The sequence below is a fragment of the Peromyscus leucopus genome, chromosome 10, assembly GCF_004664715.2.
Source record: "Peromyscus leucopus breed LL Stock chromosome 10, UCI_PerLeu_2.1, whole genome shotgun sequence".
Taxonomy (NCBI): Eukaryota; Metazoa; Chordata; class Mammalia; order Rodentia; family Cricetidae; genus Peromyscus; species Peromyscus leucopus.
The window spans coordinates 41,706,549-41,850,727 of NC_051071.1; the positions used below are offsets into that span (position 1 = coordinate 41,706,549).

The 144,179-nt window shown below is 42.5% G+C and overlaps 2 protein-coding genes and 1 pseudogene across 3 annotated transcripts; 1 reads left to right on the plus strand and 2 right to left on the minus strand.

The window, feature by feature from the left end:
• The first annotated feature begins 17,442 nt into the window (after positions 1-17,442).
• Rbpj (recombination signal binding protein for immunoglobulin kappa J region) lies at positions 17,443-97,892 on the plus strand. Of its 2 annotated transcripts, none has more exons than XM_028865914.2 (11): positions 17,443-18,013; positions 65,201-65,239; positions 75,001-75,096; positions 84,731-84,896; positions 86,022-86,196; positions 89,398-89,535; positions 89,691-89,803; positions 91,433-91,573; positions 92,847-93,002; positions 93,340-93,443; positions 93,551-97,892. In XM_028865914.2, the coding sequence occupies exons 1-11, from the start codon at positions 17,955-17,957 to the stop codon at positions 93,864-93,866; spliced, it is 1,503 nt and encodes a 500-aa protein (XP_028721747.1). In that variant the 5' UTR covers positions 17,443-17,954; the 3' UTR covers positions 93,867-97,892. The 2 variants fall into 2 exon arrangements, with proteins under 2 accessions (XP_028721747.1, XP_028721749.1); XM_028865916.2 differs by lacking the exon at positions 17,443-18,013 and adding an exon at positions 18,171-18,261.
• A 25,245-nt stretch (positions 97,893-123,137) lies between these two features.
• On the minus strand, positions 123,138-123,292 carry LOC114690931 (annotated as a pseudogene).
• A 9,753-nt stretch (positions 123,293-133,045) lies between these two features.
• On the minus strand, positions 133,046-142,513 carry Cckar (cholecystokinin A receptor). The gene is given in 6 exon segments (XM_028865918.2): positions 133,046-134,525; positions 134,527-134,678; positions 135,548-135,675; positions 138,026-138,287; positions 141,206-141,457; positions 142,193-142,513. Coding segments are annotated over 6 exon segments (1,290 nt in total). The 5' UTR covers positions 142,305-142,513; the 3' UTR covers positions 133,046-134,141.
• Positions 142,514-144,179: the final 1,666 nt, after the last annotated feature.

The following is a 144,179-nucleotide window of genomic DNA, read 5'->3' on the forward strand; positions in this document are numbered from 1 at the left end:
TTCTTACAAGGCTTTTATCACCACTGAAAATCCCTTACATACGCTGTCCTTGATTTTCTGTCTTCATATTTGAAATCGTAATGCAAGTTCCCCAAGGACAGCCTCACCTCCGGTTCAGCCCTGTCTCCCCAGTTCTTGCCTGGCTCACGGTACATATTCAGCAAATATTATTTTTGAGTTAATGAATGGCAGGAGAAAGTTCAGTAGGATAAAAGGGAGCTAAGCTGAATGAAGCCATAAGGTTCTTGAATGAGGCGCATATTTGATAAAACCGCCTGATGGTAAATTCAGAAAGTTGTTCTGAGCTAGGGGGAGTTTATCTGGCCTGTGGTCCTAGGCAGATATCTTCACCACAAACTTTAAAGAAATTCACCCTAAAACATCCAGACAGAAAGGGATCGCTAATCTGCTGACTGCTTGCACCAGACAAGTGGGCTTAGTACCACGGCTACTAGCCTAATTTATAGATTATTTCAGAAGTTACGGCATATAAGCAAAGTTCCCAACAGTGCCGACTAAAATCTGACCTTCCTCCCTGCCTCACAATCTTCTGTTGGGTTAAATCTCACGGCTAAAACAACATCATTGTATTGTGTGTGTGTGTGTGTGTGTGTGTGTGTGTGTGTGTGTGTGTGTTTCCCTTCAGATTCTTTGATTGCTATAAGTGAAAGTTGTTTGTTCTGTTCTGGGACTGATTGCTAGAAATCAAAATTGCTTATAGAATAATCCTGGAAGCAGGGCATGGTGACGAATGCCTTTAATCCCAGCATGGGAGGCAGAGGCAGGCGAATCCCTGAGTTCAAGGCCAGCCTGGTCTATAAACCCTGTCTTAAAAAAACAAAAACCAAACCAAACCAACCAACCAAACAAACAAAGAAACAGAATATTCCTGGAATGGTACTCAGGAAACTGATAATAGGATTTTCACCCCACCCCCCACCCCCTCCTGGGGCAGAACACGGCCAGAGGGAGTCTGACTTTTCTGTGCATGGAATGTTGCCAGATAAAGAACACTATTAAACTTTCATTTCAGCTGCTGGGAGATGTAGCTCAGTGGTGAAGTACTTGACCAACATATTAGGTCCTAAGTTTAACATGTGGTTGTGAAATACATGCACGAATAAAGTAAATTAATAATGTGAGACAAACAGCAAATAATTTTAGTGTAATTATTATCTCACACATGAGACAAATGTATACTATCGAGGAAAAATAATTAAAAATGGAATAACATTGGTTCTGGGCACTTAAAATGAAGTTAGGAAGCCATTATTAACCAGACCCTAGAGACTTTTCTGCACTTGAACCTTTGAGCTGGCCTGTAGACAACTCCTCCTTGCATGCCGGTTGACCTTTGAAATGTGTTAGCCTCTGCAGACCACCTGCACAAGAAACTCCACCCCCAACCCTCAAAGCCTAAGACCATATTCAAACTCTTTTTTATTTTTTATTTTTTGGGGGTTTTTTTGAGACAGAGTTTCTCTGTGTAGCTTTGGAGCCTGTCCTGGATCTCACTCTGTAGATCAGGCTGGCCTCGAACTCACAGAGATCCGCCTGCCTCTGCCTCCCGAGTGCTGGGATTAAAGGCGTGCGCCGCCACCGCCGCCGCCGCCGCCGCCGCCGCCGCCACCACCCGACTCAAACCCTTTTTTAGAAGACAGCTTAACTTCTGCCAGCACCAACCCCCCGCAAGTGACGCAGTCACCAGCCCCCTGACCGGCAGGTGCAAGCTCCGCTACTACTTTGGACAGCCTCATGTACATTTTAAAGTAGGCCTGAATCTGTGTTTTCCTGGATTACAACCCCAATTATTCCCAAATCAAAACAAAACAAAACAGTCTTTGATCTCAACTAGGCTGGTCTTGTTCTAGGTAAACAAAACAAAACAGAACAAAAACCTCACTACAGGTGCACATGATGTTTACTAAAATTCAGATGTATGTACTTTTATTTGCTAAATCTAGCAAATATGAAGATTCTCTTCTATACGTTTAATTTTTTTGTTCCATGTGCACAGATTGCCCATTTAAAATGTAATTGAGATTTAAAATAATAAAGTTTTTGTTGTTGTTGTTGTTTTTTCCCTTGTAACCGTGGCATTGTTAGAAGCAATATTGTTAACAGACTGGAGCTCAATGGAATGAGCTGAAGTCGAATAATTTTAAAAATAAGCATTAAAGGACTGAGTTTGCAAAGGTGACTTTTAAAGTCATGTACCCAGGTGGAGGTTACAGCAAAGAGGAGAACATTGGAAAACATACTTCCTGGAAAATTGTAGTAAAGGAAGCTCTCAGAGTCCTCTTTGGGCCTGGAGCCTCAAGAGAGGGAGACAAAGGTCTCTGGAATCCAGAACAATTAACTTCTAGGCAGAACCTTAAATGCACTGTTAACTCCTCTTCCCCTTCTAACCTCCACATTTGAAAAATAACAGAGCTCCGTTCCCCATACCATTTCTGATGGCATTCCTTTTTTTGTTCCCTGATTCCCAGAAGCAGCGCTTCCAGGAGTAGCCTGGCCGTGGTCTTCGAGGGAACATCAGCACAGACTGTGTAATTCCCCTTCGAATCACCGCTTCCCTGTCCTCTGGGCTATAATCAAAGGTGGGGAAGAGAAAAGGCATTGTAGGCCACTCATTGAGCTGCGGAGAAAGGCTAGAACAGCGCACAAACTGGAGTTATCTGGAACCATTTGTGAGAGCTTAGGAAACCTTACTTAATTTCTCTGGGTCATAGCTTCCTTCCTTAATTTCTCTGAGACATAACTTCCTTAAAAAGGGGTGCAGAAGTCTTAGGGACAAAGAAGGAGCCACAAAGATCATGTTGATTAAAACTACTAGAATTAAGTGGGTGATTTATACTTCCACCCATTAATTTTTTCCTCTCAAGATAAGCTGAGGAGACGGCTCCATCGGTAATGTGCTTGCCGCGAGAGCCCGAGGCCTTGAATTCTAACTCAAGTAGCCACGTAAAAAAGCCAGGTGCCATGGTGTGTGGCCCACACCTGTAACTCCAGGGCTGGAGAGGCAGAGAAGGAAGGATCCTGGGGTTTCATAACCGGCAGGATTCTATCCAAATCAGTGAGCTCCGTGTTCAGTGAGAAACTGTCTCAGGAAATTACAGAGAGAATGATTGAGGAAGACGCCTGAAGTCGACCTCCAACCCCACCTGTACGAACGTGAGCATGCACACACACAAATATGATCATGCCACTTATGAGATATTAAAGGACCCGCCTGGAAAACAATCTTGATTTTTGGTGTGAGAAGTTTCTGGGTTTTCTGAGGAGTTCGTTTCAGTCCTACTTGGACATTTGTATCAGCACACGTCTCACCAAGGCAAAGCTCGTGATGACATTGGAAATCATTTAATTGGATGATGTGTAGCCATCCCCTCCCCCTCCTCTCCCTTCCTCTTTTTTTTGTTTGCCCGCTCTCTTAACAACTTTATTAAGATGTATAAGCCATATAACCGAATGATTTAAAGTGCATATTCAGGACTGGGCTATAGCTCAGTTGGTAGAGTCTTCTTCCCTTAGCATGCACAAAGCCCAAAGTTCAGTCCAGCACTGCACAAACTGGGTGTGGTGGCACATGCCTCTAACCCCAGGGCTCTGAAGATGGAGGTAGGAGGATCAGGAGTTCAAGTCAGGTTCAGGCACATAGTGAGTTCCAGGCTAGCCTAGGATTCGTGAAACACTGTTTCACAAGACAAAACCAACAAACCAACTAAAGTACACATTCAGTGATTCTTAGTAAGTTCACACAGGTGTATACTTGTTGTTCCTGTCAATTTTCATTATTCCCTGGCCCCGCCTCAAGCCCTGCACCCTATGGCAGTTAACATCTATATATACATCCCTCAGGTCTAGCCACCCAATCTCCAGTCATCTATATTTACTGTCCTCAGGTCTAACCAGCCAGTCTCCAGCCTCCATATCATCTATATACATCTCTCTATATATATATATCCCTCAGGTCTAACCAGCCAGTCTCTAGTCTCTATATCATCTATGTATACATCTGTATATACATCCCTCAGGTCTAGCCAGCCAGTCTCCTGTCTCTATATCATATATACATCCCAGCCAGTTTCCGGCCTCTATCAATCTATTGTCTTTACAGACTTCTCTTTCTGGATATTAGAATCCTACTATACAGTATCTTCTTGCAATTTGCTTCTTACAATATAGCGTAGTTTTAGAAGTTTATAACAACTATCAGTATTTTACTTTTTTTATTAGCTTAATTGTCTGTTTCTGGACTTATCCCATTTTGTTTATGGATTCATCAATTGATGTGCATTTCAGTTTCACACTTGTAGATATGGCCAATAACACTGCCACGAATCTTTATGCTTTTGTATGGCCATATATTTTCTGTTTTCAGTTCTCCTTGGTTACATACCTGAGCGTGAACTCCATGAGTCATTCAGAAAGTCTGTGTTAGCCTTTTGAGGAACTGCCAGTGTTTTTCAAAATGGCTGCATCACTTTTCATCCCCATCAGCTGGGTACGGGGGTTTCAGTCGTTGTCAGTTTTTGGCTCTTGTCATTATCATTTTTCTTCATTGCTTTCCTAGTAGGTATGAAGCGGATGTGGTTTTGATTTCTATCTCACTAATGATGTTGCTGATGGCAGTGAACACTTTAAAAAATAATGTTTAATGATCATTTGCATAGTTTTTGGAAGAACTTCTAGTCACGCCCTTTAGTTTTGAGGTGCTAGGAACTGAACCCAAGGCCTTGTACACAATAAACAAGGGTTCTATCACCAGTCACACACACACACACACACACACACACCCCTTCTTCTGTTTAGGGATTAAACCTAGGGCTTCCTGCATGCTAGGCAAATACTCAACCAACTAAGCTATATCCCTAAGCTCCTTGTCCATTTTTAAATTGAGTTGTCTTTTAAAAGTGTGTGTGTGTGTGTGTGTGTGTGTGTGTGTGTGTGTGTGTACCACAGCACAAACGGAGAGGTCAGAGGACAGCTTGAGGGAGTCAGTTCACTCTTTCTACCAGGTGAACACCGAAAACGAAGCTCGGGTCTTCAGGCTTGGTGGCAGGTGCCTCTACCCACTGGGCTATCTCACCAGTCTGAGTTATTTGTCTTTTTATTATTCAGTTTTTAAGAACTTTTTACTAACTCGCTCTGCTAGGCTCCTAGCAAATGAATGATTTGCAAATATCTTCCTTCATTCCATGAGTTGTGTTTTCACTTTCTATTTATGTTTGAGTTTATTTTGTGTGTAGTATACGCACACGTGTGGGTGCACTAGTGTGTGAAGCTCAGACAAGGTCACATGTCTTCTTCAATCTTGCTCTAACTTTTTTTTTCTGAACGTGTAACTAAAAATGTTGACACATTTATTCTGTGCTGGCATAGTATTTGGAGTAAACATTGAATAAGCAACACTGGTATTAGTTTGGCATACTGTAAGTCTGAGGGTTTTTAAAATTCATTTTTATTATAATTTTATTGAAATTATAGTATAATCACATCATTCTCCTCTTTCTCTTTCCTCCCTCCAATGCCTCCCATTTACTCTTCTCTCTCTAAATTCACAGCCACTTTTTCTGTTATTACACAGACACTCACAAACACACAGACATACACATTTCTAGATAGATAAATACAACCTGCTCAGTCTGTATATTTGTATGCATATAAATTCGGAGCTGACCACTTGGTATTAAATAACCAGTGGGAAGAAGGCTCTTCCCTAGGGAAGACTGTTTCTCCCCCTCTCAGCATTCCTTAGTTTTCTGTAGTTCTTTGTCTAGGGTCGAGGCCTCATGAGCTTTCCCCCTTCCATGTTAACATGTCTAAGAGCGTCATCCTTCTTCATGTCTTGTTTAAGCAGTCATGCTGATGAAACCTCATGAGCATAGCTTCTACCTTATTTTTGGACAGACTTTCAATTGGAGCTTGTTATTTTCGGCTGGACTGGGCTGGCCAGTGAGCCTTCAGAATCAACCTGTTCCTCCTTTTCCCTCTCCTGGGCTGGGGTTACAGAGTCTTGGCTTTCCACATAGGTGCCAAGTCTGGAATCAGGTCCTCAGGCTTGCCACAGGAAGCACATTACCCGCCCAGCCTTCTTCCTAGCCCTCATTTTTCTGTCCGGAGAGTGTCCTTTGAAGCACAGAAGATTCTATTTTGGATGAAATCCAATTTTATTTTGTTTTTCATTGTTGCTTGGCTTTTGTTTTTGAGATAGGTTCTCACATAGCACAAGGTGGCTACGTGCCATGTAGCCCAGGTTGGACTTAAACTCCTGATCTCTCTCTTCCCCTGCCTCCTAAGTTCTGGGATGCTCAGCTTTATTATTTACATGTTTTTCACATCATAGCCATAAAACCATTGCTAATCCAGACTCCTGAGGATTTTCCAAATGCTTTCTTCTATGAGTGTGAGAGTTTGGGATTTTATGTTCACATATGGTCCAATTTTTAAGACATTTTTATTTATGTGTGTGTGTGTATATGCATGCTGTGTGTGTGTGTGTGTGTGTGTGTGTGTGTGTGTGTGTGTGTGTGTGTAACTGACTGACTGAAGATGCCAGAGGAGAGCTCTGGATCCCCTAGAGCTGGAGTTACAGGTGGTTGTGAGTCAGCCAGCATGAAAGCTAGGGTCTGAACTTGATCCTCCTCAAGAACACTTGAGCCGTTTCTCCAGCCCCCAGTTTCACTGATTTGCATAGAGATAGCCCCATAATATTCCTGCTAGTTTATAATAAAATAATTTGTATGTCTATAGTCCCTAAATAAAGATCTGTCTTTGAGTCATAGATTCTACTTCTAAGAGTACAACAAGCATGAATGATATTTTCTGAGAATAATCTGTGAAAATGGAGAAAGTTGCTTCCTCTCGGCACTGTCCTGAGGATTGACCCAGATGACTGATGTTCTTGAGAAGGCCTCAGACAACGACTATGTGATGGTGTTTATTGAGTTCACAAATTATATGTCAAAGCATGCATTCATTATTTATTGCCGTGTTGAGGATTGAGCCCAGAGCATCATCCATAACTAGGCATGTGCTCTACCAGCAGCCAGCCACATGGCCAGCCCTGGCATCTTTTAGAACAGAAAGCAGTTGCAGGTTTGGCACACATCCTTTTGGAAACCCTGTACTGTGTAAAACGAAATACTTCTGCATGTAACCTGTTCTTTAGAAGTTATCTTTCGGTTTTTACGTCCTACTCTTTTTGCCTAGATTCTATGATTATTGCTTATTTTGGGGACTTGGAAAGTACCATGCAAATATAGATATAGCTATGCTAGTTAAAAATAAAGGACTTAGGTTTGCTGGTGAAGGAAAATATGATGCTCTCTGTAGGTATAACTGCTTGATGAACACCAGATTTGCATTTCATAAGAACATTTCTGGAGAAATTGAGAGTACATTGAAAACTAGGAGCCAAATGCTTTTCCCAGACGGTAATTTATAACTCTCAGTGAAGTCAAAAGTAATTCTGAGGGTAGAGTTTAGGCCACGTGTTTGGAAAACTGGAAGAAAAAAAAAGGCATGAATAAATTTCCGAATCTTTCCAGAGTACTTAGAAGGGAGGCAATTTGTAGTTATGAGCTTGAGAAATGTTTTTTCCACTGGTGGAATATTCCTTCCACTTTGGTATAATTTATTTTACCTTTTACAGGATGCTAATCATTGTAAAATTTAAATAATCACTTAAGCAGCAAAAATTATATAGGACCATACCAGCTATAAATCTTAACGCAATCATTAATGATTCTTTTAAATCGATTTTCTAATACACTTTCCAATGACTGTATCATTAGATGTTGCTGAAACTTTTCAAACATATTTACTATGTATCAGGATGTCTGTGCTCATGATTTATCAATAGTTCAATTGGAAATTACCAGAGACTTTTCCTTTTCTTCTTTTGATTTTTGTTTTTGCAAAAGTTTCAAGAGCTCCTTAAAAAAAAATTCCTTATTTGTAAGCCAGGTTTGGTGGTGCATGCCTTTAGTCCCAGCAACTTTGGAGGCATCGGCAGGTGGATCTCTGAGTTTGAGGCCAGCCTGGTCTACAGAGCAAGTTTCCAGGATGGCTAGGGCTACACAGAGAAACCCTGTCTCAAAAAAACAAACAAACAAACAAAACAAAAAAAACTAGAAGTAATTTTTAAAAATCCCTCAGTGTTGATGTCATGACAATTTACAGTAGTTAATATCTAAAACTGTCATAACATCAATAGCAATATTGAAGGGGACAAAACACAATGCTGGTAGTGATGTCTGAGTGGGTGACAGGCTACTGAGCTGACTTGGACAGTGAGAATTTCACAGGAATTGTTTGAAATCCCGCTGTTTGTTATTGCTTGAAGAGATGGTTTCCAAGAGTAAGTTTATGACTCAGTCTGTTTTGGACAAAGATGTTCACCACAAAGGTCTCTCTTCAGGTTGATGCTCATCATTATGACACAATATACAAGCATACAACTTGTATACTGGCAGACTTGCCTTGAAACTGTCAGAGAGACCATCCTTATGTCCAGGACAGAAGCTTAATAGTGGTAACATAGTCCAGAGAAGAAAATGTACAGCTTGTTTTCTATCATAATGATTTACTTTATAACCACAGTTAACCTTTCAAGAACCCCTTTTCTGTGGCAGCTCACAACTATCTGTAACTCCAGTTCCAGGGGACCTGATACCTTCACACCAATGCAGATAAAATAGAGTTAAATAAATTATTTAAAAACAAAGCAAAAGCTGGGCAGTGGTGGTGCATGCAGGCAGAGGCAGGCAGATCTCTGAGTTCGAGGCCTGGCTGGTCTACAGAGCAAGATCTAGGACAGGCACCAAAACTACACAGAGAAACCCTGTCTCGAAAACAAAACAACCCCCCCCCCAAAAAAATACCCCAAACCCTGTTCTGCGTATGCGTGTGATTGTGTCTGTGTGTTGGGGGTGTACGAGCATGCTTGTGTTTGCATGTGCATGTGGAGGCCCAAGCACTTCACTGCTAAGCCAATGCCCTAGCTCCACAGTAGACTTATCAAAAGCCAATGTGCCAATGGAAAATTAAGTACCATGACGTTACTTAAGGTCAACTGTTTCTGTGTGATGGCTTACAATGATCTATCTCGAGGCATGCCACAAGACACTAATGCAGGGGATAGTCCATCTAAGGGTTCAGAAAGCAGAATGTGGAGGTGGGGGGAGGGGAGTATTTCCCAGGGTGAGAAGCTCCCTGTGTACCCGGTAAGTTCCTGTGATATTTCAAACCCTATGTTCCCCATTTGCAGATTAGGAAAAAATGAACCTGTCCACAGGGGACCAGCTGGTCCGTGGTGAAGGCCGTGAAGGCCCCAGCTGTTTCTTCAAACTGTGGACATTTAACACTGACAATGCAGACCCCTTAACTAGTGCAATGTATGATGTATGGCAAAGAGGGAAGGTCCGTAATGTCAGGATTTTAATATATGCCTCTATGAATGGATAACTGGAATTTTGTGATTCCTACAGTATTATTTTTTTTTGTTTAGTGCTAACTGTGTTTATATTTTTTATGTTACAAAAAGAATGAAATACATCATCACTCTGCACACGGAAACACTTTCTTCCTATTAACTTTCTGTTAAATCCTCTGGCAGATTATTAGATTTGTACACACGCTTTGCGCCGAGTGCACATTTGATTTCATCCATGCTGCACTCAGCTAGAGCAGACAGCATGTTTTCCTAGCATCGCTGCACCTTAGCAAGCTAAGTGAAAAGAAACGCAAACCAGGCCCACAGGAAGGTCAAATTGCTGGGGCCAAACAATCTTGTAAAATCTCAAACTCGGACATAACTGGAAAGGAAGCTTTGGTATTTGTTTTCCTTTCTCAAGTTCACCTGAAGCCTGTTTCTCAAGTTTATTTTGTGACTCACTTCCAGTGTTCCAGTATTCTCTTCATTCTTCTTCTTCTTTTTAAGATGGGGTTTCTTTGTGTAGCCCTGGCTGTCCTGGAACTCACGCTATAAACCTGGCTGGCCTTGAACTCAGAGATCCACCTGCCTCTGCTGGGATTAAAGGTGTGGGCCACTGCTGCCTGGCTTCCTTATTTTTTTTTAGTCTTGGAGTTAGAGCTCGTGTTCCTTATAGAATTGCATCGTGTAATAACATCTTCCACACCCTTTTAACCTTCTGAAAATGTGATTAACATGTACTAGAATACAACAGAGATGATGCTGTAAATACAAGGGAGCTAGAAAGATGAATGAAAAGGAGGATATGTGTGTCCGGAAGCCAGCACTTGACAGCAGGTGTCTTCCTCAGCTGCTTTCCATCCAGTATTTCCAGTGTCTCTTTCTGAGTGTGGGACTTGCAGATTCTCTTAGACTCACTGGCTAGTATTCATCCTGTCTCTTCCTCTCAGCTAGGATTACGTGGGTGTGGGAGCACGCCCAACTTTTACGTGGGTACTGGGGTATTGAACTCAGGTCCTCCTGTTTTTCTGTGTCCCGGTCGGCTGGCAGTTGGAACAAATCTCTCCCACTCGCATCCCCCAAGTAAGCACACAGAGGTATTAATTACGACTGGATGGCCTATGGCTCAAGCTTCTTGCTAGCTAGCTCTTATATCTTAACTTAGCCCATAACTATTAATCTATGTATCGCCACATGTTCCGTGGCTTTACCTGCGTCCCATTACCTGCTGCTCCCTGGACAGCGGGCTGGCATCTCCTGACTCAGCCTTCCTCTTCCCAGATTTCTCCTTGTCTGCTTATCCGCCTATACTTCCTGCCTGGCTACTGGCCAGTCAGCTTTTTATTTATCAGCCAATCAGAACAACACCTTCACAGCTTACAGAGCGATATCACCCATCATCCCCATGATTGTCCGGCAAACATTCTACTAACTGAGCTAATCCCTATCCCCCAGGAAGTCTTTTTTATGTATGTTGTCACCATGCCGTGTGAATGATGGCAGGATACCCTGTTTTATATACTCAGAGGTACCCACTGGCTACAAGTGGGTTTTCTCAATTACTTGAGGCATGTGAGCCTTTTTGAAATTAATACTAACTAACTGTCATTTCTGAAGGGCTATGCTAAAGAAAGAAAGAAACACTTATCTGGGTATTTGGCCATTTTAAGATGTTTTTTGAAATGCTCACAACACTTTGACATGCTTTAGAAGGACTTTGGCAAGAATGAGAGCCATGGACTTGCTGATTAATAGTGACTTGATCTCATGGCATTGTTCATGTATAGTGACACTTGGAATCCCTGGAACAACTCTACAAATTGGGTACTATCGCCTACATTTTACAGGTGAGAGACAAGCCTTGGAGGTTAAACCCGTTCTCTAATGACTTATAGCTAAGAGCTCAGTGTTGGGGGTATGGTTCATTAGTGTGGGAATCTTGATTTGACGTGATTTCAGGTTAAAAGCAATTATCAGCCTTGTCAGGAGGCAAAAGTAGGTTTGTTAGAAGTTCAAAGGCAGCCTGGTTTACACAGTGAGTTCCAGCCAGCCAGGACTCCATAGTTGACACCCTACTGAGATAGAGAGAATGAATAAAAGCAGTACTGAATGTTACATTTGTTAATGAGCTACCAACTGCTTTGATTGCCCACTGGACATATGTTCAGGGACTTCCCAACTCATTCCTTTCCTATTTAAATATTTCACTTATTGGGTTTAAAAAAAGAAATATCTGCTATCACTCCTGGAATGAAAATCTCTTGGGGAAAGGTGAGCCTCATGCTTTATTATACATACTATTCAAGCCAGGATCAGGTCACTCATCCGCATGCTTGACACCTCTGGAACAGTCTATTATACACACCTGCTCCATGGCACAGGCTACTAAACTCACATTTAGAGTTTCAATGATGCACACTAAACTTTTTTTTTTTCATGTGTGTAGGTAGTTGGCTTGCATGTATGTGTGTGCACCATTTTGTGCCTGCAGGGGCCGGAAGAGGACACTGTATCTTCTAGAAATGGAATTACAGAAAGTTGTGAGCTACTATGTGAAGTGGGTGGGAACCAAACCCAGGTCCTCTTGAAGAACATCCAGTGCTCTTAAACCCTGAGGCATCTCTCCAGCCCCCTTCCCATCCCTTTACAATGAAAACATTTTCACTTTGGCATAGACGACATTGGGTTTCATGATGGTGTTTTCAAACAAAATGTGTTTGTGCTAATTCTTCTCCTCCTGACTCTGGCTTCCCCCTCCCCATGACCTTGCACTTCTTAACCACCTTCCCACTTTGACGTCATGTGTGTCGCATTGCCTGCCCCTCCTCTGCTTCCTCACCTTCTCCTTTTTCTCATCTCCTGGGCTCCTTCTAGTTTCATATTGTGTGCGCACACTCACACCCACTTACATGCCTATGTATAAATATAAGCTAGGAGCCACACATGAGAAATTTGATATTTGTCTTTGTGAGTTTGGGTTACCTCACTTAACCTATTTTCCAGACCCATTCATTTTCCTGTATATTTAATGATTTCATTTTTCTTTACCACTGAATAAATTGCATTGTGTATATGGGCTACAATTTCATTATCCATTCATCTACCGATGGACATTGAGGCTGGTTCTATTTCCTTGCTGTTCTGAATAATACAACATTAATGTGGATGTATAAGTGAGTCGGATGCAACCTACATTTAAGGACTGAGGTTGTCCTACATCCTTGCTTATGACCAGGCGTGGAAGCTGGGTATTTCCTACATATATGTACTGGTCTTCCAACTGGAGTTCTTCTGAATCTAAGTCTCTTTACACCACAGAGCTTTGCTGTTTGCTGTCCTGTGTACTTCTGCCCCTCTTACTGTCTTCCAAAAGGTGAGAGGCAACTCGGAGATCATCTCTCTCTGCAGAGGCTCTCCTGCATTAATCAGGCAAGGGTTAGATCTTCCACCCTGCTCCGATCTCGTTAGCCTAGGCTTGGTCTCCAGCATGGTCTGTCAGTGCACTCTGCTAGCCAGGAGGACCCTGGAGTCCCTTTGTGTCAGCCGTTTTTGTAAAACATCGAAGATGATGCCTGAGCTCAATGGTAGTGTGCCACGTGGATTATGAGTTAGTCCTTCCATTTTAATTCCACTGAGATGGCTGATTACATGCATAACTTCTATTAGAAATTTATTCCAATGAAGTGAACAAAACCACAACCACAACCAAAACTGGTTAATTTTTTTTTTTTTTTTGCTTATTGAACATTTATTACATTTGCTTTTTATTTTCCTTGTTTTATATGTTGACTATATGCCCATGGCACAAATTCCAAGGACCCAACAGAGCCTGCTTTGAGGAAAGCTAGAGCCATTTTAGATATAAATAAGCCACTAAGTGTACATTTATGTATCACTGTTTGCTTGTTGTTAGAACTATGCATTCTTCCACATAAGTATATAAAAATAGTTTCTGCTTACTAGTAGATACATACTATTACATTGTTTCCAGAAACATTTTAGAAAGTACAGGCAAACATATACATGGTATCTATATACAACTGTTTATTTGTTATTGAAACTATATGTACCTGAAGAGTAGTTTTTACTTATAAAACAAATACATATACATACTACATTTTGTCATTTTTTTTTCTTGATTTAAAACAAAACACTGAGCTGCTAAGGCTCAGTGAGTAAAAAAAAACTGAGTTCCAAGTCCCAAAACCCATGTTACAACCAGACTCCTACTTCAAGCATCTATAATCCCAGTGCTCTTATGGGGAAGTGGGAGGTGGAGACAAGAGAATCCCTGGACGCTCACAGGTCAGTTTGCTTGGAGTCTGCAGGGGAAAAACAACAAAGAGACCCTGTCTCAAACTAAGTGACAGGTGACCACTGACAATGCTGTCCTTTGATCTTCATGCACATGTCCACATTCAGACATACACATACTGAAAAAAACAGTTCTTACTGACATGCAGGAGGGTCCCAGTACTTTCTTTTATATCAGAAGTGCTGTAATATACAGGTAGCTTAACAAATGGGTTAGTTAGTATACTTGTAGCAAAAACTACAGAGTTGTATGACTAACACTCAGTGACAAATATGCCTAACAATTTCCACAGAGACTGTGTTTTTAATTCCACAAGCCACCCATGAAAAGATCTATTTCTTTATTGTCCATTAAAAGCAGTTTCCTTTCCTGAGGGGCTCACAAGGAGAGCAGGAAAACTCTTAAGAGTATAGTTTCATTTACTGGTCTAATTCAAAATGGTTTTCTTCCCTTCCCCCTTTCAAACCATCTTCTCTCCATCGTTTAAAATCCTCTCTACTTTGCCCTAATGTGAGAGACTATCTCTCCTCCATCCACCTGCAAATACCAGGCAAATACCAGGAACCGAGCCTTGACAATGATCAAAGTCCTTATTTCCAACAGTTGTCATAATGAGGAGAGTCAACACACCAAGTGTCCTCAATGGTGCATTAGAGTGATGCCTTGAGAAAGGTCCTAAGAAGAAAGAGGCATGGGAGTCACTCTAGTGAAGGGTGGCCAGGCCAGGTCAGGGTATGACATTTACCTAAAGACTTCAAAGGAGTCTTCCTTCCTCCTGTGTGTGTTAGAGGAGAGCATTGTAGGGCATGAAAAGGCACAGGATTGGAGTTGAGAGCGCTTCGTGTGCCCTGGGAGCTTCCAGGAGGACAGCAGGCTAGAACTTCAACTAAAGGAAGAGAGGAAGGGCCAGGGTCAAAGAGGCTGGAAGAATTTGGCACAAATGCTAGGTTCTCATAGTCAAATGGAAAAACCACTGGAGTCTTAGAGGATGATGAGGAATGGTCCACCGAGAAGAGACACGGGGAAGCAAGCAAGCATGGAAGAAAGGAGGATTGTGTAGGAGACGACCTGTAAACCAGGTGGGGAAACGTGAGTCAGATGAAGCTAGTAGCTAAGGAGGGAGAGGTTAGGATGTAGGTCTACTTGGAAGGTACAATACTGTGGTTTGCACATAGTTCCCCTGTGATCCCAAGTTCATGCGTAGTCTTGGTCTCCAAAGCAGTAACTTAAGCAGTGGTTGAACTTTTAAGAAGTTGGGCCCAGTGGCAGGTAATTAGGGCAACCAGAGGAAAGATCCCCGGAACCCACATAGTAGGACAGAATTGTTTGAGCAAGTTGTTCTCAGACCTCCACATGTATGCCATGACTTGTGCACACCCACACACATAAAAAAGAAAAGGTTACCTTACTTGAAAAAAAAAAAGTCATTCTAGCTGTCAGTCAAGCCTGGCTCCTGCAGTCTTTGGTTTTGTCTTCCAGTCTATGTGACCTCTTCTGTATGCACATACTTCTGCTATTGTGATACCATCTGCTCAGGAGAACTCGACACAGCCAAGCAGATGTTAGCATTCTGCTCCTGTACCCTCCAAGCTGGAGCAGTCTTAACTTCCTTTCCTTACTATTACTGATTTGAAAGTAGACGAATAGATACAACTAGCATGATTTTTCTTGCTGATTCAATTCTGGGTGAGTGATAAAAAGTAAAAGTAATTTCAAGGTCCTCTTCTTAAGGGAGAGCAAAGGAGTTGCCTTTATTGAGAAAGGAAAACATTGTAGGTGGAGCTGATGAGTTGAGATTAGATTTATGACTAACAGGGTTTTCCAAGGTCTCCGACGGCCATAGGTCCAACATTAGTGTCACAGACTACACTATGTCTGAAAACCCTTGGGATGACAGCTCCGAGGAAATGTTTAAAGGCATTTTCCTTCTGCTGCACTCTTCTGGTCTGGATGAGATTTGTTCTGACATAGCATATTAAAAGGCCATGCATCCTTTTTTTTTTGCGTGAAGTAAATGACCAAAGTAATAGGCAAACCCATACATACACCCCTATAAAACTTCAAAATGCAAAAGCTTGATTTTTCTGTCTATAGCATGACTGTAAGACATTAGCTATTAGGGGGCTCGCTGTCCTTAAAATGTCAAAACCCCAGTTCAAGTGTGTATTTGTGGGTCTATGATTCCAGCGAGACACTAGTTCTACACAGTGCCAAGACAGACCCAATCTGAGAAGTGGCTAACTGAAGAATATTCTGACACCTCTTGGGCAAATAATCCCAAAAGAAAGGGTGCGTGGAAACCAGCAGCCACTAACCTAGCTGATGAAACAGTGCCTAAAATGGGATGCTTACTACCAAAGCACAGAAAGAGGAAGGAAACAAACCCGGCATTTTAAGTCATATGAGGGAGAGAGGGGAGGCAGAAACTGGTGTGTAGGGATTCCTTTAAAGGTTAGGAACGGACTAGGGGAACGATACTTCAAATCGTGTCCTTGTAAGACAATGCAAACACGTGAGATCGCCAAGCTCAGCTTTCCCGGAGCCTTGCCCGGCTCACAAGGAAGACACTCCATAAAGAAAAAAAAAACCACCCATCGCTAGAGTAGTTAAGGGAACCCGAAGTTGTTGTAAAGCAAGTGAAGTGGAGGCCAGACTAGGTGACTCAGACGCATGACTCAAAGCCGACACTGGGGCTGTCTGTCAACTCCCAGAGGCGGGGGGCACTGCGTCTGGCACATCTCAGGAAAGTACCAGGCTCGGGAGGGCGACAGGAAGCCTCCCCGGCGCGTGCGTGAGCGTGCCAGGGCGGCCTCCGCCCGCCTGCGCCCGCCACGCGCCCACCGCCCCGCCTCGCGGGCCAGCCCGACCCGGCCTCCTTCCACGCCCGGGCACGCGCGCGGAGGCGCACGAGACGAACACCTGTCGGGCCCCGGCTCCGCGAGATTTAGGGCGCACCCCTAGTCGCCCGGGGTGTGTGTGTGTGTATGGAGGGGGGGGAGAGGAAAAAAAAAAAAAAAGAAAGCACGTTCTCGCGAGGCTTCGGAAATTTCCCACGGCCCGTGTTGTGTCTGAGCCGAGCGGTGGCAGGCGGTGTAGCGTGAGACTCGGCTGCCCGCATTGCGCACATGCGCAGTGACCCACGCGCGCGCGCGCGCGCGCGAGCCGCGCCAGTCCTGCGGCGTCGCGGAGCGGGTTTCGGGCGGTCGAGTCCAGTTGTCCGGGTTTTGTGGCTCCCTGCGGGAGGCAGCGCAGGAGCTGGGAATCTCTAGGAAAGGAAAGGGCCGGGAAATAAGGGGGGGGGGGGGGAGGCTCGCAGGTAGGGGAGGGGCGGGGCTCGGGCCTGCACCTGGCTGGGAGCTGTCGGGTGCACGCAGCGCTGTCGGGTGCACGCAGCGGGGGGACAGGGACAGGAGCCACCAGGGGCCACCAGGAGCCGAGGCTTCTCCGCAGTCCCCCACACGCCGCAGCTCCCGCGAGCTGGAGGCTGCCCCCCACCCCTGCTTTGCTAGGCAGCAGCAGCCTGATGAGCTCGGGCGGGAAGCTGGCGCTCCCGAGGGTCCCTGGGCTTGCAATGTGGCTCGTCGTGGTGGCGCTGGGGCGAGCCATGCGGGGCTGTGATGTGTGGATGCGAGGTGGGCATCGGGGGAAGGGGGGCGCGCCTTGGCCCGAGGCTGACCTCAGGCTGACCTCACACCGCCCGGGGGAGAGAAGCGGCGGAGACCCCCGAGTTACCAATCCCCGATGCTTTCCCGGCTGCAGAGCTCTGGGAGAGGGGGTCGGGGCCGCGCTCTCCCTCCTGCCTGCCCGTCCCACCACGTGTGCGGGGAGCGCAGGGACAAATGAATGAAGACAGCGGCTGGCGGGTCACGGGGTCCGGATCTCGGTCCGGTCTCCACCGCTCGGGCACCTGACACCCACATTAGCATAAAGGAGGGGTCCAAGCGAGACGTCGGAATGAATGGAGAGGGCTGGGAACCCGCCGCGAGCGGGAAGCCGCTTGGAAAACACCCACTTGAGGAGGTGTCTCCTCTAGGCCTGTGAAACGCTCACATTTTCCCAGGACCCCTCCTCCCGGCCCCTGGGCCCCGCCTCCTGACCCCTCCGGTCCTTGTCCCCGTAGTAATCCCCTCCGGTTTTCCTCAGTCTCCACGTACGTCCCCGAGGGCGCGTCCCAAAACCCGGATAACCGGAGCGCTCCCCATGGACTACACGGAGGGCTCGCCCGCGGAGGAGCGGCCTGCGCATGCTCCATCGCCGGGGTAGGTTTCCAAGGGAAGGCAGCGAACAGGATTCCCCCTAGTCCGCGGGCGGCGCGAGGTGGCAGAGCTCCCGGCGGCGGCGGCGGCGGTGGCGGAGCGGGGCAAGGCGGCGCGGGGGCCGGGTGGCAGCGATCAGCGAGGCCGCGGCAAGGGGCGGGGGAGAGGAGCAGGGAAAGGCGGCGGGGGGAATCTCGCGAGGGTTGGAGTTTTGGCGAGAGTTTGTGGAAGATGGCGCCTGTTGTGACAGGGTAAGTCTGAGGGGGCCAGCGAGTGCTGGGGACCGGGAAAGTTGCGGGCGCCTGACGGCCCGCGGGCAGGCGGCGGGCCGGGGCTGCGCGGCGCGCCTCGGCTCGGGACGGGGGCGCGGGCGGCGGCGCGGCGGCGCGGGGCCGGCGCGGGGTTCGCCCGTGCGCCGCGGCGGTGGAGCGGGGCTCCGGCGCGTGAGGGCGGGCGGGCAGGCGGGCAGGCGGGCGGGCGGGGACGGAGGCCGGCGGCTGCGGGCCGAGTGCGGCCGGCGCGCGGGGCGGTGGGCGCCGCGCCCGCCGCGCGCTCCCCCTTGGGGCGGACCTGGCCCGGGGCCACGGCGCAGCTTTGTTCCCGGCGGGCCCGCGTCGCCTGTCCGCTCCGCCGCTGCCCCCCAGGCGCCCGGGCGCTTTGTCTGTGCGCGCTGCCCCCCGCGACTCTGCCCCCGGCCCCTTTGTTTCGCCGCCTTAGGCGCTCGGTGGGAGCCGCTGCGCGCCCCGCATCCCGTCTGCATCTCCCCTCCGCTGTCCTGCCTCCCGTGCCCCTTTGTTGTAGCCCTCTCCTCGGTAGCCGGGTGACCTGCCACAGCCCAGGCACCAGATCCCTGCCTTTCCCTTTCTTCCATTGTCTTTCTCGTATGTATCTCCCCCCCCACCCCTCCACACCTTTTTCTGTTTGGTCCTTAGTCACCCCCAGAGGCTTTGTCTCCCCTATCTAGTGGCTCAATCACTTAGCATCCCCTTCCTCTCGCGTCACTGCTTGCTTGATTTATCCACTGCCTACTGTGTCTGTTGAACTGTCTCAGCCCCGGGGACTCCATCTGGTGCTTCTAAGTGCGCACAGTCTCTACGGTTTGCTTTTGTTGTTTGAGTCTGGTAGATGCTTGGGGGGGGGGTACTTAAGTTTGCTCCTCCGCGCCCCACCTTTCCTTCGCACCCCTTTCTCTCGGGATCACCCAAACACCACCCCCCCCCCCCCCCCCCCCCGTTCCCCGTGCACCGTTCTCCTGGGATTAAAACGACTCCCCTTTTCTTTGCCATCTTTCTGGGCCCGTGATTGTTTTGCTTGGTAACAGTAGCGCCGGAAAAAAGAGCTAGATTCTCGATGGTTATTGCCCTCCATCATTGGCTTCTGACAGCCCAGGCCAAGGGCATCCGCAGTAGCGTTGCACTTGGGTTACCTGAGGATTGATGGAGGGTTTATTGTAAGACTGTTAGAAGTAGGCGCAAAGGTATTCTTTGTTGTTGTTTTTCTCCTTCCCTGTTAGTGTTGGAGAATAGTTTCAAATATTCACAATGGATATTCAGTTGGTGTGAGTAGGAGGTGAGTGAATTTTGATGTTGAAAACTTGTGAATGTTGGGGTGGAGAATTGTATCATCACCCCCCCCCCCATCTAGACCTACAGTTTAATTGTTGTCTTACTGCTTTATAAGGAAGAGACATCTCACTTTTGATAAATTGTTTTTGGCAAAGGGAATTTGATTAGTGGTTTGCTTCATAAAATAATTAGAGTTTACCATATATGATTGTTTGAATTTGCAGTTCGTGATTTTTACTTCTATGGATGTGTGGCAACTCCCGTGGATCTTTGTGGAATATATTAATTACAGGCAGTCAAAAGACAGTGGTCGCTCTTAGTTTGGTTATCTTAAAGGTACTTCTTTATGTTATAGGAGCAGTAAGTTGTGTTCAGCTCTTATTGTTATGATAATGTTAAAAGCTTGGGGTGATGGCTAGGGGGTGTGGTGTAGGTTATTGTATACTAATGGCCTGAATTGTTGTGCTAAGAGTAATGTATTGTTCAGGATTTTTTTTTTCTGCTAGGTGATCACTACTTTAGAAGATACATTACCCGTAGAGTCATATGCAGCTTCATCTCTTTTAGAGTTGTCCACAGAGGGCTGTTGATGAGGACATAGAAGATGGGGTTTAAGGAATGTTGGCACTTTGGAAAGCTTTTCTTAAGACATGATGATTAGAATTAGTAGGCGGATTTTTTTCAGTGGGAATCAAATTTTTGTGAATGATACATGAAGTTTTTTGTGAGAATTTGCATTTGTCTCATACTTAGTGCATAACTCCTGAGGTTAAAATCAGGCACACGCTGGTTCTGACCGAAAGCACCATGTAAATGCTGTGTAATAATGGAATGTAGTTTGCTCTGATTTGTGGATTTAAGAATGATCACAACGATACCAATAAAGTGAGTTTTACAATTGAGTTGTGTTGTTTCTAAGCATGTGAGACTTTTATACTTTATCTTAGCCAAAAGGCTGAGAGGAGTGGTCATGTAAGAATTTTCATGAGATAAAAACAATGCCTTAACTTAGCAGCATATCTGGAAATAATACAATACGTGATGGACTGTGGCTGGAAAACTTTCTGAGTATTGACTATCTTAGCTTTAAATTTATTATCCTTGAATATTTGTAGGAAATTTATGAGGCTGGCTTGTAGTATTTTTTAGATTTGTTTTATTACATACTTCTAGGGCATTCACTTTTAAAAAGTTAAATTTATATAAAAGTCACTTTTTGCCACAAACCCGCACAGATTTCTCCTATGTTAAATAAGATAAAAAAAAAAAAAACAAAAAAAAACAAGGGGGATGCTGCTATTGCTAGATATAATTTATTAGATAATCTTTGGTATCATGGATGAGTAAGGCATTAGGAGAAAATGATTATGTTTTAAAGTTCTTGCATGTTTTAATTCTGAGGTTTACTCATTTTTAGAAATAAGACTTGGCTTGAAAGCATTATTTTGCATTTTGCTTCCTCCTAATACTAAATTCATGTTATTTCAGCTAGGGGCAGTATTTTCTCATGGATTGACTAAAAGTTGTTATTTTTGGCGGCTGGCTTTGTGATTATTTCCAAGTTATTCTACTTCCTCTGCCAGTTTCCTAACTCTGTAGAATGGGAATGGAATAACTCACCACATCTGCAGAGATGCACCCTGGGGTTTTCAGAACCCCCTTGGATGAACAGTGTACTTAAGATCTAGGAACTGTTATTGAAACGAGCTGATTGTGAAGTAGGTTATATTTTATAGGAAGTCAAGTAGGAGGTTGTGAACTAAGTTCTTGGCAAGTTACAGGAGTGACAGAGGAATGGAAAGAACCCAGCCATGTATTATAGTTTGTAGAAAAGATGTGTCTTCCCTATGCATTTAGAGGGAGAAATCAAACAAAACAGGCTTGTGTAAGAGATTGAAGATTATTAGACTGAAGTGTAATGACCCATTGTAAAATCATGGGATGCCTTCATTGATTTCTGCATGTAGTAATACTTTTTAAAAGTATTAGTAAAGAATGTTTTCTCTGCACTCATAGCCAGGTCTGTTAATAGTAACGAAAACTTTTATTATCTGGCATATATATATGAATGAATGATGCTTTCAAGAATAGTTTCTGACCACTAGGATTTTAGACTTGACTCTTGGGTTTAGGGAAGGTTTTCTTTTGTCATGTTTTGTTTGTTTGTTTTACACTTGAGATATTCGGTATTCTAGTGATGAAACCCATTGCTCCTTTTGACAGCTGATAGTGAGGTGTCATCTGGGGGTACCCCCCCTCAAAGTTTTAGGCTTCCTCTCTCACTAAAGCTTTACTTTTGAATCATTGAGAGGAGGTTGACCACGAACCCTAGGCTGGTCTGGTACTTAAGGTACTCCTGCCTTAACCTCCCCAGTGTTGGGATTACATGTGTGCACATAGCTGAGCCTTTACTTCTTTCTAATTACTAAGAACTGATAGTTTTACCACCTAAACAAACCCTTTAATCTGTTCATCCATAATGCCACACAATGCATGCTGATACCACTTCTCACCTATTTTACCACTGGCCTCTTTCCCCTTCTAGAGTTACCTCTAGATTCTCTAGCTTCTCCACAGCCAGAGCAGTGTTTCTGAACAGTAAATCAATCACTCCAGTTTAAAAAGCTTTCAATGGCTCCCCCTACAGCCTTCACTAAGGAGAGGCAGCAAGCTAGAGGGCTTTGAGGTCACATTTAAGATTTGCCTCTGTGTTGGGTTCCAATTCTGCTTTTCTTTCCTCTTAAATCTCTGTAATATTACCAGGCTGGCCTAGCCTTTCCTCTTCCATCAATTGCAAGATAATTATTCCTAATTCTGAGGGTTTTGAAGGTTAAGTGAGATAATAGTTGAAAGCATTTAATAGAATTCAAGGCATATACTTAGTTCTTAGAAATCTTTGCTAGTGATTCATAGCAGGTTCTTAATAGCTATTTACTTCATAGATGTCTTCTTCAGTTTTCAAAGCTCATATTTCAGAACATGAAGTTCCTACATAGGCCCAGCAGTTTAATGACTCCCTAAACTTGAAAAATAGGTTATTCTTTGAGACTGAGGTTAGAAAATAGTCTAACCAGATAGATCAGGCTAAATTCCATGCCTCTGCTGTGTGTTATTGAAAGATTGGTGTAATTCTCTTGGAAGTATGTTACTAAATTGTAGTGTAATTATTATATTCAAATACTGCTAGTTACTTGGTGACAGTACCATTTTCTCTCTCTCCCTCCCTTTTTTTGGATCTGCAGACCAAACCCAGGGCCTTGCACTCAAGTGCTCTACCACTGAGCTAAATCCCCAACCCCCTACCATTTTCTCTTAATCATTTATATGTCCATACTCACAAGTGTGCTCAGTACTTGATAGAGTCAGCAGAAACAGAAGAGTTACATACTTTGAAATATGAATGTACTATGACTATATAGTCTGAATTTAGTATATATAAATTTCTCAAGTAATAAGATACTATGTATCTCTTGCTTATGATTCTGTTAGGAAACTGTTGCTGATGAACCCAAAGGACTTGGTATTTTCAGCCTCAGGCTATCACACACTATTAGAAAACATAGTGAGGCTCATGGGAATACCTTTTAGATGATAGAAAACGCTGCTGTAAGTTGTCCAAGAATGACAAGTGTAAATTTCACATTTGTGTTTTTATGTGGTTGGTTATCAAGTAGCTCTCAATAGGTTATTTGTTTAAAGATAAGATTTTTGGCCTGGGAGATAGCTTAGATTTTAGTGCTTAGGATAGGCATTTGAGTCCCAAATGCTGGCATCCCAACTCTGGGGAGGTTGAGACAGTGGATCCTTGGATCCTAGTAGGGCTCCCCACTTGGTCATCCTAGCCTCCTTGGTGAGTTCCAGGCCAGAGAGAATGACACCAGAAGTTTTCCTCTGGCCTCCACACACATATTCACATAGGAGACACACAGTCTTTCTCTAGCTCAGGCTGGCCTCAAACTCATTATATAACCACCGGGTCCAGCTGGTTCTATTATTTTTAAGTGTTTCATTTACTTCTCAGATGCATAAAAATGTATATGAAACCTTAGGGCACTGTGTACTGCTTTGTTTTTTGATCTATGCCACAGAATCAAATTTATGATCTACAAGAAAGCTCATCTTTAGGCAAGATTATTTACTGATATTTCTTCCTCCGCTTCTATCTTTATAAAATAGGGAGGTATGCTTTCATTGTATGTATCTGTCAGGCACATTGTGACTATGTTACATGTGAAATTATAAAAGTCCAATAAAACAAGGTGCAAGTAATTTGTAAATAAGATAGGGAGATACTTTACTGTCAGTTTCCTTGGTAACCTCTCATGGACAAGGCTCAAGACACACTTTTCTATTGCATCCTGTGGTTTGTGGGTCATGTTTTAGGAAAGCAGCAGTGTATTTAGTACATACAACCGCAGCCCTTGAGATACGTGCTTTGACATTTGAGCACACATATTTGGTGAATTACTGCTTCACCAGGGATGTTGTCATTGAGTCACCCCAACTTTAGGGTTTACTTCTTGCTACTCATGGATCTGCTTGGGCAACCACAATAATAAAGGAATGTTGACTGCCCAGCTGCTGCTATCTTTCAGACACTGTCGGCATTTCTGGATGCCTCTTAGAGTCTGGCATTACATCATGATGCTGCTTATGCCTCATTAGGCTTGCTGCTGCTTTAGTGAATGAAATGATAGTCTAATGTATTTTTCAAGCATACAACAGATTTATGGGGCTGGAGGAAGTATAAGTGGTGGTAATTGTCTATCTGTATAAATACTTTTTTTATTGTTTGTTTTGGTTTCTTGACACAGGGTTTCTCTGTGTAACAGCTCTGGCTGTCCTGGAACTCAGTCTGTAAACCAGGCTGCCCTCGAACTCCTGAGTGCTTTGATTAAAGCTGTGTGCCACTACCACCTAGTCTGCATAAATATATATTTGTGTAAATTTGTTGGGTTGATGAAATGCACAGAGGTACACACAGCACCTGTTCAGTCAGATTGGTGAGGTCTCTGGCAATGTTGGGAATAGTTAAACTATTTTAAGCTTATATATGAAAAGAAAAGACAAACCATTTTTTTAAGGCATTGTAAGTTGCAAAGACTTGAACTGAAAGTGCTGCCTGCATCTGATGGATGTGAGCTAGAATATACTAGAAATTCCCTCTGCCATGATTCCTATATTCCTTTAGTATGTTAGTAGGCACTAGAGCTAATTTACATTGATAATTAGATGATACTCTGAATTGTTAGGATAGTTTCTCATAAAAGTGTTCTGTTAAAGCGTTACTTTGTGAACGGGTTAGAGAACGTAATAGTTCAGGCTGCATTATGAAGTATAGAATCAGTGTTATAGGTGCTTGTGAATTATAAACAACTTTGCTTTGGACACATCTTAATTTACTCAGGATTCTGGGACATGCTAGCCTTAGACTGGTTTGCATTGGAAAAAGTGTTTTCCCCCTTTTCTGTAAGCTCATGAAGGTTTTCATGCAGATGTATGTACTTGTTCAAATCATATTTTGTTTCTAGATGTGAGAGTAGTTTCCATGCCCCAAACCAGTTCATTCTGTTCCTAATCCTTCCACCAGTTGGAGTAAGCATAAATATGGAGGTTCCAAGATGTGAAGAGTAACGTCAGGGAAAGGAGGCTGTCCTCCCTTAGTATATTTCATTCACAATGTGCAGTAAAGAGACAGTTGTTGAGCATTCCTAAGTAAAGGGCTTCACTGTGACAGTCTCTTCCAAGTGCCCAACATGCTGTGCTGGCCATGATTTAGTGGACAGTGTTCAGATAATTGTCGTTGAAGAGAAGTTGGGGTAAGTGCAGAGACACAGGTATAGTGTTGGTAGGGACACTGCTGTCATTGATTGTGTTCAATTGGAGGGGTGTTTATAGTAAAGGTGGGTGGTAATAGAGAGTTTTAATTAAGCCAGAGATGTAGTTTGGGGCTCTTTGGAGAAACTTGTCAAGCTAAGTTAGGGATGCATAGAATACAGACAGATATTAGTTGATCCAAGGCTTGTTGTAAACTGTAAATTAGATTGGAATTGGTGGCAATCATAAGAGAAACATAAAAGAGAACATAATAGAGGTTCATTTTGGGGATAGGCCTAGGAATGGAAAGGCAAAACAGCTTTTTTTTTTCCCTCTCTTGATGCATCGTGATGCATCGTAGTATTGGGAACTGTGGAATCTCTGTGCTGTCACTAAAATAGATCTTTAGGTAATGAGCATGTTAATTAACAAGTCTTCATGGTACTGATGTGAGGATTGAATACAGTAAGGGATGTAAAATACCTTGCTCAGTTTTAGAAGTAGTAGATGCTTAATAAATAGTTGAGTATCCCCCCTTTTGTACTGTGGAATTTTCAGATAAGGAGAAGGGGATATGGAAAAGAAGGGAGAAAAAAATCTAAATGTTTGAAACCTGAATGTTGACATAATTGAAGAGTCTGAATGAAGTGAATACATTCATTCAGAGAACCTATATATCAAAATGTTTGAATTATTTAATAAATATCAAAATACGTATCTCTGTTGTTAACAATTAACCTTGTTCTCCAGTTGTAGATTTTTCTGTTGTATCTGTCTACTCTTCCTGTGAATCCCAGAGCACTAGAGCCATTTTATTTGTCTGTAATAATTAAAATAGACCATCCCCAGATTGCTGCTTGCTGGATGAGTGGCTGTGCCTGAAAAAGATTTCATATTATGTAACACTTGCCACTAGGTGGCACTTGGTTTGAGTGATAAATCTGGCATTCTGCATAGAGTGGCTTTTCTACTTACATGTCCATATAGAAACTGACTCTTAGATTAGATTCACTATTCTGCATTTCTACACTGTATTGTTAGTGGAATATGAAAAATACCGAGTAGAAATCCCAGAGATCAAATAGAAAACCCAGAGTGTTACAAAGTAGGAAACTGAACAGTGTTAGACTAGATCCCACAGATTCTTATTTTTTTGTAGGGGGGTTTTGTGTTGGTAAGATTTCTTTAGAGTGTGGCAGTGTGTTTTTTAGCGGATTCGTTGACAGATGGTGAAATGTAGGCTGTCCTGACAATGAGGATTTTTTTTTTGACCCATGTCTTTATTCCCAGTTCTGAATTTGCATTACTGTTCTAGTCTGTGTTGTTCAGCAATATGCCATATGATGGTAGCTGTATCCTGGACTGTATACATTGTATATAGAATCCATTAGATTCAGGGTACTTAAGAGCTGGAAAAGACCTTACTAATTTCATGTTCTAAACGCCTCACTCATTTTAATAGGCACAGGCAGGTTAGATAGTTGACAGGTGGTTAGACTGAGGTTCAGTGCCTGAGATCCTTATTTGGTAGTTTTTGTTTTTGAGGGTGGGGGAAGCATATGCTTGTGCTCTCCCTCTTTTCTATTTATTTATCCACTTGGCCATCTGTTGCTGTGTCCAGCCCTTTCGAACAAGTTCTCTGGCCCCTAGGCCCAGTGGAATGCCACCGCCGCCGGCATTGCTGTGTCTTCCTCCTCTGCTGCCGTCCTATTTTTGTTGTTATTTTTTAATTGAAGCAGGGTCTCAATGTGTAGTCCAAGTTGGCTTTGAATTGATTATTTAGCCCAGGCTGCCTCATTCATTGCGGTCCTACCTCAGCCTCCCACTGGCTAGGATTACAGTCCTGTACCACTCTACCTTGTTTTTGTATTTGAGATAGGAATTCACTATGTAGCTTTGGCTGGCTGTGAATTGCTGCTGTTTGTAGTACGGTCTGGTTTTCTACATACCCTCATGCCTTACTTAGTTTCCCCAGTACCGCGTTTATAGGCGCTAATTACCATATCCAACTGAAATCTTCTGTTCTTGGACAATGCATTGTCTATTTCTGACTGACTAAATTCTTACTGCATACCTTCTTACTCACTGAGGATGTAGATACTCCTGCCTCATTCCTCGTCTCTGCCATTTTACTTAGTTTGCACCTGGCTGGCCCTGGAAGAAGATGGTAGAGAAGAGGGTGACAAAGATTTTTGCAATGGGAAAAAAAAAATGCCACAACTTTAAATTTTATGCTGAGAAGCTGACTGTTTTATCAACTTGATGATGAGCATGCAGCCATTATTCTGGTGTATATGCTAAGAATACTCTTTAACTATGGAGTTATTAAATCTTTTGTGCCTGTCATCTCTGCTTATGCAGATGTCAAGGAAGTGAATTAAATTCATTTTGACATTCAAAGATAGTGGTGGTAGGATTTGCTTATTCACTGAAGCTTAATAATGAATGCCATTATTTGATTAAATGGCTTGCTGGTTCACTGGTGTAATTTTTTTTAAACAATCAAACCTGGGTAGCTGTCCCTTGCAAACGTTATTTCATGAATATTGCCAATCCATTCTTTAACCTAGCCTTCTCTATTTTATTCAGCATACATTTTGCACACAGAGTTTGGTGACATGTCATTTAATTAAACCTAGAGTTTCCCAATTTTATCTCCTGGAAATTGTCAGTTGGTAAATAAGGTACTTGTTAAATTATATAATTATATAAGAACTCACTGTAGATGAGGCTGGCCTGGAACTTAGATCCACCTGCCTCTGCTGGGCTTAAAGGCATGCACCACCACCACCCACCACCACCTGGCTGATTTTTTAAACCCAGATTTATCCAGTAGCTGTGCCCTGGCTCTTTCCATAGTTACTTTGTGTAGCAGAACCTTTTCCTTCTTTCAACCCCTGGCCTTATGGTGCCTGTGAGGCAAGCATTCTACAGGCTACACCCCTAGCCATGGAAGTTTTTCTTAAGGGTTAGTGTCACATTGGTATGTACTTGATTATAATTTTTACTACTAAATGAGCTGTGAGACATTCTCTGTTACTGCGTTTCTACACTGTAAGCTTAATACAGAGATCGTCTCTCTAAAAAGCGTGCGACACATAAATGTATCTTGTAAAGAGAGCTATTGCAGTCATATAGCAAGAAATAACTTGTTAATATTTGTGAGTATATTTATTTTTTTATAAATACAAATGTTAACATTCTGTTTTATATTAAAAATGTCAACAGATAGCCAGCAATATTAAAAAAAGATGGGGTTGGGGACTGGAGAGATGGCTCAGTGGTTAAGAGCACTTGGACCTGAGTTTGATTTCCAGCATCCATAGGTGGCTCACAAATATCTGTAAATCCAGTTCTAGGGGCCTTGCCCTCTTCTGACCTTCGTTTGCACCAGGCACAAGTGATGCACAGACGTACCTGCAGGCAAAACACCCGTACAATGCAATACAGTCATGACCCGTACAATGCAATACAGTCGTCATAATTCTAAGAAGATCAGGGAGTTGTTGAAGAGTCCTCAAGTAGTCAATCCGTAGTACAGGTGGTATCTCTGTCTTCAGGAAATTTGAAGGTCAGAGTTGTTTAACTTCCCACTCGGCTTCTACGTCTGGGTTGCACTTCCCCACCCTGTACTGCCTGGCTTTGTATTTGTCTTTCCACTGGACTGCTTTCATATTGCCACTGGTTCAAGTAAATGCGGTCGAGTACTTTAAGGAAGGGCGATAGAATTTTTTTTTTTATTACATTGCTATAAAAGTAAACATTTCTAGAAATGGCATTTAAAGTTATATTTGATTAGATTAGTAGTATACTAAAGTAGTGAAGTAACAGTTTATCTTTAAATTTGTTATTTAAAAAAATTTAAGGTAATTGTCAGGCATTCTTGACATGCTGTTACACTAGATAATGCTTTTCTACTTTGTGTTTTCAGATCCACCCCACCTCTCAAATCCCCAAATAATTCATTTTCTGCCTACAGATCAATTTCAGGTCTTGTAATTATTGTGTATAGATACAGGATGGCCTTGGGTGAGAGTGACTGACTAACTTTGAGACTAAAATTTCCCCACTTGAGAAATGAAGAAAAAGCACAGAGTTCTTGTGAGGACCAAACACACCGCAAAGGGCCTGTAAAAAGAGGCTGGCCCTATGGAGTTGCTTATGTTCATCTTCTTTTCATCTATTTCAGCTGAAGCAGCTGCTGCCTTCCTTTCTTTAAGGTACCTTGTGACATTGTGGACTCCTCTTTATACTCCTTACCTGTTAGGTGTTAAAATCCAGTTTTTATTTAGTGTGTGTGTGTGTGTGTGTGTGTGTGTGTGTGTGTGTGGTGTGTGTGTGTGTGTGTGTGTGTGTGTGTGTGTGTGTTTGGGGATGATGGTGGGGGATGAGGGGTGGGGGGTGTCGTTTTTATTGACCAGAATATCTTTGTATCTTTGATTGACTGCAGCAAACTACTGCTTGACATGATCTTTTCTTTCCTTTGATACTCCTCTATTGTCAAAAATATTGTCAAAAATTTTCCTTGTCCCCTCTTTGCTTTATTTGTTACTTTGTGTCTGTTACTACTTTTGGTGTTAGATCTGTATGACTAAAACTCCCTCTGCTCTGCAAAACAAGTTTGTTTTCTACAGCACTACATGTGTCCATGTCAACTGTCCAGTAGCTCCATACCTGATAATAGTGCTGCTGTCCTGATTGCCCTGGGAGGAGACTGCCCCCTGGGAAGCAATGTCTGCTGCTGTCTGCTGTCTTTGTGTGTCACTTCCTCCTGTGCTCATTTTTCTTGTTCTGTTGATGACCAGATCTTTTCATACTCTTCCAGATGTTTCTTACTTTTGTAAGTATAAAAGCATTTTTCTCCTTGCTTATTGTAACTGCCTTATTATTGAGGTCTGCCTCATCCTGCAGTAAACTGTCATTTTTTTTAACTACCCCAACACCCCTACTGTCACCCCAAGTTATTTCATTCTGTTGTCTGTGGCTGTGAACAGTTTTTCCCCAGTTAGCATTTTGAGGGTTATAGGGATACTTGGTAAGCTAGCTTTGTTGAAAATTGTGTCCATGAATTTTGGTTTGACCATCTAGTGCTGCCTTGTATTGTGAGAGATGGTAAAATTATGTGACTGCTATTTCCATCCTAAAGTTTTGTTTTGAGTTTTTAAAAAGATATCAGGCATATGTATTAACTATAAACCAAGTCACTGGGAAGTGTATAAAGTCATTTCTCTACGCATGTAAGTCCCAACCCTCAGAAAATATGCTAAATGTCAGTGGGATAAGTTTCTTTCCAACTTGGAAGTTATTTTCTTAACATTTCTAGTGTCTAGTTACAGGTTTTATGATCATTCTTACTCTTTTATTATTATTTCGAGACGTGATCCTGTAGCTCAGGCTGACTTGAGGCTAATGGGTTGCCTAGGGTGGTTTTGTACTGGCATCCTTCCCCATTGCTGTGATTACCATGTGAGCCACCATGTCTGGATGTTTTTGACTCTTAAAGAGGTTTGAATAAACTTGGGTGTGTGTGTGTGTGTTGAATAAATTCAACACATCTGGTATTCATAATACTACAAAACTAACAAAATATAACAAGGAAAAAATTCATAATCCTAAATTAAACACAAGTAACATTTTAATGTGTATGTGTGTGTATATATGTATATATACACATATATATGTATATATATATATATGTCCTTTTAAACTTAAAGCAAATTTAAGTCTCTCCCCTTCCCCAAGTAATACACGAAAAGTGAATGGCAGTTGTAGAGCTAAGGAGGGTTTTCCTTGTCTTTGCCCTGTAGATGGTCCTTGTTGACAGTTTGAAGTAGTTTTCTAAAGACTTCTATGGCATGTATTGACTTGCATAGGTGATCTTCTCAAATTATGTGTTCTGTTAGTCCTTGCTTCTGTTGTATTAATTGGACAGTATTAATTAGGCAGCACATTGTTCTTCCACTTGGGCCATTAAGCAATATTCTATGTGTTGCTGTGGGTGCCTGGGAGGTGTGGTTTCCCATCATCTTAATGGCAGCTTGGAGGCTCCTTCCAGCTATCTTATTTCTTTACATTGATGCCATCAATATAGCTGTGCATGTGTGAAAATGGATATTTTAAGGTGGAATTTCTGTTTTTCAGCTGTACTTATCCATTTACATTTTATTTATGAATTGCATTTATAAATGAATTTTTCTATTGAAGTCTTTTTTTTCTCAATTTGTGTGAGAATTTTTATTTTTCCAAGTGTAACTGTTCTTAGGCCAATTCTTTATATTAAGTATTTCTCTTACTTTTTTGTTTGCTTTTCTTTCTAGAAAGGATTTCTTTGTGTAGCCCTCAATGTCCTGGAACTCTAGACTAGGCTGGCCTTGAACTCAGAGATCCACCTGCCTCTGCCTCCTGAGTGCTGGGATTAAAGGTGTGTGCCACTACTAACGGCCTGGCTACTTCTCTTAGCTTTTTACTTAATTGGTTTTATTTTTGTTGAACAGGAATTAAGATTTTTTTTTTTTTTTTTTATGTAGTCAGAAGTTTGTGTTTTGGCCAGGCAGTGGTGGTGCACACCTTTAATCCCAGCACTTTGGAGGCAGAGTCAGGCAGACCTTTGTGAGTTCGAGGCCAGCCTGGTCTACAGAGCAAGATCCAGGACAGGCACCAAAAACTACACAGAGAAACCCGTTTTGAAAAAGCTAAAAGATAAAATAAAATAAAATTGTATTTTATCTCCTTCACCCTAGGATTATGAAAGCATTCTTAATTCACCTCCCCCATGTTCTTTCACAATTTAAAGAAATTGATCCCTTTAAACTGTTGGGGGGGGGACGGTCATTTATTGATTGAGTGCTTGATTTATTTGGGTATGGGATCTGACTTCTTTTTTATTTTATATGCATTGATATTTTGTCCAGATGTATGTCTGTGAGGGTGTTGGATCCATTGGAATTAGAGCTGCCATCTGGGTGCTGGGAGTTGAACCTGGGTCCTCTAGAAGAGTAGGCTGTACTCTGAACTACTGGACCATCTCTTCACCGTAGGATCTAACTTTAAAGAGGATAATCAAGAATTTAGCATTTCTAAGTCAGGGTCACCTAGAAAACTTGCCAGAAATGCAAACTTTGAATTTTACCCCATATTTCCTGTATCAGAAACTATAGTGTCTACTGCCTGCTTCAGCAGGCCTTCAAGAGGAGGCCATGCATGCTGCAGTTTGCAGACACTTGGAGAGCTCTAAGGGCAGTTGAGCTTGTGCCCTAGAAGCCTTGTCCACCTTGTCTAGGTTAAGACGTTGAACTCAGCAGCTCTCCTGCTTTCTTCGACTTTTACAGTGTCTACTTAGACTGCTTTTCTTTGCACCCTCACTCTTCCTTGGCTCCCACTACTCCAGAATCACACCTTTCAAGTTTTCAGTTCTCTTCACACAGTGGGCCTTCAGTAGCAGGCAGGTTCTTATATATGATTGAACTTACTTCCCCAGCATTTGGTGTGTTGGGTCAGTTGGCAGGCAGGGAGGATGAGAGATTGAGATTCATTCTTCCATGTGGGCTTGAACTTGCCAGACGGCTTGAATTCAGGTTTGGTAACAAGTACCCTGGCCCACTGAGCCATCTTGCCTGTACCATTTGGGATTTAGTTACTTATTTTTCATTTCTTTCTTTCTTTCTTTTTTAAATTTAAAGAATCTTGTGTCTTGTGTATTTAACACATTCTCATTGTTTTATTTAGAAACTAGAGCTCCATTCTTAGTTTGACTTCCTAAATTCTATAATATAATTTGTGACTTAAAATGAAAATTTTCTTACCTTTTAAATGTAGCTATTTTCATTTTTTAAACTTTTTATTGACAACATTTTTTCTTCTTCTTTTTTTTTTTGCTTTTAAATATTTTTTTATTATGTTTGTATTTGTGCCTGTGTATGGGTCTGTACACATGAGTGCAGGTGTCCACAGGGAACCGAAGGTATTAGATCGCCATGGAGCTGGAGGTACAGAACATTATAAGCCATCCAACATGAGTTCTCTGCAAGAGCAGTACTTGCTTTTAATTAATGAGCTATCTCTTCATCACCTTCACTTGCTTTTAATTGAAATTAACCTAAACAATTACTAATTTGAAAGTCTTGTTGGCACAGACCTGTAATGTTAGCTCAGGAGGCTGATATAGGAGGATTGAAAGTTTAAGGCTAACCTGAGATACATAATAAATTCTAGACTAACCTGGGCTACAATGAGACCATATATATCTTGAAAGAAAGAGAGAGGAGTAGGGACTGGGAATATAGCTCAGTAGCAGAGCACTTGTCTAACAGACAACATTTTTTCATACTATAGTTTTTGATTGTGTTTTCCTGTCCCAAAATCCTTCCCAGATCCTCCCTACATCCCTGCCTACCCAACTTTATGTTTAAAACAAATATTAAACAAAGAAACCCAAGAAACACAACCCCCCCCAAAATGAAAATCAAAACAAACAAACAAAAGATAAGGAAAAAAAATGCCCAAACAAAAAACAAAATGAAATGAAACAAATAAACATAAAAATGAAATAAAATGTCCAGAAAAATACCATTGAGTTCTTATGTTGGCCAGCTACTCCTGGGCATGGGATCTGCCCCAAGGTGTGGCCAGCGTTCTCTTGAGAAAATTGCTTTTTCCTATGCCAGTGGGTATTAGTTGTAGATAGCCTCTTGGTTAGGAGTGGGAACCCATGTCTTACTTCCCCTTCCCAATGCTGGGACCCCTTCTGGCTTGAACCTGTGCAGGTGTTGTACATGCTGTCTCAGTTCTCATCTGCCCATCAGTCCAAATGTGTCTTTGAAGTCATCCATCACTTCTGGCTCTTTACAGGCTTTCTGCTACTTCCTCATAGGTCTCTGAGCCTTGAGGGAAGGGGTTTGATGGAGACATCCATTTTAGGACTGAGTGCCCCAGAGACTCTACATGTCCAGTTGTGGGTTCCTGTATTAATTTTATTTTTATTAGTTAGTTTTATTTATTTCGATTTATTTTTAATCATGTATATGTGTGTGCAGACAGGATATATATGTATCTCTCACTCACTCACTCACTCACTCACTCACTCACTCACTCACTCACTCACTCACTCACTCACGCAGATGCCTGAGGAGTTCAGAAGAGCATGTTGGATTCCCTGGACCTGGAGTTACAGGCAGCTTTAAGCTGTCTGACATGGGTGCTGGGAACTGAATTTGGGTCCTTTGCAAGAGTAGTACATGCCCTTAACCGCTGAACCATCTCTCCAACTTCTCTTTATTAATTTTTTTAGTTTTTGCATTTCAGTATGAGTTTGGGAGGCCATTTTGTACAAGAACATAAGCTTATAGTCATGAGAAACATTCTGCTCCCAACTGTTGGTTACGGCATGCTAAGGACCTAGAAAGTGCTTCTATAGCATCAAAATTGAAGGTATTGTTATAAAGAGTCATTCATTGGTCTCATAGTTTGATACTTTAGGTACTATTAATGGTTTTCTGTTGTTGTTTAGAGGTGTGTTGTATGTGTGTTTGATGTAGCTCAGGCTAGCCACAGGTTTATGTGTCACTATGCCTGTCTACCATGGTTACACTTAAGTGCTTTTAATTTCAGTTGTATCTAAAACTGCTTTATTCTACATGTCATTTTAAAGTCTTTGGTTGTTTTAGAAGACAGCAGCCATGGATGTGCTTCAAAACTGATGAGCCCTGTAGTGATAAGCCTTTGTGCAGCAGTGAAAGGCTCCTTACAAACTGGCCACAGCTGCAGTGAATGCTGGGCTTGGGGTCTTTGAGGTGGGGGAGACACTAATCAATCGAGTGTTTCTGCCTTGCTCATCTTAACGCTGCTCTTTTCTTTCTTTGCCTTTGAAGGAATTTGGAACATTCTTGCTTGGTTATTTTAATGATTTTTTTTTTTTCCTTTTCAGACATAGTGTATGTGTAAGACATTTTATGGGCATTCTTTCTGTCATTGAATAGTGGTACTCAGTTGCCATGTGTGACAGCATTATGGGTGACAAACACTACCTGTATCTACTGTGCAAAGTTATGAACATTGAATTATTTGGAGTTGAAATAATTATTTTCTCTTTGAAAAGAAAATTCACTGTAATGGCTAAAATGACTTGTTATACCTCAAAGATTGAAAGATTGGAGTTTTACCATGTTTTTTTTTAATTAGTTACTGTTACTTATGTTTCCTATAGATATTTTATATTTATGTCAAGATATAAGACAGTTTTCTCAAATTAAAAGAACCCTAGAATTTATTTTGTATATTATCTATCTAATCAATCTATCTGTTTTTAGACAGGGCCTCATTGTTTAGTCCTGGCTGGCCTGGAACTCACTATGTAGACCAGGCTGGTCTTGAATTTACAGAGATCTGACTGTGTCTCTTCCTCCAGAGTGCTGGGATCAAAAGTTTGTGCTGCCATACCTATCCACCCTTCCTCTAGAAAACACACACACACACACACACACACACACACACACACACACACACACACACGAGCACGTGCGCACACTACACTGCACTACATGGGACTATGTTTACTGTTTGTGAAAGCCTTAGATCATACGTAAAATCAGAGCTTACCATGATTTCATACTGTAAACCATTCAGTACCGAACATACTCTGAAAACAGATTATAAAGGAAAATAGAGATTATAGTTACTTAAATATCTAACTTAACTTAAATTTTGATGTGCTTGGCTTTGAACCCAGCATCTTGAACATGCTAGGCAAGCACTCTGTCATTGAGCTGTACCATAAATCCTTCTCCCCTTTTCTTTCTTTTTAAATAAATAAAATTTGCCTATCTTTCCTAGAAGTTAAAATGTTTAGACAGTGACTAACATTTGATGTTTCATTGTGGGATATGTTTACAGAAGGATTTTTAATTTCTTATAAAATGAACAATTTTGTGAATTGTATTTGTTAACCATACTTTTAGAAAAGTATTTCCAGTGAGTTACTTCTGATTCATTATCAAGTTTTAACATAGCAATGAGAGTTAGCCAGAAAATATTAACAGGGTAGAGATCCCTTTGTGTAACATTTAACTTTAATTTCCTGGCCAGTTTTTATGAATAATTAAAAATTTGGAAGCAGTTAGGATTGTACTATTGTGGTTGATTCCCTGAGCTCACCAGGGAAGTTGAAATACTATTTCCATCAAGCAGATGGCTTTCCTATTGCTGTTCCTGGAAGTACCTCCTGAAGTTGATGTTTGTGTTGGGCGATTTCCCAGTCATACCAACTCAGTGTACTTGGGAATGATCATGCCCTTAACAGAATATGATGTAGATATGTGCTCCCACAGTTGGAGTTGTGTATGCTTAACCATGTTCCAGGGGAAGGAAGGCAACTTCCTTCACCTAAGGGATAAATACTTCTCTTCTATCCCAGGTTATTTATTCTTTCTTTCTCTCCAGTCATCCTTTCATGAATTCTTTAGCTGCTTATTCAGCCTTTTTACTTTCATCAAACCCCCCCCCCATATTATTTTAGAGAAGGTCTTCCTGTTAGTCTCAGGTGGGCTTTGAATTTGGGATCCTCCTGCCTCAGCATCCTGAGTGCTGGGATTATAGGCCTATTGCTCTTGGTGTGCTATTTTCATTTCTGCTTAATCAGATGACAACTCCTATTTAGTGCTTTGAGGGTGGCTTATAACAGAATTAAGATAGGTTCCATTGTTCTGGGTGACGGCTTTCAGCATGCAGTCATGTTACGGTTTACAGTTACAAAACTGTCTTCTTTTCAGTTCCGTCGGAAGCTTTGGTGGAGATTTTACTTGCTAGTAATAGGGTTACTTTTCCCTAGTTTTCAGTGTACTTGATTTACTCACCCACCCTCCCTCCCTCCCTCCCTCCCTCCCTTCCTTCTTCTTTTCCCCTCCCCTCCCTCCCCCCTCCCCTCCCCCCCTCCCCTCCCCTCCCCTCCCCTCCCCTCCCCTCCCCTTCCTTCTCCTTTCCTTTACAATGTTCTGCCTGCATGTATCCTTGCAGGCCAGAAGGGGGTACCATATCCCATTACAGGTAGTTGTCAGCCACCATGTTAGTTTTTGGGAATTGAACCAGGACCTCTTTCTTAACCACTGGGCCATCTTTCCAGCCTCATGCTTGACTTTCTTCTCCTGTGGGAAAATTAAAAAAAAGAAAAGAAAGAAATTTGGGATATCCATACACATTTGTGCTCTTAAAAAATCATTTACTAAGTTTCTAAAAACTTTGTAGACTCTAGTTGAAAGAGCAGGAAATGTTTGGTTTACTTTAAAGTCCTTTCTTGATGATACCTAAAAACATTCCAGTGACATTTTGAGATAGTATGAAGATGAATTGAATTTTGGGGAGAGAGGGTAAGGTTTTATATTTCTAGTATAAATATATAACTAGTTGGACCAGTTCTAAGAGTGAGTAGAGTTAAAGAGCTCTTAAAACTTTGTCAAGAAGGGAAAATTTTCATGCATCACATGGCTTCCAAGGGAACATTGGTAACATTTATTAGGATGAGGTGGCACTGAAATAAATGGATAGTAGGGTTGTTACATTAGGAGAAGTTTTGGGTTAGTTGACTAAGAGCTTGAGTATTAACTTTTCTTGTTGTGTTAGGAGTCAGCATGTGCTAAAAACTGCTTTATGGGCTGGGCGGTGGTGGCACACGCCTTTAATCCCAGCACTCGGGAGGCAGAGGCAGGCGGATCTCTGTGAGTTTGAGGCCAGCCTGGGCTACCAAGTGAGTCCCAGGAAAGGCGCAAAGCTACACAGAGAAACCCTGTCTCGAAAAACATAAACAAAAACAAAACAAAACAAAAACAAAAAAAACTGCTTTATGTATATGAGTAGAATGGGGGAGTTCTTCATACTTACTTTGCTAGGGTCACAGAAAATTAATTTTTTATATCTGAGTAGCTCTCTATTCCTGAATTTGTGTCTTAATGGTAGACATTTTAATTTGTTTTTTTCTGAGTTGGAGTTTGCCTCAGTGTCCTAGTCTACTGGGGTTACCATAACAAAACTCCATAAATAAAGTGCTCTGTAATCAACAGGCACTTGTCATAGTTGCCGAGTCGGGGGGTGGAGGGGGGAAGATTGGGGTAAACTAAAAAATCCAAGTAACTCTAACCTCACTTATTAGCTAAAAATCACTGACAATCCTAGTGAAAGATTTGCATTTATATCACGTATTACAGTCTCAGAGTCTTCCTCTCCAGATAGCTATCTCCTAAAAGGCTATCTCCCTAAAATTACAGTGTAGTCGGGGAGTGTATGTAGGTCGGAGAGAACGCTTACTTAACATGAAGCCCTGGGCTCAATCCCTAGTGCGCACGCGCGCGTGCGCACACACACACACACACATACACACACACAAAAAGAGAAAGAAAGAAAAAGAAAAAAACTGAAGTATTTCATATCTGTAATACTGAAAGACAAGGTCTCTAAGTTCTTGCCACTTACTGGTGTATTCTCAATACCAGGGTGTCTTAAAGGTGCATCCACATTTGTAGTCTGGGCAACAGTGCTTTTCCTTTTAGAAGTGATTGGGTATATGTACCATAGTTTTAATCCTTTCATCTGTTGTACAGACTTGGTTACTTACATTACATTGTTTCACTCATTTGATTAGCTACTTTTAGTGATTACAGAGTGAATTGCCTTGTTACTGAAGAGTGACAGATACATTCACTTTGGTAAAACTAAACTATTGTGGTTTTAAGATTATTTGTTGGGCCAGGCTGTGGTGGCGCACGCCTTTAATCCCAGCACTCGGGAGGCAGAGGCAGGTGGATCTCTGTGAGTTCGAGGCTAGCCTGGGCTACCAAGTGAGTTCCAGGAAAGGCGCAAAGCTACACAGAGAAACCCTGTCTCGGGGAAAAAAAAAAAAAAAAAAAAGATTATTTGTTGGAAAATATGTTTATCTTGGGGTCGCTGTGAAAGATCTTAATGCACAACTCAAACACATCTTGACTATTATTAAAAAAGTGGCCTAGAAGCTAGAGAGATGGCTCAGAGGTTAAAAGCACTGGCTTCTCACCACTGTCTAGTAACTCCAGTTCCAGGGGTTCTGTTTCTGCTTACTATATTCAGACTTGTCTTTTTAAACAATACAGTGTGACTACCTTTGATTCCTTTACCCTGTATTAGGTGTTATAAGTAATTTAGAGATGACTTGAAGTGTGTAGTTTATGTAGGTCAGATGCAGTTATATCAGTAACTATGAAGGACTTGTGCCTTAATAAATTCTGGTGTCCCAAAGAAATGCTGGAACCGATTCCCTGAGGATACTACAGGACAACTTTATTTGTTCGATTTAGTTTTGACTATTGAACTTATAATGCACAATATTTATGAAGACACACTATACACAGATTTTGCAGACAGAAAGCTACTGCTAAAACATAAATTTCAGGCATCTGAGTAAAGCATATGTCAACAATTTTAAACATTTATGATTTCAAACCTCACACAGTAATCTGAAGACAATGAAAATGTATTATGGTGTCCCATGTTCACTGCAACTGACTACGAAAGGGCCTGGGAAATTCTTGCCAGCAAAAGGAGGTTGGTTAAATTATTGTACACCCATAATTAAAGTAGTCTTTAAGTAATAATGACATTGACATGGCAATATACTAGATAGAAGATTACCTGACTGTATATCATCTCTTTCCAAAGTACATATTTTGTTTATATTATTTAGACTTTATCCAGAATAGAATATTATAAATACTTGTATAAATACAAGTACATTGAAGTTCCATAAGATGGAGAAGCACCTCAGGTATGTTTATTCCTGTACCTCTGGCCCTCAGCCAGAAGGTGTCAGCATGGCAGTAAAAGTGGCTACAGAAGTGGCCTCTCAAGACCAGCCTGAGATTAAATAAAATCCCAGGTCTTCCACACAAGGCTGTGGTAAGCTAATGAGCCTCTAGTACATTAGCCACCTTTTATGTACCATACTTTCTCCATCTGAAGACCTGGGGTAAAGGTTCACAGAGTAGCAAGGAAAAACAGTATTCCACAAAAAGCATTTTGCATGCTACTACTGCACCCATAGAAGTTCTAAGTGTACATCACAACAGATTTATGAGAATAAAATCAAAAGGAGGATGTAGAAACTGGCATGGAAATGTATTTATGTTTGTCTCTTCTACTAAAGGAACAAGATGAAGTGAACTGTCATGTAGACATTTGCATGGACTCTTTGTATTTATTAATTTTACAAGTAAAGGGTTTAAGGCTGAGAATTTCTTATGAACATTCTTGTTACTCGAGGCTTTTACAGTGAATTTTGCCTAAGGCATGCTGTTTTTAGTCAGGTATTTTTTGGGGGGCATGGGCAGTGTCTAACTATGTAGCCCTGGTTGGCCTGGAACTTAAAGAGATCTGTCTGCTTCTGCCTCTGCCTCCTGACTGCTGGGAATAAAGGTGTGCATCATTGGGCTGGCCTGGGGGAAGATATTTTAAAATGATCTCTTAATTTTCTTGTTTTAACAGATTTTAAATCCTTGATTGTAACAGTTCTGCAGGATTGTATCAGCTATTATGAAAAAATGGTGTCTTGGTTTCTTGTTTGTGTTGTCCAGTTTGTTACCACACACTGGCATAGTTCATTTTTTTATCCTGTGAGTGGTTTTGGAATGAATAGATGTTTCTTTTCAGATCTTGAAGTTGCTTAGGAGTTTCCTGGACTTAATTTGGGAGGTTTTGCCAGTGCCGGTGTTGTTGTTTTAGTGTAGTCACTATCTGAAGAGCTGTGTTTGCTCCTCACTTTGTTATCTCTGTAATTGAGAGGATAGCTTCACCTCTCACTTTGATTTCCCTTGCAAAGACAGGACTTGGCTATTAGACGAGCTGAGGAAATGGATCTGTACATCGATCTGTGCAGACTTCCTTTCAGGGTTACTTTACATTGGGAAAAGCTATGTGGTTTAAACTTTTTCAAATTTATTATTTGATATGTATGAATGTTTTGCCTGTATTTATGTATGTGCACCATGTGTGTGCCGTGTACTTGGTGCCTGTGGGGGTCAGAAGAGGGTATAAATTCCCCTGGCACTGGAGTTACACTTGTGAGCTGTCATTGGGGTGCCGGGACTCAAACCCAGATCTTCTGCAAGAGCAACAAGTGTTTTTAACCATTGAACCAACTTTTCACCCCAAACCACACAGTTTAAAGCAACCATAAAAGATCAAGTGCATCACTTCATGAGAAAAGTGGATTTCATTTGTAGGTGCCAAGTTTCTGACTTGATTAAATATGATTGCTTTCATTCTAGTGACTTCCTAAATAGCACACAGACCCTTGGTATAACATAACTTAAAAGGTATTTATATGATTTTAAGTATAAAACTGATCAAGTTTTGCTTGAGAAGCATTTATATAATTAGGTTATTACCATTTCAGCCATAATGAGAAATAAATTTATTTGCTTGACTTGGTTTCTTCTAGTTATTTCTAGAAGAAACATTGGTATAGCAATGCTAAAATAGGTTTTATGTTTGGGCATTAGATATAATGCCTGTCCTACCACTTTAGTTTTTAAGATTCAGAAGTTGTGTCAGTTAATAAATTAAAGATGAAATCAGAGAACACCAAAGTGTATTGATGATGCGTTAAGGGATGAAAACACACTTACTCTTGGATTAGTTTGATCAAGAATGAGCTCAAGTTTGAATTCTCCACTTCCTCCTGGTATCTTCTGTCAAAACTGTAGTCATTTGTTGTATGAGTCTGTGCTTGATCAAATGCTGTCTGATGTCTGACTGTCCCTATGTTTGTGTGTTCCCCATTGCTGTCCCTCATAAAGGGCTTTGCCCTGAACTTCTTTCATAGAAAGCATGCAAAGGAAAGGGATGAGGGATTCTTCACAGAAATCTTTAGCCTTACAGGGAGGAAACTTTACTGACCCCAAACTGACCCAGAAAAAGCAGACATAACTAAACACACATTTTCAAGCTATCCACAAGTTGCTCCCAACATGAATGACGATATTTGTTGTTTAAGGTTGCTTCCAACCTGTAAACTGCTTTCAGCAAACGGTTAGTTACAACACACGCACGCACGCACGCACGAACGCACGCACATCACACATCACACACGTGTTATTCTGGTTCAGGGGCATGGAAGAGTACATAATTTAAGATGAAAGGTATACATTAGGGCATAGTAAGGTGTCTTCCCCCATCCCCCATCCTCCTTCCAGTGACAGGGGTTCTCTGTGTAATAGCACTGGCTGTCCTGGAAGTCACTCACAAACTGACCTCACTCACAGAGATCCCCCTGGCTCTGCCTCCTGTGTGCTGGGATTAAAGGCGTGCGCCACCACACCTGGCTATAGTAAGGTTCTTTTAAAGGCAGTTTGAATTTGAGCCAGTGAGTGAGTATACAGTAGGATAGTAGGTTAAGTACATATTCTTACATGACCTCAAGGTAGAGTATTAACTTTGCTCTAAACTGTGGCCTCAGGAGTTCAGCCTTTGAGGTCAAGAGATATTTTCATAAAACTGTATTAGTACAAGCAGCTGAGTTCCAGTCTCTTCACCTGTCAAGAGGAGTCAGGATGGAGTGGAATGCCAAGTGTTTAGCATTGTATTAGCATTGTATTGGGACAACACATGCCAGAGCTAGAGCTTCTCTCCCTTAGCAGCATTGCATAACGGCTTTGTAGTAGGAACATTCTAAAATTCTAGCTAGAAGATCCAATTTAATTTCTACTTTGGTTATACTACATGTGTTTTCTTTAGGCCAGTTTTTTGAGTACAGATGTTGTCTTCTGTAGAACAGGGCTCTTCTGATTGGATGAGGCAGTGAGCAAGTCTAGTAGACCTATGCTTGTATTCTTTGTTCTCTGATGTACGTGTATGTTTGCTTGCTTTCCAGTGGCTTACTTTTTTTTTTCTTATGTGGAAGAGGAACTGTTCAGAAGCATTCACCTGGTATCCTATGTGTAGGATGCATTTATTTGCAGGGGCATAGTGTGGGAAACAATATAACGTTCTTCCAGGAGAGGACAGACACACTACATAGAAACATCACACTATTAACTTGTTTTGAGCAGGAGTGTGTGGGGGGGGCTCTCATATGGCAAAATCATTAGTTTGAAAAGATGCCGTGGCTGAAGACAGGAATTTCATTGGACTGGCTCCTTCGGTTCTGTTTTTTCATTAGTTTCTTTTTCCTGGTAAAGCTCTTATATGTAGTTCTGCCATCATTGTCTGCTTTCCATAGAGTAATATACATTAAGCTTTTGTTCCTCACAACCTGCAAAAATCTAAATCTTAGGAATGTGTCATCATCTGACACTGGACTTGGAATATGTTCAAACAGGAAGTAGTTTCACTTTGTCCTTAGCACAGACTTGCAGCTCTGTTCCATCCTTCCAGAGTCTTAACAGCCTTTCTCACTCACTCTCTTTAGAAATTTGCTTTATTGTCTAGCTTCATTAAAAATTTCCTGATCTATTATCTTAGAATAATTTAAATTGTTTTATGACAGTAAATGTATATATTCATTGATAAGTTATCAGTTCTATTTTGTGCAATACAAATATTCTATGTTAAACTTGAAGCAAAGATTGTGAATTCTTAGTAGATAGAAAACTGCAGTATATGAATTTTATTACTGTATTTTAATTATGAAATGTTTTTAATATTTTCTATTAAAAAAAGTAGGTCAGGTTGAAGAGAAAAGGCCAGATGTCTACCAGGGTACTCACAGAACAGCAGTGAAACCATTCTGAGGAATAGGTTTTCCCTTGATCTTACAGCACTTAACTTAGAAGACTTCTGTGATCAAGCTCCACCTCCACACAAGCAAGCAAACAGATAATTTCGGTCCGCCTGGCTGTTGTAGTTCAGTCTTTTCTGACACTATCTTTCCAGAAGTAGCATTAGACCACACATTGAGGGTACAGTCCCCAAGACTGCTCTGTCCCTTTTAGACTCCAGACTCAAGCTCTGGGTCGTTTTACCTGTGCTTCTGATAGCTAAGCTATAGAATAGAGCTCCTACAGTCCTTTCTTTGAGTTCTTTTAATGTGCAAGAGGATCTCACAGGACTGTGGGCAATACTAAAGTTGCCCTACTCTACTGCTCGCTGGTTGATTATGAAGGATATTGCAAAGAATACTGTTGAGTCAGATGAAGAGATGGATAGGACAATGGGTAGAAGAAGCAATTAAGATACAAATTTGTGAGAACTGTTAGAGAAACATCTGTATAAAGCAATTGCTGACAGTGTTTCATAGTGGCTGGCTGCAGTGGCTTGTTTTTCTAAGTCATAGTAGCAGTTAACACAGTGCACTAATGCCGTAATAAACCAACACTTAAGTCCGTATTTATTTTTTTGTTTTTAAGTTATTGAAATTATGAGACTATCAATTCAAATGGATGCATTATAGTTCTTCGGAATCATTATGATCTCAAAAGGAAAGGAAAATGATACAGATATACTGGCTGAGGTGTTTTGAGGTGCTTCAAAGTGTTCCAGGCTATGACTTAACTTAACATGGTCTTGAAGTACCATGGCATGGATTAAAAGGTATGCTTTTATAAGTCTCTCAGTGACGCAAAGATCATAGGTGGAGTCAATACTTAATAATTCTCTTTTTTTCATACTTTAAGTTACTTTAATACTTAGATCACAGTCATGGTTATGGATATATCGTGGGGGTTTTGTTGTTAAATTCACAAGCTTTATGGTGGAGGTTGTCCGTCCCCCCTTTTGACATAAGTTTGTGGAAAACACCATGATAGATGCTCTCCTTAGGCTAATTGTATAATTTCTTTCATCAATTAGTTTAGAGATACATAACTAAGTTAGTTATGTATTTTTCTGTAATTATCTTAATAGGTTGTCTCTAGACTAATTCTCTACCATGTTGCCATTTCACAGTAGCCAGAACAAAAAGTAGTTGTATAAGTTCTTCATTTAGGGTATTAATGTGACTAAATAAAATGGTTCTTTGACTGTTTGTAAACAGTATTGTCCTTTGTGGGGAAAAAAAATCATTTAGTGGGAAATGAGTGACTTAAAAAATATATCCATTAAGAGTCTTTACAGTTTTTATGTTCATAAAATTTAACTTGCATAATGTAAAATTATGTCATTATTTGAAATCTTGGAACCTAGTTTTTGTGTTGTGGTTGCTGCTGAGTTTGTTTTGTATATAGAAGTAAATGAATTTGGGTGCAGGACTGAGCTTATTATTGTTCTATCAGATTTAGAATTGCTTGTCTTTTACAACATGAAGGAAAGTGTGTTCATTGGAGAGATAAAGGTGTAAGCCACACATCAACACATCAATAGGTTAATGGAAACACACTGATACAGGTCATGGTTTAATTGGGCTGCATATACAGGATCCTCTGGCATGTCAGTAACTATGTTATTACTGGAATTTAGTTATTGAAGCCAGGACAAAACTGCTTCATATTAAAGTCTAGTCAGTGATGACAGTGATCAGATCATGTTCCAAGGTAGAGTCATCTGGTGGTTATGAGCCAAGGCAGTCATTCATTTCAACCCAGAAGTTCATGCCTGATGGCAAACAATACTATCTACCTTCCAAAACGATGAGCTCTCCCATGATAGTGCTCAGTACATTGTTTATAAAATAGGTTTTTCTATGAGACTTGCTACTTCAAAGTTAAGTTTAATTTCTGAGTTGCACTTGGGCCTCTATTTGTTTCGTTTGAAGTCCAGAGAGGATTTTAGTGCTCTAGCAAAGTTGGCAATTTTTGTTTTTGGTGTAAGAGTTATGGCTTTGTTTTAAGAAATTTGGAGTCTGTTTTCCTAAGTTTCATATTGAATTTTCTTTGTTGTCTTGACAGGTTGTAAGAATAACCTGGAAAACACAAATTTATATATATTTTGTGTATGCTATATAGTATAATTTACATTTGATATTTAAATGATCACTTGCATATGAAGGGTTTGGCAATAAGAATCAGTAGTAGACAGTGACAACGATAATTATTATATGTGAAATCAGGACTCTTGGGGTACAATTGTCTATCCTATCCTGAAACTTGCACTTTTCCAGTGATCTTCCTACAGCTAAAACTTATCATTGGATTGGTATTTTCAGTTTAGGCTTTCATTCTGGCACTGAAAGTTGGCCACGGGGGACTGGTAATTTGTGATGCTGTTACTTTGCTAGGGTAACTTTTGTGTTCTCTAAAGTTCTGTGTTTTGAATTGTGAGTTTCAGCCTGTATATTTACTAATGGGTCAAAAAAGTCAGCAGATTATGACCATTATTGAAAAAATATCATATGGCAAAAAAAAAAAGAGTCCACCGAATAAAGAAAAGGATATATTCAAAATTTAAAAATTACTTCAATTTTTAAAGTATAAAAATAAAAAAATATACACAATTATATGAATCTGTGTTCTTTCTTAGCTCTAGTTCTGTTCTATAGCCACAAAGTCCTCATGAATAGTGTTGGTTTTGCATGGTCTTGCTTTGCTGGAAAGAAGTGATCAGAATATGTTTGTCTGCTTGTGGCTTTTATTGGTATGTATGCTGTATCCTCCATATTGCCTGCAGGGATCCATCCCCTTACATATATATCTTATGTAAGTACGTTATAGGAGTCTGGGGACTAGAGGAGAATGGGAAAAGGGTGCAACATGACTCTTGATGCTGTTAGCCAAGGCTGCCTTAGGTACCATTCTCTCTCACCTCTCTCTCTCTCTCTCTCTCTCTCTCTCTCTCTCTCTCTCTCTCTCTCTCTCTCTCTCTGTGTGTGTGTGTGTGTGTGTGTGAGAGAGAGAGAGAGAGAGAGAGAGATAGAGACAGAGAGACAGACACAGAGAGACAGAAAGAGCGAGAGTGTGTGTGCTTTGCCTGTGGAGATCAGAGGACAACTTTGTAAAGTCAGTTCTCTCTTTCTGGCTTGTGGGTCCAGGAGATGCAACTCAAATCGTCAAGGTTGGTAGCAAGCATCTTTATCTGCGGAGCCACCTCACTGGCTCTTGTCAAACTTTTGTTTCAAGGATATATGTTGTAGGTTCTGGATTATGGAAATCTAAGTTCTAGTACTGTCAAGCTGGGAAGCTGATGAAAGCCTGTTTGTTGCTAAACTGCTATTAGGTTCCAAAGCTTGCAGGCATCTCAGACAGGTATTAGTGAATCACTGTCTCATGTGGAAGGAGTTAGACATTAACTTAGAAGACCATATTTTGTTGTTCCATTTTGTCTGTTGTTAACGTGTTTGCCCTGATACATATTCAGAGGTTCATCACTATAATACATTTATAGTATTACTAGTTATAATTTGCTCTTGCTTTTCATTTATGTAAAAGAAACATACAGTTAAAAATTTATTTTTTCTTGTGATATGCAAGGAACTGTTCATTTAGCAGGAGTTTCTTTAATTCAGAATGTGAAGTTCAGTGTTTAAAAAGATGTCAGTGTTAAAGGTGTTTGAGATGTTAGAATTTCTGTTTCCATCAGGATTTAAATGACATTTACACATTTTTCTTGGACTAGTAAGTACCTGTGCCTACCATAGCATCTTCATAAAAGCAGATATTTGCTTTATAGATCTTTTGAGAATGTTGGTAAATATTTTTAAGTAAATAATGTTTCCAAGAAGGAAAGTGTCAGCATAGGTACATTTTACCCTGTATCTAAAATAAAATTATGCTTCCTAGAAAGCAGTAAACAATAAGAGGACGAAGACTTTTGGTGAGTTGTTTCACAGGAATAGAATTTATGCATTAGTTTTCTATACTGGGAAGTTGAAAAAAAGGGAAGGAGTCTTTGTCAGAAGATGAGGTAAGGATAATCAGCATAACTCATCTTTCTCTGTAAGTTATTAGAAATTGAGCCAAAAGATATGGTTCCTTCTCTGAGTTGTATATAATGTATCCCTTCCTGACTTCTCTAATAGAAGAAGCGGGCAGGGAAGGTCATCAGAAACTAACTTGAGATTCCAGCCATTCCTTCCTCCATCACTCCCAGCTGTATGTGTCTTAAAGCCTGGGAGCTTGAGTGTGTAAATGGTAGAAGGCTGTCTAAAGGGGAGGACACCATCTGTGCTGCTATGGAGAAGTTATTATCCAGGCTGGGACTAGTCTGTTATTGTATAGCAGTTTTCAGGTCACCCTCATTCTTGTGAATCACTGCTTGCCTGTGCTTTGTAAGTACACCCAAGAAACTCACTGGTTTGCCAAGTTGGACTTTGGGATCATGCTTTAGACTACCATTGGTTCCCTTTCTAGTAGGAATAGACATTTGTTCAAATCTTCCCATAGCTATTGTCTGTACAGATGTGCAGATATATGTTGTTAGTAGGGAGGTAGTGAATGATGAGAGCTTATGGATTTGGGGGTTGGAAGAGTTCAGTTTCTTTATCCTGTTACTTTCCTCCAAGTTTCCCCATATCCCAGCTGTCCCTTGTCTCCAGATGTTGCCTTTCTTCTGTTTTCAGTAGCATTGCTTAGCTTTTCAACATGAAGGTCACCATGTCCTGCTTCATGATGCTGGGAGCTGTGGCTTTTGCATCTTCAGAGATACGGCCTTTTTCTTTGGTATCATAAATGCTCCATAACACCTTTTTTTTTTTTTTTTTTACAATACTATTCAGTTCTACATAACAGCCACAGATTCCCTTATTCTCTCCCTTCCTGCCCCCTTCCCTTCCCCTCAGCTCACCCCCCCATTCCCACCTCCTCCAGGGCAAAGCCTCCCCTGAGGACTGAGATCAACCTGATAGACTCAGTCCAGGCAGGTCCAGTCCCCTCCTCCCAGATTGAGCCAAGCGTCCCTGCATAAGTCCCAGGTTTCAAACAGCTAACTCATGCACTGAGCACAGGACCTGGTACCACTGCCTAGATGCCTCCCAAACAGATCAAGCCTATCAACTGTCTCATCTATTCAGAGGGCCTGATCCAGTTGGGGGCCCCTCAGCCTTTGGTTCATAGTTCATGTGTTTCCATTCGTTTGGCTATTTGTCCCTGTGCTTTATCCAACCTTGGTTTCAACAATCTCGCTCATATAAACCCTCCTCTTTCTCGCTAATTAGACTCCCGGAGCTCCACCCAGGGCCTAGCCGTGGATGTCTGCATCCAGATTCCTCAGTCCTTGGATGGGTTTCTGGCACAACTACTAGGGTGTTTGGCCATCCCATCACACTCCATAATATCTTATCTATTCTTTCGGTGAGCACACAGCTGAAGACAATAGTCTAGCTTAGTGGGTTCTGTGGCCAGACTCAACAGAACTCTGTCATCTCTAAAAAAGATAAAAAGAGCATACTGTAAGTAAGGCAGTCAGTATTAGATATGATTTCAGTATATTGTTGTTTATTGAAAACATGTCAGAGGGTCTGGGGAGATGACCCAGTGATTAATAGCACTGGCTGCTTTTCCTGCATTGGACTCCCAGCACCTACATGACAGCTCACAACTGACTGTAACTAACTCCAGTTTTGTGGGAATCAAATGCCTTCTTCTGGCTTCTGTGGGCACCAGGCAGTGCCTGCCTGCAGGCAAACCACTCATAAAATAAAACAACGATTTAAAAAAGTGTCAGAATCATCCTCTAAAAATGAAAATTAGCTGCTTTTTAAAAATCTTTTAAAATGCCTTAAAGTATTTTTTTGCTTTTTTTTTTTTTACATCCCAACCAAAGTTTTCCCTTCCTTCTCTCCTCCCAATTCCTCCCCCCAAAAGAATTTTTAAGCTGACTAAACTTGTAAAGTGTTCTGAGTAAGTGATGATACTGTCATTAAGCAGTTTTGACTTTATGCTGAATTTCATTACTTTGAAAAATAGTACTATTTTGGATGTTTGTGGATGTGGGAGTGTAGCTAGAGTTTTCCTGCCTTGCCCACAGTCAGGACAAATCTTTGTCACCCGCCAGTCCCACAGCCGCTCAGACCCAACCAAGTAAACACAGAGCCTTATATTACTTACAAACTATATGGCTGTGGCAGGCTTCTTGCTAACTGTTCTTATATCTTAAATTAATCCATTTCTATAAATCTATACCTTGACATGTGGCTTGTGGCTTACCGGTGTCTTCACATGCGGTTTGTCATGGTGGCAGAAGGCAGTTTCAGCCTTCCACTTCCCAGAATTCTTCTCCTCCTTGTCCCGCCTATACTTCCTCTTGCCTGGCCACTGGCCAATCAGTGTTTTATTTATTGACCAATCAGAGCAACAGATTTGACATACAGACCATCCCACAGCATGGGAGAGCTCAAAAAAGACTGCTTCCTAGAGCCTAGTTGAGAAAGTGGAATGAATATGTTGGGTCAGGTCAGTTTCTGTGAGGAAAATGAGGGAACAAGAAAAGTTGACCCTTTTGAAAAATTCAATGAAGTCACTTTTCTGTGCACCATCAAACTGCTAGGACATGAGGAAGGGACAGATGAACAGGAAGATGAGCTTGTGTTTCACAGTGCCAAACTCCTAGCTAAGATGAGCAAGTACAGTTTTCATTAGTGATGAAGTCAACTTCTTATACAGCAGAGGGCTCAAGTGCCATGAGACTTTCTTTAGCCCATTGTGGGGAAGCTGCAGAGAAACACTGTGCAATGTCAGGTGGCATTGCTTCAACAACTCTTGTTAATATAGAATCTTGAAAAGCTGTGACTCTCAGCACGCAACATTGGAAAACAGTCATTAGGGAGAGCACAGCTGCCTCTTTTTTAAGGACTCAAGATTGTTGTAAGCTAGGAGTCCTGGGGCAGAACTGTGGGGTGGGAAGGTGAGATAAAACTCTTTGAAAAAGTATTTTACTTTGAGGGCTTTGTGTTTTTTCTATAACAGTAGCAGTGATGAAGATGATAGTAGCAGTTGAGCAACTAAATTAACTAAGTATGTATTAATTTACTTTTATTAAGACTCCTATGTTGAAATTCCTGTGAAAAAGCCTGTGGGTGAGAAATCTAGCTGAGGTCAGTGACAGAACAGAAAAGCTGGGGCGGGGGGGGGGGGGCAAGTACATCCATGGAGCATTCGCATTTGAAAATTTCACTAGCTCCCTCTTCAAGTTTTTAACCCTCGTCCTGGTTCCCAAACTTATTCTGTATGCTGTTAACAGATCTTATTCTGTTAATTCTCATAGTCCTGTTCCTGATGAATAAGTGTTTACAAAAGAAATATATTTTTTATGATGGGTAAGTTTCTATGGTAAACATCTATCTTATCATGGGATAAAAATTCATTCATACTCTTATTTGCTTAACGTTGGGTTTACAGATTGAATGACAAAATATTCAAAAGTGTTTCTTGTTTTTGAAACAGTCTTTGTCTCCACAAATGCATTATTCTTCTGAGTTAGATACTGGTAGTTCTAAGCAGCAGTTCTCAACCTGGGGGTCAGATGACCCTTTCACAGGAGTCACCTAAGATCATAACAGCAAAATTACAGTTATGAAGTAACAATGGAAATAATTTTATGGCTGGGGGTCATCACAACATGAGCAACTGTATTAAAGGGTTGAAGCATTAGGAAGGTTGAGAACCACTGCTCTACAAGCTAGAAAGTCTTCCGTGTGTTACTGTACTGACAGAAAGTGATGTGTGTGCTCCTTGCTAAGTGCTTTGAGTTCATTAGCCCACTGGACACACTGACTCAGCTTTCCCATTTCACAGAAATGGAGACTGACAGAATAGAAGAACTGAAAACACTGGGAAAACGGGCTTTGCTGGAGCAAACTTGCAGTAGCTAACTTAATAACTGGAGCTTTTTCTCACAATGAAAAGATAGCCAAGTGTGAGACTATTTATAAGGAAACTGATCTTTTTTCACATCCCACAGAAGATGTACCCAACTAAAACATTTCCATATTTGGGATTGGCCAGATTTGGTTTGTTAGGAGGTGGACAATTGCCCTTTTATGGCTACTGGATTCTCCATTACTCTTCTGCTTCCTTTGACTTAGTGCCTCTGACACTCCCCAAAGCAGTCTTTTTGTCCTGTCTTTTGTTGCTGCTCTCTTGGGGCTAATGCCTCTGTTTCCTTTCCTCTATCTTCTCTTTGTACTCTCCAGCCTCACCCACCCCCATTGCTTACAGTTTAAACAAACAAAAGACTGCTCTGAATTCTTCCTGTAGATTAATACTGTGAACGTTGACTGAGGTCAACCTTTGTGTCACAGAACCAGGCAGGTCAAATGAGAAGTGAGTAGACCAACAAGAGTCAGTTGTGAGCATGCTGGGAAAATACCATAAACCTTTAATCCTAAAAGACTGACCCAGGACAAACTATCTCCTTCAGAATAAGGACCTTGTTGGCTTCTTGGAATTTCTTTTGCTACAGCCTGTCTTGGTGTGCTTTTTGCAACACTGATTGCAGAAAGAGGAAGCTGGGAAATCCATTTCCTCTGAGGCCTTGTGCCCAGTCAATGTTTGAATGGGGAGAAGGCATATGGGCTGGGGTTGACTAATAGGATTGATTCTTCAGCTACTCAGAACCAAACCAAGGTATTAGTGGAATGTCTTGTTCTGTTTTTGTCATTTTGACATTATATGTATTTCAGTCAATGTTTAATTTAGGACAACCTTTATAATACTGTTAGTTTGTCTCAGTGTACATGTCTGCCATAAAATTTGGCCAGCATAAAAGGATAGCCCAAGGTTCCATTATGCAAGTCAGGCTTATTGTAGAGACAGTATTGTCTTTGTTTCTAGGCTTCTTAACAATTATTTAGAATCTGTATTTGACTAACCTTTAGAGCCATTAATTACTACAGTCATTTTTTAACCATATGCCAGTTCATTTTCTGGTTGAATTACTATAATTTTATATATAATATAATTTATAATATAATTATAATTACTATATTTGATCCTTAGAATATAGTTTTCATTTACTCATAGATACTTTATTGCTTTTTCCCCTCCCGAAAGATTAAACAAGATATGCCAGGTGGTTGGTATAATGGGAAAAGCAAATGAACATTATCACTAAGCGGAAAGGGCATTTGGGGGCAGGAAAACAAGGATAAACAAAGAACGTGGCTTCCTTATAGATTTTATGTGGGGCTTTCTCATTATCTTATTATGATTAATGTGTAAGTAGAAGTTAGGGGATAGCTGCGAGAGATGGATTGCTAAGTGGTTAGGAGCACTTGCTGCTCTTGCAGAATGTACAGGTTTGCTTCCTAGCACCCACAGTGGGTGACTCACAACTGCCTGTAACTCTACCTTTAGGGGATTTGATCCCCTCTTCTGGCCTCTTTGGATACCTGGTTCACATATGGTGCACATACATACACACATACAAAACATACACATAAATTAAAAATAAATCTTAAAAAAGATGTAGGGGAAAGGCCTGCCTTGTAAGTTAAAATTACTGCCACCTTTGAAGAATGTAAATGTAGATTCTCTGTTGCTTTTCTGTCTATTTACTCTGCTACATGAGGCCAAGTTAGGAAACCATGAGAGGAGATAACAAGGAGAATTTCTTCTAACTTTATGGCATCAAAGAATGGAGATAAAGAATTAATGGCCTTTGTCAATGAATTGCTGTAGTAGAAGCTAAGAATGATAGAAGAGGTCTCGGATACTGTAGAGCAGAGACTTCACATGTCCCTAATCGAGCATGTGTGTATACAAGTCAGTAAGAGAAGGAATATTAAGTGACTGTAATGGAAATTAGCCCTAAAGAAAAGCTGTTCTATATTTTTTTATTAAGTAAATCTGGCTAACAGGTTAACTAATGACAGCTTTGCAGTTTGCATAATTTAAATTGATTGAACAACCAAGTCCCCAGTAAATGATAAAACAGGAGTGAGCTAAACTGTAAACAGTTTGCTCTGCATCTGCGGAGGCCTCATCCTTATCTTCTTCAGTGCCACTTCAAGCCTACTCTTGGTCTGCTGAGCAGTGCCAGTTACTGGAAGAATGGGCTTTGAGGAATTTATTCCTCAAGCAGCCAAGTATGCTGATCAGGGAACAAGTCTCAAGTCTGCCTCTGGCACTGGTATTTCTGATGGTTGTAGAAGATGGAGCAATGTAAAGTAAAACAGTCAGATCATCTCCTGAGCCACATCTCCGAGGTTTTTATGGGCAAGTATGAACTTCTGGGCTCCCTCCACTGCCTAAACAGTGCATGAAGGCAGACTGACAGCTTAATGCCTCAGATATACTTTGGTAAGAAAGCCATTCTTTAAGCTTTCAACTGTGGTTAAGACCATTGTGTGTGTGTGTGTGTGTGTGTGTGTGTGTGTGTGTGTGTGTGTGTGTGTTTGTTTGTTTTACTTTACCACAAATGTAGATTAGTTCATTAATAATGTGGCATGTGATAACAGAAAGCATAATTATCTATAATTTAGAGGAAATGTATTGTTTGGGTGTTAACATTAAAGACTTCTTTTTCATGAAGTAAAGTTACAGGAAAAGCTTAATAATATCTTCCCTGATTCGAACATAAGGATTTTGATTCTCATCATTTTGTTTTATTCCTTTGTTGAGTATTCACTGTGCTCTCTTTATGTCCTAAAAATGGGACTCCTCCCTCCAGGCCCCCCAGTAGAGCCAGCTTTTTTGAGCTTAACCTTTCATCCTAGGACTTAATTTGTAACTGTGGAGACAATCATTTGGTTTGGGAGTCAGACTTGAACCATGCCCCCTGCCTACTACATCTTAGCTCTGTGGGGCTAGGCCAGGTTTCCAATTGCACTGTTTTCTGTTTTCTTTAGAATGGAATTCCATTTTTTGAAAGTGTCTCAGTCAGTGTTCTGTTGCTGTGAAGAGACACCACGACCAAGGCAATGCTTACAAAAGAAAATAGGAGTTTGCTTACAGTTTCAGAGGGTTAGTTCATTATCATCCTGGTGGGGAGCATGGCAGCACACAAGGTACTTGAGCAGTAGCTGAGAGTTAGACAGACAGACACTGGGCGCTTGAAATCTTAGAGCTCACCCTCAGTGACACACTTCCTCCAACAAGGCCACACCTCCGAATCCTTCTAATCTTTTCTAATAGTACCACTCCCTGATGACTAAGCATTCAAATATATCAGCCTATTGGGGTATTCTTACTCAGACCACCACAGAGAGCTAAGGTGCTAAATAAACTACCTCCTTTGTACTTTATTTGCAGTGATGACATTATCAGTGACCAGTTGTGCAGATGAGGTTGGGGTGCTCCTTTGGAGCCCATCTAGGTTTCCTAGTGGCTTTACCCAACAGGTCTGCATAAGAGGATAATTGGACCACAGGTCTGAGTACCAAGTGTCTGAGATGGTCTGCACTTGACTGTGCTGTGGGGAGGTCTTTTGCTCTACCTCTTAGCATTCCCTTAAGCCCTTTGGTAGAGACAGTTGGGCTGGTGGATAAGGATCCAGGCCCATCCCAAGGCTATCCTGTGTTTCTATCTGTTGCTCTCCCCTCTTTATTTCTACCTAATTCTCTTATTCCTCATTCCTCAAGAGTCTCTGGGGTAAATAAATGTGGGAGCTGGTCCCCACAATGTTCCTTCTCTTTCATTTGATACCTGGTTGTGCATGCCTGGTAGCACTTACAGCATGATAGGGTTGTAAAGAATTTAGTGTTTTACTAGTCATAATTTGTATTTTATAGAAGCTGTTGTATTCAAGGAATATATACCCATTCAACAAACATTTATGAAGTGTCTTCTGACCACAGGCATATATATCCCTTACAATTACAGTTTTGCTTTCTGTCTATGAATTTGATTACTCTACAATCTCAATACTATTTGTTAAGTTTTATGTCTGGTTTATTTCACTTAGCATTTCGTCATGGTTCATGTATGTAGTATATGCCAGCATTACCTTCCTTTGAGCTGTACAATGCCTCTTTGTATATAACACATTTTGTTTGTCCACTTAATTGTCAGTGGGTATGTGGATTCTTTCCACTTTTCAAGCTATTGTGAATAATGCTCTATGGTGTTGGTGTACCCCTCTGTTTTCTTTCACTTGTTTTGAGTATGTGCCTGGAAGTGGAATTGTACCATGGATCATGTAGTAATTCTGTTTCATGTTTTGATAAATCATACTGTCGTGTGTAGCTGTTGCAGCATTTTACATTCTTACTTGTGTGTTTTGTATTAGTCATCATAACAGGTATGTTGTGGTATGTTATTGTGACTTTGATTATTTCCTTACTTAGTGATGATTTAAGACGTATTTTCATAGTATATTGCTCATTTGTTTACCTTACAGAGAGATGTCCTTTTTCATTAGGCTTTTTGTTGAGTTATAGGAATTCTTTGTGTATTCTGGATGTTAATTCACAAGTTATGGCTGCATGGTTGTCAATTTGACTACATCTGGAATTAACTGAAAACTCAAGCTGTTGGGTATAGATAGCTGTGAGGAATTTTTAGTGAATGAAATCATTTGAGGTTGGAAGACCCACCTTAAATCCATATCATGGTCATAAGACCCACCTTTAATCTGGGCTACTCCTTCTCGTAGCAGCCTAATATAAAGGATCAGGAAGAAAGAAGCTTTTGCTCTCTGCCTGCTTGCCCTTGCTCACCCTTCACTGATAGTCGAGCCTACTTCTTTGGGATTCTAACATATACTGAAGACCCGCTGAGATATACAGCTTCATGGACTAAACAACTATTAGATTCTTGGACTTTCTGTTGGGAGACAGCCATTGTTGGATTAGCTGGACCTCATGCTTATTAACTCTAGCAATTTGGGAGGCTGGGGCAGTATTGGTGCTTATGAGGCTGGTCATAGTGGCTATTGTGGTGTCACACACAGGATTTGTTGGAGGGGTGTACCTTGCTGGAGGAGGTACCAGTGGGAGTAGACTTTAAAGTTTCAAAAGCCGCACCGACCTGTAGTTGGAAGATTTCCTGTGTCCCATCCTGCCAGCAGTCGGGACAAATCTCTCACATATCCCCCAAGTAAACACACAGAGGCTTATATTAATTATAACTGTATGGCCATGGCTCAAGCTTTTTGCTAGCTCGATCTTATATCTTAAATTAGCTCATAACTATTAATCTATGTATTGCACATGTTCTGTGGCTTTACCTGTGACCCATTACATGTTGCTCCTTAGGTGGCTTGCTGGCGGTTCTCTCGGTCTTCCTGTCTCTCTCTTTGAATTTCTCACCTGCCTCTCAGCTGCCTTACCATAGGCCAAATGGCTTTATTTATCAACCAATCAGAGCAACACATATTTGCAGCATACAGAAAGACAATCCTGCATCATCTGACTACACCGACCCCAGTGTCTCTCTGCCTGCTGCCTGTGGATCCAGGTATAAAGTGCTCAGCTACTGCTCCATGCTTGTTTCCTGCCATAATGATAATAGACTAGCCCTCAGAAACCGAGCAAGCCCCCAGTTAAGTGCTTTCTTTTTTGCCCTGGTCATGGTGTCTTTTCACAGCAATAGAACAGTGACTAAGACACTGTAGATATTAACTGCATGGGCTTTAAGGCCAATATAAAATGTACTTGTTTTGAAGGCACCATTACAAATTTCATTGCAGTATGTGAATATCATTCAGTAATCCAGTCTTGAAGGAGCAGTAGTGTTTTTATTGCATGTAGTTGGTGTTGGGTACTCTTGTCTGTTCTTTCCATGTACTAACCTTTTGAATTTTTGCAAAAGCCCTGTGTAGAAGTTCTTCCTTTTGTGGTTTCATTTGAGGACACTGAGGCATAGAGTTGAAGTTTGCTTGCTTGCTTGCTTGTTTGTTTGTTTCTATTTTTGTTTGTTTTTTGTTTCTCGAGACAGGGTTTCTCTGTTTATCCTTGCTGTTCTGGAATATGCTCTGTAGACGAGGTTGGCCTCAAACTGAAGTTGCTTTCTTATTCTAGATCACACTACTAGTTTGCACTGGAGTTGGGAGTCAGTGCTCTCAGCACAGAACTTTTCCCATGACCGGCTGACTGTACTTCATCAGATGGCACTTTCAGGTCTGAACACTGCCCTACTCTTCCAAACAGATCATCTTTCTTTTCTCCAGTGAGTGAGAGGAGAGGAAAAGGCCAGTCTTTAGATCAGCAAATCATGGCCAAAATTCACAGAGGCATATGTACAATTTGGGAAAAACAAAACAAAAAAAACAGTTTATAAGATGAAGTGAAGTTTCTGAGGAAGTTATTAAAAAGTTAATGATTAGAACCTCTTCAATTTTTTTATATTTAACATAATGTCTTTATTGAATCTTGGGAATTTCACATCAATCACCCTAATTCCCCTCATGTCTCAGTCCCTCCATGTCCTCCCCTCCTGCTGTGCCCCAAACAAAACTTAAAAAAAAAAAAAAAAAAAAAAAAGCAAGGAAGCAAACAAAACCAAATGAACAAAAATTAAACTACAACAAAACCCCTCTTCTCTCCTCCATCATTGCCACCTTCTCCAACACCTCTTCATTCATCGTGGTGGCATTGGGAGCTGTACCCTTTTGTCCAATCAGCTTTACTTGCAAAGGTTCATTGATGCAGTGAGTCACTGGTCTGGTTCAAAGATGTTGGTTTTTTGGTACATCCACATTACTGGATTCACGGAAACTCCTGGGATATCCAGGGGCTGCCCTACGTCATGGAGAGCCTGTGTCTTTAATAATTTTTAAGTTGCATTGTATTTCTACTTGTGGAAGTGTTAAGTTTTCCTTAAATAAGGACTTGAATGTTGTTCTTGGAGTCCAGGAAATATCTTTTGAGAATGGTTTGAGAGTACCTTTCATCTTGCTGGATATCTTTGTCAAACTGAAGAAATAAAGAGAAAAAGAAAATCTCACATTTTATGTAATGCATTGTAGAGCAAAATGGGATTTTTATTGTGGACAATGATAATTGTGTTTAAGTCGTATATAGGTGTGTTATGTATGTACTCACAGAATGATTTAAAAATGTACACCTCATTCAGAATTAATGCTCCACACTGTGTGTTGTGTGTACAATGATACATGGGAGTTGCCGTGTAATCAATGGATTCCTAGACATGTAATAGTTTGGAGATTCTTTTATTGATGTAGATGATGTTTCATTGAACACCTTTTTTTTTCTTTTGATTTTCGAGACAAGGTTTCTTTGTGTTCATTGAACATCTTTATGAATGTCTTTGCATGGACCAAATTAGCTACTTCTATGTAAATTTTTAGCATTGAAAGACTAGGTCAAAGATATACACATTTTGAATTAGAATAGACATTATCAAGATGTCTTTCAAAGGATTACCCACATTTGAACTCCTAACAGTGTATGACAGTTTGCTTCTCTGCATGTATCCCAGCCCTGGGTATTAACAAGCTCTGCATCTATAGCAGTTACTACATAGCTGAGCTAATAATAAACGAGCTGTGGCAAGAAACTAGCCACAGTGCCTGTTATGTACTATCTCCATGCATGGTTTCTGACAGTTTTCACCACCAAGTTTTGTAATCAGCAGAGTCAGGGCAGTATCTTGATGAAAAGGTGACTTCTGGGCCTGGCCTTTTGTTCTCCAAGTAATCTCATTATTACAGTAGTCACCTGGATACCTCAAACGAGAACACTGACCACATTTATATTATTCCTATTATATATATATATATATATCCACATATACATATGATGGGTACACACAGATGACCATTTGAAGATTAGATGTTAGCATCCTATTTTTCTCTTAAACACTACAGTGAGTATTTCTAGAAGTGAGAACATTCCTCTACATGGCTACTGTATAGTAATCAAAATTAGGAAATTAAAATTGATCTGATTTGTTTAATGCAGATACTGTTAATTTTCTAATGTCCTCCACAGTTGAATTACTTTCCAAGCCATGTGTTGCAGGGTCCTGTTTTTGTGTCTTTAACTGGGTCAGTGTCTTAGTTTCTTATTTTGTCTATTTCACAATTTGAATTTGTTCCTTATGTTTGGATTTAAGCTCTACATTTTCACCATAGTATAAAAATGATATTGTCCTGTAGTGCTTTGTGTAAGTAGCATTCGGTATGATTTAACTCAGTCCCGTTTGATCTCTCTCTTGCCTTATTTTATGGGGAGCTGGGTTTCTGGGGATGAACCCAGGGTTTCATGCATGCTAAGTACACATTCTGCCATTGAGCTACACTCTCTGTCTCATTCAGTGACACAAACAATTGGAGTAGTTTGCCCAGTGTGATTATACTTCTTTTTTGAGGCTACAAATTTAAAGATTTTCATTGTGAGGCCATAATTTTTTTAAGCAACGACCTACACACCCCTGCCACAGCAGCTTTCTCTACCCCCTTCTTACAGAGTTACTTGAAAAGCCAGGTGCAGAGTGCAGTTAAGGATGGTGGTTTTCATCATGTTTGTCTTTTCCACTCCAGCTCATTGACACAGATTGCTGGCAGGTTGTTTTCAATTCAAACAGCAAAAATAGAAGAGGCTTTAAAAATAAAGAAAAAAGTACTTTGTAAGTATTCCCTACACAGTATGCATAATAACAAAGAGGGGCATGTCTTCATCTATTGTGGTCTCTGACCTGTCTTTGACATCAGCCCAGGGGATGTTTGCTTTATTAGGAATGTGCTTCCTAAGTGTGATGGTCCAAGAGGACCTTGATCTGCCTTGATCATATTTGTCACATTACCCAGAACCAGTGGTTACAATGAGCCAAATTCTAGCACTGTTGTTTTCAAATTGTCTCTTAAGGTAAGACCTGATTCAAAGTAAGTTGGAAAAAGGCTGACATACTCTTTTTTAGTTGGAGCCTACGATCAGATACTCAGGGTATTGAGCTCTCCCACTGAGCTCCTGATGAGTGTCTTTTTCAAAGGATACATGACTTAATAGGCTGTTTTTTGCACCTGTAGTTTTTTTTTTTAAAAAAGAGTAAACTGTTTAAAGATAAATCTGTTATTTAAAATGTATTTTCAAGGCTAGGATATCGTCTAGTTGGGAGAGTACTTAGTACACACAAGGAAATTTTTGCTTTTATAAATTATGAATATGAATACACTAATGTTTCTCCCTGTCCTTTTGCCCTAATTGTGCATACGTTCTGGAAGGGCACGAGTTTGTACCTTTTGCTCATTTTGATGTTTGGACATACCTGTACTTGGTCCCTAGTAGCTACTCAATAAGTGACTAGGAAGGGACAAATCTGGTGCAAACATTACATGTGCTGATGCTGGTGAGCTTACTGTGGTTTTTCCATTAGGTACCAAGCACCTTCCCAGTCAGTACTGGCTTCATTTGTGTTTTATGCCATTTGTTATCACAGAATGTATACTTGTAGCTAGAGTTTTCCTGCCAGACCCAAAGTCAGGACAGATCTCTCTCACCCACCAGTCCCACAGCCGCTCAGACCCAACCAAGTAAACACACAGAGATTTATATTGCTTACAAACTGTATGGCCATGGCAGGCTTCTTGTTATCTACTTCTATCTTAAATTAACCCATTTCTATTAGTCTATACTTTGCCACGTGGCTCGTGGCTTACCAGTACCTTACATCTCCCTTGTCATGGCGGCGGCTGGCAGTGACTCTCTGCCTCAGCCTTCCACTTCACAGAATTCTCTTCTCTGCTTATCCTGCCTATACTTCCTGCCTGGCTACTGGCCAATCAGTATTTTATTTATTAACCAATCCGAGCAACACATTTAACATACAGAACATCCCACAGCATATACTGATATGTATCATGTAGTCAGTTTCTCTTACTGGTGGTAAATGCCTTGAAGGTATGAGTTAGGCTTCTCTGTCTAGAACTTTCTTTTAAGTCACTATTCAGAAACCCCAGTGCTTTATTATAATTAAATACTGTTTATAGAAGTTTGGGTTGTTAAATGTTTTTTTTATTTTTTCCTGCAGGTAGCTCCCTGGTGTTGCTTGCCTTGAATTCTTTTTAATCCCATTTCAACATGGAGACAATTATTAATAAAGTTAATAAAAATAGAATTACTTTAAGCTCTAAGATCCCATTGAGAGAGATTTCCCCGTGTTTTGTGTCCATTCTTCAGTTCATTAGTGTGCTTCCAAAACCAGAGTGCTCTTGTCCAACATTAGAGGTAGAGTGAGGGTTGGCTTTTCTTTGGCTAATGGTGTGATTATTGAATTGTTCTGTACTCAACAGCATTTTTTCTTGTTTTTTGTTTTTTTCCTCTCCTGTTTTGTTTTGATATTTGAATTGGTTTTGTTGTTTTTGTTTTTTAATGGAAATTATCTTTTGGCCAGAAAGTGTTAAGATGCTAAAATTTGATAACTTGTATCCTTTTTGTACATTTGTGGTTGTACATTTCCTTAACACATTGGTGAATATAGAAAGAAGGGGATCTGGTGTGGGGGAAACCTCTTCTTACCTCTTTTCCCCAGCCGAAAGGAAGTATGTATAAATGGAATGGGTTTACAAGTTTCTCTTTTAGAAATTCTAAGGGATTGGAGACTATGTTTGATCTCTCTCTCTTGCCTTATTTTATGGGGAGCTGGGTTTCTGGGGATGAACCCAGGGTTTCATGCATGCATGCTAAGTACACATTCTACCATTGAGCTATATGCTCTGTCTCATTCAGTGACACAAACAATTGGAGTAGTTTGCCCAGTGTGATTATACTTCTTTTTTTGAGGCTACAAATTTAAAGATTTTCATTGTGAGGCTATAATTTGTCCACCAGATTTGTCCCTTCCTAGTCACTTATTGAGTAGCTACTAGGGACCAAGTACAGGTATGTCCAAACATCAAAATGAGCAAAAGGTACAAACTCGTGCCCTTCCAGAACGTATGCACAAATTAGGGCAAAAGGACAGGGAGAAACATTAGTGTATTCATATTCATAATTTATAAAAGCAAAAATTTCCTTGTGTGTACTAAGTACTCTCCCAACTAGACGATATCCTAGCCTTGAAAATACATTTTAAATAACTTTGTGCCCACTCCCCTTTCTACTTGTTGGGATTTGGTCTGATGCCTGCTGTCACCTCTCTGAGTTCCTATGTGTATCAGGTCTCCTGTGTGTGGAAGAGGCTGTTTTCCATGGAGTCTTCTTCCATGTTTTTACAATGGTTCCACCATACAGCATAGATCCCTGAGCCTTGAGGAGAGGGAGTTCATAAAGACATTCAATTCAGGCTTGAGTGCTCCAAGGTCTCTCACTCTCTGCATATTGTCCAGTTGTGGGTCACTGTGTTAATTACCAAGCTTCTCGTCCCTAAACAAGAAGCTATTTGTAACTGAGACCTCCTGGGAGAAGAAAAGTCAGTTTTCTCCAGTGGAGTACTCTGGGCTCTATCATGTAGCTTCCCCAGAAAACCTGTTTTGTAATCACTCTCTCCAATAAATACATTGATGGCTTATTCATTAAAGAAGGTCAGGATTGCATGCAACAATTTGGATCTTTCTTTTATAACAAACATAGCTACTAGGTTGAATGATGTGTGCCTTTGTGTAAAATGTTACCAGGCTCAGCAGGCTCCCCTCACCCTTTTTGTTTTTGTTTTTTCAAGACAGGGTTTCTCTCTATAGCCTTGGCTGTCCTGAAATTCTCTCCCTTTGTAGACCAGGCTGACCTTAAACTCAGACATCTGCCTGCCTCTGCCTCTTGAGTGCTGGGACTAAAGGTGTGCACACCATTGCCCATAAAACATATTTTTAATTAAAATATAATTACATTACTTTCAGACCCTCACAATTTCCCTCCCTCCAACTTCTTCCTTGTCCCCTTCCTCACTCTCAAATTAGTAGCCTCTCCTTCCCTGATTATTTGTTTTTTTTTTTTTTTAAGATTTATTTATTATGTATACAATGTTCTGCTTCTGCTTGCATATATCCCTTCAGACCAGAAGAGGTCACCAGATCTCATTCTAGATGGATTTGGTATATGGTGGTTATTGGAATGTTTTGTTCCGTTCCCCATTTCTTTCTATATATAAAGTTCTTACTATTTTAATGCTTCAGTGGACTTTGGTAATTCCTCACCTGTTTGTGGTTTTTGTAGTATGCTCAGTCTGAATCAGATCTCTCTATTGTACCTGTGTGACATAGTGGTGCATTTGGTCACTGTCTATGATTTAAGAAAAAAAAAAAAATCCTCTGTGGAAAAGAATCCAGGAGCAGATTTTTACCTTATGCTCTGTAGCTGTAGTCATGAGTAGTGAAGTAATTGAATGTCTTAAAATATTTCATCTTAGGCTTCCTTGCTGGTATGTCAGGAAAACATTGAGGTGGGTGGGTTGTGGGTTTCAAATTTTTATATAAAATAAAATAGAATAAAAATTAAACACAAAAGTGTTTACAAAATTAAACAGATTTATAAAATCTTGGGGTTCTAGTGTACAACTTACGTGATTTGGTTCTCTCTTTGTGGTTCCAGGGATTGAACTCAGGTTATCAGGCTTGGTAGCGAGTGCTTGAACCACTTTCTCCTCATGGGTCTGGGTGGTTTTGCTCTAAGGTGCTTCAGAAGTTTGTGGTCAGCCATCCTCATTTGATCGTTGCCACTGGACTCCGGGCGATGTGTAAAGCCTGCCATTGGTTTTTGTTTTGTTTTTAGATTTATTTTATGTGTATGAGTGTTTGCCTGCACATATGTGTGAGTACCATATTCATGCCTGGTGCCCAAGGAGGCCAGAAGAGGACAGACCCCCTGGAACTGGAGTTACCGCTGATTGTGAGCCATGTAGGTGCTAGGGATTGAATCCATGTCTTCTGCAAAAACAACACATTTTTAACTGCTCAGCCATCTCTTTGGCCCCACTGCTATTGTTTTTAAGAACTTTGTATTGTGCATTTGCTATTTCTGGGCACAGATGATTGTTGGGGGATTTCTCTCTTCACTGTTCATCAAGATTGACAAGTCATAAGGGACACTTTCTAATGCCTTATATCTTATTGTGGTATTTATCAGGCAGCTAATTTACTTTATTTCTTTAATTTTTTCCAGGAAGTTTGGTGAGCGGCCTCCACCTAAACGACTTACTAGGTAAGCATTATACTAGCCATTTAAACATTGACTGTGATGTAGATTCTGTCATTTTAGACACTAATATGAATGCTCCTTAGAAATCATTCAGATATTGGTAATTACATCTTGAGCATATTCCCACCCCTTCACTTCCTTCTCTCCTAAGGAAAAAAAAAAAACAGGACTAAAAGAATATACTTTAAAAGTGAAAAAGTGAAGTATTTTCAGAAACTTATCTTAAGTAATAGATTGTGACAATAACAGCTACAACTATGCTTAGCCAATTACACTTGGATGTTTAAGGGGAAGACTTGAGAGATTTAATAGATGCTTTTTTAAATGAATGTTAAAATACTACTTTTCTCATTTTTATGAAAATTTAAGATTTACTCACTTTCATGACAATATAAATAGTGTTTTAACTATGTATGTTAATTTCTCAATCATATATTTCAAATAATTAATTTAAAAACTCAAAAAATTTTTTGGGTTGTAAAATAAGGAAACCCAGCGGTCTTGACAGTTTCAGCTCTTAAGCGTTGGCCTATTTTTTTTTTTCTAACTAATCTAAGGAGGTAGGTGTGTGTGTGTGTGTGTGTGTGTGTGTGTGTGTGTGTATGTGTGTTGTGTGTGTGTTGTTTGTTTGTATTTGCTTTTGAACCTAAACTTTGTTTTTATTCTACATCCTTTAAACCCCACAATGTATTATATGACATTAGACTTCAGAGTTCTCAGTAATAGCTCTATGGTGTTCTGTTGTATCCGCATCCTTCTTGGTTCACATTGATGACTGTAAAGGCTATTACCAAATAATTACTACTATTAAAATATTTATTAAAAAAAAAAAAAAAAAAAAAAAAAAAAAAAAAAAAAACCGGTGTGGAGCCAGGCAGTGGTGGCGCATGCCTTTAATCCTAACACTTGGGAGGCAGAGGCAGGTGGATCTCTGTAAGTTCAAGGCCACCCTGGTCTACAGAGTGAATACCACTACCAGCTCCAAAGCTACACAGAGAAACCCTGTCTCAAAAAAAAAAAAAAAAAAAAATTTAAAAATGATAATAAAATAAAAACAATTGTGGGCTGGACATGGTGCACACTTTAATTCCATACTGTACTCAGGAGGCAGAGGCAGCCAGATCTCTGTGAGTTCGAGGATAAACTGATTTACACGGTGAGTCCCATGCCTGCCAAGGCGGTATAGTGAGACTCTGTCTCAAGAAAGAAGGAAGGAAAGAAAGAAAAAGGGAGGAAGGGAAAGAAAATTGTATTTGAGAATGATAAACACAGGGCCGGGAGGTGGTGGTGCATACCTTTTATTCTAGCACTCAGAGGCAGAGGAAATTATGACCAAAACTATGGGAAGAAATAATGCCTGAAAATATTTTGTTGAAAGCTTTTGAACCATAGATCCAAGAAACTCAGTTAAGTCTTAAGTGTAAAAGTATGTTAAAGCACATCATGGTCAGATTGATTAATACTAGTGGTAAAAAATTAAAAACGAGGGACAGGATGGATTTCAAAAGAGCAAAGATAAAGATCACAGCAGAATTTTCATCTGAATTTTTGCTACAGGTAAGACAGCTTTAAAATATCCAAAAGGGTTCAAATAGAGACCTTAAACAACGTTCAAAACAAAGAATCCATCATAAACAGACCTGAAGAACATTTAAAGAAATTCTTCCAAGCATAAAGGAAATATTGAATAGAAAAAGGATTCTAATTTACTGGTCCAAGAACAAGAAAGATAACATTTACTACAGACCCTGCAGATACCATAACATTTGGAAGAAATGCTTAAGTATCTTAAACTAGCAAACTATCTAAGCTTGTTCAGGAAGAGGTTTAATAACTTCAGAAGAAATGCTTAAGTATCTTAAACTAGCAGATAGTGGTGGTGTATCACACATGCTGAAACCACCACAAGGTATGCCAGTTAGATCTCAATAAAACATCTTAGTAACCTTTTACATAGAGGTAACCTTGGAGACTAGCATATCCGCTGCGGGAGAACTCCACTAAGCTTCTTCTCTTAAAAAGAAAACAATTGCAGACGTCTTCATTGCCGATAGAAACTTAGCAAAGCCATGTAATTGGCAAATGCAAATTGAAAACCAGTAATCAATTCTGTGGTAAATTAGTTTTATTGAGTATTGGGATATTTTCTTATTAATTTTTATACTAAATTTAGTACTATCTAATACTTGGAAATTTTTCTGTTTCTCCTTTGAAGTAATTCTGCTTTAGGAAAACAATGTTTTATTTTGCCAAAAATATTGTAAGGAATTTGTCTCCACTGGGTTGTAAAGGGTATAATGTGGGGGCCATGTCTTCTCATTTAAGGAACTTTGAAAGCCTACCCTGGGCTGTTCTTTCTTACTCCTGTTTTCCAAAATAAACCGTATTGGTGGGAGAGTCTCTCATTGGGGTGGGGGTTTCTTTCTACATGTTTTAAAATTTTAATTAAAAGCACAAATAAATGGAGTAAAGACTATGCACTATTCAGCATGACTGAATTTGCTTTTTTAAGAATTACATTTAGTGTGTGTGTGTGTGTGTGTGTGTGTGTGTGTGTGTGTGTGTGTGTGTTACGCTGTGCACATGGAAGTGGGAAGTCAGCTTGAGAAAGGAGAATCTTCCCACCTTCCACAGGTGGGTCCCAGGGATCGAAAGCTACACATTCTTTCAGAGATAGTTGGTTAATTTTCTCCTCCCATAATTGCAGACTAGTAGCTGCTAACTCATGCTCCTTCTAGTATTTGTTTAGTAGCAGAGGATTTCCTTTGTAAGGTTTACCATTACTTTAAAATTTATAGCATTGTTAGAATGATTTTATGTTGTTCTCTCGCTCAGCATATCTCTCATTTGTATTAGGAGTAATGCTTTCCAGAGAGCCTATCCTCTCTTGCTCTTACGGAGACACTGCTCTGTTCACACACGAACTTTCGTTTTTGTTGACTCAAGCTAGGTCAATACCTGTTTTGAACAGTTTCTAGTAGTCAGTTATTCTCTTTCTCTATTTAATTTGTTAGTGTGTGTGTGTGTGTGTGTGTGTGTGTGTGTGTGTGTGTGTGTGTGATGTGTCAATGGCACGTGTCTGGAAATGAGAGGACAACTTTCAGGGGTAGATTAATCTTTTTCAAGATTGTCAGGCTTGCAAGGCAATTTCTACTTGCTGAGCCATTTATTGGCCTTTCTCTATATTTGTGCATAGTAAGATGCTGCTCTTTCTTGTCTATATTGTTACTTAGTAGGATGTTTTAATCCATTCATTTTTCCTATCAAGACAATCCTGTATAAATGTGATTATAAGCTTGATAGGTATGCTGTGTATGGTTGAATGAAACAGCTCTCACTTCGAAGGGATAAGAAGAAAAGGTTAATCAATAGCAAAATATAAGCGACCATGGCCCAGAACATTCATTTAGGTCTCCAAATACAACATTCCAATGTGGAAGCAGTTTCATGGAGTTTTTATGGTAACAGAACAAAGAAAGTTATAAGTCAAGGAATTTTAAAAATACATTGATGTAGCCAGGAGGTAGTGGCGCACACCTTCACTACCTGTACTTGGGAGGCAGAGGCAGGCGGATCTCTGTGAGTACAAGGCCAGCCTGGGCTACAGAGTGAGTTCCAGGAAAGGTATAAAGCTACACAGAGAAACCCTGTCTTGAAAAACATTTTGTGTGTGTGTGTGTGTGTGTGTGTGTGTGTGTGAAGAAAAGGGTTTCCTGCGTGACTCACTGTGTCACACTACAGCTTCCATCACGAGATTGATTTTTTTTCTTCTCTCTTTTTCTTTCTTTCTTTCTTTCTTTTTTTTTTTTAAGATTTATTTATTTATCATAAACTGACGAGGGCACCAGATCTCATTACAGATGGTTGTGAGCCACCATGTGGGTGCTGGGAATTGAACTCAGGATCTCTGGAAGAGCAATCGGTGTTCTTAACCTCTGAGCCATTTCTCCAGCCCTGCTTTTTCTTTCTTTTTGCTTCTTTTTCTTTTCTTTTCTTTCTTTCTTTCTTTTTATTTTTTGGTTTTTCGAGATAGGGTTTCTCTGTGTAGCTTTGCGCCTTTTCTGGGACTCACTTGGTAGCCCAGGCTGGCCTCGCACTCAGAGAGATCCGCCTGGTTCTGCCTCCCGAGTGCTGGGATTAAAGGCGTGTGCCACCACCGCCCGGCTCTTTTTCTTTTCTTAAATTTTATTTTATTGGGGGGGGGGGGCGGGCGGAGCCAAAGGCAGAGAGTAAATACAAAGGGACAGGGAAACAAATGGGATAGAGGTGCATGATGTGAAAGACACAAAGAATCAATAAAAAGAAAGGTCAACCTGAGTAGCTTGTGTGGAAAGAAAGGACTTTCCTTCCTTGTTCCTCTTTTAGGAAGATGGTCCACTGTTTGTATTGCGAAGCTGAATTTGAAATGCCTTGTGTGCGATAGTATAGAGATGGAAATGACAGCTTCTGACAAGAGTAAAGAACTTCATTCATTTTGTGGGTGCAAAATGGAGCTTGAGGTGCCCAGCTTGGAGCAGTACAACCTCAACTTTCCTTTCTTCAAGTCCAATTTTAGGCGGAGTTGTGTGGAAACAAACAGAAAAACAAGAAAAAGTTGTGGGGGAAAAAGTTATTGTCAAGTGTATGATATACTTTGCTGATTTTAGGATACATATCATTTTTCACTTTTATGACTTCCCTTTTAAATGTTTGTTTGATTGTTTAATAGATCAGCAAACTTTTTTTTTAAGTGCTCAGGGTAAAAATCTCATCATATAGACCAAGTAAAGTGCTGGCCTTCAGCTTCAGCAGATATTTCTATCATTTAAATATATTTTTATTCTTTAGTTCTTCATGCATACATACAATGTATTTTGCTAATTTTTTCCTCCTTAACTCCTCCCAGATCCATCTCTCACTTCAGTTTGTTTTTAAATGAAGAATAATTCCCCCTTATTCATAGGAATAATTCAAAGACCCCTAGTGGATTCCTGAACCTAAGGACACCACTGCACCCTCACATGCTGCTTTTCCGGCATGCACACACTTACTAAGAGAGTAATAGGGACAATTATAGTGTTTTAATAAGATGTGGGAACTCCCGTCTTCCTAAAGAGTCAATGAATACTAACATTTTCAGATCCCAATTGAAGATGGACTGGTGAAATTACAGAAAGCAGAACTAGATGCCAGTATACTAACTCTGGTCCTGAGCTCCTGTATCATGTTTTTCAGTTAGTTAACCTTACTCTTTCGCTCTCTAAAAAACATTAGGTGATAAGTAACTTTGTATTGAAATATTTTTGACTTCAGTGGTTTTCAGTTCAGGTGACAGCATCATTCCCCATCCTCTACCTCCGTCTTTGTCAGTATCAGGAGATATTTTATTGGCATCTGCTGAGTAGAAGGCGGATGTGGTGCCTTTACGCATCCTTTAGTGCAGTGCAGATGTCCCCACAGCTGAAGTGTCTGGGATGTCAGTAGTATGAGATAGAAGCCCTGCTGTATTTGGGTGAAATATGTGTGGGTTTTACCATGTGTGTTTCTTTGAAGTACACCATCACTTTTTAAATAGCTTAAGTTACAGAAAGGAAATTACCAAGCCTTGATTGCCAGATAGCATAAATATTAATAATTAACATTTAATTAGTACATTTTAATACGTAATATTCCATCTTTTCTGTTGCTGTGGTAAACACCATGACAAAAGCACTTGGGAAAGAAAGATTTTGTTTCATCTTACACTTTCGGGAAGTTGGGGCAAGAGCTCAAGGCAGAAACCTGGAGGCAGAAAATGAAGCAGAGACCATGGAAGAATTGACTTGTTGTTCTCATGGCTTACTCAGCTACTTTCCTTATACAGCCTGACCCACCTGCGCTGGGGTGGTACCACCCACACTGATCTGAACTCTGAAGGATTAGCAATTAAGAAAATGCTCCACAGATATGCCCTCAGACAGTCTAATCGAGGCATTCCCTCCATTTGAGATTCCCTCTTTCCAGGCATGGCTAAGTTTGTGTCAAGTTGACAAAAAAGTAACTATGGCATATTTCATTTATTATTTTTTCTTGTTGCAAGAAGCTATTTGCAAATTCCTGTTGCAGATGATTATTACTAAGGATTACTACCAGGCTCTAGTTACTGTTCTATTTGTGTTCTAAGTACTGAAGGGAAGAAGGAAAACTGGAGCTGCTCCGTGTAGCCCTAACACCATGATAGTGACTCTGAATAGTAGTCGTTTCTAATACTAAACACTAGGACAATGCTAAGCGCCTGGAATGTGGTAGCTCTCAGTACGTCCTAGATGGAAGGATGGATAGGTGTGCTATCAGAAACTGGCTGCTCAAGTTGGCTAAAATGCCCAGTAACGCCCCAAGTCCTTCATAAGCATGCCTACAAAGCTTTTGTGGAAGTCCCCATCCCCATTCTCTCCTGCAACCCGTATAGTTAAGTGTAGCTTTAGTTTTCCTGCCTTGCCCACAGTCAGGACAAATCTTTGTCACCCGCCAGTCCCACAGCTGCTCAGACCCAACCAAGTAAACACAGAGACTTATATTGCTTACAAACTGTATGGCCGTGGCAGCTTCTTGTTAACTGTTCTTATAGCTTAAATTAATCCATTTCTATAAATCTATACCTTGCCACGTGGCTGGTGGCTTACCGGTGTCTTCACATGCTGCTGGTCATGGCGGCAGCTGGCAGTGTCTCTGCCTCAGCCTTCTGCTTCCCAGAATTCTCCTCTCTCCTTGTCCCACCTACTTCCTGCCTGGCCACTGGCCAATCAGTGTTTTATTTATTGACCAATCAGAGCAATTTGACATACAGACCGTCCCACAGCAGTTAAGAGCTTGGAATGGCTTTTAGAAAAGAAAGCAATAGTGATATCTGTAACTTGCTGATAGGAATTGCTTGTCAGTGGGGGGCTAACGTACTTTGGGGTATATTTCTCCACCCTTTCCAGTAGCTTCATAGAGAAGAAAAAACCCCAGGTTCAGTAAGTGGCAGAGTTGAGATGCAGACCCTGTTCTGTTTCAGAGCAAAGCTGTGGCTCAGCCATTGTACTATCTGTGAGCAATACAGCTTTGATAGCTAAACTACCCAGTTTTGAATCCTGGCTTTTCTATGTCAGTTCGGAAAGTTACTTAACCTTTCCCCATTTCTAAATGTGCTTGGTCAAACGTCATGCTCAAGGTTGATGGTTATATTAATACTTGCTTAGAGAAATAACTAATGGAGCCTCACTGCTCAGTGTCAGCCTTTTAATAGTGATATTATCTTTGTAGAAAGAATTTCTGCCTGACTCAAGTTCTTTTACTTGAAGCCTCTATAGTCTGTCTGGGAAGATAGGAAAACATATAGCCCGATAAACAGTAGCAAATAATCATTAAGTGATGTAGCAGAGACCATAAATGTTAATAGAATTTAGTTTGGGAAATATGCTTGCAGTTAAAACTTTTCAAGTATATAGCTGCTTTTCAAGTTTACTGCCTGGGCTTTTGTACAAATTTTGACAAGGTGTTGGCTTTCTCTTATTGTTTTTATCTTGTTTTTTATGTGTTTGCCTTTTTTCATGTATACTAGGGATCTTCCTCAATCTCTTTTCCACTTTTATTCTTTTGAGTCTAGCAGGGTCTAGCAACCCAGAACTTGCTGGTCTGGCTCCAGGGGTCACCTAGCTCTGCCTTCAAGGCTGGAACTATAGGTGGGTCACCACACTCATCTGCCATTTAAATGAGTTCTGGAAATCCGCCTTCTTGCAAACATTTAACCACTGAGCCATATTCTCAGTCCCCTTGTGTTTTTTTTCTTACCCCACCCCCCAGTCTTATTTCCTGAACTGTCAGTCACCTGCCATAGCAGCATCTCCAGTCCCTTCCATGGCCAGGTTGTCCAGTGCCCTGGTTGGTCATTTGAGGACTCACTCTAATGCATGGTCTTTCATCCCTACTCCCTGACCTAGATAGAGGACATGTTTCAGGGCTGCCTGTATATGCCTTTCTCTTCTCCTGTTCCCTCAGTGGTAGAGGTCTGTTCTCTTTGCCTACACTTGCCATGCATTGCAGCTAAAAGACGTCCTCAGTAAGAGTGCGGGTCATTAGATGACCTCATTTGACCCTTTAGCCACCGAGCTAGGTGGCTTGTGTTAGCTCCTCCTTTCAGATAGGAAAAGAAAAGCTGGCTGAGGCTCGGGTTTGTCCAGGCAGTTTAGGGCCCAAGTGACACAAATCTGTAATTCCCTACATTTAATAACTTTTGACAGTTGACAGCTTATTATTGTCATTTGGATATCCATCTGTGTGGTGTGTTTGTCTTTATTTACATTGTAAGTAGAATAATTAAAATTTAGTAAAAATATTTGATTGTCCTGACTTAATTTTTTGAGACAGGGTTTCTCTGTGTAGCCCATTCCTACTACGACACACTTCTTCCAACAAGGCCACAGCCCTAATAGTGCCACTCCCTTTACGGGCCATTTTCCTTCAAACCACCACAACCAGGCTGGCCTCTAACTCAGATATCTGCCTGCCTTTGCTTGAGGCAATGTAACCACTGCCCAACGCGACTTAATTTTGTGGTGTGTGTGAGAACATCTCAAGAATTGAATTGAGATTCTGCTTAAACCTATAGAGTTGTGTGTTGTGTCCGTCTCTCCCCCCCCCCTCCCCCCCCCCCCCCCCCCGTAGCACTTAGCTTGACAGGATGATTGAGTGAATAAATGCACATTGAAGTTTTTGTAAAACATTTGCTTAATAAGCAACATGTTGCAGTTTAGATTTGATGTAATATTGAAAATTTAATACATTTTTCAGCAATTTCAGTTATCCTGTATGAATTTAATGTCTTTTGCTGTGAATTTAATATCTTTTGCGGTGGATGATTGATTGATAAATAAAACACTGATTGGCCATTAGACAGGCAAGAAGTATAGTCAGGACTAACAGAGAAGAGAATTGAGAGAACAGGAAGGCAGGGAGGAAGAGATGCCAGCCTGCTGTCCAGGGAGCATCATGTAAAGGCAACAGGTAAAGACACGGAACACGTGCCAACATATAGATTAACAGAAATGGGCTGAGTATAAGAGTAAGAGCTAGACAATGGTAGATCTGAGCTAATGGCCGAGCAGTTTAAATAACATAAGCATCTGTATGTTTATTTTATAAGTGGGCTGCGGGACTGCCAGGACTTGGCAGGACTCAGAGAGAAAAACTCTTGCTACAATATTTAGCAGCATCCTTTGGGCAATTTTGTATGTTTGTGTATGAGTGACAGGCCGTTCTAAATCCTTACGTGGGACTGTAAATTTGGGGTTAGGCATAGCAGTTTGGATGATTTGATTTTTGTTGTTGTTGTGACTTAAGAAGTGAAAGGGTAGACAAATAAGCTATAGCATTATAAATGTTAATTAATTAATTAATTAACTTTGGTCTTTCGAGACAGGGTTTTTCTGTGTAATAATAGCCTTGGCCGTCACAGAATTCACTTTGTAGACCAGGCTGGCCTTGAACTCACAGAGATCTGCCTGTCTCTGCCTCCCAAGTGCTGGGACTAAAGGTGTGTGCCACCACATCCAGCTATAAATCTTAATTTTAATAACCAAAATGCAGAGCGAAAGTGGGTCTGTATTGTCCTTTGCACAGCATTCTTTAAGGTAGCTCATGTATTTGTTTCTGTGTTGTTTGCTTATTTAAAAAATGTTCATAAGCATTCCTCTCATCACAGATACAGTGAAAGATTTTGTCAAAAATACCATCCCTACAATAATAATATTTATATTTGATTTCAGAGAAGCTATGAGAAATTATTTAAAAGAACGAGGGGATCAAACAGTACTCATTCTTCATGCAAAAGTTGCACAGAAGTCTTATGGAAATGAAAAACGGTAAGATTATTGGGGATTTTTGAGCAAATAGATACTTATCGTACAATTTGCATATGATTTATATTTATATCTGAGGCTATATTTATTACTGGGCTTATTTGCATAGTAGGATGAAAAGGAGACTTATTTCTTAAAGGGGACAAACAGTGAACTGTGGCGTGCTTAAGTCAGAAAAATTTAGTAAAGACCATCTGGCCACATCCCTAATTTTACAAAATTTAAGTCTGTTTTTCTTTAGGGCTGTGTTCCAAGAATCTCAATGACATATTAGCTCATTTGCAAAGCAGTTTTCCATTGGGGATAAAGTGTGATTTGATAAACAACTGCAGCCTCCCATCCCTCTGGTACCATTTTAAAAAGGAAGAGGCAGTTGTGACACATTTCTGTACTCCTTGCCACTGGAGATGTTGAGGCTGGAGGATGGCAAGGTCAGAGTGAATGTGAGGCCTGTCTGAGTAATGGACTCTGATTCAGCAAAGTCTAGGGATGGGGCTGAGCAGATGGCTCAGTGGTTAAGAGCACGTGCTGCTCTTGCAGGGGACCTCTTGGGTTCCGTTTCGGGTGCTCATGTCTGCACTGGCTATAGCTCCAGCTCCAGGGGAACTGTCATCCCCTTCTGGCCTCCATGACTACCCATACACATGTGGCTTACCAACACGCACACTCACATCTATTTTAAAAGGTCTGGGGATACAGCTCAGTGATAGAGAGTGTGTCAGCATGCACAGGGCTCTGGGTTCAATTCCCAATGCTATGATAGGTAGGTAGGTAGGCAGGCAGGCAGACAGGCACATAATTGCAGAGATAATGATATACATAAGTGAAGGCTAAAAGATTATAACTGTAAATGTATCTTGAGGTCAGTTGAAATTGAGTTTTGGAGCCGTTGTAAAGAGCCCCAACTGCCTTAAGCCTCTATCTGGTAGTTAAGGAAGTTCACCTGCCTGGCCGCATGAACTGTGTATGGTAGCAGTGTGCATCTGTAGGCCCGCCACTCTGGAGGCTAAGTCAGGAGGATTACTTGAGCCCAGGAATTCCTGGGCCACACTGCGAGGTCCATCTAAGAACAAGAGGAAGAAATCTCTTTCATACTCAAACCTAAGTACAGGCTACTACAGAAATGACCTGTAAAGGTAATTAGCGAATGTTATTTCTCTGTAGTCTTTCATGAAAACTCACATATCTCACTGTGTTTGGCTTAATTATGGATTTCTTGTTTGGGTTTTGTTTTTGTTTTTGTTTTTTAAATTGGTGTTAGAGATCAAACCCAGAGTTTCATGCATACAACACACATGGTCTACCACTTGGTCACATCTTCAGCTCAGCATTCTCGGCTACAGTTATCACAGGGTGGGGCATGGCAGTGAGCAGAACCTGGCCTGCTAGACCAGGTCATTGTTGTCTCAGAACCTCATCTCTGTTGTTTGCACTTGATTCCAGGAATTTTAAGGCATTGTCTTTCAAACAGCATTTTTTTGTTAAGCATTTGTGGGTAAAGATAGCATGCTTGAGTGGGTGGGTATCAAAAGTTTTTGGGATTGGCCAGGGAGTGCGCCTAACTAGTAGAAGGAATGAAAAATACATGTTTGGAGACAGGGTTGAAAAGAATGAAAAAAATCTCAGAATGTGTAACAAAGGAAATGGCATATGAGCAAAGTAGGGAAATATAAATATGTAGTTAAATATGGACTGCAGTGGCTTATCAAGTTATTGTGAACATTTTAATGGTTCCCTTATGTTATATAGTAGCATGTGTTTACCTTCTATTATTTGACTATGGCTTAGTCAGTCCATAACTCCAGTTAAACACTTGAAGAATCTTAGCTTTTGACTCCCCTCTCAAGAAAAAAACAAAAATAACTTGATGTTATAGTAACTACTCTCCAGTGTCTTTTGAATCATGTGTACTGTTAACGTTTCCAAGGTAAACCTGCTACTTTACAGTACAGGAGAACCCGATTGGCTTACTTTGTGTGTGTAAGGCACTAAGACCTTCCTTAGTGCTTTACAGGATAGGAGATAATCAGGAAGTCTCTTGCTTGATCTCTGAGCTGAAAGGAAAGGAAAGCTACTGAATTGATAATTATCCTCAAAGAGGATGAAAACTGAGAACTTAGGACTCACACATCTTACTGTTAAAGTTACTACTCAGCATTTCTAACTTGGCTGCCCAGGTGTCCGGCAGGCTGGAGTGGTCGTGGTGGTCGGATGCAGCCCCAGGCCTTTCTCATATTAAGCAGGCTCTCTAATGAGCTCCAGCCCCAGTCCTGTTTGTTTAAGTGACATGTGAAACCTGATCACTGATTTGTAGCTAAACAGAGAAGTGAATGTGTGCATTCATTCATTCACTTATTTATGTTTGAGGCAAGGTTTCTCAGTGTAGCCTTGGCTGTCCTGGAACTAACTCGTTCTGTAGACCAGGCTGGCCTGGAACTGGCTAGGTTTCAGTTTCTAAATAATGAAATTTAGTATATATGTGTAGTGTTTAACACAAAACAGTTCTTACCTTAATTCTAGAGCCAAGCATAAATGATCATGGCTCAGGAATACAGATTTAGGTTGCCTCAAATGCTATGTTCTAGTGTGAATATGGTTTGTCAGGTTTTATAGCTACAGAACAAAAAGTCATAAACCAAGCAACTTTTCCTGGTTAGGTGGGTTACAGCAAAAGTTATAACTGCTGTCTGATGACGTTCTTAGCTGTTGGACTGGTGAAAGTGAGTGGTCCTATATAATGTTCTGATAGATTTTACATGGTAGTCACATAGTGCTCTTAGGTCAGGCACTGATGGCCAGTGAATGGCTGTTGAGGAGACTGAAGATAGCCCAGGAGAATTTGGCCCTGGATCTGCACCATCCCAACTCTCCACAACCATTGCATTCTAATCAGTCAGTCAGCCTTGGTGACATGGGTGTGACCTTTTTCTGGGAACTTTAGTTCACCTAGTCAGTTGTTTGCTAAGGAAAACAGGAGTGCTTCTCAGAGCTGAAGAATGCTGTGCAAGGCCAGTAGTGCTTTTTTGACAGAAACAGTTCCAGTATTGAACCAGAGAAGTGCTCTACAATAGTAGGGTAGAGTGTTTTAAGGGGAGTAAAGATGGACACACTAAACATGCCTTTGCTCCCGTTAGCTAGTTAGCCTCGGTGCCAGAGTTGGGATTCTACAATTCTAATTCTAGGGTTTTTTCTTTTATTTCTGTGGTTTCAAAAAAATAGAAAGTCTCATTTGTATTTCCTCATTAAGTGAAATCCTGAAGGAGTATGCTTTCACCTGGATTCAGTGTTGACGCAGACGTACATTTTTCTAGGTTAGCAACAGCAAGGTGTCAGTGTCAAGGGATTAAAGATGCTGGGAAAAGCATCCCATCCTTCCCATTGATTAGATGAGACCAGGCTAGACTTCACTGAAGCATGGGGCAAACTTGTTAATCATATGCCTTCAAACATGGGTGGGTAGTGCTGGTTCTGCTTTTCACTCTCTGGAGTTTTGACAAAGCATCCTACCAGTTAATCTCTTCATTTATTCTTTTCTAGAAAATTATTTGTTAGGTGCTAGTACAAGAGGACCTATCCAAAAAAAAAAAAAATCATTGTGGCATTTAATTTTATGATGGATAGCTGAGACCTAGTGAAGTAATAAAAGTTTGTTAGTCATTGTAAGAAATATAGCACCACAGGGCTGCAGTGGCTTATCAAAGTTATTGTAAACATTTTATGATTGTCTTTTATTGCAGTAGCCTGTTTTTACCATCTTTTATTTGACTATGGCTTAGTCAGTCCATAACCCCAGTTAAACACTTGAAGAATCTTAGCTTTTGACTCCCCCAAATAAATATTAATGAATGGAAAAAAAGCAAAAACAACTTGATGTTATAGTAACTACTCTCCAATATCTTTTTTTAATTATTATTATTATTTGTTTGTTTTTTTGTTGAGACACGGTTTCTCTGTGTAGTTTTGGTGCCTGTCCTGGATCTCACTCTGTAGACCAGGCTGGCCTCGAACTCACAGAGATCCTCCTGCCTCTGCCTCCCGAGTGCTGGGATTAAAGGCATGCGCCACCACTGCCTGGCCTCCAAATATCTTTTGAATTATATGTATTGTTAATGTTTCCAAGGTAAACGTGCTACTTTGCCATACAGGAAGAACCCTAGTGGCTTGCTGTGTGTGTGTGTGTGTGTGTGTGTGTGTGTGTGTGTGTGTGTGTGTGTAAGTGTGTAAGTGTGTAAGTGTAAGGCCCTCCTGTGACTAGCTGGTTCTGCTGAGGTTTTCTTGTGGATTAAAGAGGTGATGATGGTCTGGTCTCCACTCTCTGGAAAGAAGAAGGAAGGTCTGTCTTCCTTGATGATCTTTTAAAGAGTTACTAAGGCATAAGGCATGAGGTAACCTGGGGACACGACCACAGACACTTTGGCCATGTCTCTGTCATAAAAAAATAATTCTAGTGACTAATGCTAAAAAAAATCTGGTCAGGAAATTTCATTTAAAAAGCTTCAATTATTCTTTGTATTAGCATTTGTGCTTCATATTTAGTCCACCCATTGATGGTAGTCATCTGTCTTACTTTTTCATTAAGTCAGTATGGTTCTTAAGAGACGACACTTTCTATAAAGATTGTTTTCTCTAGAGGCTGTGTTAATTTACCTTTTGATATTAATATGATATAAATATTCAGCGTTGTTTCCTGGTGAGCAACCAGTTATACTAGAGAGGTACTCTGGGGACAGTTACTAACTAGACACATAGATAGTGATTCTAAAGTCACATAAGGACTGTTAACTGGAGTAACCTATGTGTCATGAGCTCCCAGATAGATAGATGATCAGATGATGTCGGTGACAAGTTTGGGTTTTGTCTAACCAAACTTAATTGTCATACTCAGTTAAATAAAAGCCCTTTTTTGAACCTGTAGTTTTGGTTTTTTTTTTTCTTCCCTTGTGTGTTCTCAGGATTTGTGGGAATAAATTTGTTAAATCATTCACTAAAAGAATGACTGAATTTTAAAAGGAATAAAACCTTAAATGTGTACATATCGCCACCAAGTGGGAAAAAAATAGCATTGCTTGTCAATTGAGAGATGCTAAAAAAGAGAAAGAAAAAGAAAGACCACATTGTTTTGCAGTATTCATTTTATAGCAGCTGTTAAAAGTCAGTTTCAAACACATAAATGCACCTTAATTTTTCTTCGGTTAACTGTTTGGGCATTTATAATTTTTCTTCGGTTAACTGTTTGGGCATTTATTTCTCACTCCCTTTAATTTCCTTTATCTTCATTTTTGTGTAAATGTTTATATTTCATCTGATTATTGTGTTACTACTGAGCTGTGTGGAAATAAAGTTTTGGTTAATTTACTTTTAGGAATGACAGTTTGGGGACGTTAAAGCTGTGATTTCACCTGCATCTTACAAAAGAATCTGTGTTTTAATTCTGATGAATTTCTTTTCTTTTTTCTTTTTCCTTTTTTTTTTTTTCCAGAGCTGAGGACCAAACCCAGGGCCTTGTGCTTGCTAGGCAAGCGCTCTACCACTGAGCTAAATCCCCAACCCCAAATTTATTTTCTTTTGTTATTTTGAATAATTCTAGTGATTATAGAAAAATAAACAGGATAGCTCACAGGCTATTTGAGAGTCTTCATTTTTCTTATATTTATTGTATGCTTGAAAAACTTTGAAGGTAGAATCTTGATCAGGTTTTTTGGGGAGGGTTGTTTGTTGTTTTGGGTGGGTAGTTGTTTTGTTTTGAGACAGGGTCTCTCTATAGCCTTGGTTGTGCTGTTCTGGAACTCATTACATAGACCAGACTGGCCTCAAACTCATAGATCTGTCTGCTTCTGCCTGTGAGTGCTCGGATTCAAGGCATGGACCACTGTCTTGGGGTTTCTTTTGCTGTGAAGGGACACCATGACCACAGCAACTATTATAAAGAAAAACATTTAATTGGGGCTGGCTTACAGTTTCAGCGGTTTAGTCCATTTTTGTCATGGTAAGAAACATGGCAGCAGGCAGACAAGGTGCTCGAGGAGCTGAGAGTTCTACTTTGTGTGTGTGTGTGTGTGTGCGCGCGCTTTCGAGACAGGGTTTCTCTGTGTAACAGTCCTGGCATCCGCTTTGTAGACCATGCTGGCCTCAAACTCTTGCCACCCTTGGCATAGTTTGAGCATATGAGACCCACAGTTGACACACTACCTCTTAATAATGCCACAATGCCACTTCCTATGGGCCACGTATTCAGACACATGAGTCCGATGGAGGACCTTCCTATTCAAACCACAGTAGCCACCATACCTGGTTTTGATTAGTGTTTTATAAGAAGAACTTTTAGTCTGTTTGACTAATTTTGGTTTGTTTTATTTGTTGTTGTTTTTTATTTTTTCAAGGCAGGGTTTCTCTGCTGTTCTGGAACTCACTTTGTAGATCAGGCTGGCCTTGAACTCACAGAGATCTGCTTCTCTCTGCCTCCCAAGTACTAGGTGCCCAGCTTGTTTGACTCATTTTTGCCATTAGTTTCTGTATTTTGTTGCAGTGCTATCGTGAATACCTAGAACACTCACTCTTTTATCATTTCAGTGTACCATTCCTTTATCTTTTCACTGTTCATATAGTCTTCAGATGTGAAATAAAAGTACACTTTCTGGTGATTCATTGAAATTTGACAACTACATTTGGTATATTCTCTAAAAACATAGTCATTCATTTGAAAATGTCAATTCACCAAGGAGCTTTTAATAATCAGTGTCCAATAAAATACTAACATGGGATGAAGTTCCTGAGAGTGCATTAGCCTAGGTATATGGGATATATCAAGCTATGCATTTGGGGCCAGTGCCATATAAGGCCTGAAAGATCCCTGGTCTAGACATAAACTGAACCCATTCTACAACATGCCCAGCCAGTATAGGCATCCCTTCAGACTTGAAGTGACATGGACCTGGGCCCAGTACCTTGGCTGTGTTCTTGCTATCTGGTCTCAAGTATGAGCATGAAGGCTCCTCTTGTTTTGTGTTGGTTAATTAGATATTACAGAAACACTGCAGAGGCCTTCTGCTCTACTCCACACTGTTTCCTCTCCAGGACACACTTGATCTACTCAACCTCTGTTTGCCCTGGCTTCCTCTCTCTGGTTGATCCCCTTCTTCTATCCAGCCACTGCTTCAGTATTTCCACTTCTTTCCTTTAGATGCTGCAAAGTTAACCTCCTTAGGGAAGTTTTCTGTAGCCACCTCAGGCAGGCACTCCACGTTGTAGGCACCCTATTCTGGCTTCATTTTTTCTAAGTATGTATTGCTAGCTAACAGAGTCTCTATTTTTAAACCCATTTGTTTTTCTTGTCTCTCTCCTATTAGAGTACAAGTTCCATAATGGTAGGAACTTTGTTTGATTTTTGTTTATTTTTATTACTGTATTCCTGGTACCTGGAGGATAGAATAAGTAATTTGTAGAACTAATAGATACTGAATAATCTCAGCTCAATTATTGTAAGATATGTGTGTCAATTACGTGGAAAGTCATCTGATTAGAGTTGAGAAAAGGTACCAACGCACATTTGGAGTCTGTTCACTACATGCTATTGATTTGCTCAAGAGGAAGCAAACTGCTTATCCCCCTAAACGACCTGAAACTGTATGCATAGGCACATACTTTCTTCTTCTTCTTCTTCTTCTTCTTCTTCTTCTTCTTCTTCTTCTTCTTCTTCTTCTTCTTCTTCTTCTTCTTTTCTTTTCTTTTTTTTCTTTTTTCTTCTTTTTTTTTTTTCTTCTTCTCCTTCTTCTCTTCTTCTCCTTCTTCTCTTCTTTCTTCTTCTCTTCTTCTTCTTCTCCTTCTTCTCCTTCTTCTTCTCCTCCTTCTCCTCCTTCTCCTCCTTCTCCTCCTTCTCCTCCTTCTCCTCCTCCTCCTCCTCCTCCTCCTCCTCCTCCTCCTCCTCCTCCTCCTCCTCCTCCTCCTCCTCCTCCTCCTCCTCTCCTCCTCCTCCTTCTCCTCCTTCTCCTTCTCCTTCTTCTCTTCTTCTTTCTTCTCTTCTTCTCCTTCTTCTTCTTTCTTCTTCTTTCTTCTTTCTTCTTTCTCCTTCTTCTCCTTCTTCTCTTCTTCTCCTTCTTTCCTTCTTCTCTTCTTCTTTCTTTCTTCTTTCTCTTCTCCTCTTTCCTTCTTCTCTTCTTCTTCTTCTTCTTCTTCTTTTTTTCTTCTTCTTCTTCTTCTTCTTCTTCTTCTTCTTCTTCTTCTTCTTCTTCTTCTTGTTTGTTTTGTTTTGATTTTTGGTTTTGGTTTGAGGCAGGGTCTCACTATATAGCTCTAGTTGTGCTGGAACTCGCTATGTAGATAGACCAAGCTGATCTCGAACTCACAGAGATCTGCCTGTCTCTGCCTCCTGGGTGCTGGGATTAAAGGTGTGTGCCACTGTGTTCACCCAGCCACATAATTTATTTTCTTTAGTCTGGGTTTCAGGTAAAATTTGATTTCCAGTATCCATTGACTGGAAGATGTCCCTGGCCAGTAGGAGGCCCATGTACTGCTAGTTAAGTAGTGTGGATAGGTGCATGTCCACACGCTTTCTTATCATTGAAGCTTGGCACAGGTGGTTGATTATTGTTACAGTTAGGCTGTTTTGTTTATAGTGAAAATAGCAGAATCAAACATTTTTCTGACTTCATAACTACAAAAAGTAGGAATTACCATGAGGGCCTTTTGTTTTAAGAAAAAGGGGAAAGAAGCTAGTTATTTGGGTAACAGATATTCCTGCCTGTTAATTATATATCTGATTCATTCATTTATGCTATTTGCCCAGCTAGTATAGTCATTTGAGTGTTCAGGCACCTTAAAGAGACAGGGCACAATGTTTTAAGGTGTGTACATGTCAGTGGGTATTATAGGCAAAAGTACATTACATGTCATTGAGCAAAGTACATTATGCTCTACATAAGGGATGAATTCATAGTTTGAACTCAGCTTTTTGATGGTTAGGTTAAGACAAAGTCATTTTATGTAGAAGGAACTTGGGAAGCTTTTTTTGGCACACAGCAGAAAAATCTGTTAGTAGTCATGAGCTGAAAGAATACAGTGTATTTGTTCTTTTGGTTCAAGATGTTTCCCAGTCATACACACTAGGTGTTCAGGCTAAGATACATATAACATGGACGAGTGTAGAGCTCATATCAAGTAGCCTATTTTCTCTTTTTTCTTAGTTACCTCACTTGAGGTAATGCCTTAATGCTTTTTCCAGGTGAGTTGCCAAATAAAGTTAAATGTAATATACTAAGAATAGCATTAAAATTAATGATGTTGTTATCTTGACTTGAACTTAATTAGTAATCACAGATTCTGTGGTGATCTGTTGTGCTTTGTTTCTTGCAATTGCCAAATTCCAATAGAGTAGCTCAGAGCCTTGAGCTGTGAGAATTCAAAGGTAAGCTGCTTAAAGCAAGACTGATCTAACTGAAGGTATGACTCTCCAATTTTATTAGAACAGATAAGAAAATCTTTATTTCATTCCTTTTGACATGATTTGCTTTATAGATGACTTCACCAAAATGCTTTGTTAGGAACATAGTACATTGAAGTATGATTTTGAATTCATATATTTAAAAAAATGAAGTATGATCTTGAATGTAATCCCCCCATCCTTTTTTTTTTTTTTTTACAGCTTTTTTTGCCCTCCTCCCTGTGTGTATCTTATGGGCAGTGGGTGGAAGAAAAAAAAAGAACAAATGGAACGAGATGGTTGCTCAGAACAAGAGTCTCAACCTTGTGCATTTATTGGAATAGGAAATAGTGACCAAGAAATGCAGCAGCTGAACTTGGAAGGGAAGGTAATTTTTTCCTAATGTTCACTATTTTTCCTTAATATTTAGAAAATGGTTCTGATCGCAGTGACTACCTGGTATCTTAAGTTCACATAAAAGCTATTCCTTAACCTTCATATCTGCCTATTTGTAAGTCATTATCTTTTTATAGTTTTTAATCAATAAGGCATGTTGACCATGGATTAAAAACTATAAATGGTAAAATTGGTATAATGTTTATTGCAATAGTAAATGCTTATTGTAAAAGAAAATAGAACAGTAAAACCATTTTAAATTATGACTGTTGAGCTTAAAAATATTTTATAGATGGGTTGATTTATTCTCCTGTTACTATAATTCCTGGAGATATATACAGTACACTCTGCACCTAGACATTCAATTCTTTAATGAGTGGATGGGTAATAAAAAGCCAAGGATCTAGCTACCAGTATGTGTAACTGTGTTGGTTGAACTTCATTCTCATTTTAATCAGTTCTAGCTTTCAATCATTTTCCCTTCCAGTAAGATAATACTAAACCAACCAACCAATAGCATCATTGATTGTCTCCCTGGGATACTGATACTAAACTCCCCCAGGGCTGCCTCAGCATGAAGACCTTTCTTCTGTCCTATATTAGACCTTGTTACACAAGTCCTGGACATTGGTAGGATGGAAGCACACATGTGCATGTGAGGAGGTAAAGGACTGCACAGAGGAGTCCGTCTGTTTTCCGCTTTTACCATGGAGGACCCAGAGGATGCTCTGAAGGCTTGGCAGCAAGTGCCTTTCCTCACTGAGCTATCCCACCAACTTTTGTTCACCTGTTCTATTTATGCTAGACAGTATCTTCTGTTTCTTGATGCAGATTAAACCCCATCACGTTAGCACTCAAAATTAAGTTCCCTTTTCTTAGGCTTTCTCATGAGGATGCAGCTGCCTTGTTTACATCCACATCTCATTATTGTTCTGTGATGATCTGCTTTGGCACATTGACTTTATCCTATGTCTCAAAGTTGAACAGTTCCAGATTTAACCTTTAGCTAGTATTTAAAAACTATGGTGGGCCTGTGTATGTACCCAAAGATGCCATATCTCAGTACATAGCCCTAAGTGTTTGCTGCTATTAACACCACTTTTCTTGTCTTTCACAGAACTACTGCACAGCCAAAACATTGTACATATCTGATTCAGACAAGAGAAAACACTTCATGTTGTCTGTGAAGATGTTCTATGGCAACAGCGATGACATTGGCGTCTTCCTCAGCAAGCGGATCAAAGTCATCTCTAAACCTTCCAAAAAGAAGCAGTCCTTGAAAAACGCTGACTGTACGCATGCTTGAGTTCCTTCTTTGTTCCCAATTCTCACATCACATTAACAAGACAAATTCTGAAACTTCAGGGTGGTTCTGTCAAGAGCTAGGTCATTGTTTACTACTATTTTTCTAGGCCTTGCTGTGTTTTAAATTTAAGTGTAAATAAGTAGTGTCTGGCCTAATGAAGTGATTCATTCTCGGTTAGTGTTCTGAGAATCTCAGTTCCTTCTTTAGGATTACCTTAGAGTGGTTATTCTTACTGTTACAGGGATATGGAGGGAATTTTCTTCTTTTGTCACAGTGACTGGGAGGGAAAATAAATGTTAAGCACCTGACCCTGTGGGCCAATGATACTAAATGTCCTACAACACCCAAGGTAATTTCCGTTCCAAAAGAATCTATTCTTCCAGAATGACAGAAGTTTTCATTTCAAAAAGCATAGTGTGCTCTGGAAAGCCAGGTAAGACACTAAACCAAATGGCTAAAGGTCTCCACAGCACAGACGACTAGCTCACTGGCAGATTGTTCACCCCAAGGCAGTGTACCGTCTGTGAATCTACATTTCACACATTTGAAATTCACATTTGAAATTGGTTGGCTGGCTTCTTTAAGCTTTTTGTTGTGTCAAGTTTGAAGTTGATAAAAAAAGAAAGTAGCATGATGCAGCAATTGCCACAACTTCAGTAATGTCACCAATTCTGTTTGGTGGTCGGTCACCAGCAGCACCTCTTCCCTTTCTAACTGCTGGGATGTTTTCTTGTAACTCTCCAGCTGCCTGCCTGTGCTTTCAACTGAGGTTTCTGTAATAGTGACTCTTAATGCATGGCTTTTGTCTTTTTTTAAGCATATCTTGTAACACAAATCTTAAAAGATCTTATTAATTAAAAACAACAGCAACAAAAAACAAAAAACAAAAACCCGGAGCCAGATATTGGGGTGAAAGCAGAAAGATCAGAGAAACACAACAAGCCACGGCCACCTCACCTGGCCGACTCCTCAGCCGATCCTGTTTTCCACAAATCCTCAGACTGAAAGCCTCTTGAGTCCTCACCCCTGAGGGTCTCAGTTGAACAGCTGTTTAGTTCCTGTCTCTTCATGCTTTATATACTGTTCTCCACCCAGCCTTTTCCTGGGGTTAAAGACGTGTGTACTTTGCAGGCAAAGGCATGAGATCTCAAGTGCTGGGATTAAAGGCCTGTGCTACCACTGCCTGACTCTGTTTCCAGTGTGGCCTTGAACTCACCGAGATCCAGATGGATCTCTGCCTCCCAGGTGATAGGATTAAGGGCGTGTGCCACCACTGTCTGACCACTATGTCTAATCTAGTGGCTGGCTCTGTCCTCTGATTAGAGAAGGTGCTGAACAGTGCCCCAGCCGCCATGACCAGGGCACAACCCATGATAGCCCATCTTCACACAGTTGAAGCAGCTGGGCTGGGACTGCCCGTAGGGACCCACGGCTACCGGCATCTTGTTCGCCACCGCGATGATCATGAGAAAATAATGTACAAAGCAAGCATAGGCAGAAGTGCTTCTAATGTCATCTAATGTCCTGTTATTGTCAAATTTTGAGTGGTCTAAAGTAATTGAAGTTTGGGCCGGGTGGTGGTGGCGGCGGCAGCGCATGCCTTTAATCCCAGCACTCAGGAGCAGAGGCAGGTGGATCTCTGTGAGTTTGAGGCCAGCCTGGTCTACAAAACAAGTTTCAGGATAGGTTCCAAAGCTATACAGAGAAACCCTGTCTTGAAAAAACAAAAAATAATAAAATAATTGAATTTTTAACCAGATGAGTCAAAATTCAGATTTCCTGGATGTTATAATATATAGACAAGATTGGCATCTACATGGGTATTCTTTAATCTATGTTCCCATGCAGTTAACCTTAGGCATTAGGAATTTCTGCATTCAGATTTGTTAAGTTCATTCTTTTGGTGTAGTTCAATGTATATTCTATAAATTGGTAATGTTCAGAAGAAAAAAACTGAATATTAGTGAAAAATGTAAAGAAAGACGTCATTAAGTACCGTTTCAGGAGAAGAGACTTTAGTTCAGAGTCATGTTCACTTTCAGTCTCACAAAGGCAAGTTCCAGTTTTCAGCCAAGGAGGAAAATGAGAGGCTCAATGGATGGAACCATTACTAGGAGAAAAAGAAACCAAGGACAGGGGAGTTTTGCTAAAGCAATTTAATAGGAGTCCTGCTAGTGAGAGCCAGAGTGACCCATATCAAGGGAAGGGCATGACTGATTTCCTGCAACCTGACCTAGAGGGTGGTGATGGGCTGGGCGTTGAGATGAAAACTGATAGAAAGGAATGCTGGGAGGAGCTCTCTGAAGTTTGTTCAAGAGGACATGTTTGCCATGGTCACAGTTGAGCTTGCCTCATTGATGGCCATATGCTCTTGTGTACCGGTCATATCTGACATCTTGTCTTGAATTCAGGCAGTTTCCATTCAGATTGCAGAGTGTTGGGATTTTGGTTTTGGGGGGTTGTTGTTCTCTTTTTTATTTTTTTAAGTTCTTTTATTATGAGTTTGTATTGATAGTTTTGTGACATAAAGAGCATATTTCACGTTTAGAATATTTTTAAGTAGATGTGCTTTTCACATCTAAAGTACATCTTTATTTTTAAATTACTCATCTTATGAATTATAAGACAAGTACTGTTTTTCATACAGTGCAACACTTTGTGGTATTTGGGAGATAGCAGAATTCCCTAAAATCATAATGCAGTGGCACTGGCTGTCTTCTTTGGTACGCATCCTTCTAGAGACCTTTGGACACATATTTCACAGGGTTAGATGAAACCCAGAACAAGAACACATTTAAAAACATTTTATATCATTATCTTTTGATTTTTCAAGACAGGGTCTCTCTGTGTAACCTTGGCTGTCCTGGAACTCACTCTGTAGATCAGGCTGGCCTCAAACTCACAGAGATCCTCCTGCCTCTGCCTCCTGAGTGCTGAGGTTAAAGGCTTGCACCACCACTGCCTGGCTTATGTCATTATCTTGATAATATTTTGTGAAGAAATATGCTTGTTTGCTCCCTCCCTTCCTCCTTCCCTCCTGTCTTAGAAGGCTAAATAAAATATTTGCCACCAGAACCTGTTCATATTTATATTGTTGTAAGAATATTCATACTCTGCCAAGCAGTAATCCTTTGCTTGGTGAACCTCTGCCCCAATCGTATAACGCGGACTCCCCTTGTCTTCGCAGTGTGCATTGCCTCAGGAACAAAGGTGGCTTTGTTTAATCGACTTCGATCCCAGACAGTTAGTACCAGATACCTGCACGTAGAAGGGGGAAACTTCCATGCTAGTTCACAGCAGTGGGGAGCATTTTATATTCATCTCTGTGAGTATAAGAATGTGCACTTGATGTTTTTAGTGTGAAGTAATAGTCTCCTCTTTGGGGCCATAAAATGTATGAATATAGTCATTTTGTTGTTTTCTTAATATATAATACATTTTAAAAGATAGCAATTTTGTCTATTTTTGCACCCACTATAGTGGATGATGATGAATCAGAAGGAGAGGAGTTCACAGTCCGAGATGGTTACATCCACTATGGACAGACTGTCAAACTTGTATGCTCAGTTACTGGCATGGCACTCCCAAGATTGGTAAGACTTGGCTTTACTTTACTTAATATGAGGAAGAAACAAATCAGGAAAGATAGAAAAATGTAGTTCAGTTTTTATACTGTTTAATGTGAAAATAATGTCCTAATTATTCCCTATTAGCCATTGCCTCAATTCATAAGTGCTCTTAAAGAATTAGTCTGTTAAAAGTGTGTTGCTGATGTCAGTCTCCTACGCTTTTTAAAATGAATTTGGTGTTGGTTTCCTTTTTGGTTGTATGTCTGTCTTTTTTTTTTTTTTCCTTTAATGTTTGTGTGTGTTACATGCTATATATGAATGTAGGACCAAGTTTTCAAAAGCCTAGGAATACAAGCATAATTTTTATTGTCTACTTGACTAAGACATTTGTTTAAAATTAGGTAGAGTTGGTATTTCTTGCTTTAGGAACAATGCACGAGATTTAGGCCTTTTTGTTCATTAGGTTGTGAAACTATAAAGACATTTTCCCCTTAAGCTGAAAAAATTCCAAAATTCTGCTTTCCAGAACGATGTTTAAGATGCATCTTAAATATCATAAGTGGAGATGTTAACTAGGTGTGACTTATGTAATGGCACTGTAAAAAGTCTGTTAGAGCAGATGTGGCCCTAGGAAAATGTCCCTGTCAGGTGCTGCAGAGGCTATGAATTACTATGGAGAAGAAATGCATGAGGGTCACCTGTCTGGAGGATCTTGATGGCCTTAGAAAGCAGTTAACAATGGAAACTTCGAGATAGAAGGTTATAGGACAGTGGTTCTCAGTCTGTGTGGTGTGGCCTCTTTGGGGTCACATATCAGCCATTTGCATTACAGTTCATAACAGTGGCAAAATTACAGTTATGAAATAGCAACGGAAGTAATTTTATGGCTGGAGGTCAGGTCACCACAATGCAAGGAACTGTATACTCAAGGGTCAGAGCACTGGGAAGGTTGGGAAGCACTGAACTAGATTATAAAAGTTAGAGAGTGTAATGGGAGGCGAGCAGACAGCCTGCTTTGGGTTCTTGCTCTCGTCTCTCAGCTAGTAACATGGGGATTTTAAGGACTTTGCCACTTCTCTGAGCCCATTTTCTAATGGGCGTGTTTGTTTCAAAATACGTTAATAAATAATTTGATTCCGCCACATTATGTCTGTCTCTGACAAGCACACTCAACAGTAGCCTACTGAAGAGTTTTCCTTGTGGTATTAAATTTGTATATTATTGTAAAGATCACTAGAACCTGACAGTGAGAATACTTCTGTCCCTTAGCAGCATTCACAACACCAATTTATTAAAAATGTAGAGTATTGAGCCCCAAAGGAGTCATGGTGGGTTAGGTATTTTTAGTCAAGAACTCCAGATGATTTATGTGTATATCAGTGTTTGAAAAGCACTAGTCTAGACAACAAATGACTGCCTGCCCTATTTTTTACTGTATTCTTTGAAGGGGTGATTTCCACATTATAATATGTTTATAAAATTTATAATGTTTTTTTATTCCTATCCTTATTGCTTATAAATGTTTTTAACATGTAGGTGTAAGACAAATGACTGATAGATTTTTATGTAGTATATTCTGTGGACTGTGACAATGCACAAAATAAAAACTGCATATGGATGACTTGCTTTTTTTAAATTGTTGAAATACTACAGATAATTAGAAAAGTTGATAAGCAGACAGCATTACTGGATGCAGACGACCCTGTATCACAACTCCACAAATGTGCATTTTACCTTAAGGATACAGAAAGAATGTACTTGTGCCTTTCTCAAGAAAGAATAATTCAATTTCAGGTATGTTATAAAATGTCTGGTGGAATCCAAGCTATACACAATGGGTTGGGGTGCTGCTCAGTGACAAATACCTGTACAGCACTGTGTTCATTCCCCAGCCTTGCAGATCAGTAACAACCGACTAAAATGTGCTGAAGAACTAGTGGAGTGATAGTTTAGAGACATACTTCCTAGTGGCTGGTAATTATGTCCATATACAAGAAGCTGGGTTCATATGTATATCTTAGGTCATTGGTCGTTACGCTACTCTAAAGCATGCATATATGATCCTCTCTCAGAAATAACTCAAAAGCAAGAGAGTATTCTTAGATTCTAAATCTGGCATTCAGAGAGCCTCAAAATATCTAATAGTAGAGCACTGGTGTTCCTTGAATCCTCCAAAGTGATGTATAGAAACACGCACACTGTGTGGAAAAAGCATTCAACAAGAGGATTCGAATCTTCTCTGCTTTTCCGAGGGAGCTCCCCAGTAGTAACACTAACATGATTGAAGTGCTAATATTCAATTCCATTTACTCAGAAATGTTCAAGAGGACACCTAGGACATAGATTGATGCTGTAACAGGATAACTGTGGTTTCACGCTGAACTCCCCTTTAAACCACTGTTGCAGAGACATGGCTCCATACCACACTAATGAGTGTCCTGGGTCCCAGGTCCGGGTTTGGGGCGGCTAGTTCAGACTTTGTTTCCAGCACTTTGTTTCCTCCTGCTGGAAGTGCCAAAGCTCCTAATAGTTCTGCAAGCTCAAAGATCTCCCACGATTCCCTTTCTTTGGGACTCCTCTTGCATTTTGCATCACAGGTACTGATCTGGTAATGAAATTAAATAGTAATGAGCCACATGGTGATGGCGCACGCCTTTAATCCCAGGACTTGGGAGGGAGAGTCAGGTGGATCTCTGAGTTCAAGGCCAGCCTGGTCTACAGAGAGTTCTAGGACAGCTAGGGCTACACAGTGAAACCCTGTCTTGAAAGTCTGAAAGAAAAAGAAATTATATAGTAATGGGACACGCTTGAATGATTGCTAACATGTGACTCATTACTTGGTGTATCACTGAAATGTTTGTGTTGTAACAAAAACTACTGCCTGTGGGGCTTCATATTAACATCTGTCTACATTCATTTAGGGATGTAGGGATTAAGTGTATTAGGCTGTTCTCAGTTTTTCTTTCTGAATTCTCTCCTTAACTCAAATCTGCCAGTGTTACTTGGTAAATTCTCTTATATTGCTATGTATACAAAACTCAATATATGAATATTTGTTTTTCTTAAGGCCACTCCATGTCCAAAGGAACCAAATAAAGAAATGATCAATGATGGCGCTTCGTGGACAATCATTAGCACAGATAAGGCAGAGTATACGTTCTATGAGGGGATGGGCCCTGTCCTTGCCCCAGTCACTCCCGTGCCTGTCGTAGAAAGTCTTCAGGTGAGACCCCTTGGTCACAGGCGGCTTCAGCCTTACTGCTGTCCTAGCTTTCCCTGCCATGAACTGCTGATTTTTCTGTGAATGTTAGGATTGGGGTCTTACAACATGCACTGTTAGTAGGAAATGAAAACAGCAGCAGTATGTTTACATGGAAGAACGTTTAAATCACATAGAATGCTATCTTGAAATAGTTTAAGCTGGCTTTGAAGTATGTCATTTAACAGAATTGTTTTTATAAATCTGAACTTCATGAAAATGAAAGCTCATATGACCCAAGCTGTGTTCTTCAGTGGGGAGTGAAGAGCTGTCTCAACGTTGTGGTTTCTCTGAATTGCAGTTGAATGGCGGCGGGGACGTAGCGATGCTTGAACTTACAGGACAGAACTTCACTCCAAATTTACGAGTGTGGTTTGGGGATGTAGAAGCCGAAACAATGTACAGGTACTGATAGAACCTGTTCTGTCACCCAAGGGTTGGGAGGGCGCAGGCAATGTAGAACTGTGCTTTGCTTTGAAAATGCTTCTAAGTGGTGTGTGTTTCTTCCTCAGATGTGGGGAGAGCATGCTCTGTGTGGTCCCAGACATTTCTGCATTCCGAGAAGGTTGGAGATGGGTCCGGCAGCCAGTCCAGGTTCCAGTAACTTTGGTCCGTAATGATGGAATCATTTATTCCACCAGCCTTACCTTTACCTACACACCAGAACCAGGGCCGAGGCCACACTGCAGCGCAGCAGGAGCAATCCTCAGAGCCAACTCAAGCCAAGTGCCCACCAACGAATCCAACACAAACAGCGAGGGGAGTTACACGAACGCCAGCACAAATTCTACCAGTGTCACATCGTCCACAGCAACCGTGGTGTCCTAACAGCCGTCTTTTTGCTAGGACTTAAACTGACTTGAATGCGGCAAAAAGTTGACACACAAAAAAGAAAAACAGAAAAAAAAAAAAGGCAAGGATAAAATGAACAATCTTTTGTGGTTTCTTGGGAAAACTTTTCATACCAGGTGATCTGTCCAAACCCTGTTACCTGCAAGTGCTGATGTGAAATGCAGAAGCCACAGTAAAACGAAAACATCAAAATGTACAAACAGTTGGAGATCAAGGTTTCAGCTGTCTCTCTCTCTCTCTCTCTCTCTCTCTCTCTCACACACACACACACACACACACACACACACACACACACACACACACCCCTTTTTGGTTGGTTTTTGGTTGGTTTTGATTAAATGGTCAAGAAATGAATATGTGGCTGGAGTACAGGTTAAGCTAGAAGACATGCATCTAACATAGTTTCTATGGACCAAGGGACTTGCAGAAGTTTTAGTGAAAGGTACCTTTTCACCATGCCTTTTTTCTATCACGGTATGTAGTACACCTTGTCATCAGTAGGTTGCACTCTCCGCCCCTTGAGCTTCGGCTCTCAGTACATTCAGGTTCAAGCCTGACCATGCTTGTTCAATCTGAGTACCGAACACTTCCAGGTTCTTTTGGTCTAAGGCTGGAACTTTTTTTAAGCTGAAGTCTTATGACTTTTTCATAAGTTAGAATTATTTTGATTTCAGCAAGTCAAATTTTGTAAAGGCCTGCATACTTTTTTTTAAGATTATATGAAGTCTGTGCAAAAGCTTTAAAAAAATGCCTCTGCCTTGCCTGCAATACATGCAATGTATGTTAACTTAGTCTATTCTCAGATACTGTTGGTAGTTATTTCTGTTTTCCTTTTTTTTTTTTTTAATGTATTTATAGTGGTAATCCAAGAGATGCTAACATTTACGTGGAGTTCAATGTGGCCATTTAGTCCTTCTGAGTTAAGGGCAGAGAACATCACCATTTGAAGGGTTTGTGCCTCTTTGCCTATCCATCAGTTTATCTGTGTTCCAGGTTTGTTCAGGTTCCCTTCCTCCCCAGTCTTGTACATAACGTGTATTATGTGTAAGTTAAACATTTTATCTTTATCTTGGAATGTTCCCAGTGATTACATTTAACAGGGTGTTTCCCACCTTGTTGGCAAATGACAAAAAATATCATGAGAATTGTTTGCTGCCAAGATGGTGCCCTTAGGGTAAAATGAGGAAAGTCTCTGCAAGATACTTTATTGTACTTCATTTTCCTTTTTTAGCCTAGGCCAGAACATCATTATAATTCTAAACGTAAGATCATAAGATGGCTTTTATTAGATGATAACTAAATAAACTGAACTAAATAAAATAGCCAGAAGACAGTACCTTAGAAACAGATAGTTGTAAGTTTATAAAAATACAAATGTAACTTATATTTCCATTTCCCCTTTTGCTCTTTGTTTGTTTTTCCTCCAGTAGAAATGTTCTGTTTTTTTTTCTTTTCTGTTAAACTTGGGTTGCACTCAGGCCCATCAAACTCAGTGCTCATATTGCCAGTTTTATCTGCTTCCATTCCTGCACTTTGGTAACGCCTTGTCCAGTTTCTTGGGAATTGCAGCAGATTCACTGGGCTCCATTGAGTAAGGAACCACATGTGTGATGCTAAAGGACACGGTCTAGTGGTGCCATCCTCCTTGATAGAGTAAGAACTACCTCTAGATTGTGGTAAGCTTTCACTGTCCCTTAAAACAGGAGCCACAAGGACCTCCTGATGCAAACTGTAACTTGTATGGCATTTTCGGTGTCTCTCTGGCTCCCTGGACTTCTGAAAGTTGTCATGTAGACGTGTTAAGAGTCCTTTGTCAGGAGCACTGTTTTCCATCTCTGCTGCTTTGCCACTCACTGTTTCTGGAGACTGTCACTGTAAATGCCACTCGGAGCATCTTTAAACTGCCCCTCCTTGGTTTTTCAAGGAGAAGGCCATCTATAACAACATGTGCTGGTTAAGTCTGTTGCTGTGGCGCTCTCTTACCGCCAGCCTTCTTCATCACCCAGGCTGTGCTGCACTAGCGATTGTAGCCTTTCCCTTCAGATCTGCCGCAGTCCGTCTCCTCCCCTGCCTCATACCTTCATTCTGCTTCAGTGGTCAAGGGCAGAGCTCACTGTGGCCTTACCTGTCTTTGCAGTAACTGTTCTCAGCTTTCCTTCAGACCTGTTTCCTTCCAAGCACCACCCCTCAGTTGCCGTGGAATTGGGACACTGCAGTCTGAAGCGGTCTCAGTGCTTTCCCGGGTCACACGTCTCTCCTCTTAGATTTGGGATTTAGTTAAGAAATCAGTTAACTGAGAACGGATGAGATGCTTTTGAAGAACAAACTATTCCTTACCCAGCTTTGTAGCTTACAGTAACCAAGTTCATGGCTTTATTAAAATGAACTTTGACTTTTTAAAATGTTTATATCTTATTTTGGTTCTTTCGTTTATTTTAATAAGAATTGAAATAACTAGATTATAAGTCGTTTTCCTGTTTTCTTTTCTTTCTTTTTCTTTTTTTTTTTTTTTTACAAAGTCCAAGAATGTAACAATAAAGACATCTTTCGTATGGTTCTATGCCAGTCCTACCACAGAAAAGAGTGAATTGATACGTCTGTTTTACCATGTTATTGATAGTTCTTCTGTCGGCTGCTTTTATTAAAAGTCCTTTTTATGGATTTGTAAATCATTTTCAATATATGATGTAGAGGAGTCTTGTCCCCATTTATTCAGAATGTTTCCTCCCAGATGATGCTGTTACAGATGCTGGTCGTTTCCCCTCATGAAGACTTCTTAGGATGGGATTTCGTCAGTTGTAGTGTGTGGGTTTGTGCTCCCATTCTGTTAGAATGAGTCTGCACAGCTTCTCAAAACATGCAGAACCTGAGACCCAGCATGTATTTTTTTAAGCTCCTTGAATTTGTCAAGAGATTGGAAGGCAGGCTGAAAACTGAAAATGTGGGGATGCCCTTTCCATTGATTGCAGAGCTGAGCGCTAGTGGGATTTTGAACTTGCTGCTGACCGCTCTTAAGCTGGGGAAAACTTCCTCATGTACAGTTAACTAGTGGAACCACCTGTCCCTCTCTGCCATCATCTTTGATGGTTTTGTATCTTTCTTTTTTGTGTGGTACTGGGGTCAAATCTAGGGCCTCAAGCACATTTGCTAAGGCTTTTTTTTTTTTTTTTTTTTCCCCATGAGACAAGGGTCTCATCCATGTAGCCCCTCAGGGCATTCTTAGACTTTCCTGCCTTAGCCTCCAGGTGCTGGGACGCCAGGTATGGCGGGATGCCACCACTGCTTTTGTCTTTAGAGAAACTGGTCAAGCTGTCCAGCCACAGAGAAATTGTAATGTGATTTTTTATTAACCCAACTAGTAATTTAATCAAAAAATCTGACAGGGGGAATTCCTATTTGAAAGAAATGCTATTTGATTATTAGCCAAGTTAATGGACATTGTTTTCCAAAGCAGCTGTGTTTCTGGTGAGTACTGAACAAACATGATTTTTTTGTGTCACTTTTGATTGATTTTTCAAGCACTGTAACTCGGGATGGATGGTTAGAAACAATAATATATTAGGGTTTTTACTTAACCCTTTCAGGACTGAGCTGTGTTACCTATTAATTTCTCCCTGTGTCGTGATAATTGTTTGCCAGCATTCAGTACTGTGTTGCTCCCAACGTAGGTCTCTGTAAAAGCTCAGTTTTAGCTTATTTCTTGTACCTTGCAGCATGCTCTACACATTCAGTCCTTATGGGGTTTACTTTACAAACTGTGCGCCTGTAAGGGTTATTTAGCAATAAGATAGAAAATTGAGCAAGTTTATACCATAATTTTGTAGAAAAAAGAATCTGCTCAATTCCATACTTCATCCATGAAAAATCTGCAATACGAGCAGTTTCTAGGAATAAATAAAAAGGAAATGTAAACCATTGTAAATGTCTTCTGTGAGATGTGCTGGATGCATGTATCATCGTCTTTGATTTCAGAATACTTCATAAAGATAAAATTAAATTCTATATTACAGTTGTGGACTTAGAATCTTACCTTGTCTTTTAGGTGATATTGAAGTAATAATTATGCTAAATTAGTTTCTTTTCAGTGTTTTTAAAAATGATTTTCTTTTCTTCCTTGTGTTTGGGAGTTACTCAAAGGACACATCTCCCAAGCCAACTCCAACAAAACTGAAGACTGCCTTTTAGCAATGCCTTGCTTTTTTTGTAGTACAGAGTTGTCATTTTGTGTAGAATACCAAAGAGTCATAACGGCAGTTCATTTATGCTTCTAGGCATTTATGCTTCTAGACTCCCCAAAATAGGGCTGAATGTATTTCATGCAATATTGAGACAAATATAAAGGAAGAAATTAAACCATTTCTGATCTCAGGTTAAGTGATTCTCTGACCTCCAAAAAAGGAATTGTAAGAACTTTGATAAAGAAACCTTGCTATAATCGTTTCTTCCTATCCTAGGAAACAATTTAGTTGAAATTTGCATTGTGAAGTCTACAAAGGTTGAAACTGTCAGTGGGTCGTTTGATTTATAATTTAGAATAGCAAGCTTGTAGTCCATACTGCGAATTAGTATTCGATCTCTTCCTGATCAGTCTTTTAAAAGATTGGTTTTAATACATTATGTCTTTGGCTATTGATCCCTAAGCGGTCACTGATCACAGCAGTGCAGATGCCATGTACATCGCACATACGATAGCATGAGTGGTCATAGAGGGAAATCTCAGAAAAATGGATAAATAACATGCAGATTGTACACCATGAAAGAGCCCCTTAAAGTTTAACAATAGGAAACAACTAATAAAGACAGATGACACTGTTATACACAATGCCCAGGAGGTGGCTGACTTGCCCCAACCTGGGGTTAACACCTAGAGCACAGGGCCAAGAGCAGGAAGAAAGGAACCTGAGACCCTGTTGGATTGGCTATTGTACACAGGCTCTTGGGTTAGGGATAGGATCACTGACATTCCTGAAGTAGGAGTACTCAGTTCAGACTAAGGTGCTACTATGTCTATGGATGCAGGAAGCATGGTGCATCTTGGTTTCTTAACCAAAAACTGCAGCTAAGCCATAATACAAGAAGAGGTTATGTGAGTAACATGCATACTAGATTCAAATAGGTTATCTTGCAGCTGTTGGAATTAGTGTTGACTTTGGAGAAGTGACAATTAAAATTCGTGCTCTGAACATTTATTGCAAATGTGTCAGATATGTGCAGCATGAAGGTCTTTCCGGCTCAGTGAATGTGGCTTGTGTTTCTCACCCTCTGTGCCACTGCTCGGTACAGGCACACACACTGGCCATTGTTCTTTACCCAGACATGCCTTCTACCAATACTGCGCAGATTTGGGCTCTCAGCATTTACTTAAGTCCCAAACTGTCCAGCTCCTCCTCTACCACCACCACCACCACCACCACCACCACCACCACCACCACCACCACCACACACACACACACACAGGCTGTGACCAGATTGTTGTTAGAGTGGCCTCTTGAACTGGTTTCCTCTGTCAACAAATTCTCAACAAATTATTCAATGGCATAATGAAGTTTTAGGAAATAACTGGAGCTTTGGGGACAGTTGGACAATGGGCATCGAGAGACAGATACTCTACATTTATTGTCCTGAGAGAGCAGTGCCGATTCATAAATTGTGAGTGTGCTGGTGGCTGACAGGTTCCAAAGGCACAAATGGTGTGATCCTTGGCAAGAGCTTCAGAGAAAGGGTAAGGGAAAGAATGTGGAGCCATTTAGTAGAAGTGCGGGTGTTCATTTTTTTTCTTGATGTTTTTATTTGGGGGTCTCATATGGCCCAGACTAGTTTTGTTCACCTTGTAGTTGGGGATGGGCTTAAACTCCTGGCCTTTGTGCCACGTGTAAGATTACTGGCATGTGCTACCTACCATGCCTGGCCTCCCAGTATTAAGGTTTATCTTCTAGTAACCAGGAGGTTAGCTTGGTTAGGACAAGGCTGGAATCTTTAAGTGTTCTGTAACATTGCAGGCCCAGAGCTCAATTAGGGTGTAGTTATCCTCTTCTGGCGATGACTCCACAAAGTACTGCTACCGTAACAGATTCATGTAGACTGAGTATCAGTGATGGAGAATGGTTCTCACAGCTTTGAAAATGGGAAGTCCAAGATCAAGGAGCCAGCACAGTTGGATTCTGGTTTTCAGGTAGTCAGTTTCACCATGCTCTTACAGCAGAGAGAGAACAGTCATAGACTCCAGATATACATGTTTAGCTGTTTAAATGATAAATTATCTGTCTGCTGATGACATTGGTTTCCTGCATCTTAAATCCTAGTTGAGGTTTAAGATGTATGAACTTGAGCCAAGGGGACCAGCAGAGGGGCAGGCTTTAGGGAGAAGAGTGGAGGTACAGTTCAGTAGTAGACTGTTTTCCTAGTGTGCCTGGTACCTGCCATGTTCTCGGACATATTCATTACCATTTGTAAACTGGGAAGTTACTTTCACAATCAACTTGAGCCAGAATGCCTATTTTAGAGAGGAGACTGGCTGGAGACTGTTAGGGAGTTTTCTCAAGGTCAGATTTAAGTTAGCTGGGATGTTATATTCGCATCAAGATCTTCCAGAGACACCCCGTAACTATCACACTAGATTTTTCCCATCATAATTGTCAGAGCTAGCGACCTAGGGGGTGACCCTAGATGCTGTTGTGTCAAGTTGTGTCTTCTTTATGGAGCTGTTCTGTTTAAACCTTTACAGCTCACCAGTGAGCAAGACTGGCCTAGAGAAGCGGAAGCATACTCCTGTCCGTCGTGGTAGATTCAAAACTGCCTTGTAGACAGTAAGTGCTGCTCGCTTTTGGTGTCCTGGTCTCTGTTACTGTTCCTAGTCCCCTGTCCCAAGTCTCACACATAAATGCATGTGGCACACACTAGGGAGTGGTCCTGGACATCTCAGCACATCTCTGTCCTCTGGTGAAAATAGCAGGTCTTTGTCAGAAAACAAGTATTAACTGGAGGTAGGTGCCCCATGTTTCTGGACCTCAGTGTTGGCTTTAGGAAGACCAGGACTCAGCCAGACTGCAAAACAATACCATCTTTGTGCTCAAGAAAAAGCTCTACCTGTCTGCCATTACTTATTTTCTACCATTAATCTAGCATATGAATTTCAGTTTGGTGTCACTCTCTCAACTAAGTTTTGGCTTGTGGAGGTGGAGGGCAATCTAGTTGAGAATACACTAAAGACTTAGCTCTGTTCCTGGCCTCTGCTCTGACTGGTTGTTGGGTTTAAGATTCTGTCTGGCTTAGGTCTTCAGGATAGTGTGACTCTAGAGAGCAGAGCAGATGTCTGCTTCCCCCCACCCCCAAGAAAAGAATGATAATGTTGGTTTTGCATGTGATGCTGCCGATTTAAAAAACAAAAAACACTGATCACTTGAAACCTCTTGTAAAGGGTAGATAGAGGGTCACTCTATCCTTAAGTCACCTCTTGAATTCACCAGTGCAGGTGAGAGAAATGGGTCGAATGAGCCTCTAGGGGCTGACTAGTTCCTCTCAGAGGGTAGGTTTCCAGTTGGTGAAGGGAGAAGGCTGAGGTTGCTAAGGTAAGAGTGTGCTTCATGCTCAAGTTCCTGTGAACCAATGAGCCAGGCAGCTTGTAGAAGTAGCATGGCTGTCTGATACAGGGCAGGGTTGGGGTGGGGGCTGCACAGGATTCTCCTCGCAGCCTGGTGCTGGGAAGACCATGATGTTCCTCTTCTCACAGAAGTAACTGGACGTCTAGAGGACAGATGAAAAGAATTCTCAGGGTGGGTATATAGGTGTCTGGTGAGCTGAAAAGCAGAATCCTAGAGGTGATAAAGGAGTTGAGGGAAGAGATCCAACTGGACTGGAAAATACAGAAATGTGCACACACACATCCACACCACTGCATGTCTTTGGAGGCCTACTCTGAAAATGAACAGAGCCAAGGGGTCTTTTGGTATGGAATGTTGCCGTTTTCCATTACATGGCTTGAACACTGGCTTCTCACCATGGATCAACAGTGAGAAAGATGGCCTGGCAGGAGCTGATACTGAAGCCCAGGGCACCTGAACTGCTTGCTGTTTGTATCTTTTCTGTTTTAACGTGTAATAAAGGGATTTTTGGAGACGAGTGTAAGGTATGTGTACTTGATGCTTTTGAAGTAGCTGGGGTGGGGGAGAGGGGCCGGCTTGCAAGCCCCTGATGTGGTAGCCAATAGAGCAACGTGTTACATAGTCAGTTTGTCTGGGGGCTCACTGTGATACTTCCCCATCACTCTCAGGTCCTGTGAACCCTTTGCACCTGGCTTCCGGCACACCACATTTTCTGGCTGCAGTCTCAGCCTTTCTACTTTTGACAGCCCGCACAGTCTTCTCCCTCCTCTTCTCCCCTGCAACACTGCCCCCCAGGATGACCCCTCTCTGCTTGACCTGTGGAAGCCCTGTACATATAGGGGTGACTCCCAAATTCATGGGTCCTGCCCAGGTGCCAACATTACTAGAGCGTTCCCCAGTAAGACTGCAATGGGCAATAAAAAGTATGGAGATGAACCACTCCGGAGACTGTTTCAGGGAACAGTGTCTGTCTGCTTTATTGAACAGGAACAACCACTTACATAGTGGAAACCTGTCGACTGGGGTTGGTTAGCATATTGCCTTGGATTGGACAGTGAGAGCTCACACTGCCAGAGTCTGCACAAGAAGCGTGTTAAAGGAGATACGGAGAGTGCAGACTCGGCAGCAGGCCCGATAAGGATGACAACTGCTACTTCACAATTCAGTGTCCTGACAAAATACCCGACAACAACAACCTAAAAGTCCAAAGATTTCCTTGGGCCCGTGGTCATCTCTATCCACTGCCCTTGGCCATGTAGATTTGATGCCCTGTTGAAGCAGCACCATTGACAGTGGGAGTATGAAGAAAGAGGCTCAGTTACTGTGGCAAACCGGATGGAAGCAGGAAGGAAGGAATGCCTCTGCCTAGCTGCCTCTCCTTCCTCTTAGTCAGGACTCCCAGCCCGTGGAGTGGTGCTAAACACTGCCCCACCCCTACCCCCAAAACAGCCTCATAGACACACCCAGAGATTCTCTCTGCCAGTCTCCAGGCTTCTCTGTGTTGACATCCACCCTTGCTATCTCACCAAGTTCTTCCACAGGCTTGTCATCCCAGCTGAGTTCCCCAACTTCTCAGTTCTCACATTCCATCCTCTCCCCATGTGGACTAGATTCTAGGCGCATGGACTCTGGTGTCTTCCCTTGAACTTAACCAGACAAGCTATGTCTGGAACCCATCCTGTGATGTTCTCGAGTCTGTCACACTCTCCCTGGGCACCTGTCAAATTACATTTCCCCACCCTTCTGTCTCTGTCTATACCCTTGACCTGATTTCTCATAGCATTTGCTGTACCTGACCTTATCTGTATTTACTTGGGCTGTTTATTTCTCTCCTACAACCATCATGAAAGCTGCTTAGGACTGGAGACATCATTTTCTTCCTGGTATCTTCAACTCCAGCACAGTACATGGCACATGGCAGTTGTCCCATAAATATCACACCAACTTCACGAGCACGTGTTTCCAGGATGGTAGGGCTTATCAGAGTGATAACCCATTTTGCTTTATTTCTTAATAAAGAAACTTGACCCTGTCGTGCTTCCATGGCAGAAACGTGTATTTGTGTCACCAGTCACCCAAGCCCAACAGAGCAGACAGACGAGGACATAAATACTGGGAGTGAAGGGACCCTTGTCAGTCAAGAACACAGGAACCCTTGGTGGTTGAGCAACAAGGACGTCTGAACTAAGTGAAAGCAGCAGGCAGGGCCCCCCATACCTGGAGAGCCAGCGAGCTTAATTCTATCGGCCTCACTCTTTCCTGGATAGTTCCCAGCTACTACATGAAAGGGTTTGGGGTGTTTGCAGAGAAGCCAGTCACTGTATTGGGCAGGGCTCTCTAGACAACAGAACTGATGAATATTTGTAATAAAAGAGAATGTATTAGGTTGACTCACACAGGGCCTGGGCAGTCCCGCAATGGACTGTCTACACACTGGAGAGTCAGAGAATCCAGCAGTTGCCCCATTCAGGAGGCAGGAGGCCTCAGCAGTCCTGCTCTGGTGCTGAAGGCCTGGAGGATTTCTAGAAATGGAAAACTGGGGGACTGCTGGCAGTGGAGGGTGGCAGGTGCAGTGAAATTAGCAGGCAGACAACTCCCATGTTGGGCAAGTCACAGCCACCTGTAATGCCAATTCAAGGACGGGATCGGACACCTCAGCTAGCCTCCAAGAACGCTTGCACACACGTGCACAGGTCCACCCACCCCCACATACACATCAAAAAGAAATATTTTCTTTAAAAGCAATGTATTTCAAACAATTCTTTGATATGTATATATATAATTTTACTATTTTTAGAAGATTATTTTAAATGTATGAATTTTTTTGTGTATCACGTGTGTGCCTGATGCTTGTGAAATTCAGAAGAGGGCATCAGATCTCCTGAAACTAGAGTTATGGATGGGCCTTAATGTTAAATTTTATTATTTAGTAAACATTCTGGCAAACTTGCATACTAATAGATATGCTTGTTTATTTTTACATAAGTAATTAAATATTATCTGAATAATTGATACTGTAGGATACAGAACATCGACAAGACTTTTCAGGCCTGATGTTTTGATTTTATGATCATTAATACTGAGACCATTGCTTTACATAAATACATAGTACAAATAGTAGAAGCGTTTCAGAAAGTGTTGGAAATGGTGTCCCAGTCCCAAGCCAAAAGTTATTTAATGATTTCTTTTTTATGAAACTCAAGTCAGCAGCTCAAACAGCATTTTTTTTCACACATGTTTACTTTGTATGTAGGTCTGTACAGTGTGTGTGTGTCGGGGGGTGTCATAACCCCGGCACAAATGTGGAGGTCAGAAACAGCTTACAGGAGTCGATTTTTTCCTTCCATCGTGTGGACTCCAGGGACTGAACCCAGGTTATTGGGCTTGGTGGCAAATGCCGTTGCTCTCAGAGCTATCTGGTGGGCCCTACAAACAACGATGTGTAAAATCAGGCATTCTAACCTAGTGAAATTCAAAGATAGATTAGTTTGACACGTCTATGTTCAGGAATGGTGACAGAAAAAAATGTTAGACTGTTCATATGAGCAGAAAGCCTTATACGTATGCTAAAATCACTGCAGCTCATAGCATACGGTGGTGTTTGGTCTGAGGCACAGTGTTTCAGGCAGAGTGTGTTGGCCTCACAGGGCATTGACATGCACAGGGCTAACTCTGCATGTTGCATGTTTGGGAAAACAGCTGCTGAAGCAGCCCAGAAACACCCAGATTCATCAGACATTTGATTTTGAATTAAGTTTTGCTTGTTGCCCTTTCAGAAACCTTTTACTGTTACCAAATTTTTCACACACACACACACACACACCCCACCCCAAGTTCAGTTATCTGACCCGTATGGAACTGCCACCTGCAGTTAAGTGACTGCATTCTGGATGCTGTATGTGTACTTCCATCCATCTGTCCTAGTAGTAATGACAGCTTTCTTTGCCTGTGCCCTTGTCCCCATTCCTCTCCTTCCTTTTCCCAATAGTTAAGGCATTAGTCAAAACCCACATTATGATGAATTTGTTTCTCTCCATAGTACAGAAGACTGCAATTTAAACACTGAAAACTTCAGAATAAAATTAAGGGATACTTTTTTTTTTTTTAAAGATACTAGGGTAGGCATACAATTTTTAGTAGGACACCAATAGAAGAGAAACTAGTCCCAAGTATTAACAGATGGAGCTATATCAAAATAAAAGGTTTCTGTTTGGCGGTGGTGGCACACGCCTTTAATCCCAGCACTCTGGAGGCAGAGGCAAGTGGATCTCTGTGAGTTTGAGGCCAGCCTGGTCTACAGAGTGAGTTTCAGGACAGCTAGAGTTACACAGAGAAACCCTGCCTCTCAAATGGTCTCCGCACAGCAGAGGAAACAGTCAGCAGAGCAGATAGCCCACAGAAAGAAAGAAACTCTTAACCGGCTACACTTGAGACCAGGCTGACGCCTAGAGTTTACAAAGAATGAAATACCTAGGGAATAAAATGGCCAATCAACAAATGGGGAAATGAACTGAAGAGACAGTGGAAAAGCAAATGGCCAATGACTCTCTTTAAAAGTGTTCAGCATTGTAGGTTATCAGGGGAGTCCAAAGGAAAACTACTTGGAGGGTACCACTTCATCCCAGTCAGCCAACCTGGCAATGGATGCTGGCGAGGATGTAGAGAGAAAGGAAGCCCACTCACCGCAGGCAGGTACAAATTGATACAGCCATTATGGACATCAATTTGAAAATTTCTCAAAAAATAAAATAAAACTAACATGTGACCCAGTTATTTCACTCCTGGGCATATGTCCAGGGAACTCCATACTCCATCCTAGAGATATGTGCTCCCTCGGGTTCATTGCTACTTTATTTACTATAGCAAAGAATCAAATCTACTTCACTGCCCATCAACAGATGGATGAATGCATAATGAAAATTTAGTGTATGTATATAATCTATATATTTATATCAAAATGATATGTCTATATACATATAGATATAATGGAATATCACTCCACTCTAAAGAAAATGAGGTTAAAATGTTTGTAAGAAAATGCATAGACTTAGAATGTGTGAGGGGACACAATCTCATTCTTTCATTTATTTTTCCTCTTATATGAGTGGTGGGGATGGAGTCAGGTCCTCATGGTTGTGTGGTCAACATTTTATTTCCTGGGCCAGCTTCCCAGTCCCTGCTGGGACATTTTCATGGTAATGGATGGGGATAAGGTCGGAGCATCGTTAAGTCCTCTGACAATTCCTATTTTTTTGTGCTCTCAATCCAACCCCACCTTGCCAGGTCAAGTTGCCCTGTAGGTTTGCTCATTCCATAATTTTGCTATGTTGGGATGGACCCCTGGATCCCAAGGAGAATCATCAAATCCCTGTACAGGGCTCGGGTCTTGAGCATGCCTTCAGAAATGGCACAAGTTGTTGTGGACAGGGTGATTCAGTCCAGGCAGGTGTTTCTTGCTCCCCGTGGACTGTCAGCAGGTTATTTTTGCTCCCCGTGGACTGTCACCTGACTGTCTGCTGCCTCCCTGTGGACTGTAGTGGAGATGGTCGTCCCTGTGCTGTGCTGAGCAGGATTCAGGAGTGTCACAAACCATCAGTGACTGACTTCACATTGAGTGTGGGTAGAATGGAGAGCTTGGACACAGAGACCAGATGTTTGCCCCACTTGCCTCAGACTCTCAGGCTATCAGACCTAACCCTGAAGAGTCACGTGCCGGTGTCTAGGATTCCCTCCTACAGTGTCTGATTCAGGCAGACTGTGTTGGGTCCAAGAAGTGACGTTCTATAGAAGATCCAGGTGGTGTTGATGCTGACCCAAGAAGCCCCATGTCTCAGGGTGCTGGTCAGGGTGCTGGCTCATGTTGACTTTCTCTAAAGTCTCTCCCAGTTTTGACTTGGTACGCTCTGTGACTCCCCTCCCCCAAGAAAATAGAGAGCTACGGACTGTAAGGGGCAAGACATGGAAACGGTTCTTCCTTTCAAAGGCCAACTTTGCTGGTATAGAAAGTATATCATCGCATCTTCACACGTGTGTCATTATACCTTGTTCTCATTTACCCCCCACCCCATTGCCTGAACCTGCACCCCAACCTGGCTCCTTCCCCTCCCCCAGTTAGTCTCCCGTTCTGCTTACTTATCACACACACCCCATTGCCTCTCTGTTTCCCACTTCCTTAGGCTCTCTTCCCACCCTCTCATGATCCCCTTTCTAGTTTCATGACCTATCCACACACTGGAAGTACACTGGAAGTGTGTGTGTGTGTATGGACATACTGTCCTGATTAGTTCTTTGTCAGCTTGACACAAGATGGAGTTATCTGGGAAGAGTAGTCTGAGTTGAGAAAATTCTTTTATCAGATTGCCCTGGGGAAGTCTGTGAGGCATTTTCTTTTCATTTATTTATTTATTTTTTATTTTTTTGAGGCAGGGTTTCCCTATGTAGCTCTGGCTATTCTAGAACTCACTCTGTAGACTAGACTAGCCTTGAACTTGAGATCCACCTGCCTCTGCCTCCTGAGTGCTGGGATTAAAGATATGCGCCACCACTGTCTGCCTGAGGCATTTTCTTGATAAATGATTGACGTGGAAGAGCTCAGCCTACTGGCAGTGGTGCCACCCCTGGCCAAGTGGTCCTGGCTAGTATAAGAAAGCAAACTGAGCAAGTCATTGAGAGCAAGCCAGTCAGTAGCACGCCTCCATGGCTTCTGCTTCAGTTCCTGCCTCCAGGTCCTACCATCTCCCAGTGATGGACTACCATGTGGAAGTGTTAGCCAAATAAACCCTTCCCTTCCCAGGTTGATCTTGGTCATGGTGCTTCACCACAGGAATAGAAGCCAAACTAAAACACATACACATATATAACTTTGGATGTAAGTTCCACATATGATAGAAAACATGTTGTCTCTCTGGGCCTGTCTTGTTTCTCTTAACAGGATTTTTGGTTCTACCCATGTCCCTGTAAATGCTCAATTTCATTTTCTTTACACTACAAAGACTCCATTATGTATATGTACCATACTGTCTTTATCTATTCACCAAATGATGGACAACTAGGCTGGGTCCATTCTTGGCCATTCTGAATATGCAGTTACAGACACAGATGTGTAAGTGTCTCTATGGCTTGTATTGGCTCAGAGTCCTTCAACTATATACCTAAGGAGTGGTATAAATGGGTCATATGGTAGTTTCAGTTTTCATGATTCTTTTAAATGGACCTCTCTAGAGGCTGCTCTACTATAAAGGCAGAGGCGGAGTGATCTCTGTGAGTTCCACGACAGTCAGGACTACACAGAGAGACCCTGTCTCAAAAAGCAAACAGCATACAAAGAAGAGTTCGTCTTTTCCTACGTCCTCTCCAGCATTTGCTGTCATTGTTTCCCTGGTGACAGCCATTCTGATTAGAGTGGGATGGACTCTCAAGGCTGTATAAGTTGAAGTTCCCAATGGTTTAGGATATTAAGCATTTTTCAGATATTTCCTGGCCACTGTAATTCTTTTGAGGGTTGTCTCTTCAACTCATTAATCCATTTGCTGGCTGGTATGGTTTTTTGATGATTAATTTTTGCAGTTCTTTGTATAGCTGGGTATTTGGCCACTGTCTGCCATGCAGCTGCCAGATGGCATCCCTTGCTGCAGGGCACCTCTTCACTCTGCTGATTGTTTCCCTTGCTGTGCAGAAGCTCAAAACTCAGCTGGGATGACCTTGACTCTACTTGAAAAAGCATGAGCATGGGTGTGGAGACCTGGGTTTCAGACCCAATCATTCACTATTGCTTTTTCTGACCCGAGGAAGGTCAGGAGCAAAGACCATAAACGCTGAGCACAGGGAAAGAGGACAGGCACACCCTCTCTGCTGTAGATGGACAATCTACTCCCAGGACGATGTGCTGGGATTTTGCATTTCTGCTGACCAATACAAATTTCACCCCACAGAGACCCCCTCACTGGGAGTATTTTTGGTGGAGGGATTGAGTCCTGGGGGCTGAGGGGGCATGATGGGAGGCAGAACTTCCAAGCGAGTGCAGCCCAGAGACAGGATGAGTTACTGGTGTTGGTAACGTCCAATGGTCAAAGACACAGAATGTCCAGAGCCCTGGAGTCAAAAATGAGAGGAGGAGATGGGAACTGTCCAGGGCCCTTGCCCTCTAATGAGAGCCTTCCACCTACAGGGAAGGAGCCCATCTTCCCAGGGGAACAGGTGAGGTGACCAGCAGCCACCTAAACAATAATGTCATTGACTTCATCACCTGGAGCTCAAAGGTATGCTAGCCCTTGTAGATAAGGCAGGCTTGAGGATACACAGGTGTGCAAGATCTCATGGATGCAGAAGCAGTTAGAGTTCAGGCCCTGCATGTGGTAGTTCTCACACAGGGCAAGAACTGGAGAGGCAAATAACGACGAAGATAAGTTTTCAAAGAGTTCAAAAAACCAAATGTTGACATTAGTCAGATTGCAGTCAAACATACTAGTTCTGCATGTCGGCTGGGCATCCGAAGAGATTAGACATATTGATTGTTCATTTACTTTTTTTTTTCTTCAGATAATCAGGTCACAGGTTGATCATAAATTACATCTCATGAGCAGAGCCTTAAATCTGGGGGTGAGGAGTTGAAGTTCTGTAGATAGGTACCTGAGAATGCAAGGAGAGGAGAGGAGAGGCATCCAAATTTCATCCTCTGGTGCCTGGACCAGGCATTCTAGCATCCGGGGAAGCGATGTCTCAGAGTCCTCGAGCCTCTTGCTTGTCATGGCTTCATGGCCAGCATCCTTCCTAGGAGGAGGTTTCTTGAGCTGCCATGAATAGTCCAGCCCTGTCACTTCTCGGTTCCAGACAGGGTCCATGACTTTCAAACAGCTGGGAGGGGAAGGTTAAAAGCATTTCTGAACCTGCGTGGCCATCCATTTCTTGTCTCTGTCTCCGGCTGTCTTTTTCCAAGGCCACTTAGCATCCAAGCCTCCATCACTTCTTGGATGGGGTTCTCCAAGCTCCTCTTAACGAGTTTCCCCTCATACACTCTGGCCTTGCATATAAACCAATGGAATGTTCTAAATGAAAAGTGGTATCACATCTTTCTCTTAATCGTGTTGCCCATGTGGGTGGGCAGAGTGGCTCAGATGATAAGAATGACTGTTGCCAAGACTGACGCTTGAATTCAATCCCTGCAACCAGTGTGGTGGATGGAGAGGACCAACTCCCAAAAGTTGCCCTCTGAGCTAGGCAGTGGTGGTGCATACCTGTCATCCCAGCACTCAGCAGGCAGAGGCAGGTGGATCTCTGTGAGTTCAAGGCCGGTCTGGTCTACAAAGCAAGTTTCCAGACAGCCAAAACTGTTACACAGAGAAACCCTTCTCGAAAAACCAAATACCAAACCTCAACAAATACAGTTGTCTTTTGACCCCCATGTGCATAATGTGGCACATACACACACTCCTCAGCCCCTCCACCCCTGTTGTTATAGGTTTTTTACTCTTTTTTGGGGGGGCCCACCACCCAGCTACCAAATAAATCCTCACACAGAGGCTTATTCTTAATTATGAGTGCCCAGTCTTAGCTTGGCTTTGTTTCTAGCCAGCTTTCCTTATCTTAAAATTATCCCATCTACCTCTTGCCTCTGGGCTTTCCTGTTCTCTTACTTCCTTAAATCTTACTCTTACTCCGTGCCTGGCTCTTGATGTCCTCCTCCTTCTCTGGCTGCTAGATCTCCAATCCTGCTTCCCAGATTTCTCCTCCTATTTATTCTCTCTGCCTGCCAGCCCCACTTATCCTTTCTCCTGCCTTGCTATTGGCCATTCAGTTCTTTATTAGGCCATCAGGTGTTTTAGACAGGCACAGTAACACAACTTCACAGAGTTAAACAAATGCAATATAAGCAAAAGTAACGCACCTTAAAATAATATTCTATTACACACCCCCTAGCTAAAAAAAAAAGTAACCCGTTCTCCAGGGCTGAGTTAATTGAGCTCTAGTGTAAGAAGCAAACATTTTGAGTACAGCTGGGGAAGTCTGCAGGTCCAGCCCCACTCCCATCACCTCTTCCCTCTCCTGGCTCTGCATCCCTACCTGGCCCCTGTCGCTTCTTCTATCTGTGTTGTGTCCTGAGCCCTGTCCTTTGCTTCGGCCGGGAATGCCTTTTCCCTCATCCCTGTCATCTTTAATGCAGCATGATCTACTGAACTTGACCCAAATGTCACGTCCTCTGCGAACCCCTGGCTGCCTCTCTGATGCCCAGTGTCACTCCAACGCGCCTCTGCTCTTTTCCACGTGCCTCGCCTCAGGTGGATGCATGCTATTTGCCCGATTTCTGGTTCCTGCGAGTCTCAACCGCATATGCGAATGGGCAGGTATCTTGGGGGATAAAGGGTGGTCGTGGAAGGTCTTACTTAGGCCCTCTATTTTCAAACCCTTAGGGCCTGCCAGAGGGATTAAGCAGTATTTGATAATTACTCAAGCGCTAGTGGAGAGGTGAGCAGGGTGGGGAGGGGTGAATTCGTGAATGATGCACACAGTGTGTGTGTCTTACGCTTGCTTGCTCGCCGCTGGCAGCACAGCTCTGGGAACCAGTGTCACTGAGTGGAGAAGCATCACCCAGCAGAGTTGCTTGCTCCAAGCCCGGCCAACACCCAGCGGATGCCTGGAGACACCCAGGACCAGGGAGGACTCAATGCAGGGAGCCACAGCACTTCCTCATCCCTGGAGCTACGGGGACCCTTGGGCCTCATCTACTTTTCTGGGCAGGTGCTACTTAGTCTCACAGCAAGGGAACTTGGCAGAACCCGCAATGGAAACGCGACTGAGATCACTCAGAACCGGAGCTTTTAGAATTGCTGTACCAAGGCAAAAGACTAAGAAAAAATAAGAATCTGATTTCAGGTGGAGAGAAGTCGGTTTTAGCTGTTGTTCGTCGGCTTTGTTTTATTTTTCTCATTGAGACGGGATCTAGTGTTGCAACCAAGCTGGTGTTAAGCTCATGATCTTCCTGCCTCAGTTTCCCCACGACCAGCATCACAAGTATGCACTGTCACACCTGGCTCAGGCATGGCTGTTTCTTCCAATCATCACCACTTATGTTCTCTCCTCTGAAAGTAAAACCGCGGCTCCCACTGCGAGCCTCTGCCCTCAGAGGACAAAGAAGCAATCCATAATGTTTTCCCACAACCAAGCCCCTTCAGAAGCATACCGTCCATGTAACAAGACACCTGAGATAATTAACGTAACAAGAGGAAAGTTTGGTTTACTCTTGTGAAGGTTTTAGACCATGGCTAGTTAGGCCCACTGGGTCTATGGTAAGGAAGAGCATCATGGAGGAAGCTTGAGGCACAGGAAGCCTGTTCAGTCACGGCTGGTGAGAAAGGAGTCAGATCCCCAATAGCCCCTTCAAAGGTACAACCTCCAGGGACTTAGAGCTTCCCTTTTGGTGTTTTTTTTTTTTTTTTTTTTTTTTTTTTTTTTTTTTTTTTTTTTGAGACATGGTCTCGCTATCCTGGAACTCACTCTGTAGACCAGGCTCATCTCGAACTCTCAGGGATCCGCCTGCCTCTGCCTCCTGAGTGCTGGGATCAAAGGTGTGTACCACCACCACCTGGCCCGACTTATAGTTTCCTTATACAGAGCCCCACCCTTGAAAAGTTTCCCCATCTCCCATGGCATCTTGCTCTGGTAACTTAAGGCTCTAGCACAAGGGCCTATGAGGACCATCTGCTGAAGGCTCGGAAGGCGGGAAGGCTCTCTCCTGGGCCCTCATTCCCTGCTGTTTTTACAGCACTTCCTCCTACATCTCTGTGTGCATTTACTGCCTTTCTTTTCCCCTGGAAGACAAGAGCCAGTAGACGGAGAGCACTGTCTCTCTGCTCCACCATAGTACAGTCCCAGAGCCCAGGACAGTGTCTGTCCAGATGTCAGGGAAGCTCACAGGGTGGCTCTAGCTGTTGTCAAATAAAGATTGTTAAGTGACAGTCGCCCTCACTGTCTCTCCCATGCTCATTCCCAGTGACTTTACATCGAGTTTTGAGGTGGGAGGACATCCCCTGGACCACAGCACAGCCTTTCTGCTTGGTCCTGGTCAGAGAGGATTTTCTGGGGGGGCGGGGGGTCTATGAAAGAACAGCTAGAATCACCTGACAATGTGTGTCTCTCTCAGTGTCCTCCTCTTTACCTAGCTTCTCTGGGGTTGTGGATTGTAGCTTGGTTATCCTTTGCTTTGCATCTAACATTAACTTAGGAGTGAGTACATACTGTGTTTGTCTTTCTGGGTCTGGGTTACCTCACTCAGGATGATTTTTTTCTAGTTCCATCCATTTGCCTGCAAATTTCATGATGACTTTTTTTTTACTGCTGCGTAATACTCCATAGTGTAAATGCACCATATTTTCTTTATCCATTCTTCTGTTGAAGGACATATAGGTTGTTTCCAGGTTCTGGCTATTATAAATAATGCTGCTATGAACATGGTTGAGCAGATGTCCTTGTGGTGTGGTTGAGCAAACTTTTGAATATATGCCCAGGAGTGGTATTGCTATGTCTTGAGGTAGGTTAATTCCCAATTTTCTAAGATACCGCCATGCTGATTTCCAGAGTAGCTGTACAAGATTGCACTCCCATTAGCAGTGGAGGAGTGTTCCCCTTACTCTACATCCTCTCCAACACAAGCTGTCATCTGCGTTTTTTGATCTTAGTCACTCTGACAGGTGTAAGATGGTATCTCAGAGTCGTTTTGATTTGCATTTCCCTGATGACTAAGGATGTTGAACATTTCCTTAAATGACTTTCGGCCATTTGAGATTCTTCTGTTGAGAATTCTCTGTTTAGCTCTGTAGCCCATTTTTTAATTGGATTATTTGATATTTTGCTGTCTAGTTTCTTGAGTTCTTTATGTATTTTAGAGATCAGCTCTCTGTCAGATGTGGGGTTGGTGAAGATCTTTTCCCATTCTGTAGGCTGCCTTTTTGTCTTATTGACAGTGTCCTTTGCCTTATAAAAGCTTCTCAATTTCAAGAGGTCCTATTTATTAATTGTTGCTCTCAGTGTCTGTGCTACTGGTGTTATATTTAGGAGGTGGTCTCCTGTGCCAATGTGTTCAAGACTACCTCCCACTTTCTCTTGTGTGGCTTGATATGTTTGTGGGTCCCCTGGCAATGGGACCAGGACTTATCTCAGGTACACGAACTGGCTTTTTAGAGCCCATTCCCTATGGTGTGATGCCTTACTCAGCCTTGATGCAGGGGGGAGGGCTAGATCCTGCCCCAACCTGGTGTGCCAGCCTGTGTTGACTATCCAAGGGAGGCCTTACCCTCTATGAGGAGGGGATGGAGGTGGAATGAAGGTAGGTGGGAGGGGAAGCGGGAGAAGGGAAGGAAAAGGAACACGGGTTGATATGTAAAAGGAAAGAATTTTTTTTTTTTTTTTTTTTTTTTTTTTTTTTTTTTTGGTTTTTCGAGACAGGGTTTCTCTGTGTAGCTTTGCGCCTTTCCTGGGACTCACTTGGCAGCCCAGGCTGGCCTTGAACTCATAGAGATCTGCCTGGCTCTGCCTCCCGAGTGCTGGGTTTAAAGGCATGCGCCGCCATTGCCCAGCAGGAAAGAATTTTTTAAATGTCTCCAGGGACTCTCTGACATGAAAGTTCTCTCTCTCCCTCTGTCTCTCTTCCCACCTCTGTCTCTCAGTCTCTGTCTCTGTCTCTCTCTGTGTTTTGTTTCTGGGGAAGTTAAACTTACCAGACTAGACCTTGCTCCGACCTCTGAAAAGGAGGCAGTATGAAGGGAGCTGTTTCTCTGTGACACTTACCCATGACAGCTGCATGTGCAAACATGCACACACACACATGCACACTCATGGGCATGGTCTTTTTTATGGGGATTGGGCTCTCCTGGCAAATCCTGCAAAACTGGTAGCTGCATCTGCTCTTCTGAATTCTTGGGCTCAGATTTGAGCCTTATCAGGAAGCTGCCTCTGTGTTTGTTTGTGTTTTGCTTGTTTGTTTGTTTGAGACAGGGTTTCTCTGTGTAGCCCTGGCTGTCCTAGAACTCACTCTGTAGACCAGGCTGGCCTAGAACTCAGAGATCCACCTGCCTCTGCCTCCCAAGCTCTGGGATTAAAGGCGTGTGCCACCACCACCACCACCACCACCACCACCACCACCACCACCCCCAAGTCTCTGTGTTTTTAATTTTCTTTTTGAGACAAGGCCTGCAGCCCAGGCTGGTCTCAAACTCTCTCTGTAGTGCAGTATGCCCCTGAACTTCTGAGCTCTTACCTCCGCCTTTGCAGGGTGAGAATTGAGGGTGTGCACCAGCCAGCATGACTGCCTTTATGTAGCACCAGGGATGGAAAACAAAGTTTCCTGAATGCTAGATGAGAATTATACTAACAGAGCCACATCCCTGGCCACTTCCTCTGTCATTCAGTCTGTGGCTTCTTAGACTAACAGATCCCAAAGGCATGCCATACACCCTAGTGCCTGGTCCAGCGCCAACCATCATTTACTGACTGGAGAGTCTTGGAACTCTAATTTATAATATAAACTTAGAGGAATGTTATCAACCAAACATAGCAGTTTGTGTCCATTCTTTTCAAAATAGAATGCCACAGTAAGTCTATGGGGAGCCTATGCTGTAATTTTCTGCAAGAGCTTTTACGCTTCTCAAAGGTTTACAGTGGAGCCAGGTAAAACTCACGCAATGTTGGCCAGCAGATGGCAGCAAACTTGAACTTGACCAGGAAAGCAGATTGTTGCATGTATTTGGAGCATTCAAGTCAGGCCCAGCCCAGCAAGGAGGGAAAGATGAACCAGGCCTGGGGGTACAGGCTTATCCCTGGACCTGCCACTAAGATGTATGGCATGCCTTTGGATCTGTAAGTCTAAGAAGCCACAGACAAGATGACAAGGGCTATATTCACTATTTGGGATGCTGAGACAGGATGATGATACGTTTAAGTTCTACGTGGGCTACAGAGTGAGTTCAAGACCAGTCTGACAAACTCAATGAGATCCTGTTTCAAAATGCAAAAGTAAAGGGAAGGCTGAAGATGTGATTCTCGGGAGAGGGCTTCCCTGGCATGAATGAGGCATGGGACCCAGCACAACACAAAAGCAAGTGGTTTTGGATAGAACAAGAATGGCAGTGGCCTCCTGTCTTAGTTAGGGTTTCTATTGCTGTGAAGAGACACCATGACCATGACAACTCTTCTAAAGGAAAACATTTCATTGGGGCTGGCTTACAGTTTAGAAGTTTAGTCCATTGTCATCATGGTGGGAGTCATGGTGGCATGCAGGCAGACATGGTGCTGGAGAAGGAACTGAGAGTTCTACATCTTCATATGCAGGCAGCAGGAAGCGAACTGTGAGCCACTGAGCCTGGGCTTGAGCATCTGATACCTCAAAGCCCACCCCACAGTGACACTTTCCACCAGCAAGGTCACACCTATTCCAACAAGGTCACAGGCATTCAAACACACGAGTCTTCAGGGGCCATTGCTATTCAAACCACCATACCTCCCACCCTCAGCTTAATAGGTTTCTCTCTAGAGTCCACTCACTTGAGACCTCTGACACTGTGATCCACACTACTCCTTTTCTTGTGTTGGGTGGGTTATCTCAGGTAGTTTGACAGAAAGCTGGCTAGCACACCCACTTTGTGCCAGTTGGAAGGTAATAGCAGAATACTGATGCCCACTTGAAAGCTACATTTTAATGCAACCACGTATGTTGGGGAATATTATTTTAAGGTGTGTTTCTTTTGTTCATGTCACATTTGTTTAACTCTGTGAAGCTGTGTTACTGTGCCTGTGTAAAACACCCGACTGGTCTGAATGGCCAATAGCAAGGCAGGGGAGAGAGAGATAGGTGGGGTTGGCAGGTGGAGAGGACAAATAGAAGGGGAAATCTGGGAGGAGAGGAGGAAAAAGATGGAGGAGTGAAGAAAAGGAAGTAGCCAGAGAAGGAGGAGGATTCCAGGGGCCAGCCACCCAGCTACACAGCCAGCCATGGAATAAGAGTGAAAGTAAGATTTACAGAAGTAAGAGAATGGGGAAAGCCCAGAGGCAAAAGATAGACGGGATAATTTAAGTTAAGGAAAGCTGGCAAGAAACAAGCCAAGCTAAGGTCGGGTGTTTATAGCTAAGAATAAGCCGCTGTGAGTGATTTATTTGGGAGCTGGGTGGTAGGCCCCCCAAAGAGCCAAAAGAGTTAAAACAAACAACACATGTAGCTGTTGTCCCACAACAAGCAGCCTGTAGGTGATGCACTGAAAACAGGCACACTGAGCTGCAAAGCAGGGATGTTATAGAAAGATGTGCAAGATGTTCTTAGCTCACTCTTCTCACCAGCCCAAATGGGAAACAGAAAGCCAGTCCCATGCCACTCGGGAGTGATTTTTGTGTCAATTAAGGGAAGAACATTTTGAAGCCAGATGGTGGTGGCTCTCACCTTTAATCTCAGCACTTAGGAGGCAGAGGCAGGTGGATCTCTGTGAGTTGGAGGCCAGCCTGCCTGGTCTACAGAGTGAGATCCAGGACAGCCAAAACTCTACTGAGAAACCCTGTCACAAAAACAAACAAACAAAACAAAAAAAGAGAAGAAAATTCTGTTTCTGGAAAGTTATATCATAAAAATGAAGAAACAAATCACAGTTGCCTCTTAAGCTCAGGATAGGCGAACAACTGTAGACATGCCCGGAAATGTTTGGTGGACTAGGAAGGAGCTGTCGTTGCTTCTGCCTCTGCCATCAGGTTGTGGGTTTGGTGGCTGGGCTGGTTGGTTTTAACTGCCAACTTGGCACAACCTAGAGTTACCTGGAAAGAGAGACTCAATTGAGGAATCTGTCTAGACCAGGTTGGCCTCTGGGCATGTCTGTGAGGGGTTGTCTTGATTGTTAATTGTGGAGGAAAACCTAGCTCTTTGTAGATCCTGTCAAGGCAGGGGTTCCTGAACTATATGGGTCTGGCCAAAGCTAGAGGAGAGCAAGCAGGATGGGCTTATTATGTCTTTATTCCTGACCATGGCTGTGATGTAGCTAACTGCTTGAGCGCCTGCGCTGTGACTTCTCTGCGATGATGGAAGTGTAAGCCAATAATCGATGATGGAGGTGTAAACCAATAAACAATGATGGCGGTGTAAACCAATAAATTATGATGGAGGTGTAAACCAATAAACAATGATGGCGGTGTAAGCCAATGAACAATGATGGAAGTGTAAATCAATAAACTTTTTCTCCCCATGTTACTTTTGGTCAAGATGGGTTTTTTGTTGTTGTTGTTGGGGTTGTTTGTTTTTAGAAACAGGGTCCCTACATAGCCCTGGCTGTCTGGTTATTCTGAAGCTCCTTATGTGGACTAGGCTGGCCTCAGACTCAGAGATCTGCCTGCCTTTGCCTCCTGAGTGCTGGGATTAAAGGTGTTGGTCAAGGTGTTTTGTCATGGCAACAGAAATGAAGCTGGGACAGTGGCACAGTAAGGAGCTTCTGGCCACAGTCAGGTCCCTTGCTTTGTAGGTTTCTCAAGCATAGCAAGTGGGCCAGGAGGATGGCCAAAAGGAGAAGGCACGCCCCCAGGAATCAGAGGCACTGGTCAGTGGGGGCAGGGCACTTGCTGTCCTTGTGCCTGATGCTATTGGAATCTCCTGGACTCAGCTGATTGGTCTGTGGGGACATCTGATGAGAGGCTGTCAAGTTATCAGGAGTCCAGCTGCAAGTGTCAGGTGTCTGAGGCATGGCAGCTGGATGGGCAGTGATATATGAAACATGGAGGGCTGAGGTTCAAGTGCTTAGGACACTACAAAGGACAAGGGGCCCTGAGCTAGCACAGGCTCAACCCGGCCCAGCTTCTTCCTTTGTTTTCTTTGAGATGACCTCATTGCAAGAGTCCAGGCTAGCCTTTACCTCACAGTTCTGCTGCTTTAGCTTCCTGAATGCTGGAGTTACAGATGTATGCCACCATGCCCAACGTTCAACCTCCTTTTGATGATAAGAATGACATGGAGGTAAGTGAGGTGTTCATTCAACATACAGATCAAGGACTTTCCCTTACTAATTCTGCTTCAGTGTGTCTGTGGGTAAATCTGGGCTCAATTCTGGTCCCCACCTCCTGCAAGATCCAGGAGAGCTGATCACTGGACAGCATTGTGAGCAGCAAGGCACACTGTCCTCACCTTTCGATTCTACAGGAGGTCTTGTCACTGCTGTGACTCAGGCTCTGTCCACAGGATCTGCTCTGGGGCGGCCTTGCCCTTGACTCAACACAAGTTGTCCCACTTACTCCTCTTCACAGATGACCTTGTGGGATGGCCTTGCATCCCTACTGTACAGAAAGGATCAGAGAAGCTGAGTGACTTCCCAGGGTTGACCAATTAATCAGTGAAAGATTTAGGATTGAAGCCAAGATCAGACTGGAGTGATGCTCAATGATTAGTCATCTAACTCATCATCCCAAGAGAATTGAATACTGATCCCAGAAGCCGTGAGTTTTTCAAAGGAACATTCCAGTGCCAGGCATGGGATACTTCACTATGAGTTGTTGGCCAGAGAGCCCCCAGAGGCTCCCCAAACAATGCAGCCTATTGCTACTGCTCTTGGATGTATACCACAATTAGAAGATAAGACTGATTACTAGAGACACCGCACACTTTGGATACAGAACACAGAGAAGTCAAGCTGGCCCTGAGCTGGTAGCTGCCTCCCTGCTGCCCAGCTCTCATAAGGCCAGACGGTATTATAGAGGCTGCTGCAGGAGAAAAGTCATCAACAGTCATCTCCAGCCGCAGACCTAAACGCTGTATGATGGACCTGCCAAGCGAGGCATGCACTCTGGGGCAGTAGTGACATGAGTGTTTGGGGTTCATCAACCACTTTCTGGCTGGACTGGAGGCCTGCTGCTGTAAACCTGGTCAAGAACCTGTGGCCGGGGAGCTCACAGCTTCCCCTGTCAATGGGCAGGGGAATTCTGCTACTGATGCTTTGATAAATAGACATATCAGATGGTCTTCTGAATATTTATGTTCATATCCAGAGACCAGTGCTGCTTGCAGCCTGGTCAGAATAGCCGCTTCTTCTTCTTGCAGTGGACTGGGGTTAATGCAGAGACTCATAACTGGTCCAAGGTCTGAGATTATTGTGCCATCCCATCCCTGAGCAGGGCCTCTAAAGGCCGTCCGAGGTCGATGAAATGGTGAAAAAAGTCTGTAAGAGCCAGGAGATGGGGAGGAGAGCTGTGAAATGCTGAGTTCTGGATGTGACATGATTCTGGCAGTCATGAGCATGTAGCAGCTGTGGCTGCCTGCATGAGATACACACACACACACACACACACACACACACACACACACACACACACACATACACACAGAAAGAGAATGAAGGTAGAGGAAGGATAGTTGGTCAGAAGGGAGTCAGCAGTGGGGGAGGGGGTAAGAAAGCGCTAAGGAGGGGTGACTAGGACCCCAGTGCATCATATACATGGATGAAATTGTCAAAGACAAAAGAATTCAGACATTAAAAAAAGACAAACAAATTCATGAGTTGAACACTATATTTCAGCGCTAAGGAACACGAGTCCTGTAGGGTTATTAGTTAAGCAGGAGAAGACACAGTGAAAACCATTCCTGAACCTGTCCCTTCCTTTCTGGCTCGTGACCCCTCATCTCTCACCTACAGGATTGAAATGATCTTGTCCTTGGGTCTAGAACACTCCCCCTGGACCTTTCCATGGCTGCCCCTCCACCTGCAGCTTGCTACCCCTCCAGTCTCCCTGGCTCCACGAGGTGGTGCGTAGCCTAGTAGATAAGAGTGTGGCTGGTGGCTACAGTACCTGGACTTGTCTTCGGCTCCTCGAGTGTTATTAGCTGTGTGATATAGATGGAGTTACCTGGTCTCTCTGTGTTTCAGTGCCGTCAGCTGTAAAAGGGGACTTCAGAGTTTCTATGGCGTCATGTATTGTATCTGTCAGGCAGTTAGCCGCATGAAACGTCTCCTTGCTGCTCCTAGTCACCCTCACTTAATTTGGTGCACTCTTTTACCAAAAGGAACCACGTCACCCTGTTCTATTTTCTTTACAACCTGTCAACAGACTGCCCTCTACCATAGCCATGTGTTTTCTGAGCCAGAAGATAGGGTATTGTCAAGTACTCCATGTGTGAGGGCATCTTGCTACTTACAAATGGTTGAGTAGAGGCACGTGAGAATTCTAGGGGTGAAGGGTGGACACGATGAGCCTCTCTAGCCCAGGTGGGGGCCTTGCCTGGTACACAGTGGTGGCCCTGGCACAAAAGCCATGACCTCTGCCTTTGCCCTTAAGAATGATTGATAGACAGAAATAGATGGCTCTGTTGGCTAGTGCTGACCTCTCCTCCAGGATTCGGGACCTTTCTGAAAAACAAAAACAAACAAACCAACAAACAAAAACCTCCAACTGTTAGAGGCTTTAAGCCTTCAAGTCAAAGCTTGAAGAACACCTAGTTAATCAAGGTTAAGGCTGGCAGTCTGCTTTGGATCCGTCGGTCTGTGTCATACCTTTGACATTACATTTAAACATGGTTTTCTTGATTTAATAAACTCTGAGAGGTTCTCTGGAGCCTTTTGTGGACATTAATCACCTCCCTGAATGCATTCTGCCATTTGGACTGGGAAGCTGGCCAGAGCTGGAGCCGGGACAGGGAGGAGGAGTTCTTATCTATCGGCTGGGGGTGCCACCATGCTCCACCTTCTCCCAGCAAACAAGAGGCTGAAAAAGATACATGATATTTGCTGAGCTTCCCTTGCAGGATTTTGAGCCTTTCTGGAAAAAAAAAAAAAGAATCAGCTATGTACTGGAGTTTGTCTTACCCTGGGAGTGTGACATCAAGAGATCCAAGAAAAATGCATGTATATGTCTATTCTCATCTGCTTGAAGATGCCTAGAAGTCTAATAGTAAAGTCTTTCTGCAGAGATAAATGGCTTGAAGATATACACATTTGGGAGGAGAAAGTCTACAGTTGAAATTCACTCCGAGAGTTAAAGATTTGGCCCAAGATGTTTAAACACAAAGGTTTTGATAGAAAGGGTGGGAGACACGTATAGATGACAGGAAACAAAGAAAGGATGGTGTACCAGTCAGCTGCTGAAGTACTGATGCTGTGTAACAAAGCCAAGTTTAGAGGTGCACGTTAAGCTTGCCTTTCTCCCTCACACATCTGTCAATCAACTTGAGGTCAGCAGACCTCTGTAGAGCTGTGGGCTTAGCTTCAAGCTGCAGTAAGACCCAGACCCGGCCCCTTGTTTTCATCCTAGGAGCAGCTACTAAGGATGAATGATGGAGATACTCAGTCTCTCCACTTGTCAGCTCCAAACTTGCTCACTGTTGCTTTCACCCCATTCTTTGGGTCAGAGCAAGCCACACCATCGGTCGCAATATGTATGGAGATCACATCTTCAGCAACCTCAGCATGTGTCTCCAGTTCTGAGTTCTCCTGGAGTTTTAAGACAGTGACTCGGAGTTCAGGGCCTTCAGGTCACATCAACACTCCTCCCCAAGTCCCTGCTCATGTAACATCGTTTTATCCTCAAAGGGTCCCCCCTTTTCCCCCCTTCCCCCACCCGCCATTGGTGGTGCTGGAGAGCCCAGGGCCTTGTGAATGCTTCCACACAGATCTCCCATGGAACCACAAACATCATAATAACCAAAAGAAGGTGCAATGGAACCCCCACTGCCCCAATTATGCAGTTGACTTTCCTGAATTTGGGGAAATCTCAGGGGTTAGCACACTCAGAGTACAGTGGATGAGCCTCACCCTGAGAAAACCATGTTCCTGATGAGCGTCTCTCTCCTGTCTTAAATGCTCCTCCACTTTCTACTACCCCAAACTCTAGGGTGCTAACCTCACTGTGCTAAAGCCCGTCAGACTCCCTTTTTTCTGTCAGGAGCTTTCTGTTCTCAGCTTGCTTCCTGAGGCCAACACTTTCCTCGCCATAAAATACCCAGTTGTCCTCCAGTGTCGCTGTATTTCTGAAACTCCACTTGTACACCCAAGGGGCCAGAGTTTCAGAATCACCTTAATAAGATTATATTTCCCACAGGATACTCAATCATTACAGTTATTTTCACAGCTAATAAACATATTTTGCTTTCTCAAGCTGAAAATGAGACTTTGACAAGCCAAAACGGACAGAATGGGAAGCCAAACACATTTTATTTGGTCAGCCCTCTGTGCACATGAGCAGAACCTCCGGCTTTTGGACTCCATCTTGCCATTTGCTGGCAGCAGGGTTCATCTGGGTGAACCTGCAGCCTGCGTGAAGAGATAAAGTCCTGGAGTGGGAACCAATAACAGGCAATGGCAGCGACCCACAGAAGCTTTTCTCTTGCTTGGGTAAAGCTCATTCACAATTACAGCTGGTGCAAACAGGCAACCTTCCGCCTCACTGGCAGCAGAAACCACATGGCATGGATTCACCCAGTTGGAGAGGCAAGCCGTTCTTGATGGGTTGTCAATGGCAGTCCTGAGTCCAGCTTCAGAGAGAGGGTTTGAGGCAGATGCTAGGAGGGTCTCGTGACATTGTACACCCATGTCCCTCCCAGTCCATGTACTGTGTGTCTCCTGTTCCACGAGGCCTTCAGAACAGAAAGGCTGGTTTTCTTTCCTGCCCTTGACCTCTTTTTAGTCCTTGGTCAGTCCCAGCCTGTGACTCAGTCATCTTTCCAGTGGTCTACAAGTAGGGGCATTGGTGAGCTCTGTCACCTTGCCATCCTTGTCTCGGGAAAAGGGAAGTCAAACGGGCTAATAAATAGTAAGTTCCAGAACAGAGGTTCTGAAAGTTCAGTTGTTGGTCCACTTGCACAAACATCACCCCGGGGTGTTGGGTAGCGATACATCTCTCTGAGCCTCACATAGGAGAACCTCAGGCCAAAGCCCCAGAGTCTTAAATCTCTTCCTATGTTCTGCTATATGCTAATGTGTGAGAATGTGGTCCCCCACCCCCCTTTCACAGAGAATCCCCGAAATGCTGCTTGGGTGTGGGGTGCTAGTCACGTAGACAGACCCAGACTACACAAAAGCCAGTGGTGTGGCAGCTGGAAGTTCAGAATGCTCAATGTCAAGCCATGTATCTGCATCTGTGACCTGAGAAGTGCCTTGCCTTCTCTAGGCATGATTGCGGGGTGTGCTATGATGGAGCTGGCCTCCTTGGGATGTTCAGCTGTCCCCTAATGGGGACATCTTGAACCTCAGGGATTTCATCCAAACAGGGAAGACCCAGTCACCTGATCAGTGCCTTGAGGAGGACTCAGCCCCATACTAAGGGACATCTTTTGGTCATAATAGACCCGAGTCTTGCCCATTTGTCTGTCTTATGAGGAGGCTAGTGCATTTGTGTTCCAAGTGCGCACCTTCCTGCGCTACCCTCATTGGTAGTGTGACTTTGGATTTGGTGCTCATTTCTTAAGGTCTCTGCCATAAACTGAGGTCTTTATTCACCTCCAAAAGCCACGAACATCTTAGGAGTGATGTACATCTGATCTAGACTGAGCAGCCAAGGAGTTGCCTGCACTTGATGGGATCCAGCTCATTCATTCACTGAATGAGACCACAAATACTCCTGTGTATGGTGGTTTGTGCCTATTTCACAGAAAGCTGGGCAGTTTAGAAACAATTAAGTTCCAAAGAGATGACTATGGGCTCAATTTGTCTTTTCAAAACCCATTCTGAGGCCTTAAGCCTTTAGCACCTCAGACTGTGGCCCTGTTTAGAGATGTCGTTTTATAGTTGCCGTCAGCTCATTAGGGTGGCCCTAATCTAAGGTGACCCATGTCCTAATACAGAGACATGCGCATGGAAGAGCACCCCAGGCATCTGGAAGCAGCCATGGGATGGTGCTTCCTCAAGGCAAAGAACACTAAAGACGGCCAACAGCCTCCAGGCCTGGAGCAGTTTCTCCCTCCTAGCCCTCGGAAGAAACCAGACAGCTGATTCTTCACGTTGGATTTCCAGCCTCAGAAATGCAAGACAGATTCTTCATGTTGAACTGCCCAGTCTATGGCCCTTAGTTGTGGCAGCCAAAGCATTCAGACATGGTTACAAAGATTCACGAATAGTTAGCATCGCCCTACCTCCCACAGGCATCTGTTGATCGGACTGTGGCTGAGACAATGTAGAGCTCATAGCCACTCCAGGGTGTCTCTCTTGAAAAAAAAAAAGTATCTTGCACTATCTGGAAAAAAAAAAGTGTATCTTGCACTATCTGCTAAAGCTAAGTGTGACCTTGCAAGCAGGTTGGAGTTAGTCTTAGGTCCCCCAGAATCCACAGTCCTGTCTTTTCGGGTTGTACCAGCTGAGTGTTATCTATGTATTTTAGCTGCAAATCCATACTTCTGCTTTTAATACAATGCCCCCTCTTAGCCTCTTCAAACCTCAATGTCTGAATCTTAGAGCTTTGCTTTGCCTGTATGTCCTAGGAACCAGGAACCGTAGTCAAACCCTGTTTCTTCCCCTTCCAGTAGCCATGGCAAAGTAACATGTGTCCCAGGGGAGAAACATGGTGGTAGGCAGACTAATGGGCCCTCACTGATGTTGTGGTACCCTAACCACAAGATCATGTGACTAGGGCCATTATTCAGGTGAGCTGATGTAGTAACAAGGATTCTTGTAAGTGAAGGTCAGAAAAGCGGATAGGTGATAGAGAGAAAACTTGAGTGAGCGAGACAGAAACATGGAGAGAGGGTGAAATAGTGAGCGAAACGGAGAAAAGGAAACAGTGAGAGGAGAGTTTTGAAGATGCTACAGTGTGGGCCTTGGAGATGGAGGAAGAGGCCAAGAGCTGGGTGTGGGGTGGGGAGGCAGGCATCCTCAAGAAACACGAAAAGGTAAGAACAAACGCTTCCCTAGAATGTCCTACTGATTCCGTGTTCTCAGTCTGACTTTCAAGAGTACGAGAAAGGGAATCTGTGCTGTCCTGAGTTGCTATTGTGATGGATCTCAGTGGCGGCCAAAGGAAATAGAGGCGTCTGAAATTCTTTGACCAGACTCCAAAGAAGGGCAGCAGGCTTGGACGGTAGCTGAGACCCGTGGCCCCCAGGGTAGTCCTTTCCTTCCTCCACAATTGGCTCAGTGTATGGTGTGGTGTGGGTGTCTGTTGTCCCCTCTGCGTATGCAGCCATCAGGACAGTGCCTGGTCACGTTTGCTTTATCTCGACTCAGTTTCTCCACTACCCATGATAACCCACTGAGAATCCCGTGATAGGGCCTGTAGGTTGGGCAAATAAAAACACATTGCATGGGACGTGCTGTAATATAGTGATCACTGCCTATCTCAAATTCACATTAGAGACATTTGTGTTTCATCCAGCAACTCTACCCCCGTGCTGGGGAAACACCTGCTGCTTTCAGGTTCTGAGATCTGATCCCTCCATCCCTGGAGACGCCTTCAGCTCCGCTGAACCCCATTTGGAGTTCTCACTTAGCAAATTGTTAATTGGCTGGCCTGTCCCTGAGGGCCATTGCTGAGATCAGAGAGCAGGTGGGAAACACAGCGGATGATGCGGGAGGAGGGAGCTTGGACCAGGTGTGGGGTTCGGCACCACAGCTCAGGTGTCCTCCTGCAAGAATTATCATTGAGCTGCCATCTTCTCTGTCCATCTGGGGCTGGTTGTAAGCACTCTGTATCTTCCAAGGAGGGCAGGAATCATGGCTGGCTAGGGCCACTGTAGCCAAGTACCACAGACCAAAGAGCTTACATAGCAGAAACTTGTTCCCTCTTACTCCAGAGGCTGTAAGTTCAAGATCAGTGTGTTGGCCTCTGGTCTCTGGTAAGGGTTCTCTTCCTGGGTGGTCAGTGACCACTCTCTTGCCTTCTGTCCACATGGTTCTCTCTTGAGATTGTGGTAGGGTCCACAGAACGTCCTCATTATACCTTAGTGCCGTGCAAAGTTCTACTTCCAAATATAGCCACATAGTGAGGTATCAGTAGCTATGACTTCTGAATATGAATAACACAGGACCTTTTCAGCCCGCTTCAGGAAGCTGCCTGGATAAGCTGTCCCAACATCCCTCAGAGCTCAGGACTGTGGCCCAAGGGGAGGATTTCACAGAGGCCTTCTGTAAACTTCCACCAGGGCCAAGGAATCATAATGGCAGGAACCTGGGAGGGACCTCGGGCCAGAGGCAGTTAACCCTCCAAGAGGTAGTTTGGCAACTAAGAAATCACAGTCCTTCGATGCAAGGCAGAACTCAGGTTGGGATCTTGATTTTACTGGTCTGTTAGTTTTACTAGGAAACTCCAGCCAGTGCAGCTGACTTGTGGAGCTCTTTGATGTATTTCCTGATATCAGGGCATCATTCTGGCAACTGCATTGAACAACAACCAAGTTCCCAGCCAGCTAGCACTGGGCCAACATCTCTCTTTTAGGAAACCCTGCAGGGAAAGTCTTGTTACGTTGCCAGGAGTGCTGGGATGATGCGCGGAGAGTCTAAACATTAGACTCTGGTGGGAGGTGGCCTTCTCCTTCAGCAGGATCAGGGGGTAGGGCGTATCTGGAAATTAAGATTCTGAACTTCTGTGGCAAAGCCTGACTGAAGCCATTGGCTACTCCTGACAAAGGCCGGCATTGCAGGCCCTGGAGTCACAGAATATGGGCCCCAAGGGGCTCTGCATTAATGGCTTTCAAAATATGTCCTGTAGAACCCAGGGATCCCCCTCCTCCTCCCCACCAGGGTTTCAAGGGAAGGTAAAGTCCCATTACTTCTAGGTAACTGTACTGTTATTCATTCCCATGTTGGACCTCCATACAGAGCTGCTTCTGGGAAAGAGGGCTTCCTTGCATAAAAATGTGAAGACCATCGATCTAGTGCAAGACTTTGTATATGAAAGATTTGTTTCTTCACACGTGTTTGGAACTCTCTAACTCAGGACGCAGTGCTAGACGTGAAGGTATTTGTCGTTGAAGCATAACGCGGCAGACACTGACCAATAAACCCAGAAGCCCCCAGGAACCACTCCACACACTTTGTTGACTGGAACTCGTTTAGGGCTCACATTACCTTACGTGGCCTTGCAAGTGACAGTTGCTTATGTTTCTGGAGCCTTGGTAACGGACACTCAAAATGTGTGGCTTCCTGGGGGTTTGGGGATATGGCTCAATAATGTCATTGAAGTCTCATAAAACCTGTAAATACTGCAGACTTGGAGGCTGAGTGAATCTCCCACAGTTAGTTAGACACGAATTCAATCTAACTCCAGAGTCTGAGCTCTTCTTGATGACTGATTTTCAGAAGTGATCCAGATCTTGAGCTTGAGAGGGCAGGGTTTCGAATACCATTGGCAATTAGGGAAAATCAGGAGAGGAAGTTTGCTTTGGGATGGGGCAAAGATCTCCACTGTAAATCCCATTGGTTTGAGGTTGGGGTGGATCTCGGCATCCTCCCGAACCCCTTTGGGTCACTGGGAAGGGGGGACTTGGCAGAAAGGTAACAAGGAAGGGGACCTGGGAAGCTTTACTCTGACGGCTGATGGAAAACTTGGCCTTGGTTTATCTTCGTGCTAGTGAATCCGAGAAAACAGATCCACTTTAATATAACACTGGTATTTGCCAAAGAGGTGAAAACTCATTTACCGATACCATCTCTTAGCTTTCTTGTGAGGTGGTACTCCTAAAAATGAACATGGGACTGGGTGTGTCTAGGACAGAGGTGTGAAGAACCAGCTTTCAGATCCTCAGGCAGGCAGCTCAGAGCGAGCTCGGCCTGTGTCCACAGGGAAGCAGGAGAAGGACGGAGAATAAGGACTTGCTTCCTTTGTGGTGGTTATGGCGTTAGGAGGACACACGAGGCAGTATTACTGAAATGAACCCATTGCCTGTAGACGATTTAGAAGGGGGAATGTCATGTAACCCCAAGGGCTGTCTGGAGGAATGGATACATTTCTGTTTGCTCATGTGTGCGCACTTCTGGAGGGCGGGGGACAACTTGGGGGAATCGGTTTCCTCCTTCCATAATGTGTATCCTGGGGACAGAACTCAGGTCAACAGGCTTAGCAGCAAGCACCTTTACGCGCTGAACCATCTCGCCAGCCCATGATGGAATTGAAATAAGGATGGACCTTGTCTCTGTCATTTGTCAGCTGTCTGATTTTGGACAGGCTACCTGCCCTTCTAGGCCTCAACTTCTTCAGTTGAAATGTGGGAAACGATACATCACACATGGTGTTTGGAGATTCGAATGAGAAGCCATATGGAACAAAGGTTCATTCACCATCCCACTTGGGACTCTCTCGACTCCTTGTTCCTTTCCTCAACAGGCCTATGCAGAGACAACTGTATGCCTGGCACCAGGCAGCTTCCCTGTTACAAAGGGAGTATGAAGCCCAAATTAAGGGAGGGCATGGGATAGGAAACAGATAGTAGATCCTCACCTGCTGGGTCACACATCATCACACACGTCACCACCACCCCTCAAGAGGAACTGACCTCCTGGGAATGGGTGTGATTTGCTCAGGACCACACAGCAAGCCAGAAACAGCCACTGAACTTGGATACAGATCTCTGGGCCTTATTTTCATTACCCCAGAAGTAGCTTTTTATGGTCAATGAGCTTGGAAGCCAGATTTTCTGGACATTGTGTACAACTGAAAACAGACCTTGACTCCCCAGGCAGCTCTGTCTCGGAGCAAATGTAAGTGCATATCTATACTGCAACCACCTGAGTGGGAAGGTGGAGCCTCCCAAAGGGGCCAGGGAAGGACTGGCATTGAGAACAGACTCCATTCAAATCCATCCACCCATCCATTCATGCCAAGGAGGAGTTACTGGACCTTGTAATGTGCTGTGAATGACGTCACGTAGTTGCGTTAACTTTTCTCCGTCTTCTGTTAGTGGATCTCCAACCCTGCAAATGTCACATGTGGGTAGCCACACTTGCTGTGTGGTAGTCATTCAGGATGGTGATGACGGTCGTGTGCCAGAAGGAAGGACATGGTATACATGCCCCCATCTGACCTCTCTTCCTGTGCAAGAAGGACATGTGTTCCACCCAGGCTCTGCTTTAAAGGGCTGGGGTGGGTGCAGTGTGTGGTATGCAGTGGTGGGGCTGGACCTGGTCTGTGGGACCAACTCTTGGAAACCTGAGAGAGGTGCCAGGACACCAGAGAGGTCAAAGACAGCCCATCCAGAGAGAGGGAAGTAGCACATTCAGAGGCAAGCGCCAGGGAGCTGGCCGATGCAGCATGGGTCAGGGTGCCTCCTGTGGTTGCCACTGGGGTCCTACAGGAAAGCAAATGAAGCGGGCATAGCAATGGGAGCTCTGATGATAGGAGAGAGCTGGGCTCTTCAGCAAGAGCTGGGAATGTGGGCAAGGGTTTTGACTGTTCTCCAACGAAATGACGGCCAGGGGAACTAAGCTGAGGGATGTTAGGGACCAGTGGTTCCCAGCCTTTGTTTACTTGTATTGCAACACTGTTGCTAGGCAGGATACACCATCAGAAACACTTGGGGTTATATCCACTCTCTCTACCCACTTGCGTTATGGGGGTGAGGAAAAGAGGAAGGGGAGCACAGTAAATGGTCACCCGTGAGAACCTGGGGTGGATGCATGCAAAGACGAAAAAATGTCTGGTCCAAGCTCTGCTCTTCTCCCCCAAGCGTGAGTTTCCCCTTGTTGAGGAGCCTAGCAGTGGATGGAAAGCGAGACCACTGAACGCACCAGAGGCATGACGGAAGTCAGTCATAACATTTATTAAACATTCACGGTACGTGTGCCTTGCTAGGCAAAACACAGGAAGAGCGTACAGTGGAAATCCAGCAGCTGTCGTCACTTAACTCACGAGGACGACATTTTGCTTAAGCAGAGAGACACCTGTTAAGCATACAGGGACATGTGCAACCAAACCCCAGATACACAGGCACTCTCATTCACCACGTCAAGTGCACGAGGAGACCTTACCATGGTGCTTGGGGCACACGAAGCTGAGACACACCTCTCAGTTCCGACGCTCCAGTGTATTATGCTGCTGCTGAAGGGATGCTACCAGAAGACACTAAAATATTGGGAAATCCATGTATTTGTTTCCTTAACTTAAATTCATGCTCAAATCAGTAATCTTGTTAACACGAGGCAAAGGAAGTTGACTTGACAAAGTGTAACAGCAGCATGATGTGAGAAAAAAAAATTCATCTGTAAAAATCAGACCCTTCCCAGCTCATCACAGATTCTGGAGGTTAGTAGCCCCCTAGACCTCTCAGCTTCCAATAGGTGCAAGACTTTCCAATAAATTAAATCAGCAAAGGCATTTTATTACTGTACGGGTGGGAAATCTTGTTTATGTTTTTGCCTGCCTTAAAATATTTCAAAAGTAGGGTTGGCAGATAAAATATAGGCTGTCCTCCAGTGTATGAGATGTACTCAAAACTAAAAATTAGTGTCTATAAGGGTGTTTCTCAATATGTGGGTTGCAACCCCTGGGAGCTGACCGACCCTCTCACAGAGGTCACTTAAGACCATTGGAAAACATATATTTGCATTATGATTCATAATGGTAGCAAAATTATAGTTATGAAGTAGTAATGAAAATGATTTTATGGTTGGGGTCACCACAATATAAGGAACTGTATTAAAGGGTCAGGGCATTAGGAAGGTTCAGAACTACTGGTCTACATATTATCCAAAAGTACATTTTAGTTGCATATCTGTATTTTTGTTAGCTAAATCCCAGAATCTTGCTTTTAGGGTACTATACTTTCAGAAACTCCAGAGGGTCCTAATAATGGAGTGTGGGGGGGGGATCCTAATTTTTCTTCATTGATTTCCTAATACTGTCAGGGGGTCAGAGGGGATGGATCAGTCTCTATTTAGGCAGGAAAGGTATGTAGACTATAAGACCTACTCAGGTGTCAAAGACATTTTTATCTCTTACATCTTTTATCATTACAATTGAACTCCGCGTTTTGACTTTACAATCACTGACTGAGAGGGTGGTGATTGCTACTCATAAGATTGAAGTCTGAGGAGGGAATGATCTGGCTTGACAGGCTGGCTGTGACTGGGCAGTTGGTGCTCAGCTGTTTCTCCTTAGTACGCTCCGCTGGGCACGACTATCACTGTAAGATGCCTGTCTTGTCTAATTCTAGAACACCGGGGACCTTGTCATCCCTTGCCACTCTCCTCTTCCCTCTTCCACAGGGAGGTTGGGGACTGTCGAGGGTGTGGAGCCTGCCTCAGTGGCTGGCTGTGGCCTTAGGAAAGGAGAAGAAGAATGCTCATCCTTTGGATAATTGGCAGCTCATTGCAATAAACTTTCCTTGATTTTTTTTTCTTTGCATATTATACTTTTTGCATGTACCTACAAACTTGTTTCTGTTGAAAAGGTCCATACTAACCCTATTAAGTAGACAAGACAGTATTGTTCGAGAAAAAAGGGGAGAAAAGGAGAGATAGGCAGGAAGGAAGAAGTGAGGGAGGGAGAGAGAGTGGGTGTGTTGGTAGACTGGATTGCTACATACTATTGGAACGTTCTTCCTGGTGTCTCAATGTATAGTTTATCTCTGTTTTTAAACAGAGAGTTCTCAGAGTCAAGTGTTTTCAACAGGAATTTTGCAAAGAACCAAAACTCACACAGAACTCCTGCTTTTTATGGAAGAATGGTAACACTTGCTGAATTCCAATATCCACTGACAAGTTTTTAACACATAGAGAATGTAGCCATATGTTCAGTTCACACACACACACACACACACACACACACACACACACACACACTGAGCCAACTATCAAGAGCTACATAGATGGTATTTAAAAGCATATACACTTTTGACATTCAAAGCTACCTGTTAACTGAGTCCCAGCATGCCAGTTTTCTTTGGGGGCTTCCTCCCTTGCCCAGGTATATACAACTCCCCTTCCTACCTAGAGGTCTTTCTGGGGAAGAGGAAGTCCAGATGAACAGAAGAAACTAAGTTGAGGTTTTAAAAAAGCTGTGGGGTTAGGGTACAAAGGAGAAGTCACACAGCACGGATCACCCCCCTTTCTGCAGCTTGCCATTGCTGAGAGAAAACATTCCTTCAGGTGACTGGCCTTGCACGCTTTTTCCTTTGCAGAAATAAAAATTCTAAAACCTGTCTTTTAGGCACACTCGTTTTGCTTTTCTGATGATTGACCTAAACGTCCAGCTCTGAGTGTCCTTGACCACCCTCGAGATTAAAAAGTGTCAGACTATTCAGAAGTGGCCAGAGGAGGTGACCGTGAGAAGGTGTGTAGTTGTAGTGCGTATGGGAAGTAGCCGTGGGTTCCCTGGGAAGGAAAATAGTGTAATTCTGCATGATCAGAAGAAACAGAGCATAGCAGTGCGTCACTATGGAGAGACCTCACCTGGGGTGTTCCAGAAAATTCTAAAGCTCATCGGGGTCTGTACCTCCATTTTGAACATGGGCTTGTCAGCGACACTGTAGCATGATCCCTTTGGGGCTCCTCTCCTGGCCTGCTAAGGTTTCTTCCATGGTGAACACTGTGGAAAGTGTCTTGGCATTTTCACAGTCCCACCTTAAGTTCCTTCTGGAACTCTGTGAAGGACGAAAAACAGACACTGAAGAGTCCCCATGAGAAACAGGTCTTTCTTCTCCTTTACTCCAGCTTCCTCTTCCTCCTTTTCCATTTCCTCCTTGCTCCCTGGTCCCTTCCTCCTTGCCGCAGCGGCGGGCCAGGTTTCTAGCTCAGGGGGGTGGAGCTGAGGTGCTCATGTGGCTGTAGGAGTACCTGGACAGTGATGCCCCTATGGTCCTCCCGTCTTCCTCCTCTCCCACCTCTCCTCTCCCCCCTGGAGGACCAGGATTGGGGCAACAAGGGAAGGTGGCCATGAAGCCCAAGCGAAACCGTTTGTTCATGAAGCAGTAGATGATGGGGTTGACACAGGAGGATGTGTAGGAGAGCAGGAGGATGAAGGAGATGGGGGTCCCTGAGAGGTGTTTCTCGGCAGAAACGGTGTCGTATGCCCGCCAGGCATTGGCACTGAAGATGGGCATCCAGCACAGGAAGAAGAGAACCACGATGACGATGAGCATGCGGATCACACGCTTCTTGGCTATCAGGTTGGCGGCAGGAACTGCTGCTCCTGATGCGGTTGACTTTGCTGCCGTGGCTGCTGGTGGAGAGCTGCTGGAGCTCCAGCTTCCTCGGGTGCCGGGACTTCTGCAAGTAACATCCATCACTGTCCTCGTAGCGACTGCTGCCGCCACTGCTCAGCTTCCTCTCTGGATGGGCAAGTGACATCATTTTATTGTTCAGGACATGGCATGCCAGAGAGGAGACGTGGAGCCCCCGACTGCCCCAGTCCAGGAGACCAAGCTCAACTTGAACTGGAGAAATGGGCAGGCAGCCTGGTCTGAACTGATTTACATCAGTATTAGTCTCACTGGTTCTAATCTTCCAATGCAATATAAATCATATTTCATATATATATATTATATAATAATAGTAATAAAATCCTACACACAAAGATTGTAAGGCTGAAATTTATTGCAAAATAAATATTAACACTCTTCTCTGTCCTTTCTTTCCTGTTTGCTTGCTGAGTTTTTTAGATTACTTTTATTGTGAGGACTCCAAGTAATAGAGAAAGTCAACAAGAGCCAGAGAGACTGTGTTATCTACATAGTAAGGACCTGAGAAAGAGGCGGAGTGAGAAGGAAAAAGTTATGTCAACACAGGTGTTGGGGACAGGTTCAGTGGGCTCTAGAAGGGAGGAAGGATGGAGGGTGAGAAATAAATGACAAAAAGCTGGGCTTGTAGACTGTGGATCTAATGTCTCAATGTCACATGCAGGACAGAGTCACCAGAGGGTGTCCACTAAGTGTCTACATTACAGGAAGCCTGGGGGACAGGGTCCTCTGTGTGCAACTGTGTTGTGTGAGCATGTTCTCCGTTGATTCCACTCAGGACCCCACCAAGAAGAAACATCTCCTCATTTTACACACAGGATATTAGAGAAACCAGGTCTTCTGGCTGCTTTCTGATACCAAGTTTCCAGCACATGCTCTACATAGTCTGAGTCCATCTTGTTAACTTATAAAGTGAGCTTTTGAGTTCTTTGGGAATAAAAATCCAGCCCAAAGATAGTTACCTTTAGCAGATTTCTTCTGGCTAGCATCAAATTTTATTCCTTGGTAGAGTTCCAGCGAGATCAATCCATAGGCCACCACCATCACAATCCCGGGGATGAGGAAGAGGATGAGTAGCAGGAATGTTTGCCTAATGCAATGAAAAGAAATCTAATCACCAGCGACTCTGGACCTTCAAGTTCCAATAGGCAAAAATAGCATGGGGAGCTGGTCTGAGCAGACGCCTTAATTTCTAGCATTTAACATACTTGAAAATTCCACATCTGGAGGTTCGGTCATTAGAACTTGTTTACTTCTCATACTCTTTAAAATATCCCTGAAAGACTGCTTAAATTAGGAAAACGTGGCATCATTCTATGCTCCAAACCAATGAGCATGTTATATGATAACAGCAAAAACCACAAAGTGGCGTGTGCTTACAGTCCTAGATACTTAGGAGGCTGAGGCAGGAGGCTTGCTCCAATCCAGGAGTTTGAGATTAGCCTGGGTGACATAGTGAGATTCTTTGCAAAAATGAATGACATGAACAGTGAACAAATAATGAAGTCTTTAAAAATAATGGGAGTATGTAGATTATATGTTGAAATAATAAATATGAAAACATTCCTAACTAATGAGGACTAGTGCTGGGTACTACAGGTGAGGCTAAGCTCTGCATACATGTTTCAGTTTAACTCACATAAGAACCTTAGCTGTAGCTTCTATTATCTGAGCACCTACTGTAGAGAAGAGGAAATTGAGTCTTGGAGAGATTAAATGTGTCCTAAGTCACACAGATAGTATCAGAGGTGAGATTTGAACCCAACGGCACACATCAGCCTATACAACTTGTTGACTCTACAATGGGAGTCATTAAATGTTTAGGTCGGAATCACGGAAAATCTTTAAGTTTTTACCCAAAGTGGCATTTGCCATCCATAAATCTCCCTGAGTATCCACTCTCTGTCATGCTGCGAAGCTGGTTGGGTGGCACACGAAATCTTATGCCTGGAAGGGTTGAGCTGTGCTTTCTCTAAATACGGTTCATTGTTGAGGATTCATAGCCTCCTGCTCTATGAGTCCGGCCCCTAAATCACTTTTGCTGCCTGGCATGTGTAAGCTGCAGATTAGACCATACCGTTGTCAGAGGCGAACAGTGGCCGGGCCATTTCTCATTGCAATTGGACATGTTTTGATAAGTCTTGTATATCCTTCTCTGTCGTGATGCAATGCTGTTCTGTGTGCAAGCTACTTGACGAAAACGAAAGGCAGAGGCCAGGAAGCACGATCTGGGTTCTTAGCCACTTCGGAAAGTCTAGATCCTGCTTCAAAAACAGCCCTATAACTAGTAAACGTCACCCACATTGGTGCCATCTTTTCATTAAAAGTATTTTTATGGCGTCTTATTTGAACCTTGTAGCTGCCCATTAATACAGATTTAGAAAAAAAAATCTGTATTATTAACTCCTTTAGAGATGAAGAACCTGATGCTTCAAGAGATTAAGTAAACTTCCCCAAGGCTATTTAGCCAGTAAGCAAATGAACCAGTGTTGGAACATCTTCTCTTCTGGTAAGCTATTCTGGGTAAACACAGTGGTTATATACACTAGGAGTTAGGGCGTTGAGATAGTCTAGCTGGTAAAAGCACTTGCCACCAAGTTTGATAACCTGTGCTTCTTCCCTGGTACCCACATGATAGAAGTAATCCTTCAAGTTGTCCTCTGACCTCCGCACAGGCACCATGGTACATGTGTACCCCACAGATATACATATACACAAAATAATTAATACTGGTCACTCCTCAGTTCTTTAGAAAATCATAGCTCTGTAAGTCACCCAGTCTGAACTTTTTGGGGGACCATGAAGATGCCTAAGCACAGTGGTTAAGCACAGAGAGAGGCTTTGGCCCTTCCTAACCTTGTGGATTTAGCTACTCTGGAAACTCCAAGTCACTTATCTGTAACATGGACACGCTAACAACACTTCATCTATAACTGTATGGTGTTCAGGGTCTTGGTTTCCCACTGTGTACTCTTCCTGTCAAGCTAGAAGGGCCCTCCTCAGAGGAGCCCCTGAAGCCCCACACTTGAGGGCCTCTAACTTGCTGGGCTGTGTGTTATTTCCTTCAGCGGGTGGCCACTTGTAAGATGTCCGTGCTCCAGTAAATAACTTCTTATTCAGCTCTGTAAGAAGATCTAATTTAACGCTGTAGATCACATAGAAAAAGAGGGCATAAAAGCCAGAGAGGAACTTGTTGGGGAAAAGGGGGTTCATGCAGAAATGGAGAGGGGATGGGAGAGAAGTTGTCTCCTGAGTGGGGAGACAACTAAACTTCAGTATATAAGTATATGAAACTGCCAACGTAGACTAATAGTAAAAGGACTCTCCTTAGAAAGCCTCCAGGAGACCTGTCCTGTAGTCATCGGGCAGGGTTTTCCTGTTCCTCACATTGCTAACTTAGGTGAAGCTGTGTCTTGAAGGATGAGCAAACACTGCCTTACCAAGATTGCTGCATAGCATCACTAGGCAACAGAAAGCGGCACATGTTTGCCGTCTGGTTGTTTCTTTTAGTAAAAGGCACCAAGTTGCTGTAAATGGGGTACGGAGTCATGATGGTGAAGGAGAGGCACCAGGTGGCGGCGATGACCTTCAGAGCGTGGGACTTGGTTTGCCAGACTCGGGACTGTAAGGGTCTGCAGATGGCGCCATATCTCTCCAGAGAGATGGCGACCAGGTTGAACGTGGAAACACTCACAGAAGTGCCTGGGGAGGAACCAAGGAGGCAGTTACTTAGGTGTTGACTCCCAAGTTTGTTTGTACACTAGCTTGAGTGGATCAGAGCCACAGTTTAGTACCCTAGGCAAATGCCCAGGGGGTAAAGAAAGACTGTGTATATTTTTAAAAGATGATTTAGTTCCAGCTTCGTATGAAAAAGAACTTAAGGCGGCTAAGCACATGTATTTGCCAACACATCTCATTGCCAATCTTCAGATAAGTTTATTGAGCTTTGATTGCGATCTAACTCCAGCTTGAGCTAAAGGTACTCATTAATTAATAAGCAAAGGGATAAAAATACATCGCCATCCCACAGAAGGGCTTTTGGAAACCTAGAGAAGAGCTCTAATTTTGATCTTGAGCATGTGGTTAAATAGACATTAAAAGGCAGAAATTGTCAAGGACTCCAAAAGGTTCCCCAAAGGTCTCTGGGGTGTTAACATTTCTACTACACGATTTAGAAGGGAGAAACATTCTAAATTAAATTATCTGTTGAAAAAATGCATAGTGAGAAAAGGTGACAGGGAAAGGGGTCTGGGGTGAACTAATGGTGTCTGTGAGCGGGAGACCCCGGAGACCCCGGATCTTTGCAGCCGTCCAGGCTTTGTGTTTGACAAAGTGGCCATGTACCCGATTAGAGTGGGGGAGAATTGCATCTCCTCTAGGGCGTTCCCCGCACACAGTAGAAAGGAGCCCCTTCGCCTCTCGATGGTGTCCGGTGTGCGTGTTTAGTGTAACGTCTTATCCTTTAAGTTCACCTTAGAGCCTTCATCTACGAGAACGGTCACTTACCAGTCAGCTCTTACCAACAGATGTGGGAACAGACATTCTAAACGTGGCATCCTAAAACATGACTACTTCCCAGGATAGATAGTAACTCTCTAAAAAACACCATCTATATATAAACTTTTAAGTAAAAGCTTTTTTTTTTTTTTTTTATTTGAGTGGGATTCACTCACTGTGTTTTACTGGACTTCACTCTAAAGAGCCTATGACATGTAGATTCAAAAGGATAGCTCTAAATCCCACTGAGTTTGTTCTGTACAATGGGTCCACAGTCACTATAAACCCACTGTCAATCACATCCCTCCCCTCACCAACAAATTAGGTGTCTGGTGGGTACTGTTAGCAGTATTATCGAAGATCTCACACAAGAGAGGGCAGGATCTAAGTCATCAGAATTAGAAATTCAACAAAGCCCCGACTGAGCATGATGGGACATGCCTGTAATTCTACCACTTGGGAGGCAGGTGCAAGAGAATCACCTCAAGTCCAAGGCCAACCTAGCTACACAGTAAGTTTCCAGGTCAGTCAAGGCTGCATTCCGAACCCTGTTCAATCCTCACCCTACCCCCCCCCAAAAAACCCAAACCAAGCTAAAACCAATACCAAATAACAAGAAAAAGTAGATTTAACAACGTAAGCTATTATGACATTCCAAATAATTCCAGAATTATTTTGCTGTATAACGCTGGCTATTAAAAGTGTTCTGAGGTGAAATTCACACGGCACGGAACTGGCCACCTCAAAGCAAACAGGTCCGTGGCCTTCACTTCCATGAACTCTCTTCCCCAGTCTGGCTAAGATGCTGAGGTACAGTCGCCGTCGGACACACACGGACGGCCTCAGAAGTTAACGAGCTCTCAGCAATGCTTCATTACCCAACCTTCTCATTTTTAAGGCTTTAGACTATGTTCGGGGGACTTGAACACAGATGGCATGCTCTTGGTTACTAATCTGGGGGCATGAGGGTCAGCGATTCATCATCGTGTCGTCTATTGGATCCTGAACACTCAGCTGGGCTTTGAAAAGGTTTTTCAAAGCTTTCTGGTCTCAGAAGACTGCCCTAGCCCTACTCAGTGCCGTCTGTTTTATACAGCTTGGGCCAGAATCAAACATCCCTTTTTACACACACACACACACACACACACACACACACACACACCCTCTTCTTCTTCCCAGTTGGTTGGGCAAGGGACAAGGCGGTGTGACAGACAGAGAGGACCAAGGGATGTGTCTCTGGTCAGGGTGGGGAGAACCGCAGCAGCTGACAAGCTGAGGCATGTGCTCACCGCTGTGGTGTCCGCTAGGCTGGGTTCAAATCCGAGCCACCATACTTCCCTTGGCAAGTGCTTGGTGAGCCAGGGAAGAATTGATGATAGTTATCACCAGGAGGTTGAGAAACAAGATCCTGGAAGTAAAAGTGCTCAGCAAACCATCTGGGACATAAAGTGCACTAAAACAGTAGCTTTGTTATAACCAGCACTATGTTTGGTATAAGCGGTTAGCCACGCAGCTCATCCAATCAGGGTCTACGTCATAACCCATCGTCCCTAGGAACACATTCGGCTTCTTATTAGGGACACCCACACACATCCCCACAGACCCCTGGCCTAAGATGCTCCCAGGCTTTGAGAGAACAATCTGGGAAGTGAATCCTGAGAGGAGAAGCTAGACCAAGATGAAATGGTTTAAAACTGCTTCCATTCCTCACAGGACAAGAAACAACAGCAAAGGAACCCTGATCCTATGCACCCGCTCCATTCCAAGAAACCCCGACCCAAGTTGGGAGTTAATCAGAATACAATCATCTGCCACCAGAAGGGGACAGAGTGACTTGAAGTCACCTATGAATCCTTGTCCTTTCACAAAGAGGCAAGCCCACTCAAACTCCGCTGTGTTTTGGTATCAACTTCTGACACACACTTCCTAACAAGTAGGGGGACGGGCCTGCGGTAAAGAGAACACCTGTGTCCTTGTACATGGGCCCCGACAGCCCGGACAGATGCTTGGGTATTTAGGAATCCAGTGGGGTCCTTCTGCTGTGACTGTCAAGGGTCTGGCAAAAGCCAGGGCTAAGCAGGTCGTGACAAGAGCCCTGTCAACAGCCACCTGCCACGACTCACCCATGAAGTAGGTGGTGGTCTTGCACACAGCACTTCCGAAGATGAAATCCTTGAGCAGGTTGGGGATGAGGTTGAATGGCATGCAGAAGAGACAGAGCATGAGGTCACTGACAGCCAGGGACAGCAGGAAGATGTTGGTGACGGTCCGCATCCTCTTGTTCCGAATCAGCACCGTGATGACCAGCGTGTTCCCCAGCACGCTGAGGAGGAATATGAAGGAGTACAGGAGGATCTGCACGGCAGGCTGCCACTCTGCAGAGGAATGGGGAAGAGTTGGAGGGATGGGGGGGCGGCGGTTAGGAGGGTGGGATGCTAAAACCTTAGCCCCTCCAAAAGAGTGGTCATTTCTGATGATGTCCCCTGCTGGCATGCATCACTGAACCCGGGTATTCCTGTACTGGCTGCATCACAGACACAAACCCAGGGAAGCACAGGACAATCCAATTGTTTTTTTGTAAAGGTTGGCGTGTCAACAGAACACTCAGGAAAGCAGTTTTTCCTAAGGACAATGCTCCTGAATGGGCATGGCTTTCTTTCCTCGAGGCTAAGCATTATTTTGCTTTAATCATTTCTTCATGCTGGGTTTCCCCTAAGAAAAGGCAACCTCCACCCCGACAATTCCTTTTTCTGTAATGCTGGTAAGTGCCAGCTTTCACACTTGGCACCCCTTTCTGCCTACAGCTCTTCTAGGATTTTGTCATCACCCCCCCCCAAATCCTGCATGAGTCCCCAACTCTCCTATGGGGACAATAACAATATTTAACTGTAGATTTCTCTTACTCTTTTATCCAAACTTCTGAACATACAACTTCTTCATTTAGCTTTATCTCACAGGGATTTTGTACACACACACACACACACACACACACACACACACACACACACACACACACAAATGTATGTACATTTTAGTCAGCCTTGCTTGTTGCTATTATCTCCCTCAACTCGGTAGTTTTCTGAACTCCCGCCACAGCCTCTAACACCTACCTTTTGAAGGTTGAGGTTGATCCAGGCAGAAAAGAGTCTCGTTTTCCAGGCCGAGTTCACAGGGGGGAGTAATGTTGCTCCCATTCATAAGGAGGCTGTCGACCACGTCCATCCTGCTGCTGCTCTCTACCAAGTGCTGACGAGCTGGTGAACGGCTCACTCCTGGCTCCTTTCTCTAATGACCTTAGAGTCTCCCAAACGCAACCTGCCGTGGAGGAGCAGGGAGGAGGGATTTCCAGGTGTGGGCTCTGCAGCCATTCCTAAAGGCAACTTGAGTTCCCCATTCCCAGAGCAGCTGGGCAGGCAAGCAGTCGCACTCCTGTGGGGAGAAGGCAGCCTGTGTAAGTCAAGCCTGCTCCACCTTCCAGACCCACCCCTCCCATTCCTGGGCCAGTCTGAGGCCCTGAGCACAGGCAGGCAGCCTGGCTGTATATTAACCCTTTCTAGATTGGGGCTACATCTACACACATGCGCGCACGCACACAGACACACAGACACAGACACAGACACACACACACACACACACACACACACACACGCACACACACGCACATGGGGGTGGGGAGAGAAGGAGAGAGAGAGAGAGACTTCCCAATTACCACCTCTCTTCTCTGCCTGTCATTGTCCCAGACATATTCAGAGTGAAGCCTAAACTGTCTGTGTGAGACAGCGTCAATTAACTTGGTAACAGATCCGATAATGCAGACCATCAGGACTAAGGGACGCAGAGGGACTGCATTCCTATCTCCTTATAGAAAAGCAATTAGTGCCTTTTAGCTTTGGAGCCTTGCCCATCAATGTGTATGGAGGGAGCTTTCTGGGTGGTTGTTAAGGTGTTACCGAGCATGGTGCTCGGTCTTGTGGTCTCTGCCCTTGTTAACCAGAAGCAGGGGGCTCTTCTGAATACAGATTCCCAGGTCCTTGTCACAACAGACGTCAGCGAGGTTTCTCATTCGGCTGTTTATTTTTTATTGTTGGGTTTGTTCACCCACCCCAGACCTGTTCACTGAGAGTCAACCACTTGCTGTGTACTTTTCAAGCAAGTCAGGAAGTAAGATACCCCAGAGGCTATTTAGTGTGGAGAGGGGATGGGGGGAGGAGATTTAGGCCTTTTTTGGGGGGGGGGTTAGGGGTCACTAGTGGTGCATGACCTGAGATGTAAGCAAGGAAGCTTCCAAACAGGAGACAGAATACTTTTTGCAGAGGTCACAGCCAGTCCAAAAGGCCTGAGGCGGGATGAGGTTGGCCTATGTGAAGAACAGAAGGCATGAGCGAAGGCAATGTTGGAGGTGCTCAGTGTGAGGGACCTGGTCAGGGACTTGCCTTTTTCAGGGAGTTGTACAGTATTTGAAAGTCCCTCACTGTTCACTGCATAACTGGTCTCAGTTTGAACTTCTGAGAAACAGGTAACACATTAGGATTTGTCTTTCTTTCTTTTATAAATTTATTTATTTATTTATTCATTCATTCATTCATTCATTCATTCATTTTTATATCCCAGACGCAGTTCCGTTTCCACCCCCAATCCACTCTTCTTCCATTTCTGTTTAGGAAAAGGCAGGTCTCCCATAAGTACCAACAAAACATAGTATATCTAGTTGCAGTGAGACTAAGCACCTCTCCGTGTATTAAGGCTGGGCAAGGTGACCCAGTATGAGGTCTAGGGTCCCAAAAGCCTGTAAAAGAGTCAGAGACAGCCCCTGTTCCCAATGTTAGGAGACCCTCAAGAGTACTAAGCTACACAACTGTAACATACATGCAGAGTGCCTATGTTGGTCTCATGTAGGCTCTCTGGTTGCCAATTCAGTCTCTGTGAGCCCCTATGAGCCCAGGTTAGTTGATTCTGTGAGTTTTCTTGTGGTGTCCTTGACCCCTCTGGCTCCTACAATACTTTTTCCCCTCCTTCTGAAGGATTCTCCGAACTCTGCCTACTGTTTGGCTGTGGGTCCCATCTGTTTCCATCAGTTGCTAGATGAAGCCGCTCTGA

Bases quoted from the DNA above. Each gene is read 5' to 3' on its own strand.
- Rbpj (XM_028865914.2), top strand. From the start codon at position 17,955: ATGGACTACACGGAGGGCTCGCCCGCGGAGGAGCGGCCTGCGCATGCT. The intron at 86,197-89,397 runs GTACGCATGCTT...TTGTCTTCGCAG, and splicing joins GTCCTTGAAAAACGCTGACT to TGTGCATTGCCTCAGGAACA. The intron at 93,003-93,339 runs GTGAGACCCCTT...TCTGAATTGCAG, and splicing joins CTGTCGTAGAAAGTCTTCAG to TTGAATGGCGGCGGGGACGT.